This window comes from Microcaecilia unicolor, chromosome 3 (genome assembly GCF_901765095.1).
Source record: "Microcaecilia unicolor chromosome 3, aMicUni1.1, whole genome shotgun sequence".
Taxonomy (NCBI): domain Eukaryota; kingdom Metazoa; phylum Chordata; class Amphibia; order Gymnophiona; family Siphonopidae; genus Microcaecilia; species Microcaecilia unicolor.
Window position 1 is genome coordinate 128,532,656 of NC_044033.1, and position 125,861 is coordinate 128,658,516.

Here is a 125,861-nt window from a genome sequence, read left to right on the forward strand (position 1 = left end):
AGAAAAAAGTGGCATAAAAGATGAGGTTAAGTCACTTGTGTATACCCCAAAGTATTCAACCTACAGTAACCAAATTCTCAGGACAGGTATAATGACATAAAAGCCAGAAACCAGAGTAACCTTTTCACAATACATCTAACCCCAAGACCAAAAAAACCCCAACTCATCTTGCTTGTAACAGTGTTCCTCAAGTCCAAACAGCCATGGACTTCTCATAAGTCTGTCCCAGTTTATTTTTTTTTTTATTATCAGGATTGCATTAGGGGAAGGAGTGATAATTCTGCCTCAACTAATAGGCACCCTATGAAACTGAACAGGAAGAGGCAGTGCTTGGGACTGAAGTGAACAATTTACTTTCCAGCATGGCACAGATGTCTTCACATATCTACAGTTGCACCAGCAGTGTCAAGAAATGGGAAGTGATGTTAAATGCCAGAAAAAGCACTTACAGCAGCTTGTTTTACAGGTAGGTTTTTTTTTTTTTTTTTTTACAGATGTTTTATTATTCTACATCATTTTAGACATACCCTGTTCTGTGAAGTATTGATTTTATGTTGCTTACTGCCCAGTTACCATAGAGTTTGTAAAATATTAGTATATCATATTAGCTCACAAGCACAGCGGACAGATTTCAGCAGCAGACAACAATGCCCTCCCCAAACTTAAAGAAACATTATTATGGAACTTTAAAATACATTAAAGTGGTGACAGGCTCATTTGGAAAATGGAATAAACCACAGAGTATAGAAACAAATCAGCTCAGATTGGTTCAGACATCAGCTAGTTTGCTGCAATGCACATATGTTCCTGCTCCAAGAATCAGGAGACTCACAAAGGGGCCTTTTACTAAGCTGCATTACGCACTAACATGCTAGAAATGGGCTTTGAAAGTCACAAGTTAGGACTCGTTAAGCCCATTTGCTAGTGCAACTTAGTAAAAGGGCCCCAAAGATGTTCATAACTACCTGCACAGTACTGCTTTTAATTAAGTACTGCTATTTGCTGTGTACTGTAAATTTTTAAGTCTCACATACTGTATAAACAGGACCAGGCCAAGCTGTTATTCTTTGTTTTTGTTAATACAAAACCACCCATAGTGGGGTCAATGAAGTAAGCCACACTACCTGATAGTGCAGTGGGTTTACACTTGAGCATCCTGCAATAATCCTACTCCCTGCTGCAAGGAGAGAGATTAGTGTGAGAAAATTAACATAAAATCACAGTGCTAAAAGGTAGCACATATGGCACACAAGTTACTACATCAAAAATAGCTCCTTAATATTAATGAACTCTGCTAAATACTAGTACAGCTTTTTTTTTTTTTTTTTAAACATTTTTTTCTCTAGTGCTGAATTTTTACAGCATTTCAGGAAGACTGCCGAGTAAGGCAATAATTCCCTTATTTAGCAGACTGATTCTGCGTGGTGTGTCCCAGGATGCACCAGTTTTTCTAGAGATGGTGGTGTGGAGACAGGAGTACCTGAGCATCGCTCCTGCCTCTCATCTGCTTAGACTATGAGCTCATTAAGGACAGAAAAGTACCTGCAAAAAATAGTATATGTAAACCGCTTTGACTGTATCTACAGGAAGGTGGTATATCAAGTGTGGAATAAACAAATATCTCAAAGGGGTGTGTGTATGGGGAGGGAGAGGAAGGTTCACTAGACCAGTACAGATTTAGTTTTGAATGTCAGGTTTAAGGGAAGGGAAGAGAGGACTCAGGCTGGAAGGCTGTTTATTTTTTTCCTAATGTCTTTCTGTCAATGCATGAGACAATTCTTGCTCACACACTAGCAGAAAAGGAGATATTTTACTCTTCAATGCAGCAAACAGCTGTGTATTACCGCAGCATTGGTTTTTTGACAGTGCACACTTTTTAAATGCGGCAGTAATTCGCATGCTATTTGCTTACTGCATTGAGGAGCTAAAAGTTTGCAATTGGCTTGCACTAGGAATCTGTGTGGTAAGGGTCAGCACATAGTCAAGCTTACAGCACTGACCCTAGAAATTATATTAGCCTTCTTAATGCTCATAGCTTTAAACAATAGCAAACACAGAAACTGTTTACTGTGCAGATTTTAAACATTTAATAGTCGTGAGCAAAAGAAAAGGCATCAGAGTGCTAATTTTTACATGGCTGGTCAGAGATCCTCCGGTGGTATCTGCTGTGAAAATCAACATTCAATTAAAGATGAGGATTTTTGATTTTTTGATTGATTCTCCTAAGCATCCAGCAATGTGCTCCATTCTGTCCAGTAGCTGCAGCAATATTTCCAGTTTTGCTTAGCTACCTTGCTAGCATCATCAGTCTGCACTGTCAGCATCTAAGCTTCCACTGACTAACACTGCAAAAGAGAAATTCACAAACACTGCAAACTCAGATAACAGTCTGTTGCATCATTGAAAATCAAATCCAAAAGAATGTAGACATTCTTGAAAACAAGCCAAGAAATGTATGTAAAGCTTCCTGGTAGTTTATTGAAAGATTGCATAAAGATTTCTAGATCATGGCTATGGAGTCCACATAAATAAAAGGTACTGAAAGTTGATTATTCTTGACACAGCAGATGGAAGTAAGACCACATAAAAATTAAAATCACTCAGTAGACAATGGTTGGATTATAGTGCCATTACACACAGTTTGCAAAAGGTGTGAAGCCAGATGCTGTTGCACACTTAGGACTGTGTAATTATACTACATCCAAAGTCCTGCAGTTTTCTCTTTGCATATAAAGTGGATAAGCATGAAAAAAAAAAAGACAGATGATTTTAAATGTTATATTTGTACTGTCCATTGAAATAGTTTAGAGGAAAGCAGAACAGTAAGCATTGATTGCGCTGCCCTCTGGTTGGTTAGTGCCAACATTGGCTATTGATACAGTATAGTAGTGCCATCATGACCACCTTGTTCAAAAAGGAATAGGGAGGTAGGGTACAGAGAAAGCCGCTGCAGCGAGGGAGACTGTTCACTAACAAGGGCTCTGCTGTCTCTGTGGTGGCAGAGCAGGGTGGTAGAGTCCAATGCTTCCTCTGCAGCAGAACCATCTTCAGTGGCACTGTGGCTGCTTCCACTGCCTCGGCTGCTTTACAGAGTCCAGCCACAATGTAAATATGAAATTCAAACCGATAAACCATATGCTCATTCCTTTACCCAGCACTCTGTACAGACATGAGACATTGTTCCATGGACTCAGTGGCCTGAATGCCAAATCAAAATTCCACTAACATCTACTAGTATTGTTCAACAAAGTTTCACCTACCAAATCATTTCAACACATCATTATTTAAGAAAATGTTCATTTATGATTTTAGATACAAGCTTTACACTGTTTCTACAGACTTTTGTTTGTTTCAGTGTTCATAAAAATTAAAGTTACTCATCTGCAGTCCTTGCTCAAGATGGAATCTATATAACATTTGTCTATACTAATAAACATTCTAAATGTATGGCAATAACCATGAAAAATATAACATGCTGACAAGAATACACAACTTTCACTTAATGAATCTGTTAGAGTTTACATCAGGAGAAAAACACTGTTTTCTACTGCTGCCACAAAGGATCCTTCACAGCTATGTTTTCTAAATAAAGCCAAATGGAAATTACAAACAAAAAATGATCCATCTCAATGATTAAACTAGGGAAAATACTGTACATTTTGAATGTGTTATACTTGCTAGCAAACCACCCATATTTAAAATTAATTCTCTTGTCCTTGTTTCCATGACAATTCCCATTCACACACACACATATATATATATCTAAATTCTCTGAACTGTTATTGATGTTATATAGGTTAATTACTTGCTAGTTATACTTTAAGAAAAAGAGCATTTGTCACTGGGTTTTGCCTAAAGTACCCTGGCCGCACATTTAATTTACATTTAGGGTACAAACAAGCCAAAACAAATCCCAGAAAGAATTAAATAGCTTTCTCTCCTCTCCTTATCTATAAAGAATTAAGACAATACTTATCACCATACAGTTTGATATTACTTCCAATAAGTACAATATTTATTAAACATTTCTTCAGTTTGTTACATATTGTGCAACAAATTACAATATTCTGCAGCCACAAATTATATGCAGAGTATGAAGAGACCTATTAATCAGAGATGTAATCTTTCCATTTATAATGCTACAAGAAAAAAAACTAGCAAATCATATCTTAACATTTAACATCCCACTAAACTTTATTTTATGCATGGAAAGTGACAGACACAGCTGTGCTGCTTCATACAAAATGGCTGAACTTCATCTTCAGAAGACTAAACCTGATATCTACACATGCCAACAGAAACATCAAAACAAAAATATCCTAACCACAGGAGACAGTCTGGTATCAATAAAGCAACAAGGATTACACACATTATTTATAAACTGGCACACGAAAAGGTTTACAACAATTCTGAAAATGAAGTTAGCTGTCTTGAGTCAAGGGAATAAAAAAAAGTCAGTATTGACCATTTACAATTGCTGACCTTTGGGGAGGTGGTAAGAATCTGCTGTAGTGCGGCTACATACAGTACAATTCAGGCAATTTTGTTTTTGTCACTTAGGTTCAGATTGCAAATTGGACTGCTGCAAGGAGGAAGAAAAAAAAGGGTAGGTGGTCTTAGCAGCAGCCTCCTCCAGATTGCTTGACTGGAGTGCTCTGAATTTTCACGTTGGATTTCTCAGCACCGCCAGCTGTGGCTCCAGGGCCCATTCGCTTCTTAATCTCGGCTGCCATCGTCATGAAAGCCTGTTCTACATTTGTTGCATTTTTTGCACTCGTTTCCAAAAATGGAATGCCAAGAGAATCTGCAAATTCCTGTAAAATGGAAAACAGGGCATGTAAACTGCAGGCTAATGTGGACAAAGTGGGCTAACTTGTCAGTTTCACTCTCAGGGCACTAAACCGTCTCCCATGTAAGAAATGTTCTTAACACCTCACTTACATCATTAACTTGCCATAAATGTAGCACTGCTTAGGAAAATCCAAGGGGTCTTTGAAGCTTCATAGTCAATAACTTTAACAATTTCAACACTCCCCCTCCCCAGTCAAGCCCTCCCATACATGTATCAGCTTTAACAATTCATCAATATAAGCCATGCATCACATTACCTTTGCTGTTGTGTAGTCTACTACTTTCTTTGTGGTCAAATCGCATTTGTTCCCTACCAACAACTTGTTAACATTTTCACTGGCATAACGATCTATTTCTTGCAGCCACTGTTTAACATTATTAAAGGATTCCTGGAAGACAGAAATATTTTTACTCTGAATATTTTGTAAAACAAATCCCTGGAGCAAAAACTATTTGTCTTTGGAGGACTTTGTCATGAACCCTTGAAGAACTTTATATTTCACAATATTCTCATCATCAAAAAAATGCTTACAAGGTATTGATTTATCTGTTACATTTGTACCCCATTTGGAGACTGCGGTCTTTGTGATAGGCACCATGATTTTTAAACTTTTAAAAAGAGAATGCCCACAAACAAGGTAGGAAGTTTTAGACACTAAGGTAAAACTGGACCTGGCTTGTTTTTTTACCACTGCCCTTTAATGATTGCCACTGTGGCTGTTTGGAACTCTGATTAACTTCTGGAATGGGATTACAAGATAAGGAAGATGTTTAGATGGGTTAACTATAACTACGAGTACATTTTGATGAATATTTTAGCTTGCAATGTTTTCTATTCCAGTGTGTGTGAGAGTGAGAGAAAGAGGTCTGTAGCAGGGATTTACACTGGGGAGTTTTAATGTTTGTTATTGGGAATGGATTGGAAACGAGCACTTATTTTTATTTATTGGATTTGGTCTCTGAGGCAGTCTGTTTCCAGCTTGTTTCTGGATAAGAGATGAACAATCTGCTATAATTTCTGTTGTATTTGATTTACATTACTGTTGTCTATGCTATTAGGCCTATTGTTAACATGCTAATGCACAAATAAAGTGACATTACAAAGTTTGAAACAGCAGCGTAACCTGTTGTGTATCAAAGACATTATACAGCTAAAAAAGCGAATGCTACATACCTGTAGAAGGTATTCTCCGAGGACAGCAGGCTGATTGTTCCTCACTGATGGGTTGACGTCCTCGGCAGCCCCCTCCATCGGAAAGTTTACTAGCAAAGGCCTTTGCTAGTCCTCGCGCGCCCATGCGCACCGCGCATGCGCGGCCGTCTTCCCGCCCGAAACCGGCTCGAGCCGGCCAGTCCAGTATGTAGCAAACAATACAGTTCAAGGGAAGACTCAACTCCAAAGGGGAGGCGGGCGGGTTTGTGAGAACAATCAGCCTGCTGTCCTCGGAGAATACCTTCTACAGGTATGTAGCATTAGCTTTCTCCGAGGACAAGCAGGCTGCTTGTTCTCACTGATGGGGTATCCCTAGCCCCCAGGCTCACTCAAAACAACAACCATGGTCAATTGGGCCTCGCAACGGCGAGGACATACTGAGATTGACCTAAAAAATTTACCAACTAACTGAGAGTGCAGCCTGGAACAGAACAAACAGGGCCCTCGGGGGTGGAGTTGGATCCTAAAGCCCAAACAGGTTCTGAAGAACTGACTGCCCGAACCGACTGTCGCGTCGGGTATCCTGCTGCAGGCAGTAATGAGATGTGAATGTGTGGACAGATGACCACGTCGCAGCTTTGCAAATTTCTTCAATGGAGGCTGACTTCAAAGTGGGCTACCGACGCAGCCATGGCTCTAACATTATGAGCCGTGACATGACCCTCAAGAGCCAGCCCCGCCTGGGCGTAAGTGAAGGAAATGCAATCTGCTAGCCAATTGGATATGGTGCGTTTCCCTACAGCCACTCCCCTCCTATTGGGATCAAAAGAAACAAACAATTGGGCGGACTGTCTGTGGGGCTGTGTCCGCTCCAGGTAGAAGGCCAATGCTCTCTTGCAGTCCAATGTGTGCAGCTGACGTTCAGCAGGGCAGGAATGAGGACGGGGAAAAAATGTTGGCAAGACAATTGACTGGTTCAGATGGAACTCCGACACGACCTTTGGCAAGAACTTAGGGTGAGTGCGGAGGACTACTCTGTTATGATGAAATTTGGTGTAAGGGGCCTGGGCTACCAGGGCCCTGAAGCTCACTGACTCTACGAGCTGAAGTAACTGCCACCAAGAAAATGACCTTCCAGGTCAAGTACTCAGATGGCAGGAATTCAGTGGCTCAAAAGGAGGTTTCATCAGCTGGGTGAGAACGACATTGAGATCCATGACACTGTAGGAGGCTTGACAGGGGGCTTTGACAAAAGCAAACCTCTCATGAAGCGAACAACTAAAGGCTGTCCCGAGATCGGCTTACCTTCCACATGGTAATGGTATGCACTGATTGCGCTAAGGTGAACTCTTACAGAGTGGTCTTGAGACCAGACTCAGACAAGTGCAGAAGGTATTCAAGCAGGGTCTGTGTAGGACAAGAGCGAGGAGCTAGGGCCTTGCTGTCACACCAGATGGCAAACCTACTCCAATGGAAGAAGTAACTTCTCTTAGTGGAGTCTTTCCTGGAAGCAAGCAAGATGCGGGAGACACCCTCTGACAGACCCAAGAGGCAAAGTCTACGCCCTCAACATCCAGGCCGTGAGAGCCAGAGACTGGAGGTTGGGATGCAGAAGAGCGCCCCCTCATCCTGTGTGATGAGGGTCGGAAAACACTCCAATCTCCACGGTTCTTCGGAGGATAACTCCAGAAGAAGGGGGAACCAGATCTGACGCGGCCAAAAGGAGCAATCAGAATCATGGTGCCTCGGTCTTGCTTGAGTTTCAACAAAGTCTTCCCCACTAGAGGGATGGGAGGATAAGCATACAGCAGGCCCTCCCCCCAATCCAGGAGGAAGGCATCCGATGCTAGTCTGCCGGAGGCCTGAAGCCTGGAACAGAACTGAGGGACTTTGTGGTTCGCTCGAGATGCGAAGAGATCCACCAAGGGGGTGCCCCACGCTTGGAAGATCTGTCGCACTACCCTGGAACTGACGCGACCACTCGTGAGGTTGCATAATCCTGCTCAACCTGTCGGCCAGACTGTTGTTTACCGCCTGCCAGATATGTGGCTTGGAGCACCATGCCGAGACGGCGAGCCCAGAGCCACATGCTGACGGCTTCCTGACACAGGGGGCGAGATCCGGTGCCCCCCTGCTTGTTGACATAGTACATGGCAACCTGGTTGTCTGTCTGAATTTGGAGCAATTTGGTGGGACAGCCGATCTCTGAAAGCCTTCAGAGCGTTCCAGATCGCTCGCAACTCCAGAAGATTGATCTGTAGATCGCGTTCTTGGAGGGACCAACTTCCTTGGGTGTGAAGCCCATCGACATGAGCTCCCCATCCCAGGAGAGACGCATCCGTGGTCAGCACTTTTTGTGGCTGAGGAATTTGGAAGGACGTCCCAGAGTCAAATTGGAGCAAATCGTCCACCAATACAGGGATTTGAGAAAACTCGTGGACAGGTGGATCACGTCCTCTAGTCCCCCAGCGGCCTGATACCACTGGGAGGCTAGGGTCCATTGAGCAGATCGCATGTGAAGGCGGGCCATGGGAGTCACATGAACTGTGGAGGCCATGTGGCCCAGCAATCTCAACATCTGCCGAGCTGTGATCTGCTGGGACGCTCGCACCCGCGAGACGAGGGACAACAAGTTGTTGGCTCTCGCCTCTGGGAGATAGGCGCGAGCCGTCCGAGAATCCAGCAGGGCTCCTATGAATTCGAGTTTCTGTACTGGGGAAAGATGGGACTTTGGGTAATTTATCACAAACCCCAGTAGCTCCAGGAGGCGAATAGTCATCTGCATGGACTGCAGGGCTCCTGCCTCGGATGTGTTCTTCACCAGCCAATCGTCGAGATATGGGAACACGTGCACCCCCAGCCTGCGAAGTGCCGCTGCTACCACAGCTAGGCACTTTGTGAACACCCTGGGCGCAGAGGCGAGCCCAAAGGGTAGCACACAGTACGGAAGTGGCGTGTGCCCAACTGAAATCGCAGATACTGTCTGTGAGCTGGCAGTATCGGGATGTGAGTGTAGGCATCCTTCAAGTCCAGAGAGCATAGCCAATCGTTTTGCTGAATCATGGGGAGAAGGGTGCCAGGGAAAGCATCCTGAACTTTCTTTACGAGATATTTGTTCAGGGCCCTTAGGTCTAGGATGGGACGCATCCCCCCTGTTTTCTTTTCCACAAGGAAGTACCTGGAATAGAATCCCAGCCCTTCTTGCCCGGATGGCACGGGCTCGACCGCATTGGCGCTGAGAAGGGCGGAGAGTTCCTCTGCAAGTACCTGCTTGTGCTGGAAGCTGTAAGACTGAGCTCCCGGTGGACAATTTGGAGGTTTGAGGCCAAATTGAGGGTGTATCCTTGCCGGACTATTTGGAGAACCCACCGATCGGAGGTTATGAGAGGCCACCTTTGGTGAAAAGCTTTCAACCTCCCCCCGACTGGCAGGTCGCCCGGCACTGACACTTGGATGTCGGCTATGCTCTGCTGGAGCCAGTCAAAAGCTCGCCCCTTGCTTTTGCTGGGGAGCCGCGGGGCCTTGCTGAGGCGCCGCTGCTGACGAGGAGCGAGCGCGCTGGGGCGTAGCCTGGGCCGCAGGCTGTCGAGAAGGAGGATTGTACCTACGCTTACCAGAAGCATAGGGACCAGTCTTCCTTCCCCCGAAAAATCTTTCTACCTGTAGAGGTAGAGGCTGAAGGCTGCCGGCGGGAGAACTTGTCGAATGCGGTGTCCCGCTGGTGGAGAGACTCTACCACCTGCTCGACTTTTTCTCCAAAAATGTTGTCCGCACGGCAAGGCGAGTCCGCAATCCGCTGCTGGAGTCTATTCTCCAGGTCGGCGGCACGCAGCCATGGAGGAGCCTGCGCATCACCACACTTGAGCAGCGGCCCTGGACGCAACATCAAAAGTTTCATAAACTCCTCTGGCCAGGAATTTTCTGTACGCCTTCAGCTGCCTGACCACCTCCTGAAAAGGCTTGGCTTGCTCAGGGGGAAGAGCATCAACCAAGCCCGCCAACTGCCGCACATTGTTCCGCATGTGTATGCTCGTGTAGAGCTGGTAAGACTGGATCTTGGCCACGAGCATAGAAGAATGGTAGGCCTTCCTCCCAAAGGAGTCTAAGGTTCTAGGGTCTTTGCCCGGGGGCGCGAAGCATGCTCCCTAGAACTCTTAGCCTTCTTTAGGGCCAAATCCACATGGACTCTGGTCATGAGGCAACTGGGTGCGCATCAGCTCTGGGTCCCCATGGATCCGGGACTGGACTCGATCTCTTGGGAATGTGGGGATTACTTAGTGGCTTGGTCCAGTTCGCAAGCAATGTTCTTTTTCAGGACATGGGTGCAAGGGAACAGTGGACGCTTCCCTTAGGTGGAGAAGGATAGTCCAGGAGCTCAAACATTTCAGCCCTGGGCTCGTCCTCCACAACCACCGGGAAGGGGATGGCCGTAGACCATCTCCCGGACAAAGGAAGCAAAAGACAGACGCTCGGGAGGAGAAAGCTGTCTTTCAGGAGAGGAAGTGGGATCAGAAGGAAGACCCTCAGACTCATCGTCAGAGAAATATCTGGGGTCCTCCTCTTCCTCCCACGAGGCCTCACCCTCGGTGTCAGACACAAGTTCACGGACCTGTGTCTGCAACCTCGCCCTGCTCGACTCGGTGGAACCCCGTCCACGGTGGGGGGGTCGAGAGTAGACTCCCTCGCCCGCATCGGCGAAGCTCCCTCCGCCGACGTAGTCGGGGAGCCTTCCTGGGAGGTGGCCGCGGTCACCTCAACCCGGGCGATGGGCAGGCCGGCGCCACGCTCGACGGTACCGGAGGCGCAAGCACCGCCGGTACCGGAGGGGTAGGCGCAACAGCTCTCCCAGAATCTCTGGGAGAACGGCCCGGAGGCTCTCGTTTAGAGCGGCTGCAGAGAAAGGCTGAGAGGTCGATGCAGGCGTCGACGCCAGAACCTGTTCCGGGCGAGGAGGCTGTTCCGGGCTGTCCAGAGTGGAGCGCATCGACACCTCCTGAACAGAGGGTGAGCGGTCCTCTCGGTGCTGATGCCTGCTGGGTGCGAATCCCTCGGCGACCCAGAGCTCTCGGTGCCGACATGGGGAGGGACCGGTGTCGATGCTTCTTCGACTTCTTCCGAAGCATGTCACCGGAGCTCCCCGGCACCGACGAGGAGGACGTAGAATCCATCCGTCGCTTCCTCGGGGCCGAGACCGAAGAGGGTCGATCCTGGGGGGGCTGTACCGCAGGAGCCCTCAGGGTAGGAGGAGACCCACCCGAAGGCTCACCGCCACCAGCAGGGGAATGGACAGCCCTCACCTGCACTCCTGACGATGCACCTCCGTCCGACGACATCAGCAGACGAAGTCTCGGTACCACCGACGTCGATACAGTCGCCCGATGCCTCGGCGCCGATGCAGAGGTCAGATGCCTCGATGCAGTCGATGGAGCGGCAGCCAAGAAGATGGTCCGGACGCTGACGACGTCGATGCACTCGATGCCCTCCGGTGCCGATGCCGACGAAGAGCCCGAGAACAAACGTTCCACTGGCTAATCTCGCTACCTGAGTCCGCCTTTGTAACAGGGAACACAGACGGCAGTTCTGAGGGTGGTGCTGGGCCCCTAGACACTGAAGACACGCAGAGTGCCTATCAGTGAGCGAGATTACCGGGCGCACTGGGTGCACTTCTTGAAGCCGCTGGAAGGCTTCGATGTCATGGGCGGAAAAATCACGCCGGCGAAATCAAAAGCCGAAATGGCGAAAATTGAAGCACCAAAATTTAGAGGGAGAAAAATCTCGACCGAGGCCAAAAGAGGCCTACCCCGACAACGAAAGAAAACTTACGGGGCAAAACTGAGAAATACGGGAAGGGCAGAAAACCCGAAAGGGTCTTCCGGAATACTACCGGAGCGCTTCCCGAACTTTTTCAGGAAAAAAAAAAGGACAAAAACACGTCGAAAAGGACGCGCGAGGTCGACTCTCTGGGGCACGAACGGCGTAACACGACCGTACCGAGTGCGGACGAAAGAAGACTGGCCGGCTCGAGCCGGTTTCGGGCGGGAAGACGGCCGCGCATGCGCGGTACGCATGGGCGCGCGAGGACTAGCAAAGGCCTTTGCTAGTAAACTTTCCGATGGAGGGGGCTGCCGAGGACGTCAACCCCATCAGTGAGAACAAGCAGCCTGCTTGTCCTCGGAGAATAAGTTTACAGTAAACAGGAATGCACAATTTAGCTTACACATGCTTGAACACAATCAAAAGCTGGTGAACCATCTCTTTTCTGTTTATAAGGTTGTAGTCCTCCCGTCCCATATCAAAAGTTGTAGGAAGCTGTCAGTGTTAATAACAGCCCTAAAACCTCTGGCATGTTATATCATTCATTGCTTCCATTCAAAAGCTCCCCAAATCAGCCAGCTTTTCTGGATTTTTACAATGAATATGCCCGAGGCATATCTGCGTACAAGGGTAGTGGATGTAAGTTTCTCTCATGCATATTCATGCTGTAAATCACAATCCATGAGTTCCCTACGACATCTGAAATCCCACTGTCATTCCTTGTGATCTTAGATAAGTCACTTCACCTTTCACTACCTCAGGTACAAACTTAGATTGTGAGCCCTCCAGGGTAGGGTAAAACCCACTGTATCTGAATACAGCTTGTCTCAAGCTATTACTGAAAGGGCATGAGCTAAATCCAAAATCGCAATTTAAATCTAAAATGAACTATTTGGCATCACCATGGGCAGTTAGTCTTCCCTGTAGAAACTTCATACATCACAAATGGTTTATTGAAGTATGCACTACAAGATTGTTTTGGCTTGTTGTGTCAGCAAGTTTACTGAGAATACGTGAAAGTATTTGCAGTCTGAATTTGGATATTTGCATTATGGCAAACACTGGTCTATTGTAGTCTAACACAGGGCCCCACAAGCTCAAGTTACACTCATCTGTTGCACACTGCCTCTGGAGGCTTGCAGTATGAAAAACAGATCTGCAAGATGTCTCAAACTGTACAGTCTAACCAGCAAAACATAGAATACTATTCCTGACAATGTATATACAGAGATTAATATTACAGCCAAAGATAGTTCAATAAGTTATTTTTAAATTAGACACTATAAAAGGTAAATAGATTAATTAACTTATTCATTCATGGCATTTGTTATATTGCCCTTCACAGATTATTTTAGAACTGTTTGAAAATATCCAGTTAATGTCAGTTTGTTTTTTCATTAGGCTTAAGAAGTCAGAGCTCAAACTTTTTATGTATTTTATTTTTAAACTATTCGTCCCTCCTGTATTCAACTGGTTAAATTTAACAGGGCAATGAGTCATCCAGTTAAACATTTAAGCAGTCAACAGCCTGGTAAGTTTTTAAAAAGCAATTTATCAAAATAACTAGATAAACTGCGATATTTAGATTTAATTTTTAACTTTTTTTAAACATATTCAGGGCATCTATTGAATATCTATCTCATTCCTAACTTTCTGTAGAAGCAAATTCCATTTACACTACATTTGGAATCATTTCCAACATGCTATCATAGTGGTTCCTCCTCATTTAAAAAAAAAAAAAATCTTTTCAAAGCAAAGTGATGCACTGGCCTGTATGGTTTATTATTACAATGGTCACAGAGCTGGAAAGTCCTCATTTAAGCAAATAATGGCTTCTAGCTCAGAAGTCTTCCTTTTATGTCAGCATTTAGAAATATCTGACCTAATATAATTTTTAAGTTGTTAATAGTGGGTTGTTTACCTTATTTATAGTTTACTGCTTGTAAGGTTTTTAAAGTTTTTTTAACTTTCATTTTGATTAAATGTTCGATATTTCCAATATACAGAAACACAGGATTACTATCACCCCCATTCAGCAATTCTGTACAAACATGAGCAATTGGTATCAAACTACACAAATACAAGGCAAAACCCCCATCTACCTTCTGCCAAATGTACGATGTCAATAAATCCACAGCTTAAACTCATAGCAAAATAACTGGTAGCAATGGGTGCATATCTTATGTTTAATTTACATTTATCTACTTAGCATAAGCCAGGCAGAATATCAATGTTTTAAATAAATTGTGATTGTAACAATTTAAAAAAAATTTTTAAACAGCAGTCATGATATATCCTTGTACCCAGCTGGGTAAAGCAGAGTGTGCAGGACAATCACTCCATTCTTGTTCTCTTACAGAAAAGGAGTGCGAGTATACAAACCTCCTCTTTGTGCCCTATCATACTAGTAATACTTTAACACTGCAAGTATACCATCACCTAACACCATATCACTCCCTCACTTTATTGCAACAATTCCATATTGGGATTTCCAGTCACAAGGAGGAAACTGCACAGTGGAATGATAACAACCCTGTATAAAGTCACAGGGAAAAAGCCTCTTCAACAGCTGATATATGACCTTCTGGTGCTCTGTTTCTCAGACCTACTGCATGCTCTCCTTTCCTTTTCTTGCATTTCAAAATGCTACTCAGACTAGTAACACAAGAGGATCTGGTTTCAGCCAACAAACACAAACACCCTCTTGCTAGTACTATGAATATCCTATGTAAATATTTTGCTGCGCTGTTTTTGTCTCTAGTGGTCTTAACACCCACTGTGCTACACAAGCCCTCTCCAAAGGCATCATTTCTATCAGTCTAATGGGGCAAGACGTGTCCCACCTTTCCGCATTCATTTTAATATTTGCATTAGTATGGTGAAACTTATTCATACTTGTTAATTTCCTTTCCTTGAATCCTGCTTGACCAGTCCAGACAAATGGATTATGTGCCCTTATCAGCAGACTGAGGTAGAGAAACTGAACTCTCCTAGTGACATCACCAGTATAAGGGATGGTGCCGTCTGGAAATCAATATGCCAACGTCAAATCAGCTTAGTACAACAGAAAAAGTCCCTTAGAGAACTACTGCAGAAATAATAGGTTAACTTCCCCCTACCAATTAAAACTATTCACAACATAAGGCTCAGTGGGAGAGAGGGAGTGAAGCCCAGAGACATCCCTCAACAACAGGTTCTAGACTGGTCCAGCAGAATTCAAGAAAAGAAATTAACAGATATGAATAAAGTTTCACCTTCTTTTTCATCTTGCTAGACCAGTCCAGACCAATGGGATGTACAAAAGTAGTAAGTACATTGTGGGTTAGGGAACAAGGACCCCTGCACCACAGCTCCGATGTTCTAGCCATAGATGAAGCTTCGCTTGGCAATCCTGTAATGCTTCACAATGAATTGATGACCAAGTCATGCCATACAATGTCTTCTGGAAGTACCAACCTGCCTTTAACACAGAATACCTGTGCCCTTGAAGCTCCAGTGAAACAGTCTTCCATTGGAGAATGTCACTGCTTCAATGGCCACCTTAATTCACTGTCTTATGGATGACTTAGAAGCTGCATCCCCTCTGTGCAGACCCCGAAACAAGATGAAAATCCTATCCAACTTTCGAAAGGAATTTGTCATTTCCAGGTATCACAAAAAAACAAGCTACAATCCCGTTGAAGCCCGCCCTCCTGCTCATGTCAGATACCACCTGGTTCACATAAAATGGAGAAACCACTTATGGCAAGTTAGATTCAACTGTACAGAGGAGAAACTGCCTCATCTGCGAAGCACAAGTTCAGTTCCTTGTAGGACAATACCTGTAACTTAGAAACTCACCTGGCTGAACAAACAGCCACCAGGAGAAAAAAAAAAAAAAAAAAAAGAGCCTTTAACTACTGAAATGGTAGTCCTGCCAGAGTGTTGAGTAGCTGCTTAATAGTTAGTTCAGTGGCCTGAGAAGCAGGAGAACCAGGTTTGATTCCCACTGTAGCTCCTTTTTACTCTGGGCAAGTCACTTAATCCTTCACTGCCCCAAGTACACACACACAAAAAACCCAAAACAAAACAGATTGTGAGTACATGTATATAATACAGTAAGTAAACCATTTTGATTGTACCAAAGAAAGGCGGTATACCAAAAAATACCTTCCCCTTTCCCTTGCTGAACAGCAAGTGGCCCCGGAAGGATAGCTTGCTCAGGCGTCTCTTGGAGACCAGATTGGATGCCCAACAGAGAAGCCAAAGCCAACTACAGGCCATGACCATGGATGCCACCACATGGGAAGAAAGCAGATCCCGTCATAAGAACATACAGCAGAAATGTCACCCCAGACACCGCACAGGCCATCTCCTGGAACTGCGGCAACTGCTGGACCTATCTTAACAGAATCCTGAATTCCCATTATTGAAGTTGCAAACGCCTACTTCACCAGCTGCTCCACCTTTCAGTCATGAGTATCCTTAAGGGCCTAATCCCTTTCTACTGGTATCTTGATGGTCTCTGTCATTCCTATTACCGGGACATCCCCTTAGGCAGTCAGAAAAATTTGTCCCGATCCTAGCAACAGTGTGGTGCCCCTCAAGATGCCTTTAGGAGCCTCCCACTCCATCAAAACTATTTGTAAGAGGACCCTATTCAAATGGGTAGGCCTTGAATGGTTTCTAAAACCTTCAAGAATGGGATCCCCATCTTCAGGTTCAGCTTGGGGCACTGCCAGGATCCATAATGCTAAGATAACTGAGTTAATTAGGTGGCTGAATTCATCCTGTGGAACTGTACACCACTGAGGAGTTTCCTCTTCCTCACCTGGGGAGCAGAGTCCTCAGTGTCTGCTGCACGTCTCATATTCCGCCAGAACCGATATACTCATATCACCCCTCTCCTCAGGTCACTTCACTGGCTTCCGATCAGATACCGCATTCAATTCAAGCTTCTCCTTCTTACCTACAAATGCACTCAGTCTGCTGCCCCTCACTACCTCTCTACCCTCATCTCCCCTTACGTTCCCGCCCGTAACCTCCGTTCACAGGATAAATCCCTCCTCTCAGTACCCTTCTCCACCACCGCCAACTCCAGGCTCCGCTCATTCTGCCTCGCCTCACCCTATGCTTGAACAACCTTCCTGAACCCTTACGCCAAGCCCCTCCCTGCCCATCTTCAAGTCTTTGCTTAAAGCCCACCTCTTCAATGCTGCGTTCGGCACCTAACCCTTACCGTTCAGTGAATCCAGACTGCCCCAATTTGACTGCCCCGATCGGACCGACCGTTCACTTGTCTATTAGATTGTAAGCTCTTTGAGCAGGGACTGTCTCTCTTTGTTAAATTGTACAGCGCTGCGTACCCTAGTAGCGCTCTAGAAATGTAAGTAGTAGTAGTAGTAGTAGTGTCAACCTCCTCCACCCCCATGATTCCTCCGCAGAGGACATGGGCAGGCAGAGAGCCAGATTTGCCTCTGACTGCTGCTTGCCACCTTGATCTCTTGAAGCACAGATTGGGGCTCCAGAAGATCCCAATTCTCAAGGACTCTGTGGCCGCAGTGGGACCCCTCCCTTCCAGGGCAATGGCCCCATCACCAGAACCTGTCATTTGCAGTTTGCTATCACCTTCAACCATTTGGGTCTAAGTCCTATTCTCCACCTTCTCCCCCCCCAAAACAAAACAAAACACTGAGGTGTCATTCAAGGGGGGAGCGGAACCCATGCAGAGCCTTTACATTATTCCTTTATACAGTCCATATTTTGGTGGCCCAAACAACCGACATTAGGAGCTTTAGTGTAATCACAGCATTGCTGTAATGCTTCTCCGAGTGGTCACCAGGTTCCCACAGTGCTCTGCCACCGGTTCCCAAAGACCCTGCCTCTCCTTGGTCCAGATATTTTCATTGCAGGAAGGTCCATCAAATAGATCTGACACTGGGCTTGCTGCTCTTTACCTCTGCTGGTGTCTACTCAGCTGGCAAACTTTTGCTGCTCATAGTGTCTCACCAAGGAGAAGCTGTGTTGTGGCTTTTTTTTTTTTGGGGGGGGGGGGGGGGGGGGAAGAACTGCAGGTACCTAGGTAAATAAATTCAAACAGCAACTTTTTTTACATTAAAAAGTTTTTTTTTTTTTAAAGAGCTCCGCAGGGTTGCATTCGGGGGGGGGGGGGGGGGGGGGGGGGGGGAGGAAGAGTGTTCACACACACATCCTGCTGGCAGGAGCCCTGCAGGGATCACTGGCAGGCTACCTCACCAAGCACAAGCTTGAGGGCTACACTTGAGCCTCTAGAGGGGGGAAAAAAACCCCCATACACCTCTAAGTTCAACTGTGGGTAAGGACTAGTCCAAACTCCAGAAGCAACTGGCCAAGGGACATGACCTCACAGACTGCAGGCCAAGGACTGTGGCCCAGGACTCAATGCTACATCAGCCCAACCTACACCATCTGCTGGAGGTAGAGAAATACTAAAGGTTTCCAGACTACATCAGTCCTTATACCAGTGATGTCACTGGAAAACTTCAGTCTCTCTACCTCCATCTGCGGGTAGAAGGCCACAACCCATTCACCTGGCCTGGTTTAGCAGGATTACAAGGCATATATATTTTGTTCTATCAGAATCTGCTTATCACCTTCCAAATGAATTCTCTCCAAGATACAGGATATGTACTTTTACATATGTCTCAAATATTGATTTCCAATGTGTCTTCAATATTTCACTTTCAAAATTCAATATTCTAATGTTTTTGCTGATTTTTGATTTTGGCCAATATCTGACCATTAAACAAAAGAGAGTTAAGATGAGAATTTTCAAAAACCAAGGTTTATCAAGCTGCCCTTTTTGTACATATGCAAGTAGGGTCAGACAAAAGGTGAGATGGTTTTCTGATTAATGAACTTGGATTTGTGGATTGGACAAGTGTTTGATGCTTTAAAAAGATATATCTATGGAGTGGTTTTACTTGTGCATGGGACAGGATTGGATAAATGATAAGCAATTATTAAGTTTCACTGGTCTTTTTTTGTATAAATACGTTTGTTTGTTGCTCTGTATGTGATACCTAAACAGATACACTTTTTTCTGTATTAACAGGTAATTTTGTGCATCTGATCATTTTAATTACAATCACAAAGATTTAAGCTACTTCTTTTAGAAACACACTAGAAAAGCAAGGTAAAAATTAAAGCAAATCAAACATGAGAAAACAATTCATCACATTTTGAACAATCACAGCCCACCATTTTGAATATTCTGACTAAAGCCTACAAGATATTTATGCAGAAATTAACAGAGCTGTCAGCCAACCTGAAACAGCAGCACCATCCTATGTTTTTTAGTGATTGTTTGCTACTTCTATTCACTTGACTTGAGATGGTAGAAGCTTTAAACAGAGTTGCTACCGAATAAAGCGAATGCTACATACCTGTAGAAGGTATTCTCCGAGGACAGCAGGCTGATTGTTCTCACTGATGGGTGACGTCCACGGCAGCCCCTCCAATCGGAAACTTCTCTAGCAAAGTCCTTTGCTAGTCCTCGCGCACCGCGCATGCGCGGCCGTCTTCCCCGCCCGAAACCGGCTCGAGCCGGCCAGTCCAGTATGTAGCAAGACAATACACTTCAAGGGAAGACACAACTCCAAAGGGGAGGCGGGCGGGTTTGTGAGAACAATCAGCCTGCTGTCCTCGGAGAATACCTTCTACAGGTATGTAGCATTCGCTTTCTCCGAGGACAAGCAGGCTGCTTGTTCTCACTGATGGGGTATCCCTAGCCCCCAGGCTCACTCAAAACAACAACCATGGTCAATTGGGCCTCGCAACGGCGAGGACATAACTGAGATTGACCTAAAAAATTTACCAACTAACTGAGAGTGCAGCCTGGAACAGAACAAACAGGGCCCTCGGGGGGTGGAGTTGGATCCTAAAGCCCAAACAGGTTCTGAGAACTGACTGCCCGAACCGACTGTCGCGTCGGGTATCCTGCTGCAGGCAGTAATGAGATGTGAATGTGTGGACAGATGACCACGTCGCAGCTTTGCAAATTTCTTCAATAGAGGCTGACTTCAAGTGGGCTACCGACGCAGCCATGGCTCTAACATTATGAGCCGTGACATGACCCTCAAGAGCCAGCCCCGCCTGGGCGTAAGTGAAGGAAATGCAATCTGCTAGCCAATTGGATATGGTGCGTTTCCCTACAGCCACTCCCCTCCTATTGGGATCAAAAGAAACAAACAATTGGGCGGACTGTCTGTGGGGCTGTGTCCGCTCCAGATAGAAGGCCAATGCTCTCTTGCAGTCCAATGTGTGCAGCTGACGTTCAGCAGGGCAGGAATGAGGACGGGGAAAGAATGTTGGCAAGACATTGACTGGTTCAGATGGAACTCCGACACGACCTTTGGCAAGAACTTAGGGTGAGTGCGGAGGACTACTCTGTTATGATGAAATTTGGTGTAAGGGGCCTGGGCTACCAGGGCCTGTAGCTCACTGACTCTACGAGCTGAAGTAACTGCCACCAAGAAAATGACCTTCCAGGTCAAGTACTTCAGATGGCAGGAGTTCAGTGGCTCAAAAGGAGGTTTCATCAGCTGGGTGAGAACGACATTGAGATCCCATGACACTGTAGGAGGCTTGACAGGGGGCTTTGACAAAAGCAAACCTCTCATGAAGCGAACAACTAAAGGCTGTCCCGAGATCGGCTTACCTTCCACATGGTAATGGTATGCACTGATTGCGCTAAGGTGAACTCTTACAGAGTTGGTCTTGAGACCAGACTCAGACAAGTGCAGAAGGTATTCAAGCAGGGTCTGTGTAGGACAAGAGCGAGGAGCTAGGGCCTTGCTGTCACACCAGACGGCAAACCTCCTCCATAGAAAGAAGTAACTCCTCTTAGTGGAATCTTTCCTGGAAGCAAGCAAGACGCGGGAGACACCCTCTGACAGACCCAAAGAGGCAAAGTCTACGCTCTCAACATCCAGGCCGTGAGAGCCAGGGACCGGAGGCTGGGATGCAGAAGAGCCCCTTCGTCCTGCGTGATGAGGGTCGGAAAACACTCCAATCTCCACGGTTCTTCTGAGGATAACTCCAGAAGAAGAGGGAACCAGATCTGACGCGGCCAAAAAGGAGCAATCAGAATCATGGTGCCTCGGTCTTGCTTGAGTTTCAACAAAGTCTTCCCCACCAGAGGAATGGGAGGATAAGCATACAGCAGGCCCTCCCCCCAGTCCAGGAGGAAGGCATCCGATGCCAGTCTGCCGTGGGCCTGAAGCCTGGAACAGAACTGAGGGACTTTGTGGTTCGCTCGAGATGCGAAGAGATCCACCAAGGGGGTGCCCCACACATGGAAGATCTGGCACACCACTCGGGAGTTGAGCGACCACTCGTGGGGTTGCATAATCCTGCTCAGTCTGTCGGCCAGACTGTTGTTTACGCCTGCCAGATATGTGGCTTGGAGCACCATGCCGAGACGGCGAGCCCAGAGCCACATGCTGACGGCTTCCTGACACAGGGGGCGAGATCCGGTGCCCCCCTGCTTGTTGACATAGTACATGGCAACCTGGTTGTCTGTCTGAATTTGGATAATTTGGTGGGACAGCCGATCTCTGAAAGCCTTCAGAGCATTCCAGATCGCTCGCAACTCCAGGAGATTGATCTGTAGACCGCGTTCCTGGAGGGACCAGCTTCCTTGGGTGTGAAGCCCATCGACATGAGCTCCCCATCCCAGGAGAGACGCATCCCGTGGTCAGCACTTTTTGTGGCTGAGGAATTTGGAAGGGACGTCCCAGAGTCAGATTGGACCAAATCGTCCACCAATACAGGGATTTGAGAAAACTCGTGGACAGGTGGATTACGTCTTCTAGATCCCCAGCAGCCTGAAACCACTGGGAAGCTAGGGTCCATTGAGCAGATCTCATGTGAAGGCGGGCCATGGGAGTCACATGAACTGTGGAGGCCATGTGGCCCAGCAATCTCAACATCTGCCGAGCTGTGATCTGCTGGGACGCTCGCACCCGCGAGACGAGGGACAACAAGTTGTTGGCTCTCGCTTCTGGGAGATAGGTGCGAGCCGTCCGAGAATCCAGCAGAGCTCCTATGAATTCGAGTCTCTGTGATGGGAGAAGATGGGACTTTGGGTAATTTATCACAAACCCCAGTAGCTCCAAGAGGCGAATAGTCATCTGCATGGACTGCAGGGCTCCTGCCTCGGACGTGTTCTTCACCAGCCAATCGTCGAGATATGGGAACACGTGCACCCCCAGCCTGCGAAGTGCCGCTGCTACTACAGCCAGGCACTTTGTGAACACCCTGGGCGCAGAGGCGAGCCCAAAGGGTAGCACACAGTACTGGAAGTGACGTGTGCCCAGCTGAAATCGCAGATACTGTCTGTGAGCTGGCAGTAACGGGATGTGTGTGTAGGCATCCTTCAAGTCCAGAGAGCATAGCCAATCGTTTTCCTGAATCATGGGAAGTAGGGTGCCCAGGGAAAGCATCCTGAACTTTTCTTTGACCAGATATTTGTTCAGGGCCCTTAGGTCTAGGATGGGACGCATCCCCCCTGTTTTCTTTTCCACAAGGAAGTACCTGGAATAGAATCCCAGCCCTTCTTGCCCGGATGGCACGGGCTCGACCGCATTGGCGCTGAGAAGGGCGGAGAGTTCCTCTGCAAGTACCTGCTTGTGCTGGAAGCTGTAAGATTGAGCTCCCGGTGGACAATTTGGAGGTTTTGAAGCCAAATTGAGGGTGTATCCTTGCCGGACTATTTGCAGAACCCACTGATCGGAGGTTATGAGAGGCCACCTTTGGTGAAAAGCTTTCAACCTCCCCCCGACCGGCAGGTCGCCCGGCACTGATACTTGGATGTCGGCTATGCTCTGCTGGAGCCAGTCAAAAGCTCGCCCCTTGCTTTTGCTGGGGAGCCGCGGGGCCTTGCTGAGGCGCACGCTGCTGACGAGAGCGAGCGCGCTGGGGCTTAGCCTGGGCCGCAGGCTGTCGAGAAGGAGGATTGTACCTACGCTTGCCAGAAGAGTAGGGAACAGTCCTCCTTCCCCCCAAAAATCTTCTACCTGTAGAGGTAGAGGCTGAAGGCTGCCGGCGGGAGAACTTGTCGAATGCGGTGTCCCGCTGGTGGAGATGCTCTACCACCTGCTCAACCTTCTCTCCAAAAATATTGTCCGCACGGCAAGGCGAGTCCGCAATCCGCTGCTGGAGTCTATTCTCCAGGTCGGAGGCACGCAGCCATGAGAGCCTGCGCATCACCACACCTTGAGCAGCGGCCCTGGACGCAACATCAAAGGTGTCATACACCCCTCTGGCCAGGAATTTTCTGCACGCCTTCAGCTGCCTGACCACCTCCTGAAAAGGCTTGGCTTGCTCAGGGGGAAGAGCATCAACCAAGCCCGCCAACTGCCGCACATTGTTCCGCATGTGTATGCTCGTGTAGAGCTGGTAAGACTGGATTTGGCCACGAGCATAGAAGAATGGTAGGCCTTCCTCCCAAAGGAGTCTAAGGTTCTAGAGTCTTTGCCCGGGGGCGCCGAAGCATGCTCCCTAGAACTCTTAGCCTTCTTTAGGGCCAAATCCACAACTCCAGAGTCATGAGGCAACTGGGTGCGCATCAGCTCTGGGTCCCCATGGATCCGGTACTGGGACTCGATCTTCTTGGGAATGTGGGGATTACTTAGTGGCTTGGTCCAGTTCGCAAGCAATGTCTTTTTTAGGACATGGTGCAAGGGAACAGTGGACGCTTCCTTAGGTGGAGAAGGATAGTCCAGGAGCTCAAACATTTCAGCCCTGGGCTCGTCCTCCACAACCACCGGGAAGGGGATGGCCGTAGACATCTCCCGGACAAAGGAAGCAAAAGACAGACTCTCAGGAGGAGAAAGCTGTCTTTCAGGAGAGGGAGTGGGATCAGAAGGAAGACCCTCAGACTCCTCGTCAGAGAAATATCTGGGGTCTTCCTCTTCCTCCCACGAGGCCTCACCCTCGGTGTCAGACACAAGTTCACGAACCTGTGTCTGCAACCTCGCCCGGCTCGACTCGGTGGAGCCACGTCCACGATGGGGGCGTCGAGAGGTAGACTCCCTCGCCCGCATCGGCGAAGCTCCCTCCGCCGACGTAGTCGGGGAGCCTTCCTGGGAGGTGGCCGCAGTCGGCACCGCACGCGGGTACCGACGTCGGGGACCTCACCCCGGGCGATGGGCCAGCCGGCGCCACGCTCGACGGTACCGGAGGCGCAAGCACCGCCGGTACCGGAGGGGTAGGGCGCAACAGCTCTCCCAGAATCTCTGGGAGAACGGCCCGGAGGCTCTCGTTCAGAGCAGCTGCAGAGAAAGGCAAAGAGGTCGATGCAGGCGTCGACGTCAGAACCTGTTCCGGGCGAGGAGGCTGTTCCGGGCTGTCCAGAGTGGAGCGCATCGACACCTCCTGAACAGAGGGTGAGCGGTCCTCTCGGTGCCGATGCCTGCTGGGTGCCGACTCCCTCGGCGACCCAGAGCTCTCGGTGCCGACGCGGGGAGGCGACCGGTGTCGATGCTTCTTCGACTTCTTCCGAAGCATGTCACCGGAGCTCCCCGGCACCGACGAGGAGGACGTAGAATCCAGCCGTCGCTTCCTCGGGGCCGAGGCCGAAGGAGGTCGGTCTCGGGGGGGCTGTACCGCAGGAGCCCTCAGGGTAGGAGGAGACCCACCCGAAGGCTCACCGCCACCAGCAGGGGAATGGACAGCCCTCACCTGCACTCCTGACGATGCACCACCGTCCGACATCAGCAGACGAGGTCCCGGTACCACCGACGTTGATGCAGTCGCCCGATACCTTGGCGCCGATGCAGAGGCCCGATGCCTCGATGCACTTGATGCAGTGGCGGCCGAGGAAGATGGTCTGGACGCTGACGACGTCGATGCACTCGAAGATCCCGGTGCCGATGCCGATGAAGAGCCCGAGAACAACACGTTTCACTGGGCTAATCTTGCTACCTGAGTCCGCCTTTGAAGCAGGGAACACAGACTACAGTTCTGAGGGCGGTGCTCGGCCCCCAGACACTGAAGACACGACGAGTGTCGATCAGTGAGCGAGATTATCCGGGCGCACTGGGTGCACTTCTTGAAGCCGCTGGAAGGCTTCGATGTCATGGGCGGAAAAATCACGCCGGCGAAGTCAAAATCCGAAATGACGGAAAAAGAGCACCAAAAATTTTTAAGAGAGAAAATCTCGACCGAGGCCGAAAAGAGGCCTACCCCGACGACGAAAGAAAACTTATCGGGGCAAAAAGCTGGAAGTACGGGAAGGGGTTGACACGAAACCCGGGGGGGGGGGGGTTCCGGAGCACTTCCCGACACTTTTAAGACTTTTCCGAAGAAAAAACACGTCAAAAATAAATTTGGACGCGCGAGGTCGACTTTCCGGGGCTCGACACGGCGAAACACGACCGTACCGAGTGCGGACAAAAGAAGACTGGCCGGCTCGAGCCGGTTTCGGGCGGGAAGACGGCCGCGCATGCGCGGTGCGCGCGAGGACTAGCAAAGGACTTTGCTAGAGAAGTTTACGATTGGAGGGGCTGCCGTGGACGTCACCCATCAGTGAGAACAAGCAGCCTGCTTGTCCTCGGAGAATCACCAGTATGCCATGTAACATATTTACCTGAAGAGACAAGGGCAATCTCAAAAGACACCCCAAAACATTTGAAAACACTGTTTACCTTTCTGCTACGCTCATGACAACCAAATTCTCTATCATATCCCCCCCTTCACAGCCTGATTTATCTGAACTTAACACCTGCATTTCAAATGTCTCCACCTAGCTTTGCGATCACCATCTTTGTTAACTCCCAGAAATAAGTGAGGCTATTCACTTCCCCTATCCATAGTCCTTACTCCTTGACCCATTCTTGATCAGTGTCCCTTATACTTTTTCAAGAGACAGTCAGACAAAATCCTTGGAGTATTCTTTGATAGCCAGTTCACTTTCAAAACTCAGAACAATGCCGTTGTTACAGCTTCATTCTTTGCGCTTTATTGTATACTAATGAAAAAGGCCCGTTTCTGACAGAAATGAAACGGGCGCTAGCAAGGTTTTCCTCGGAGTGTGTATGTTTGAGAGAGTGCTTGTGAGATTGACTGTGTGAGAGAGAGTGAATGTGCGAGTGTGTCCATGAGAGAGAGAATGAATGTGCGAGTGGGGTCCGTGAGAGAGTGTGTGTGTGTGTGAGAACCAGAGTGTGTGCCAGGGGCCCCTCCCTCTTCCCTACTTCCAGGGTCCTCCCTCCATCCCTCCCTCCGAGTTCCAGGGTCAACCCCCCTCCCTCCGAGTTCCAGGGTCATCCCCTCTTCCCTCTGAGTTCCAGGGTCATCCCCTCCTCCCTCCGAGTTCCAGGGTCCCTTCCAGTTTTAGGGTCCTCCCCACCCTCCCTCAGAGTTTCAGGGTCCCCACCCTCCCTCCCTCCCAGTTCAAGGGTCCCTCCCCCTCTCTCCCAGTTCCACGGTCCTGTCCCCTCCCTGCTTGGTGGGGGGGGGGTTGCTATTTGCTGTCAACCTAATGAGACACTGCTTCTGGCGTCCAGCAGCTAAGTCCTGTTCTGACCCACAGGCAGCTGGAGCTCCCTCATACTCTTTCAGTGACACACATTGACAGGCAACGGCAGGGCTGACGCAGCCACAGGCACTTACCTGGATAAACTTTCTATTGCTGACAAATGATCTGAAAATACAGAGTTTAAAATTGCTGTTTCTACCAGGTAGAATAATTTTTAAAGCTGTTTTAGTGATATTTAATTTAGATTTCATGATATTCATATGTACAGATGGGTAGCTTTCAAATAAAAAGGTGTGCAGTAAGAAACCAAAAACCTTTTGTCTTTTACCTGTTAAGGCGCAGTTTATCCAGTAGAAACAGGTTTAGATGTGTTTCAGATGGAAGAAGAAAAAAAAACGACAATGTGGATTAGCAGCTCCTAGGTGTGCTTGGTTTTGAGTGCATGGGAATGACGGCTGTGTTGGGGAGTGGAAACAGAGATTAACCAATGGGCTTCCTTGCATACATTGTAGTTGATTGGGTCACTTCCACTCGTGTGTAGTAATCGTCCTGCTGCATAGCCAGTCGGAGAGGAGAGGGGGTGCGGTGGAACGGTGAGCGAGCGGCTGCAGGAGGGTGGGTGAGGGGGACTGTGGGCGGGGGGACTGGGTGCAGCGGCGATTTTGTTTGGTTTTGAGTGTATGTGAATGACGGCTGCGTTGTGGAGTGGAAACAGAGATTAACCAATGGGCTTCCTTGATTCGTTGAGTGTCAGTGCTCCGCCCTCAACATCATCACCTTTGACGCAAGGGCGGGGCAGACACTCATGGGCAAACCGGATATCTATGCCACTTCAAGTTTCCGGCTTGAGGCTTCATTAGAACGTTGGAGGTGCGTTTTATATATAGAGATGTACCATTCACTCCGTCTTCTCATTCATCTATTTGTTCCCTTCTCCTGTCACTTGTAATTACTCATCTTGACTACTGTAACTCACTGTATGCAGGTTTACCACTTCACTCTTTGAAACGGCTTCAATTAGTCCAATCCACAGCAGTCCGCCTTCTCAATCAAGCAAAGCCTTTTGACCATATCACTCCTCTGTTTTACCAGGAACACTGGTTGCCCCTTTCAGCACAAATCCAATTTAATCTTTTAATCCTAGTGTTCAAATCCTGCTTTCACAATGCTCCGGACTACCTTTCCTGCTTCCCTACACACCTTTTCGTTCACTCCGTTCTACAAATGCTGATTTGCTTCAACTACCCCCTCTGACATCTGACTTGAATCTACACGTGCCTCAGCTATCAGTTATATGGAACACCTTGCCCTTCCCACCTTCACTCAGAATCTTCAGCATCCTCTTCGAAAACTCACTGTTTTCCCTAGCCTATTCTGCTCACCACTAAATTTTAGTCTGCCTCTTCTAGCAACATGTCACTATCTTTTATTGTACACCACTCTGAAGACATATCTTGGCATATAGCAGTACATCAAGCTCTGTAAAATAAAATAAAAAAAGTATATAACAAATTTAAAATAGGACTGTCGATTTTTGAATATCACCTATGCTTAAAACCAAATGAAGTGTCTTAATATTTTTGTACACCCCACTCCAGAATGTCCCTGAAACAAAATAGACAAGTATACACACCAGAAACCTGTGCTCAATTCCTTTTATGATTAAGTCAGTACATATTTGAATCAGCATTACTAGTCAATTTACCTGGTCCGTGACATCATACACAACTATGATGCCATGTGCTCCTCTGTAATAACTGGAAGTGATTGTTCGAAACCTTTCTTGCCCTGCTGTATCCCACTATATAAAAAAATATAAATCATATTAGTATATATTCAACAAATTAAATTGTCCCTACATGGTATGTCTGTTGAAAGACCAGAGTCCTTACTGCCACAAAATATATCAAGGGCACAGGGTCATCCCCCTCCCGTAACACTCCTTCTAAAATGGCAAGCAGAACCTCAATAATTATTCCATTGTGCCTGGAAATCAACTTTTCCAATAATATTTGGTGCATGTAGAGATTTATGCTATTACTGACAGCACCCACTGTTTTTCTCTATATTCCTGTTGAAGTTAAGCTAATTCTTTACTGCCATGTTCTATTTGCTTCCCCTTTTCATTTTCATGATTTCCACCACTGTAGCTGAATCTCTATATAGTGCCTGCACATCACAGCAGTCAGACTGCCACCACACTGATGTAAGATAAACCCTGCAGTGTCACCTTCAACGCAACTATTCAGTGGTACATTCAAAGCTTGGACGTTCTCATTAAGAGCAGCAATGGTTCATTTTTATTCTTTCCAACCCGTGATTTAGAAAGAATTATATAAAAGGGGCTGAGAATATCTGCCAGCTGGCCATCTAGGCACAAAATACATTTTTGGAGAGTTATGGAATAGGATGAAACTTGACATATGGGAAAACCCAGGAAAAAAAGACAATTCAAAAATGGGTCAAACTGCATAACAAGCTGACCCCCCCCCCCCCCCAAAAAAAAAAAAAAAAGCCCAATGTATATCTATGACAGAAGGAGTTTCAGCTTCTGTATTATTTTTCATGCTGATCCAACAGACTTGGCATTGCTAAGGCGGGTGACAGCACATTCATTTCTGCACCGAGGAGCTTAGTCAGCTTCTGACGTCAGAGAGATTTTAGCTTTCTAAATTAATAAGAAATTCCTGCCTTAGCCACTCCTCTCCACAGAAAAATAAGGCAGCACTGCCAAGACAGCGAGCTAATACCTATCTTAACACAGATGCCTGAAGGACAAAATACTGCTTTCAGCTATGCCGAGAGGGTATGTTTTAGAAGTGTTTGAAGGTTTTATTTTTAACAATGGACATTTCAAACTTGCCCGACAGACTTCATATTATGCTAGTTTCCCATAACACTAGAAAAACTTACCCTTACAAGCCCAGTTGTTAATACAACAATCCATCTTCAGTTATTTCCAGGTTATACTATGCTATCACTTATAAAGCCAGGGATAAAAAAGCAAGTTATACTGGGGAATCTTGGATTCCGCTGCGCCAAGACTGTCAGAAGGCCTGGTCACCTTCTTGTCTAACGGAACTTGTTCCAAGCCCAATGCTGGGCAGAATGGCCTCTCTCTTGTGGCTGCTCCCCCCCCCCCCCCCTTCTAATACAACAAATGTTAATACTTACTATCTGAAGTTTGATTGTTTTCCCATCTAACTCTATAGTTCTGATTTTAAAATCCACACCAATTGTACTGATGTAACTTTCTGTGTATGTGTCATCCTGCAGAAAACCAGAGGAAAACAGAAATTAGCAATGGATCACTCAGTCATTGTATTTTCTAATGGACTATACCAAGATTTACATGTCAACGTAACATTTATGCCTTATGTGACTCTGTAAAAAAAAAAAGTTAAGAATTTGAAATGTTTCATAGCTAAGGCATACAGCTCTGCAAAATCTAAAATACACAATGGGGTCAATATTCAGCCGTCGGCAGTGAGTATTTTGCTCACTGCCGATGATGTTATTCCCGAATATTCAAAGCCAGAACCTGTGCAGGCTTCAGCTTTGAATATCTGGTTATTTTTAAGCCAGCTAACACACAGCCATTATTCACAGTCAATATTCATCACTTAAGTGGCCATGGGTTACCACATAAAAACAGAACAGACTTATGCAGTAAACCTGGCTTCTTAAGGGATGAATATCAGCATTTAACAGGCCAAGTGCTGACTCCGCACCCGGAACGCCCCCAACATAGCCGGTTTTCTGTTCGGCTCTAACCACGATATTCAGTGGCACTTAGTACTAAGATTAAGTGCTGCTGAATATTTTTTTTATTTTTATTTTTGTTACATTTGTACCCCGCGCTTTCCCACTCATAGCAGGCTCAATGCGGCTTACATATTGTATACAGGTACTTATTTGTACCTGGGGCAATGGAGGGTTAAGTGACTTGCCCAGAGTCACAAGGAGCTGCCTTTGCCTGAAGTGGGAATCAAACTCAGATCCTCAGTTCCCCAGGACCAAAGTCCACCACTAGGCCACTCCTCCACTCCCTGATCAAGCAATTTAACTGGTCAGCAGCCAGCTATATCACTTAGAATATAGGGCCTAATGAAGTCATAAACATGATTTCCATTTCAGATACTGAGAAACTTGGGGGGGGGGGGGGGGGGGTGACTGAACATAATAGGAACAAAGAATTTTCTAGCTATTTAGAGGACATCCATAATGGTTGCCTTGACAGCTCGTAGTCCAACAATGTGTGTTTACATTGTGCCTGCATGTGTGGGAAAATGTGGGGTAGAAATGTACTATAAATAAATAGCCAGTTGATTCTCAGGGGGTGGAGTATATGTGATAAATCTCAGGCCTCTGGGACACGGGCATAATCACACCCGAGGAACCCTTTCAATCAAAAACAGGAATGCTAGCAATGCTCCAGCCACCAACTGTTCACAGACCAGCAAAATATGCTGTGATGCAGCTGAGAGGAAGATCAGCACTAATGAGGAAACACGACTTCAAGGAGCAAATCTTCCAAGATATGTCCCAATTCTTGACAATCCTTTCACTACTATGATGCCACAAATATTTAATGAGGTGAAAAAGATCACCAATAAAATTCTTAAAGGCTGTATTGTTAGCTAAATGCTAGCATCACACACACTTCACAAAACAAAAAGGAGAGTGTTTCAGCACGGCTGATGTTTTAGGGAAATCTGGTGAAATGAAGTTAGGGCAGAGATTCTCAACCTAATCCCTGAGACACAACTAGCCAGTCAGTATTTCATGATCTCCACGACGACTATATACAAGATAGATTTGCATAGAACAGATGCAGTGAATCAAATTTCTCTCATGCATAATCATTGTGGAAATCCTTAAAACCTGACTGGCTAGGTATGTCCTGAGGACAGGGCTAAGAACCCCCCAGTTAGGAGTAAGCATCATATACACAATAAGGAACATGTGGGTTTTCTGGGGAACACACATACAGTCTTGGAGACAGGTTTCATGACACATGCCTAGCCTTGTTCTCCAGCACTCAGATTTATAGAGTAGCAGCCACTTTCAGAATGGGCGACTAGACATGTTAAATTGTTCCAGAAAGTCAAGAAATCAATATAATCTAATGAGCCCCCCCCCAAGCCCCAATGGGGACTGAATCTGTTCTTGCTGCACAAAAACTGCAGCAGAAACAATATGACTGTCTTTCCCGCCAAAGGAATCAGGACCACAGATCCTGAGGCACAAGCAGCCTCGGGCTTCGCAAGGTAAAGCACCCCCCCCCCGCCATCAGAAATGGCCCATCATACTACAGACAGAAGAAGCCAGCAGGTATGCTCAGCAACCAGCTCCTGCAGCCAATGTAGCATGAGCCTCCTCTACACACCCAAAACAAACCCTGCCCCAGAACTCACTCACCAGACTCCCCTACTTGGCTTTCTAGTGTGTGTGTGTGTCTGTTTTTTTTTAAATTGAAGACGATGTTTAATTAGCTTTATTCTTCTCACAACAGGAGAATAAGACTAAGCTAGGCAGGCTAGACCTGCAAAGAGTTACAGAACGGCAGAAAGAGAGATGGGGACCCATCACCCCCAAAAGAAGGGTCTCCACGGGGACTAAGCCAATAGCCACACCATGTTAACACCCATGGATGATGACTTGGTATAAAGAGCCAAGCTCCATGCTCTACCAGGGCAAGCGCTTGGCAGTGTAAACCTTGGACTGAGGCTGGTAGGCCTGGGACCAACTGCACCAGCCCATACAACCTACCATCTGCTCAAGGTAGAAAGCAGACTGGAGCAGCTGGATGCTAAGGAAATATTACATACACACACATATTGTGCTAGTCGCAAAAGAAAAAAAATGATTTTCTAATCCCAAGACTCACCTTTATTGAACAAAATGATCAAATGGAGTAGAAGCAGGAATCCAGTCCTTACAACTGGCAAGTTGATCACAAAAGGAGCAAGAATCAATACAGCAATAAAGCCCACTACTCAGAAGCAGTCCCCAAAGACAGAATAGCGAATGCCTCCTAGGATGTTATTCAAATTATCATCCCTAAAAAGATGCAAGTTAAACACTTAGGATCAAAATCAGTAGCAATGAACTTACTGCAAACCTAAGTAGAAGGCAAGATTTTCCGACACCAGAGTCTCCAATGAGAAGCAACTTGAATAAATAGTCACTGTAGAAAGAAAAAAAAAGAAAGAAAGAAAGAAAGAAAAGAGGTTAACTCAATAACTGTACATGAGAAATGTTATCAAGCTTCGGGAAAGAAAAACTCACTGTAATAACAGAAGTGACCTAAAAACGATTTATGAACTAATGAACTTCCGCAAACTGTTGAAAGACCCATCTTTTTAACAAGACATACCACAAAGATCAACCAATGTGAACTCACACAACTCCTCCACATTTATTCAGAACTGTCTTACAATATCTGCTTGTTATACTACTATCATGTTTTTATCATTATCATGTTTGCCCAAGTTCCTCTGTAACACTAAATGTCTATTTTCTAATATATTTCCACTATTCATGATGTATTGTAAGCCACATTGAGCCTGCAAAAAGGTGGGAAAATGTGGGATACAAATGCAATAAATAAATAAATAGCACTCCTGATGTATCAGAGACCACTAAAACTACTCATTCAGTGCTATTGTTATGAAGTCTCTTTCTCCAACATGTAACCTTGTATACTAATATCTTACCATTTTGCATCTGACGAATTAGTCCACCAAAAAAGCCCTTTATCAGTAGAGAAAAAAATATTTATTTTAGGGGTGGACATTTAATGCACTATTAACATGCATCATTTTTTTTAGTGTTAACTACAATTAAATGTTTTAATCATGATCAAAAAAAATTTTTTTTGCTTCTGTCTGTTGCCCAGCATTGCTTTTTTTCCCCTGCCTATCCTATTTCACCTTGGTATAACATAGCAGAGGGAAGGCATCTGCATCAGCTGAAAGTAGCAGAGACCCTATGAAGAGCCAGATAAAGGTTAGGATAAATGAGGGGGGGGGGGGGGCGCAATGTTGCACTTGTGTACTTGGGGGGGGGGGGAGGGTCAGCAGCAGGAGAGGACAGAAATGCATGTCTATGTGTTGGGTTAACAGGAACAGCAGCAGAAGGGGAGCCACTTAGGTGTATATACAGGAGAATGATATAGCAGGAGAGACGAAAGGTAGGTACCTGTATGGAGAGGAGGGGGAGCAATGCACTGTGGGAAGGAAGTGTGTGTAGCAAATTTTTCATTATATTCAGCAGGTTTAAACAATTTTCATGCCATGGTAATTTACCAGTACCAAGCTATCCAGTCCAGAGGTTGACTAATCATGTGATTAAAATTTTTTAATACCATGAATTTTATTAAACGTTTTGATTCTTGCCCACCCCTAATAGCATGTTGTGAAGGATTGTTCAAAAGGATGTTTGAATCAATATTAAAAAAAATTTGAAAAGCATGTGTCCAAAATGTATGCCATGACTAAATGTGATTAAAATCTTTGATTCTCTCTCTTTATCCTATATAATAAAACGCACCTCCAACGTTCTGAAGCTGAGAAAGTGAAGCCTTCAAGCCTTGAAGCATTCCTGCAATGTTCCGGAACTACAGCTTCACAATGTTGGAGGTGCTTTTTATTATATAGGATGTGCTCGGTGCTTTTCTGTAGCACATGGGGGGAATGTAATATATGCTGATTAAAGTGGACGAGTGGCTGGAGGGGGGGGGGGCAGGGGAGACAGGACAATCGCTGGGTGGCTGGAGGGGGGGCAAGGAAAAAAGGAGAATCGCTGGATGGCTGGGGGGGGGGCAGGGGAGAGAGGACAATCGCTGGGTGGCTGGAGGGGGGCAGGGTAGAGAGGATAATCGCTGGGTGGCTGGAGGGGGAGCAGGGAACAGAGGAGACTTGGTGGGTTGCTGGAGGGGGGCAGGGGAGAGAAGAGCATCGGTGGGTGGCTGGAGGGGGAGCAGGGAACAGAGGAGACTTGGTGGGTGGCTAAGGGGGGACAGAGGAGACACACTCGCACCCAGCAGTCTCATTCTCTCTCTGTCACACACACATTCGCACATTCACTCTCTCTCTCACACACAGTCAAACTCACACATACTCTCTCAAACATACAAACTCCAATGAAAACCTTGCTAGCGCCCATTTCATTTGTGTCAGAAACGGGCCTGTTTTACTAGTATATCTATATATATATATATATATATATATATATAGTGCACTCCATTTAAGTGCACGTCGGATAAGCGCATGCTCTAACTGCATGCCATACTTCAGTCCCGTTTTTGGCGCCATCAATTTCTATGGGGACAAACTTCGGTTTAGCGCACCACTGATAAGTGCAAGATTCACTTATATGCATGGTTTAAGACCGCTCCTCTGCAGGAAAGACTCCACATAAGCGCATGCGCGGAATATGAAAGCCAATTGGCACGTGACAAAGGGGCGGTAAATTTGAAATCTCATTGGTTAACTGCTACAGGCAGACGACGACACTGGAGTTGTCAGCGTCGTAATTGCACAACTGTAAGACTAACACTGGCTGAACAAATAGAAGTTCTTAAAATTTTAGAAAAAGTCAAGCATCTGTTGCTAAAGAATATTGTGTCAATCCCAGTCAAATTTCACATATCTTGAAGCAGAAAGACCAGCTTCTGGAAGACTGGCAATACAATACAAATCCACAACGGAAACGGGCGGGAAAAGTTGAGCAGGTAGAAGATGCTCTTCGGTGGTTTTTTCAAGTCAGGAGCAGACAGTTTCCTGTCAGTGGTCCACTGCTTATGGAGAAAGCTAGTCCGCTAACTGAAAGTCTTGGACTAACTGAATTCAAAGCCACTGTTGGATGGTTGGAAAGGTGGAAGGAGAGGAGCAACATAAAATTCAAGAAACAGCATGGTGAAAAACAAGATGCTGATGACTTTGGTGCTGATGACTTTGGTGCTGAAAATTGGGTTGTTTCAGTTCTTCCTACCATCTTGAACGAGTTTGCAACTCGTGACATTTTCAATGCTGATGAAAACGGTCTCTACTGGCGAGCGATTCCTGATGGAACACTTGCATTCAAACATGCCAAAACTAGAGGAAGTAAAACGTCGAAGGACTGACTGATGATCCTCCTTTGCTGCAATATGGATGGAAGTGAGAAGTTGGAACCACTCATCATTGGAAAGAGCAAACAGCCCCGTTGCTTCAAGAATGTTAAGCGACAATGTGTCATACGAGGCTAACGCAAATTCATGGATGACTGGGGAAATGTGGAAGCAGTGGCTAAAAGTTAGACACTAGAATGCGGGCACAAAAGTGTCAGATTTTGTTGCATTGTGATAACTGTGCTGCACACAGTGATGATGTCAGGCTAACGTCAAGGTGGTCCTCCTGCCACCAAACACTACCTCCCTGATCCAACCTATGGATCGGGGCATAATAGCCCATTTCAAACAACATTATCGGGCTCTTGTGTTACATCGTCTGATGAGCGTTATGGATGAACTGACTGCCAAGGATAAACGTGCTATTGAACTGGCTCATAACCTATCACTGTTGGATTCCCTACATATGCAGAACGAAGCCTGGAATCATGTTACACAGGCAACCATTGTGAACCCATTGTGAACTGCTACAAGCGGGCAAGCTTTGTTAGGGATGTGGAGAGGGACGAAACAGATGCAGCTATTGCAAATGCGTCAGATGAACAGGCTATTGACATCCCAGCTGGTGTTACTGAAGAGGAGTTTCATCACTACGTAGCTATTGATTACAATCTACAAACAGCTGACGACAGCACTGATGTCCAGATATGTGCCTACACGCAGGCAACGGCTGATGAAACTGAGCAGCGAGGTACATGCTGATGAAATTCAACAACCTCCTGTCACTTTTGCAAGAGCGCTGGAGAATCTCAACACCATGTGGGCCTATCTGGAGGCCACTGGATGTCAGTGCTATGACAGTTTTTACTGTCTGGCAGACGTAGTCTATGGAATTCACAGACACAAGAGTGTACAGAGGACTATGACTGATTACTTCAAGTAAGCCTAACGTCAGTTAACGGAGACCGTATACTGTACGTATAATAAACAGTACTGTACATATGTTTATCAGATGTCAAGCTTCTTTGGGTCACAACGGTTACGTGAACGTTCTGTGCGTGTATGTGTGTGTGTATATATATATATATATATATATATATATATATATATAAAGAGAGAAAGTTCCCCCATTGTGATGGCTATCTTTTCCTTAGTACTGATCTCTATTTTATGATCTTGAGCTCACAAACATGCAGCTTCAAGGAGACAACAGAACTCCTTTGAATTTAAGCCCATGGGTGACACAAACCCAGTGCGTCAAATCCCAACAGACAAGATTAAAATACCGGGTTAAGAGTCTCATTTATATAGTTCACATTTCTGACCACCACCTGGATAGCCTGTGCTTTAGGAATTCTGTATTAAGCTAGCCATCTGGCAAATTAACACAAGCACATCCTTGAGAAGGGCCTGGGGAACTAGTTATTGGGTAGATTATGTGTGTGTCAAATTATTGCTGTTTTAAAATATAATTTCAATATCTCTGCTCAGCAAGCTCCTTTACACTCTTGACAGAGGTATGTGAGAGAATTTATTATGAAATATATTTTAAAAAAAAAAGACTCTAAATTAAGTCTTGTACTGTTGGTACATGCGGGAGCTTTATCGCATAACATTAAGCCTTAACAAAATAGGATACCTGCAAAACTAATCATCCCCTCCTAAAATAAAATAAATACAAAGGATAAAATTATAGGGAACCTAGTGCCCACTAATATGCAGAACTGGCATTTCATGGCCCTAAGTGTACAACATTAAAATTAGGTGTAAGAAGCAATGAAGGATCTCTCATTCTAACATCCACCCCCCCCCCCCCCCCCCCCCCCCCCCCCCAGTGCTGTTTGCTGGATCCTCTTTTTTTTTTCGGCCAGGCGGTTTACCAGAACTCTTCCCACCTCTCAGAACCAACCCATCCCTGCACTCTGCTGTGCCAAGGACCACCGCGCCATACAAGGAATCCTCCTTCTCCCTCTCCCCCAAACAGTCCTTTGTAAACATGACAATTTTTATGAATAAGATGAATATTATTCAGGGAAGACAATACAACCGGCCTTCTAGATAATTACTCAGGGGCAACAAGTTCCCATTTAACAGTTCAGTGTACAGAAGAAACTGCCTCTACATAGTTCACAGCATGCAACACAAATTACATTTCAGGCTCTGTATCCAAGTAACCTGGGCCACTAGAAACCATGTTATAGCAATTTTGAACTGTGTTGATCTTAGATATTCAGAATCATCTGTTTCTTATTTCATAAGACACAGAGCTATTATTCATTCCTTCATTGTATCTTGGGATGATCAGCTGTTCTGCTTCAGATCAGGAAAAGGAAGACATACCAGCTGTGGTCAGATGTGTAAGCAGAAGCATGCTACACCCAGTCCCCTGCAAGCTGTGGCCATCCTAGACCATGCCTGCCACCACCCTTCTGAATGGCATCCAATATCAACTCTGCTTTCTCTTTCAAAACACACTTTCATCTTTCACTTTCTACAGTCATATTTCACAATCTTGCATATTCATTTCAAATTTTGCTTGCCTATGTAGTTAACATTTCCTGACTCTGAAGTACTTGTTCACCATTTCCTGCTCATTTCTACTAGGTTTCCTATTTCCTATCTGCATTTACTAATATGAGACAAACCCCAGGAAAAGGTGGATGCACAAGCATACTCAAATACACACACTACTCTGAGCTCTCAGGACCACCCCCCCCCCCCCCCCCCCCCCCCCCCAAAAAAAAAAAAAAAACCACAATTTAAGAGAAGCAACTGAAATATGCTATTAGACACATCCACAATACCCCCTGTAGGCAGAAAAAGGGGGCTAATTAGCCCAAGTCTGAAACTTGGGAGCTGCAGCACCAACATATACGGCTTCAATCCTGGTTATTGTCAGAAAGGACTGGTGCTACTACCCCCCCCCCCCCAAACTTCAAGCAGGTTTATTCCATCCATCTGAAACCAAAGTATGCAGACCTACTTTTTGTATCCTCTATAGCAGGCTTGTCCCAGTTCATTTCTGGAGGGCTGCAAACTGACCAGATTTTCAGAATGTTCCTAATATGCAAGGAGAGATTTTAATGTATACTACCTTCACTGAATGCAACTCTCATGTAAGCATATTCATTGGGGACATCATGAATCTGGCCCGTTTATGGCTCTTGAGAACTGAACTTGGACAAGCCTGCTTTATTGGCTTTCATATGGCTGTTACTTCAAGTGCCCTGTGCATGAGGAACAGACTCCAGAAGATACTCACTACTTCCCATCCATAACAATGTGTGCAAACCAAGTCACTAGTATAACAGCAATGAGCTTCTAGGAAAGCTCAAGAGACCATGATTGAGACCCAAACTTCAATGAGCAAGAGAAGAAGAGTGATTCTATTTTATTTATTGTTTTAAACAAGCTTCAACAACCTTGATGGTCTAGAGATTAATGTAAGATTTGGTAATAATATGGGGGGAGAAATCTGGCTGTCTGCCTCCCTCTGCTCACCCCAATACCAAAAGACACCAAGAAAAAAAAACAAAAAACAAAAAAACATCACCACCAACTATCGCCCTGTAGCATCTATCCCATTAGTAGTCAAACTAATGGAAGGACTGGTAACCAAACAACTCTTGGACTGCATAAATAAATTCACTATACTACATGAGTCACAATCAGGATTTTGACCCCTACACAGCACTGAAACAGTACTACTTACTCTCCTAACCAAATTCAAGCAGGAAATAGCAATAGGCAAGAGTATTCTCCTCCTCCAATTTGACATGTCAAGTGCATTCGACATAGTTAACCATAACATATGGCTAAGACTCTCAATTGGATTAAGGGTTTTCTAACCACAAGAACATATCAAGTGAAATAAAAAACAAACATATCATCACTGTGGAAACCAGGCTGCGGAGTACCGCAAGGATGAACACTATCACCGATCCTTTTGAACCTCATGATGACTCCACTAGCCAAGACTCTATCCACCCAAGGCCTCAACCCATTTATCTACGCTGATGACATTACATTATACATCCCATACAAACACGATCTGGCGGAAATCACCGACGAAATCAAGCTATGATTAAACATCATGAACTCATGGGCAAATGCATTCCAACTAAAACTCAATAGAGAAGAAAAACACACAGTCTCATCATCTCATCCAAATACAATACTTACAAACCCACAAACATTAACACCCCAGGATACCCTCCCTGTCTCAGGCAGCCTGAAAATTCTCGGAGTAACAATCGACAGTAACCTATCACTAGAGACCCAAGCGAAATCCACCATAAAGAAAATGTTTCTCTCAATGTGGAAACTCAAACGCATAAAACCATTCTTCCCGAGGGAAATATTTCGTAACCTGGTGCAGTCCATAGTACTAAGCCACACAGATTACTGTAATGGAATCTATGCGGGATGCAAGGATCAAATTATAAAGTAACTTCAGACCGCCCAAAACACAGCAGCCAGGCTTATATTTGGAAAAAAACACGCTTTGACAGCGCCAAAACACTCAGAGAAAAATTGCACTGGCTACCAATCAAAGAACGTATCTCTTTCAAAATCTGCACGATTGTTCATAAATTATTTACGGCGAGGTACCGGGATACATGACAGACCTCATCAACCTGCCAACCAGAAACACTACAAAATCTGCACGATCATACCTAAACCTCCACTACCCAAGCAGCAAAGGACTCAAATACAAATCCACCTACACAGCCAGCTTTTCCTACCTAAGCGCACAACTATGGAACACATTGCCAAAAGCAGTAAAAACTACGCTCGACCACCTAAATTTTCGGAAAGCACTAAAGACAGACCTGTTCAAAAGAGCATATCTCACCGACCCAACATAAAAATGACTGTTCACTTGCGACACAATGCAACCAAAGACCAAAACGAACATTACCTGACTCTTCTTCCCCCTTTTCCTCTCTAAGTTCCCCCAACTGTTCCTACCATACATGCACCTCATTCTACCACAATATCACTTTGTATTCATTCATACCATGTATTTGTTCAGACCATAATCGGCAACGCTGTTAACGGTTAAATGTAAGCCACATTGAGCCTGCAAAAGGTGGGAAAATGTGGGATACAAATGTAACAAAATAATAATAAGTATTGGTCCTCTTAAAAAGCAAAATTGCTCTCGGCTAGCAATTAGCTGCACAGAATGCAAAGCACAAAAATATCAGGGCCCCTTTTTGATCCCTATCACCAATTGGGCACCCCAGCAGCAGGGACATACCAAGCAGAACTGATTAGAGATATGTGTGTCCCTCTATCAGTGGTCTTCATTAATTTTTAAGCAGAAGGAGAGCTGCTAAATATCTTCCCATGTGGGGCCACAACACTGCTGACCAGTGTGTGTTAATGACATCCATCCCCACCAGCCCACCTTCAAACCTCACTGGAAGAACCTTCAAGGTTGTGGGCATTTAAAAATGCATTCTCATTGTCTACTGGGAAATGCCTTGTCCTTCAAGCATGCCACTCTTTCCCCAATCCATTTTCCCCTTTCTGTCCTGAGCCTGAATAAAGAGGCAGAGTAACAGACCAAAAACAAAACACATGACTGCCCCCCCTCCCACACACACACACACACGAGAGACAACTGGGCTACCCAGGTGCTGCCATTGGCCCCAGGCCTTGAATTGAAGAACACAGCCCTATATCCTTATTAGTATGAAATCCCCAGTGACTGCATGGACCTTTCAGCTGATTTCTGTGAGCACACAAGCTCTTCCCTGTCGATCACTAAGTTTTGGTTGAAAAGGATAAATTAGACCTTACCTGCTAATTTTCTTTCCTATAGACCAGAAGGTGGAGATACAGAGCACAGTAGATCTCTGCCTTAAAGGCTACTGTGCATCTGCTCTCAGCCAGTATTCAATATCCAAGCAGGAAAGAGAAGAAACAGCATTGTGGAACTCCTCCTCAACACCGAAGGAATAACCAAAAAGAAAATAGAAGCAAAATACAGATTTCTCTGAAACAAACCATAACTTAGTGCCTATGAACCATGAAAAAAAGAGCAACCAACAGCAATATACTTAGAAGGGCAGGTTCTGGACTGATTCTTTGGACTAAAGGGAAAAAAATAATTTAGCAGCTAAGGACTCATTTTTCTTTCCGTTATGTCCCAAGGACCAGTTCAGACTTGTGGGATGTAAAAAAGAGTCCTCGAGTTGGGTGGGCCACAGAAACCTCCACCAAAAGCACCGATACTTCAAAGGATGCTTCTGCTCTAGCAGAAACATCCAAGTGATAACGTATCAAAAAAGGTGTGATGAGATGACCACGTAGCTGAATGATAAATCTCATCAACTGAAATAGTTTGAGCCTCAAATGAAGTACACAGTGTCCTAGTAGAATGCGCTTTAACATTCAGAGGCAACTTCTTTCCAGATAGAATATAGGAGGAGACAAACTGCATCCTTAAACCAAAGGGCAACAATGGCTTTAGAAGTTTTCATTCCCTTTCGAACACCAGAAATTAGGATAGAAACATGATACGAGCATTCAAAATCATTGGCATCTTCCAGATAATGGAGAAGGGCGTTATGAACATCCGGAAGCGCAAAGAGTCATATTCCGCACCATAATCCTCCCTGCAAAAATAGGAGGAGACAAAATTGAATCCTTAAACCAACAGGCAATAGTAGCTTTAGAAGCTTTCATTCCCTTTCGAACACCAGAACTTAGGTTAAAAAGATGAACCAAGCATTGAAAATTTCATTTGGAAATAACATCCTTCTTCTACAATTCGATGTATCCAGTGCTTTTGATATGGTAAATCACAATATTCTAACCAAACTACTGGATAAACTTGGGATCGGTGGAAACATCATTAATTGGATAAAAGGCTTCATCACTTCAAGATCTTACCAAGTTAAATCAACCTCAACTATCTCATCTCCCTGGTCACCAAACCTTATGATGATCCCCCTAGCCAAAGCTCTATTCAGACATGGTCTCAACCCTTTCATCTACACTGATGATGTCACCATTTTCATTCCCTTTAAATCTAGTCTATCAGAAATTTTCAACAAAATATCCTTGGGCATGAACATCTTAACCTCTTGAGCTAACGCCTTCATGATGAAAATGGAGAAAACACAATGCCTAATCCTCTCATCCCAACACTCTGTGCTCCTCCCTACTAATCTTATCACCTCCGACATTACAATCCCCATATCTGATAACCTGAAAATCCTTGGAGTGACTTTAGACAACCACCTCTCGTTCGAAAGTCACGCAAAATCCACTACAAAGAAAATGTTTAACATGATGCGGATACTGAAACGTGTAAAACCTTATCTCCCCCTGAATACTTTCTGGAACTTAGTACAATCCACGGTACTCACCCACGTTGACTACTGTAATAGTATTTTCTTAGGCTGCAAGACCCACATCCTGAAAAAAACTTCAAACTGCCCAAAACACAGCAGCAAGACTTATTTTTGGCAAATCTCGATTTCAATGGCCAACATCTCTTCACAAAAAACTTCACTGGCTCCCTATCAGAGAATGCATCAACTTCAAGGTCCATACATTAATCTATAAGATCATCCACGGTGAATCTCCGAGCTATATGTTTAATCTGATTGACCTTCCCACCAGAAACATGTCTGTAACTTCACGCACTTACCTCAATCTACATTACCCCAATTGCAAAGGACTCAGATATAAAAACTATCTTGGATCCAATTTCTCCTTCTTAGGTAGCCAACTCTGGAATGCCCTCCCAAGAACTATCAGATCAATCAGTGGCTATCTACCCTTCCGGAAATCACTAAAAACCCATCTGTTCAAGCAATTCTATCCTAATGACCCAAACTAATTCTATGAATCCTACTACCCATCACATATCAAGGAGACGACAATGACCTTGGCTATCTTTCCAACCAAAATTCCATTTGCTTATCCTGTACCCATCCCCCTCCTGCCTCTTCTACCCTTGCTCACACCTCTCCTACTCCTTCACCCCTCTCCCTCTTTACCTATCATTTTTGTTATTCTGTTATATTTAACTTTTATTTTCTCATCAATATCCTCTAATCCCTATTGCTATGTAAGTCGCATTGAACCTGCTTTGAGTGGGAAAGCGCAGGGTACAAATGTAATAATAATAATTGAAAATCATTGGTAACTTCCAGATAACATACCTAAATCTCCACTACCCAAGTTGCAAAGGACTCAGATACAAATCAACATATGCATCCAGCTTCTTCTACATAAGCACACAACTGTGGAATGCACTACCAAAAGCCGTGAAAACAATACACGACCACCTAAACGTCCAGAAATTACTAAAAACCAACCTGTTCAAAAAGGCATACCCTATCAACCCAACTTAAGTGCCTAAACCTTGTAACATAACGAAGCCAAAGCTTGTTACAAACTCTGCATCATCCTTCCTCTATATGATTCACCAATGTGTCTACAACACATGAACCTTATTCGACCACAACTCTTTGTATTTGTCGCTCTACCGGAGACGGCGAACGCCTCTACGGTACAATGTAAGCCACATTGAGCCTGCAAATAGGTGGGAAAATGTGGGATACAAATGTAACAAATAAATAAACAATAACGGAGAAGGGTGCTATGAACATCCGGAAGCGCAGAGAGTGGTGGTAAATGGAATCCGCTCAGAGGAAAGGATAGTGAGCAGTGGGGTTCCTCAGGGGTCGGTGCTGGGGCCCATTTTATTTAATATATTTGTGAGAGATATTGCTGAAGGGTTGGAAGGAAAGGTTTGCCTTTTTGCGGATGACAGATGACATGAAGATAGCCAATAGAATGGATACCCTGGAGGGAGTAGAAACAATGAGAAGGGATCTTCAAAAGTTAGAAGAAAGGTCGAGGGTCTGGCAGTTAAAATTTAATTCCAAACTGAAAATCTGGGTTCTGGTATTCCTCAGTTTCTTATAGCACACAACTACAAAATTATAGAAACCCTCATACGAGGATTATATCCTACACATATATTTTCAACAAATCTTTTTTTATTTTTAAATTGCAAAGTGCTCAGTGTATTACATTTGACCACGGCCAATATCTAGTAATAGCACCGTTCCAACATCATTACACAGGGCCCTCCTACCTGCCTGACAATCATTACTAAACAGTTATTCATGTTCACATTCAGTGGAATAGATATAAAGAACCACTTAGCTTAGTAGGTATCCGAGGATAGGCTCCTATGATGGGAATGGTGCACCGAGTAGCCGTAATGATTTCCCCGGTCAATGTAATATACCAAGTTGTTTGGTGAACCCACTTTCCCTGTGCATTAAAAACGAAGCTTCACAAATCAATGTGCTGTCATAGTCTCTTGTCCCCTACTTGGACAGTGTTTCGCCAGTCGCGTCTTCAGGAGGACGGAGGCAAGTCTGTTATGTCTCTCAGACTTAACAGACTTGCCTCCGTCGAAATGACTGGGCAAAAATGAAGGAACCGGACGTATCATTATGCTCGTGTCAGAAAACCGAAGGAATGGTCCCTGCATGACAATGCCTGAATCTCTGACACTACCGCGATGAGGAACACCGCCTTCAGCATGCATATGATCTTTTTCTGAAGCCCCATGCAACGGCTCAAACAGCGCCTGCTGCATAGCTTCAAGAACCAAATTAAGGCTCCAGTTCGGACATGGCCGACAAAGCGGAGGCCAAAGATGATTCACCCCCTTCAAAAAAAACCACCACATCTGGACAGGCTGCCAGAGGCACCCGCCACTCACCCTCAATAACAGGCAAGAACCGCAACTTGAACCCGTAGTGAATTATAGGTTAAGCCTTTCTGAAGCCCATACTGTAGGAATGTGAGCAACTGACCCAAGGACGTCTGTAAAGGATCCCACACCTGAGATGCGCATCATGCCTCAAAGGTGCGCCACACCCTGTCATATGCAATAGTCATCAATCTCTTCTGAGCACGCAGAAGAATCACAATCACTGCATTTGAATAACCCTTTTACTGCAGTCTTGAGCTCTCAAGAGCCAGGCCATAAGACCAAAGCGGGAGGGCTCCGTCATCTTCATGGGCACCTGCTGCAGCAGTCCGGGAGCCACCGGGAGCCGAATCGACTTGTCCACCAGAAGATTAACCAAATCCGCATACCAGGGCCTTTGGGGCCAGGCCCCCTATCCTGTGAAGAGTCCAACAGATCAATGGCCACATACAGCAAGTCCAGCTCAGGCCATGGCTAGAGATGCGCATCGAGTCCCTTGGACCCAATCTCCCTTTTTCAACTGAAAAATCGAGGCACCTTCGTGTCTGTCCGGGTCACCATGAGATCCACTGCTGGCATGCTCCACTGCTATTTGATCAGGTGGAAAGCCTCCTCCAATAGCTCCCACTCCACCTGGTCCAAGACATTGCGGCTGAGAAAGTCCGCCTGTACACTGAGGCTTCCTGCAATGTGAGCCACTGAGAGATATAGCAGGTGAGCTTCCACCCACTCCAAGAGATCTCAAGCCTCTGAGGCCAGCAACAGACTCCCTGTGCTGCTCTATCGATCGATGTATGCCACTGTCATCGTGCTGTCAGACAGGACATGCACCAGTTTGCCTGCCGGTGCTTCCCGTTAGGCCACCAGTGCCAGCCTGTTGATCAGCTCACCTGTGCATAGTGGTGGGAGGCAATGAGTCCCCCCCCCAATCCTGTCGAGCTGGCATCCATTACTACCACCACCACCTATTGGGGGAGGCCAACGGAATTCCTCGCCATAGGTTAGGTGAGTGAAGCCACCAGGCCATGTGGCCTTTGCACGAGGAAGCCACTGAATGCGCCGCTGATAGGCCTGCGACATCAGTGACCAATGACTCAAGAGACTGTTGCAATGGCCATATGTGTGCTTTAGCCCAGGGAACCACCTCCAAGGTGGCCGCCATAAAGCCTAGACCCTGAACATAATCCCAAGCCCGAGGACTCGGCATCCCCAACAGGCCACAAACCGTTAACAGCTTGTCCTGCCTGAGCTCCAGCAGAAAGACCCAGCCCTGAGCGGTGTCAAACTGGACTACCAGATACTCCAGAGACTGGGCAGGAAACAGGGAACTTTTGGGAAAGTTGATCACCCAACCCAGTGATTGTAAAAGCTCAATCACCCAGGCAGTGGCCCATCGATTCTCCATTTCCGACCTCTCGAATTAATCAGTCATCGAAATAGGAAGGTATTAAGGTGCATCCCTTTTACAAAAACACCACCACCATTACCTTAGAAAAAGTACAGGACTGAACGGAAGGGCCTGAAATTGAAAATTACACCCCAGAACAGCAGAGATAAAGCTGGTGCGGAGGCCAAATGAGGATATGCAAATAGGCTTCCTTGAGTTCTAAGGTGGTAAGGAATTACCCCGACTGGACCACCGCGATCACAGGCACCAGAATCTCCACACAGAAACGCTTGACCCGCAAGAGCCGATTCATCTTTGGGGACCGATATCTGACAATAGGAGCCCCCTTTTTTGGGCACCACAAAATAAATGGAGTAGCGCCCTGTGTGAAGCCTGAAAGGGGGGAACCAGAATCACCGCTCCTATTTGCAGGGAGGCCTGGAGGGTATCCTCAACTACCAAATGTTTGAACATAGTGGCACATGGGTATTTCATGAAAAAATTTGACGGGAATGAAGAATTCATGACAATCTCTGATAATATCCAAGAACCACTGGACCATGCTGATTTTGGCCCACTCGTAGAATGAGGTCAGGCTACCTCCTATCCTTGACTCGACCGAGTGGACTGGCGCCCCATCATTGTGACGCTCAGACGAGAGGTGCTCCCAGAGGATCATTCGTCATTCCAAAAGGAGGCACATTGTTGATACCCGGGCTCACTGTTGGAAGGTCTCAGAAAAACGACCAGGGCAGTACCTCCTCACATCCTGCAATCAAGAATGCACTGCCCATGAGTGGGAGGCCAACTTAAGCTTATCCTCCTGTAGGTGCTGAGACTTGGAATCTCCCAAATCGTTCACCAACTTCTCCAAATCCTCGCCGAACAGCAACTTCCCCCGAAAGAGCAACCTAAAGCGCTTAGACGCCATATCCGCTGCCCAGTGGCGAAGCTATAATAACCTGCGGGACGTGACGGCCAATGCCATGAGCTAAGCCAACACCCACAACAGATCATAATGAGAGTCAGCCAGGTACGCCAACCCTGACTCCATCTTGGGCAGAGTGGCAGCAAAGGAAGGCCTAGCCTCCTGATCATCTCCACCACCTGCTGCATCCAGCTCAGGCACATCCAAGCCGCATACAAGCTACAGACCCAAGGCCTGCAGGGCGAGAGAATACCTTGGAATGCTTCAGAGCTGCCTCCAGCTGTCGATCCTGGATATCCTTCAGAGCCACAGCCTCCCCTCCACAAGGAGGGTGGCCTTCTTGGTGACAGCTGCCACCAATGCATCCATCTTAGGGAGCACAAACTTCTCCAGATTTGCTCCCACCAAGTACAGGCAGAGACATTGCTTTTGCCACCTCCAAGCCCCCACCATGAACCTCCTCTTCCTGAAGCAGAAGCATCTTTTCACTGCTTCTGCTGCCATAACAAGAACCCCACTGATGGAGCGAAGCTGACTGTTAACACAGACTTAAAGGGGCCGCATCACTCTGACATGGGACTCTGAAGAACAGGCTAACCCCCTTGACGGCAGCAAAAAGGGATCACAGGACACCTCAGTCCATTTGTGAGCCGTCTGATTTTTTTTATTTTGTGACAAAGGCTCCAGATTCACCAGATTAGCTCAGGCAGGAACCAGGATGCACCAGGTATGCTCCCAAAAGGTGGCACTGCTCAGTCTACCATCCCCTAGCTCTGTCCATGTCCCCAAGCCCAAAAGCACCCCAACTGCACGAAGAATCCAGAAGATGCTGAGAAGTCATCCACCACTTGCAGGAGATAGAGATATACTGGCTGATTAAGAGGCTAACCGTCCTCAGTACAGTAATCTCTGTCTCCACCTGCTGGTAGATGATCACAACCCACCAGTTTCTGGATTTATCTGCTGCAGAGGCTAAGGAAAGAGTTAATGGCCTTGCTGGAGGACAGCAACAGAGATAGGGTTTTGATGGGGGAAGGAAGAGAGGATAGAAAGAGCTAGGAAGAGGGTGAAGAATGGAGGAGCTATACACAAAAAAAGGGACTGCTGGGTCTTGATGGGGTGAGGGAGACGCTTGGCAGACTCAGGAGTGAGAGCTGGGGTGAGTAGCGACAGCAGAGGGGCTAAGAGTGTCAAGCCTGGGTGATGAAAGAGTGGATGTGGTAAGGAGGGGCCAAGCATTTGCACAAAATGTTTCTGAATAACAACTTTTCTGTATTGGATTATTGATCATTGTTTAAAGACAGTATAAACTATTCAAAGACAGCGCTATAAGAACAGTCTGCAGAATTTTACTGAACTTTAAAATATTATGAGCAAAGCTTTTTATTTTTGCACAGAATCCTCGAGGAGAAAGAGAAAGCTGAGTAAAGTGCATGAGCAAGCAGGGGAATCCCAAAGTATGAAAGGGGAATTCATTCAACATTAAGAGTTCTTCCATTTATAGAGCCCAAGAAACACCCAAGTAATAAAGACAGACAGGATTTAGGGAGAGAACTCAAGGAAACAGACACCAGATATTTAAGTTTCTGATGAATGGAGATAAAATTTACAAGCCTACCTGAGTATTTTAAAACACAAGTAAACCTAAGGTATTGGTTATCTTCCTATGGATATTAAAAAAGAGAAAATGTGACATGCTTGCTAGAACAGATGTAATCAGGAGGACACATACCCAGTTTTATATCAATTCTGCAACAACTGTGTAAAGTAAAGCTACAATGGAATGCCATACAGGTCACTGCCTGAATTTTATCCAACAGAGGGTAAAGACAAAGAAAACTCTATACCCAGATCTTGGAGACATTTCTCCCTCCCCCCTCCATAGGAGAACCCACAGCTGGGAAATAGAGATTCAGCCACAGCACCGTGCATTGCTTTGTACCATTATAAACAGAAAGACAGGGCTTACACACAAACACACGTCACAGTCCATGTGCATAAAAAGCATTATATAAAACCTATAAAAAATAAACTGTCCACACAAAATTATTACACCACTAGGAAGAGAAAGAAAACATCACAAAAGAAAAGCACCCACCCAGCTGCCCACAAACTCCTACAATCTCCCTTCCATCACTTCCTCAAAAGCCAAAGTGGATGACACTCTACTAGAAAAAAAATAGAAGGGCCATTTTGGTCTTTGCCTTCATTTATTTTACTATGAACAAATCACAGCCTTCCCATGATCATACTTCCATCATAAAACGCTTAGGAATAGACCTTAAAATCCAATATAGCTTTGTGTACACTGACAAGACAAAACCTCACACATTCAGATTCCCTGTATGTAACATTTTGCTCACCAACTGAAAGCAGGATCTGTTCTTGCCTTCAGCAACTGGTTCTGGGCACTCATCTGTCTTGAATGAAGATTAAAAGGCAATCCTCAATATCATCTTCCAAACTATAAGCACATCTGCTTCTGCTGCTTAGTCTGAAAAGTTTGTCATTTTATGTTTTACTTTGGAAGGTGCAAGAAAAATAAAAAGTGTGCATGTGCTGTCGAAAAACCAACCAAGCTAGTAGGGATGGGCTGTTATTTGCCAATAATAGTATATATTCTTCCTAAAGCACGCATTCTTGACAACCTTTGTTCTAGAATGGAAAAACATCTGGAAGAGATACCACAAAATTTATTGGTTGCCCATCTCTACAAGCTAGTGCCCAACTCCATCTATGCTCTCTTCACAAAACAACAAAAACATTCAATGCAAAATGTCCCCTTAGTCCTTAGCTTGCAAGCCACAGATAAAAATATTCAATGCATATGCCAATGGTTTGTTGCATAATTATTTTATCACACCTCAGTTATATTTTGACTCCTACTCTTCATATCCCTTTCCCCACTCCACTAGTATCCAAATTTTAGGATAAGCATCCTCATCTCTGCTGATATTCAGCTAGCTGCTTATATAGAATCTTATGCACCTCCCAGTATCAAACTGAAAAACTGCTTTCTTGAAAACTCCAAGTGGCTAAAACAAAATTTGACAGGACAAAGAAACCAAAGCAAGACTGTTTTCTAAGAAGGATTCCATAATTTGACTGGCATATGAAAAAGTCATTCGTCACATCCTTTCCAGTCTAATTTCTGTTGGTAGGGCATTTCAAAGAAAAGTTTCAAATATCAATTTAAGTATTTTGTCATTGATTTTTTTTAAATTTATTTGTTGCATTTGTATCCCACATTTTCCCACCTATTTGCAGGCTCAATGTGGCTTACATAGTACCGTGATGGCGATCGCCAATTCCGGTACGAAAATACAGAGTGGTAATGCGTTAAAGTTCATAAGTGAGAGAGAAGATTTATTTGGATTTATTTCACACCTTGTAAAGGTGCATAAAGTGGCAAGCTTACTTTCTAACAAACTGGTCCCAAAATCATGATGGAGGTAATTCTAACACGCAAATGCTTGCATTTATACACCAGTTAGGCACATAAATGTTTAGAATACTTGCACAGAGATAAAATAAAGAGCAGACAAAATATTGTAGTGTTGCAAACCTCCTACCATCTGCAAGAAAACCAGCACACAAACTCTCCTCAAACTTTGCACAAAAGAGGCCCCTTAGCCACACAAGAAGATTTTCTTCATAAGACCCAAAGGTACATTGAATGGAAGGGCTTCTTCATAGGTCCCAATTTTAAAATTTGCTGCTGCTTTTCAAGATCCTAAGGAAAGGTCTCAACTTCATACAGCCACATCTTTTCAGAAGCTCTGGGATCCCTCAGTGGTACAACACAAGGCCATACAAATGTAATTACAGACTGAGAACAATATTGAGGAATACTGTGACAGTAATGCTCGAAGGCCAGTGCTGCTTGTCTACATCGAGAGAAGATCCTTGTGCATTTCTATAACTTGTGGCCATATGATACCAAGGTTTCTGTTCTCACACCACAGCAAAAACACAGGAAAAGCAGTCAAGTGACATTCATAAGCAACTCCTGGTGCATTCAAATACATCTCCACCAAACTTTCACTGCGAAAAAGTGGAAATTTTTGCCTGCTGTTTTATGATCAATGACCAGGACACCCAAGTGATCTCCAAACAGTAGGTTCTTGTAGGGAAGACAATAGACTGGCATAGGAACATAAACGTTGTCATACTGGGACAGACCAAAGGTACATCAAGCCCAGCAACCTGTTTTGGAAACAGGCCAATCCAGGTTACATGTACATGGCAAGATCCCAAAACAATACAATACATTTTATGCTGCTTATCCTAGAAATAAGAGGTGGATTTTCCCCAAGTCCATCTTAATAATGGCTTATGGACTTTTCTTTTAGGAAGTTATCTAGACCTTTTTTGAACCCCGCTAAGCTAACTGCTTTTAACACACTCTCTGGCAACAAATTCCAAAGTTTAATTACACATTGAGTGAAGAAATATTTTCTTCAATTTGTTTTAAATTTACTACTTTGTAGCTTCATTGTGTGCCCCCTAATCCTAGTAAATTTTGGAAAGAGTAAACAAGCAATTCACGTCTACCCATTCCACTCCACTCATTATTTTATAGACCTCTATATCTCTCCTCAGATGTCTTTTCTCCAAGCTGAAGAGCCCTAGTCATTTTAGCCTTTCCTCATAGGGAAGTCATACCATCCCCCTTTATAATTTTCGTTGCACTTCTCTGTACTTTTTCTAATTCCACCATATCTTTTTTGAGATGCAGTGACCAGAATCGCACACAGTATTCGAGGTGCGGTCGCACCATGAAGTGATACAAAGGCATTATAACATCTGTTTTCCATTCCTTTCCTAATAATACCTAGCATTCTATTTGCTTTCTTAGCCGCCACTGCACACTGAGTAGAAGGTTTCAATGTATCATCAATGATGACACCTAGCTCCCTTTCTTGGTCGGTGACTCCTAATATGGAACCTTGCATCACGTAGCTATAGTTCTGGTTCCTCTCTCCCACATGCATCACTTTGCACTTGCTCACATTAAACATCATCTGCCATTTGGATGCACAGTCTCCCAGTCTTGTAAAGTCCTCTTGTAAATTTTTACAATCCTCTTGTGATTTAACAACTTTGAATAACTTTGTGTTGCCAGCAAAATTCTCACTCCCATCTCTAGATCATTTATAAATATGTTAAAAAGCAGCGGTCCCAGCACAGACCCCTGGGGAACCCCACTATCTACTCTTCTCCATTGAGAATACTGACCATTTAACCCTACTCTCTCAACCCTACTCTCTGCTTTTCTATCTTTTAACCAGTTTTTAATCCACAATAGAACACTACCTCCCATCCCATGACTCTCCAATTTTCTCCACAGTCTTTCATGAGGTACTTTGCCAAATGCCTTTTGAAAATCCAGATACACAATATCAACCGGTTCACCTTCATCCACTCCTTCATAGAAATGTAGTAGATTGATGAGGCAAGATTTCCCTTCACTAAATCCATGTTGACTATGTCTCATTAATGCATGCTTATGAATATGCTTAGAATAAAGATACAAAGCCAACATGGATTTAGTGAAGGGAAATCTTGCTTCACCAATCAGGTGGTGGAAAATTCATGTAATCAGTTCCCAACCTGGTAGATCTCTATACACACAGTATTTTTGCATTCCCAAAACAGAAAGATCTGCTCTGAGGGAAGCTATGTTCTTTCAATAGGGATAAATAAGAAAGTAGAGAAAAATCTCTGCAAAGTAATATAGAAGGCACTATGCTAGGAAGACCAAACATGAATCAAACAGCCCTGTTCCTAACACACTGTACAGGCAAGTGAAGTCATGGAGGTGTCAACATCATTTGCCAGCCAAGACAACATAAGTTCTACTAAAGGACCTGTGAACACCGTAAAAGCCATCCAAAAAGAAAAACAAAATCTCATGCTAAACAAAAAGAAGTGAAGGGTCAAGCAATGAAAGCACGACAAAGCTATTACAGAGGGTTGCATTTATTTCTTTCTATACACAGCAAATGTAGCTTCCCAGCCTCCTTCCTAGAGAGCTCTTCACTAGTCCCCGATTCCAGGCCCATAGCTACCAACCAATAGCACCTGGTGCTGGACTGTTCCAGATCACAGCTATGATATTTTAAAGATCTGTAGATTTACTGCAGATGAAATTGCTGGAAACATATCTTACATTTTTTATGTTTCTAAAGACCAAATGGCCTATCCAGTCTGCCCATCCATGCCATCTACTCTATCACTCCCTAAGAGGTCCTATGTACTTGTCCCAAGCTCGCTTGAATTCAGATACTGTTTTCGTCTTCACCACTTTCACCGGGAGGCAGTTCCACTAATTCACCACCCTTTCCACGAAGAAGTATTTCCTCAGGTTACTTCTGAGTCTATCCCATTTCACCTTCATCCTATACCCCCTCATTTCAGAGCTTACTTTCAATTGAAAGAGACTCACCTCCTGTGTATTTATGCCACAAAAGTATCTATCACTTCTCCCCTCTCCCGCTTTTCTTCCAAAGTATACATGTTGAGATCTTTAAGTCTGTACCTATACGCTTTATGACGAAGATTTAGTAGCTGCCCTCTGGATCGACTCCATCCTGTTTATATCTTTTGCAGCTTGAAACAGTCTACAAGTAGGAGGTGATGAGGAAGCAAAGAAGGAAAAATTAAGACATACCTGATCATTTTCTTTCCTTTAGTCGCAGCAGATGAATCCAGGAACTGGTGGGTTGTATCTGTCTACCAGCAGGTGGCAATAGAGAACACTAAAAAACAGGCAGTGACCCTCTATGTACTGATCCTTCTCCCCTTAGTATAACTATCTCCAGCAGGTGGTGGACGGAGCATAGCAGCTCCTGGATTGTCTGTTTGAGGGGCTCCTGGGTTTCCAGTTGAGCTGGGGTGTGTGGCTGATGGTGCCCACTTTAAAGGCATACTTGTTTCTCGGGTCCCTGCCTTACCCTTGCTTCCCCTGCTCCCTGTCGTGCTTGTGCTATGGATTCGGTGTCTGTCTGATGGTTGCCATGCAGTGGAAAAAAAAAAAAAAAAGAATTCTGACAGGAATTCTGAAGGATGTATATTCACAAAGGGACAGACTTTCATGATATTATAAAGAGAGCAGTGACATAAGTGATGGTTTAGATGTGTACAGAAGAGGGGAGTTGAAGAATAACCCAATATTTTAGATTACGTAGGATCAGGAGGATTCCAGTTCTAACCACAGGGAAATGGGCAAAGCTTCTGGGAAGGGGGGGGGGGGGGGGGTGAGACAGGGGGAATCAACAGCTTTGTCTCGGCAGTAATAAGTTAACATGACATCCAACAGGCAAAACAGGCTGAGATTAGAGCTGTGCAAGGTTATTTCTAGCTGGCTGTAAAAGATGAGTAACTAATTTCTGTCAGTTTCATTTGTAGAACGGACATGTAAAACTGATCAACATGGTCTTCTGAGCTGAATGCAAACTGAAAATTCCCTTACAAGCACTCTTCCCTTCACAATTTTTTTTTTTTTGCACAAATTACATTGGCTTCCTGTCTCCTTTAGGGTACAGTTCAAAGTTCTACTCCTAACTTTTAGAGCACTCCATGAAGGAGTTCCAGATTATCCTTCTAATCATACTATCCCTTATGCTCCATCTCAGGTATTATGTTTTCTTAATGATCATGGACTGGTTCACCCTCAGTTATCAAGAGCTCATTGGGAGTCAACAAGGGCTAGTGTCTTCTTTTTAGCTCCTTTTTTATGGAATGGGTTGCTTCTGGAGCTTCAGTCCGAATCCTCCTACACTAAATTTAAAGCTGGCCTGAAAACTTGTTTACTCTCAAGGGTGTTTAAGCTCTCTTAACCCATTAGTGCCCAATGTTCCCATAATAAGCCATACGGGAACAGTGGGCACTAATGGGTTAATTAATGCTGGGAAACTGTTGATAGAGGAGAGATCACTACATTCTATTGTCTACTGTTTACAGTTTTAGAATTTAGATTATTTTCTTCTCTGCGATTGGTATGCCTTCCTGTTTTAATGGAGTTCTTTTTTCTGAGTATCTTTCTAGTTTTTTTTTTATTGTACATCGCTGAGACATGGCTAGTCCAAGATTTACGGCGATTTATCAAATGTTGTAAACAAATATACCTCAGTTTCATAACCTCACTGTGACTGGCCTCTCTGTTCAGATTTGTTTTTACATCTGATATGTTCTGATCCATATCCTGCAAAGCTTGCTGTGCCAGGACTATCAAACTAGCCAAAAGGAGGATACTATTTCTGTTTTGAACAAAATTCAGAGCTAATACCTGGTACAACAATTCCAGTTACAGGCCAGGACCAGATTAACATTATATTGAGCCCTAGGCAAACCTATTTGTGGGCCCCTTCCAGGGACCCCATGTCCCACTATTATTTCAGATGTAGCAGGAAAAAGTGCACATTCTAGCTGTGGGTATGATAGCATAATAGTTTGTCAGTGAGCATGGGGCCTATATGCAAGCATATGCTTTGAAGGGAGAGGCTTAATGGTTACAGCTGGAGACCTGCCAAGTTACCCAGTTCCAGGTGGGAAATTCTGAGCCAGTCCTAGATTTCTGCAGCCCTATCTTGGTACACTATGAGACCTGAGGTGCTGATTTCAATTGGTGATGTCAGGAACTACAAATATATAAGCTCTAAAAACAGGACTGGCCAAGAAGTCTCTCCCTCCTGGAAGTAGATAATTTGGAAGCTCTACAGCAGTGGGCTAAGAACAAGGGCAAGCTATTCTTACTCTCAATTGCTTCTAATTCCAAGGGTGAGTTGCCTGAAAAAGAGTGAGATTTAAGGACCATATGCCCAAGATTTAAATCTACTGTCCTGTGTGTGAAAACAAAACTTCACAAAAGGAAAAAAAAGTAGCTTTTTTTGATGCTTCTGAAAGGATCTAGGAAGAATGAAGGAAGTATTAGGACAGTGTTCAAAGGAATTTGCCCAAGTAATTTACCCTGCCCAAGTTAGGGTAAATTCCCAAAGTCCCAGGCCTGAACATTTTCCTTCACTTACTATGTGCACCAGTACATTTGCATCAGTGAAGTTCTCCATTCCGGCCCAGATTTTCAAAGGAAAGCTTTATGAGACTGTCCTCACTAGGGACACAAACATACACAAGTGAATGCACTCTCTCTAGCTCTCTTTGCTAGAGAACATAAGCAGCAGGACAGCACACTCAGGCAGTGCTCCCCTCCCCCTGCCCACAAGATATGCCCACTATCCTGTAAAATTCTGGTACTTTCTGCAAGTTCTTTACCTCAGCTGACAGCAGACCTTTCACACTTTCCCTCATTTCTATTCACCAATCTTCTCCATCCCCATAGAACAGTTACTATTTCCAAAGGTCTTGTGCAGAGCAGCCCCTCCTTCCTGTGACTAGGAGCCTTCCCCATTGGCTAGAATCTAACAGTATCTGCACTGGAAGAGGGAATATTGGAGAGCTGTAGTGAGCTAAACTCTGAAAAATATTCACACTTAGCCATCCTTCTGGCTTTGAGACAGATAATTCACAAATTCTTAGAATCATGGAAAAAAAGACAGACAGTTGGTAATCTTAGCCTTCTGAATCCTCAGCACATCTGACAGCTTCCCCTCAAACTTTTGGGGCTCTAGGCACATGCCTAGTTTGCCTAGGCCTTAATCTGACTCTGGTTACGGGACCAATCCAACTTCACAGCAGCAGTGCAGGATATGGAATTCAAGATCCCGGTACACACTAACAGAGAAAAACACATCAGCCACAAACTCCAGCTACAGAAACTCCCCTGCATGATCTCTACTGTGAATAGCAAAGAACAGGCAAATGCAGCACCTTGTCAGACAATACTCAGAGCTCTGAACAATTATTCTAAACCACTACTTTTTACTATTGCATTAAAAAAAAACAAATTCTTTAGCTTTAAGTCAGTCCTCAAGTGGCATTCTGTGATCAGTCATGTCAGTAAAGAATAGTATTAATTTCTACAAAGGTATCATCTTATTTTCCTATTCTATGTTTTATTTTATTTCTATTGATTACCTACAAAAACAGGAAACCAATGCGCAAAGTACTTCATAAAACATTTGTCAAGTGTCAAATGCCCTTCCGAATATAACAGATTGTTGTTCTTTTCCTCTTAAATTATTCAACATACGATCTTCAAACCTGAACAGCACTGACTGTTTCTTACTCATGTGTCTGGCTGAGAATATGCTGTCAAGGAACATCAAGACTTTACCATGAACCTTCCTAATCAAATGGTTCACTTCCTTTTCATCCTTCCTGAGGCTGATAAGCTCTCAAGGGGAACAGCATCCCCCTCAGAGTGCAAGTGTCTTTCAATAGAGGGCATTGGATAACAGTGCAGAGACAAGGCACCACCAATACTTTAAATTACAAGTGCATGTACAAGAATCACATGGGGGAGGTGTGGATAATCTGGTTAAATATTTAACTTACAATGTATTTTCAACTAATATACTGAATTAGAGATGCTAATTCTCTTTGTTGGGTAAAACAGCCCTAATGAATGGGAATGGTGTGCCTGAGCCCTGTGCTAAGAGACCCACTACCCCCAGCCATGACTAATATGGTTACTTCTGCAATGAGAAGGGTTTTATAACCTTTGATCTAAAAGCACAGACTATCAGGCGGGTTTCCTAGAAAGACTTCTTAAAATTCAGTAACTGCATCTTTTTTAAATAGGAGTCCAAGACTATTCAAGAATATGAACCCACGCTCTATCATCTCACATCTAAAAGTCACTCAACTGCAGGTTTGCACACAACTTTCCTACTCGATTTTAGAATAAAAAAAAGCATGGAGGCGCAGATTTTTATTTATTTGTATTAAACCTATCTGGGAATCATAGGTTTTCAAAGTAAAACTGAGGCCTTGTACAAATGTTGTACAGGAGGCTCTGCTTCCACTCCTAGACTAGATTTCTTTTCAAGATGCTGGCAGGGGTCAGGGATTTGCAGGGCAAGTGTTCACAACCTTCCAAAGAGAAAGAAGTGAGTAGCAACAACTAGGATTCTGGGTGCACAAGCTCAGGATTGAAAAGGAAGCTGCGGTTTTTGAGAATGCCACTACAATGACTGGACTTCAAAGGTAAGAAATGGATCATCATCAAAAGGGAACTGAGGGGGAGATGCATTAAACTTACTAGGCCAGCAAAGGCAGTTCCAGCCGGTTTACCGAGCACATTATTGAGCGGGAGACGCACAAAGGGGTTCTGTGGGCTGTTTTCCATTCAATGCAGCAGACAACAGGAATGAGGTGATCACTATTCAAAATGTGCATTCCGAGGGATACCTAGCCATTTATAAGTGAAACACAGAAAGCCCCCTCCCCCCCCACCCACCCACACCGGGAGAAATTTTACGGAAGGTTTGGAGCATCCAGTAGCAGTGACGGCAGGGACTAGAGAGGAGACCAAAGCTTTTAAAGAAAAAAGCCGGGGGGGGGGGGGGGGGGGGTGTTAGAGACTTTAAAAAGTCCTTTGAAGTGCTCTGAGGCTCTCTTCTACCTCCCTCTCCTCTGCTGCTCCCACTTCCTTGCCAGAATCCAACCCAATGCAGGGCAAAAGCAGCACAAATAAGGATACTATCTCCAGCATCATCAGACCCTGAACTTCCTGCTGGGCTCCTGCTGAGTTGTGTGGTTGGGTTTTCTGGGACTTCCCCTGCTGCTCCAACTGCAATCACCAGGAGGGATGAAGTGAGACACACATGAAGGGAAAGAGGGAAGAAATATCAGCACACAGCTTTCATACAGGGAATAGCATCGGCCAAGGCTGATCAGGTAGAGGCTTGTGTCTCTTTCTTGAGAAGTCCTCTCCTTTTGTAATTTTTTTTTTGTTTACCATGGAGACACATTCTGTTGTTCCGGGCAAGGGCATAGCAGTCACGCTTACCGACTGACTGCTATGTGCATGCCTTGGTGGTTTCCCCACTGAGCTGAACGCTAAAAGTCCATGCAGCTCATTTGCATGCGATTTGTTTAGTGAATCACCTGCTATTTCAACCTTGGTCATTTTTACCAGGATGGAAATAGTGGGCTATTGCTTCCGGGTACTAAAGTGCATCGGTCCCTGAATGAATTTAGGGCAACTTTCAACAGGGTTGAAAATTCAGGCATGGAAGACAGCTGAGCTTTGTGGCAGGTCTTAGATCATACACCGACCTAGTTACTGCTGTAGGTATTTTGTTGTGCAATATATATTTGGGGGATTCTGTGCAGCACAGAATTTGAACGAAATTCCCCTAAAAAATGAATTTGGCACAAGGAATAGAAGGCTACAGTGTGTCAAATTTAGGTCGCTGAGAGGAAAAAGCTGTAGCTTTATTAAGGAAAGCCAATAGACTGAAACAGTGTTGCTGGACAGGAACCTTAGCATCAGTCCTGGCCTGTAAAGGCAGAGGTGACTGCAGAAACTGTAGCCTGTAGTCTGGGGATGGAGGAGGAATCAAGCTAGAATAGAGTACAGAGGGTTCAAGCCTGGGGTGGCTGGACAGAGAGCATTAGTGCGAGCTGAACCTATGGAATGAAAAAAAGAAAAAAAAAAGACATGGAGAAAGATGAGGCCTGGGGCAGGGAGAAACTAGGCCTTATAAAGATAATTTTGTGTAGATTATTTGGATTTTAATTATTTCCAGTGATTCAGTCTGGTTCTGCCACATTTCATTTATTACAGTGCCCTTTATTTGAGCATACCTTTGTATTGTTTTCATGCATTACAAGTAGCTCAGAATGTAGCAGCTTGTTTGCTATTAGGAACATCTCATTTTGATCACATTTTGCCAGACCAACTTAACCGTCTTGATGGTAAGTTGTAACTGAACACATAGATCAGTGCTTCTTAACCCTCTCCTGGAGATACACCTAGCCAACCAGATTTTAAGAATAACGCAATGAATATGCATAACCTAGATTTGCAAATATTGGAGACCCACTGAATGGGAATCTAGCCCATGCATATTCATTATTGTAATTCTGAAAACCCAACTGGGTAGGTGTGCCTCCAGGAGAGGCTTGAGAAGCACTTGCATAGATAATAAGGAATCTAATAAAACTCCTAAATATCAGAAATCTTTCAGGCTAGGTATAGTGACCCCTGCAATTGATAGAACTCACAGGAAAAGAATATCGTGTGAACCATCCAGAATCAGAATCTGTTTTTTCACCATGTTTGGGCAGAAACAAGTCATCACAAACTTAATCACTGATTGAATAGACGGTAGAACTGGAAAGAAATACTGGAGATTGTTCGCATACAAGTGATAAATTTACACTGAAGCAGGACAGCAACTTACAAACATGGCCACTATAATTAATTTTATAAATGTATCTCTCACACACATAACACAACATGGTCGATAAAACAGAACCTTGCAGAACCCCTGAAGAATATAACCAATATGTGGAGGATGTGGTCAAGGTGGACAACACAATGAGATTCAAGAAAAGTTTGGACATATTCCTGGAAGAAAAGTCCATATATAAGGAAAAATTAATTCTTACCTGACAGTTTTCTTTCCATTAGTCCCAACAGATCAATCCAGAGACTTGTGGGTTGTGTCCCTCTACCAGCAGGTGGAGATAGAGAGAACCTCCAAGGTTTGATATGTGGACCTGTCCAGCCAAGTAAACCTCAGTATGAACAATACCAAAGCAATGGAATGGAAACAATAGAAAACTCTTCTGACATTGTCAGACCAAATGCCCAACATACTTTTAAATTTATGAATGGCAGATGATGTTTAATGTGAGCAAGTGCAAGGTGATGCATGTGGGAAAAAAGAACCCGAATTATAGCTACGTCATGCAAGGTTCCACGTTAGGAGTTACGGACCAAGAAAGGGATCTGGGTGTCGTCGTCGATAACACACTGAAACCTTCTGCTCAGTGTGCTGCTGCAGCTAAGAAAGCGAATAGAATGTTGGGTATTATTAGGAAAGGTATGGAAAACAGGTGTGAGGATGTTATAATGCCGTTGTATCGCTCCATGGTGCGACCGCACCTTGAGTATTGTGTTCAATTCTGGTCGCCGCATCTCAAGAAAGATATAGTAGAATTGGAAAAGGTGCAGCGAAGGGCGACTAAAATGATAGCGGGGATGGGACGACTTCCCTATGAAGAAAGACTAAGGAGGCTAGGGCTATACAGCTTGGAGAAGAGACGGCTGAGGGGAGACATGATAGAGGTATATAAAATAATGAGTGGAGTGGAACAGGTGGATGTGAAGCGTCTGTTCATGCTTTCCAAAAATACTAGGACTAGGGGGCATGCGATGAAACTACAGTGTAGTAAATTTAAAACAAATCGGAGAAAATTTTTCTTCACCCAACGTGTAATTAAACTCTGGAATTCGTTGCCGGAGAAAGTGGTGAAGGCGGTTAGCTTAGCAGAGTTTAAAAAGGGGTTGGACGGTTTCCTAAAGGACAAGTCCATAAACCGCTACTAAACGGACTTGGAAAAATCCAAAATTCCAGGAATAACATGTATAGAATGTTTGTACATTTGGGAAGCTTGCCAGGTGCCCTTGGCCTGGATTGGCCGCTGTCGTGGACAGGATGCTGGGCTCGATGGACCCTTGGTCTTTTCCCAGTATGGCATTACTTATGTACTTATGTATTTAATCAAACGAAGGAACATTCAGAACAACGAAACCAGAAAAAACTAACCAACCGAAACAAAACCGCAGACAGTAAATCCAGGGGGTCCTCTGGATTGATCTGTTGGGATTAATGGAAAGAAAATTATCAGGTAAGAATTAATTTTTCCTTCCATAGCATCCCACAGATCAGAGACTTGTGGGATGTACCCAAGCAGTCCTCAAGTAGGGCGGGACACCCCCAACCTGGCAGAAATCACAGATGAGCCATACACCGCATCCTGCCGAGCTGCCACATCCACCCGAAAATGACAAGTGAACGCATGGACCGAAGCCCATGTAGCGGCTCTGCAGATAACTTCCAGAGAAACCAAATGGGACTCTGCATAGGAGGAAGCCTGGGCACGCTTAGAATGAGCATGAATTTGCGCAGGGGCTTGCTTGCCCAATGCCACATAGGCCGAAGTGATGGCCTCCCGCACCCAACGGGCTATAGTGGCCTTGGAAGCCATATGACCCTTCTTACTGCCTCCAAAAAAGATGAAGAGATGGTCAGAAAGACGAAATTCATCACCTCCAAATACCTGAGAAGAGCCCATCTCACGGCGAAAAGTCGGCAAATGCAGAGACTGCCCCAAATGGACACGAGAAACCACCTTGGGCAAAAAAGAAGGAACTGTCCTAATCGATACCCCCACCTCCGTAAAACGCAGGAAGGGGTCTCTGCAAGAAAGAGCCTGCAACTCTGAAATTCTCCGAGCCAAAGTAATGGCTACTAGGAAAATCGCCTTCAAGGTAACATCCTTAAACGTAATCCCCGATAAGGGTTCGAAAGGAGGACGCTGAAGCACTTTGAGAACTAGATTAAGGTTCCAGGATGGCAGAAATACCATATGCGGAGGACGCAACCGATTTACGCCCCTCAAAAAATTAACCTCATCCGGGTGGGAGGCTATCGATGCTCCCTAAAGCCGGCCTCTGAAGCATGCCACAGCTGCCACCTGCACCTTAAGAGAACTCAACGAGAGTGATTTCTGTACACACTCCCGAAGAAACGTGAGGATAACTGATACCAAAACTGCTGACAATCCCGAATTCGCACACCACAAATCGAAGGTACGCCACACCCTAGCATAAGCTATCGAGGTGGATCTTTTCCAAGCCTGAAGCATCGTAGCGATAACCACGTCCAGATACTCTTTCCTTCTCAACTAAGCCCTTTCAAGGGCCAAGCCGTAAGACCAAAGGAGGAGGGATCCTCCATCATGACTGGTCCCTGCAGCAAGAGACCGTCCTGCGCCTGGAGCCGGAGAGGACGATCGAACAGGAGCCGGACCATATCCGCGTACCAGGGACGTCTGGGCCAATCCGGGGCCACCAGGATCACTCGACTGGGATGACTGGCAATGAGAGTCAGTAACCTGCCCACCATAAGCCACGGGGGAAAGGCATAGAGTAGTCCCCTGGGCCAAGGTTGTAGAAGAGCATCGATGCCTTCCAAACCCAGCTCTCTTCCCCTGCTGAAGAAATGGGGAAACCTTCACACTGAATGCGGTGGCCATTAAGTCCATCACCAGCATCCCCCAACGGGCAGCTATCTGATCAAAGGCCGGAGGGGAGAGTGTCCACTCCACCGGCTCCAACTGGTGGCGACTGAGAAAGTCCGCTTGCACATTCTATGAGCCGCCATCAAGAGAGAGAGATGAGTCTCCAACTTACGATCCTGAAGGTCCTTGAGTGCCGTGCCACCCTCCACAGGAACAGTGGCTTTCTTAGTGACCTCTGTCATTAATGAATCCACTGTAGGAACCTTCAGCAAGTCTAAGTCTGCAGCAGGCCGCGCGTAAAGACAAGACATATTTTCTAGCAACCTTAAGCCCACTGTCCGGCGTATCCCACTGCGCCGATATAAGGATTTTCATGGCCTCATGCACATGAAAGGAACAAGGAGGGCATTTGGTGCCAGACATAATAGAGGGCACCGGACCTGTTCCCCCTGACAATTCAGGGGGTGAAATGGCCAAAACCTCAAAAGCCCTAATAATCAGGGAGGGAAGCTCTTCCCTGTGAAAAAGGTGGGCAGTTGTTGAAAATCTGGGAAAAAAGGAACTGAAAGGGACTCCCCTGCTTCCTCTAAATTGCTTTCCTCCATCAGAGCTTGTGCCACAGAAGTGTGCTGTGCCTCCAGTTTGTCAACTGCCACGTGCGGAGTTGGTCGCACCTGAGAGGAAAAAATGGCGCCCGCCAACGCACACTGCACTAACTGCCCCAAGGAAACCACCGAAACTATCCCCTGCGCTTCCGACTCACAGGATGCCTGAGGAGAACCCCCATTGCGCTGAACACCCGCTGTGGGCTGATGGCAGCATGACTCACACTTCCCCGACACTGCTCTCTGGCCCCCACACCGGGAGCAGTGCTTAGCCGCCTCAGAAGGCACTGACATGCTCCACAAACGTCTGCCCCTCAAACAGACTCAGCAGCCCATCTAGCTCCTCCATATGATTAAACAAAAACAAAGTCTCTTAAAGAAACGCTTACCTTTTTTTTTTTCCTCAGGAGAGAAAGGCAACACTCGATCAGGCCCACAGCCCCGGGTGACAGAGGAAAGGTAGGGGGAGACTGGGAGGGACATGGCACCACCAGATGTACACCAGAAGCTACAAACAGCCACTCAACCCATGACTGTGCTAAACAAGGCCCAAAGGACAGCAGTAGCCAGATCAAACCAGAGCTGCACAGAGATGTCCCTTCACCTGCTAGAGAGAATACTGAGGTTTACTTGGCTGCACAGGTCCACATATAGCAAACCTCGGAGGTTCTCTCTATCCCCACCTGCTGGTAGAGGGACACAACCCACAAGTCTCTGGATTGATCTGTGGGACGCTATGGAAAGGCGGTTAATAAATCCCAATAAATAAAAAGTAAAAAATGATTTGCCAGGTAGACTCAGAAGAGCCACTGTTCATTGCTAAAAATGAGCTCTAAGAAACAGATCTACTTTTTGGGATCAGCTGGGTAATTGTGACACACAGTATCAGAGAAGCTCAATAAGCCTTGATCTGACCTAGGACCACTTTTCTTATGACTTCCTACTAAAAAAGTAATTTTAAAAATCTGGATGGACAGAGGAGAGTCGTACTGTTATTCTCTAGAAACAAAAAAAATGGGGAAGTAGTGAGGCATGAAGGTCAAAGGGCACATGGTAAAAATACACTGGAAAAACAACACTATCTGTATCTATGGCAATACTTTTCAGCTATGGTAGTTACTAAGGATCAATACAGAATCTTTTTATGAATTCTGGTACTATTTTGCCCAAGTTAAGGGATATGTGTGTTGCGATTATAGGCCCTGTTTACTAAGCTGCATTATAGGTATGTTTGCATTTTTAACGCGCATTAACTGTGTATGCACCTACAATATCCCTATAGGTGCCTACACAGTTAGCACGCGCACTAATTGTAGGCAAGTTAAAATGCTAACGCGCCTCAGTAAACAGGGCCCTGAGTATGAGAGGAGTATGGTATGAATGTATGGTATGGTGGTTGTGGATGGTTTGCTGTTGTCACCTTTAGCCACAAGGGGACATTACTCGGCCCTTTCTATTGTTATGCAACCTTTTATGACCTTATTGTTCTGTTTGGTGCTGGTTTGCTTTGTTAACTGGATCTAGAAATTGTCCCAAATTACATGAGCAGGTTGTTTTGTTGCTCTTGTATTATTTATGGACTCTTCTGGCACTCAATGTATAAAACTGGTGTTCTTTGCATGATATGAAAAATAAATAAATTATGTCCCACCTGCACCAGAACTTACAAAAGCATTTACTGCTGGCTTAAGATTTTGTTTCCTAAAGCTTCAAAGGTATCTGAAAATGTTTCAGAGTCAAATAGGAGCTAAATGGCAGTAACAGGGTTTATTGCAAAAAAAAAAAAAATTACACAAACATGATTTTCTAAAGCATTTTTAAAACTTTTGCCTACATGTGATTCAAATACTTTCTTTCTTTCTCCCCATCACCAAAAGTATTCCTTTATTTTATTATTTACAAACAGGAGGCTTTAAGACTGGGGGTGTGGGATATTACAAAGCAAGTGAAAAATTAATAAGATTTTAGAACTGAGCATCAGTCACCCCCTGTGCTCTACCAATGCTGATCCGATTTACATCGAGTTCTAGGAAACAGGCTGTGAAGACCTTTGTTTTCAGAACTAGAAGTACAGCTCTGAAACAGGAATACGCTGCTGTGCAACACCAACTCTTGGCAGCTGGACAGAGCTAATCACAGGAGGTACAGTGCACTCCATTTAAGTGCACGTCGGATAAGCGCATGTTCTGTTTAACTGCATGCCATACATCGATCCCATTTTTGGCGCCATCAATTTCTATGGGGACAAACTTCGGTTTAGCGCACCACTGATAAGTGCAAGATTTGCTTAGTAAATTTGAAATCTCATTGGTTAACTGCCACAGGCAGAAGCGAAAGAATGTTTTTAGAGTGTACACTGGGGTCGTCGTCGTCGTCGTCACGCAACTGGCTGAATAATAGAAGTTCTTAAAAAATTAGAAAACAAAGTCAAGCATCTATTGCTCAAGAATATGGTGTCAATCCCAGTCAAATTTCAGTTATCTTGAAGAAGAAAGACCAGCTTCTGTAAGACTGAAAAATACAAATCCACACAGGAAATATAAACGGGCGGGAAAAGCTGAGGATGTAGAAGATGCTCTTTGGTGGTTTTCTCAAGTCAGGAGCAGACAGTTTCCTGTCAGTGGTCCACTGCTTATGGAGAAAGCTAATCAGCTAGCTGAAAGTCTTGGACTAACTGAATTCAAAGCCACTGTTGGATGGTTGGAAAGATGGAAGGAGAGGAACAACATAAAATTCAAGGAACAGCATGGTGAAAAACAAGACACTGACGACTTTGGTGCTGAAAATTGGGTTGTTTCAGTTCTTCCTACCATCTTGAACGAGTTTGCACCTCGTGACATTTTCAATGCTGACGAAAGCGATCTCTAATGGAGAGTGATTCCTGATGGAACACTTGCATTCAAACATGCCGAAACTACAGAAAGTAAAACGTCGAAGGACCGACTGACGATCCTCCTTTGCTGCAATATGGATGGGAGTGAGAAGTTGGAACCACTTGTCATTGGAAAGGGCAAACAGCCCCGTTGCTTAAAAAATGTTAAGCGACTTCCTGTGTCATACGAGGCTAACGCAAATTCATGGATGACTGGGGAAATTTGGAAGCAGTGGCTAAAGAAGTTAGACACTAGAATGCGGGCACAAAAGCGTCAGATTTTGTTGCTTTGTGATAATTGTGCTGCACACAGTGATGATGTCAGGCTGTCTAACGTCAAGGTGGTCTTCCTGCCACCAAACACTACCTCTCTGATCCAACCTATGGATCGGGGCATAATAGCCCATTTCAAACAACATTATCGGGCTCTTGTGCTACGTCTGATGAGCGTTATGGATGACCAGACTGCCAAGGATAAACGTGCTGTTGAACTGGCTCGTAATCTATCACTGTTGGATTCCCTACATATGCAGAAAGAAGCCTGGAATCATGTTACACAGGCAACCATTGTGAACTGCTACAAGCGGGCAAGCTTTGTTAGGGATGTGGAGAGGGACAAAACAGATGCAGCTGTTGCAAACGCATCAGATGAACAGGTTATAGACATCCCAGTCGGTGTTACTGAAGGAGTTTCATCGCTACGTAGCTGTTGATTATGATCTACAAACAGCTGACGACAGCACTGATGTGCAGATATGCGCCTACACGCAGGCAACAGCTGATGATGAAACAGATGAAATGAGCAGCAAGGCACATGCTGATGAAATTCAACAACCTCCTGTCACTTTTGCAAGTGCGCTGGAGAGTCTTAACACCGTGTGGTCCTATCTGGAGGTCAATGGATGTCAGTGCTATGACAGTTTTTACCGTCTGGCAGACCTAGTCTATGGAACTCACAAACACAAGAGTGTACAGAGGACTATAATTGATTACTTCAAGTAAGCCTATCATCAGTTAACGGAGACTGTATACTGTACATATAATAAACAGTACTGTACATATGTTTATCAGATGTCAAGCTTATTTGGGTCACAACGGTTAAGTGCACGCTCCAGTTAACTGCATGTATTTCTTTGGTCCCAGACCCTTGCACTTAAGTGGATTACTCTGTATACAGCTTTTCCACTGCTCAGTGACCTGTCAGAAGTACTGTATAGCCCCAAGCAAATGAAAACAAGCATGTCAGGATGACTTCATACCTTTTCAAAGAAAATGCAATTCTTATGAGATAAACAGAACACTGTGTCAGCCCATTATATAAGGCTTTTATTTCTGTAGTTCATTTATTGGAAACAAAATTAATGTTATAGAATGATCTACCATAACCCGTGACTTCTATTTTTTTTTTTTAAGTAGACTACTATTTTGAAGTGTAAATTGGAAATGTAGGTATTTTCCAGCTAGTAAGGGGCAGAAATGTATGTATACGTGTTTTTGCAGTGTAGGTACCATTGCTGAGTACCTATTCTGGATGAATCAAATCTACACAACACAAAATGTACCACTATGAGGCATATTTTCAAAGCTAAGTGCTTTGAAAATATGCATCAACCTCACACTCCTATATGTAACCAGCATATATCCCCCCCCCCCCCCCCCCCACCACCAGTACTCATTTCCCTCCCTCACAGCCCTCTCATTCTCTCCTCTTACTACCAGCTCCTATGAGTACCTTTGCGAACAGGTCTGTAGCAGAGCCACCAGGAAGAGAACGGAAGCCCATCACTAGCTGAAAGCTTGTGCAGCACAGGAAAGGCAAAAAATAGAGCAGAAGATCAAACTAAACAAGGGGAACAATGAGTGTACTAAGGTACAGCCTTAGTACATTCATCCAAGCACACCTATTTTTTTGAGTTAGGTTTATTAAAATATTTGCTATACCAAAAATCAGAAGAAACTACTAGATATATGGCAAAAAGATGAAAAAATGAAAAGAGAGAAGCGTATATAGAGATTATATATATTAAGAAGAGAGAGAAATGGTAGAGGCTCTGCACACAGATACAACTCATAAGGTTTTTCATTAAATGGATTTCCTTTTCCTTAACGTAAGTGAGAGGAGCTGCTGCATACTTAACTCAGGAATAATGAAACCACAAATCACAGAACTGCACCAAGCATAAACTCTGCACATGCCAAATCTAAAACCATTAAAATAAAAAATAAAAAAAAAGAAATTCAGAACTTCCCAGTATGCAAATTCTCTTTATTTGAAGTTGGCACTAAGAAATTAACAGATGCAGTTGGGGTGGAAACCAACGGTCTTATTTTCGAAAGTGATGGGCGCCCAGATTTTGACCCAAATCGGGAGATGGGCGCCCAAATCAGTATAATCTAAAGCCGATTTTGGGCGTCTTCAACTGCACTCTGTCACGGGAATGAACAAAGTTGACAGGGGCATGTCGGAAGCGTGGTGAAGGCGGAACTGGGGCGTGTTTATCGGCTGAGGAGAGATAGGCGCCCTCGGCCGATAATTGGAAAAAAAAAAGGCGTTTTTACCGCGAATTTGGGTCACTTTTTTTAGACCCTTTTTTTTTTTTCATGAACAAGTCCCAAAAAAGTGCCCTAAATGACTACCGGAGGGAAATCGGGGATCACCACCCCTGACTCCACCAGTGGTCACTAACCCCCTCCCACCAAAAACAAAACACCTTTAACAACTTTTTTTTCCAGCCTGTATGCCACCCTCAAATGCCATATACCCAGTGCCATCACAGCAGTATGCAGGTCCCTGGAGCAGTTGTTAGTGGGTGCAGTGGATTTCACCCAGGTGGATCCAGGCCCATCCCCCCCCCCCCCCCCCCCACCTATTACACTTGTGCTGGTAAATGGGAGCCCTCCAAACCGCCCCCAAAACCCACTGTACCCACATGTAGGTGCCCCCCCTTCAGCCATAAGGGCTATGGTAATGGTGTAAAGTTGTAGGCAGTGGATTTTGGGGGGGGGATTTGAGGGGCTGAGCACCCAAAGGAAGGAAGCTATGGACTTATGAGGTATTTTACTTTTTTTTTTTTTATTACAAGTGCCCCCTAGGGTGCCCGGTTGGTGTCCTGGCATGTGAGGGGGACTAGTGCACTACGAATCCTGGCTCCTCCCATGACCAAACGCCTTGGATTTGTTCGTTTTTGAGCTGGGCGCCTTCAGTTTCCATTATCGCTGAAAAACGATTACGTCCAGCTCAAATCCGCACAAAATCTGATGCATTTGCCCGGCACAAACCGTATTATCGAAAAAAAGATGGGCGCCCATTTTTTTTTCAAAAATATGGCCTGTCCCGCCCCTTCATGTACCCGTTCTCGTGACATAGATGCCCATGGAGATGGGCGTTCACGTTCAATTATGCCCCTCCAAGATTCCTTGGAAAGGGTAAATTAGGTCTTACCTGCTATTTGCTTATGTTTAGTCCAGGGGTGTCCAAGTCAATCCTTGCCAGGTTGGGATTTCAGAGTTTCCTCAATGAATATTCATGAGATCTATTTGCACTCAATGAAGGAAGTGCATGCAAATATCTCTTATTCATATTCACTGGGGCAACTCCTGACTGGATTGCGGCCCTTGAGGACTGAGGTTGGACAATCCTGCTTTGTTCCCTCCAGACTGGCACAGATGGATTTTGCATGCTGACCAGCAATACGGACTCAGAACAACTGACTTTTGAGAAGACCCTATAACTATGCTGTGCAATTCCGAGAGAGCCAGTTGTCGAATAGCCAAGCAGAGTCATCCTAACCCCATCCCTCTCAGTGCTGAGGCCGTAAGCCTCACACTGGAACCTAGAGGTGCTGCTCCAGGTAGCATCTCTATACAGGTTTATCGTTTATTAATATAGCTTTTCTTTTTTTGCTGAAATGCCAAATGAAAAGAAAACATCCCTCTCAGTCCAAACCATCATCTGCACCCTGAAACCAAATACGCAAAACCAAGCCATGTCTTCCGGAAAAAACATACAAAAATTACTGAATTCAACACCTGTGCTGGTCTGGAGAGACAAAAGGAAAGCAAATTAGCAGATAAGACCTAATTTACTCTTCCATACTCCTCCAGACTGGCAAAGATGGAAGTACCAAAGCAGTGATCATTACAGGAGGGATCCCCAAAGCCCCGCTTTTAAGACTCTCGCCCCGAAAGCTAACGCACCTGGACATCAAACAGGTAATGATGCGGAAAGCAATGTAAGGAAGACCAGATAGCTGCTTTACAATGTCCAGAGGGAGAACTAGAGAACTCTCTAAGAGGCTGCCTGATCCCTAGTAAAATGTGCATTCAGCTGTGAGGCACTGGCCTGCTCTTAACAACATAAGCTGTGGGCACCGCCTCCTTCAACCATCTGGCAATCGTGGCCTTAGATGCCGTCTCTCCTCGGCAATTACCACCAATAACCAATAAGGACAACCTGTCTGACCGACAAAATTCCTGCTTTCTATGCAAATAAGATCTGAGCGCCCTCTGAATGTCTAGACAATACTGATTCGGGTAACTGGCCAGATCTCCTAACGTTGACAAAACCATCAACTGATTAATATGAAATCCCAACACTACTTTGGGATGAAAAAAAAAAAAGGCACTGACGTCAGGGCTACTTTTTCCTTGGAGAACAACAAGAAAGGGTCCCTACAAGAAAGACCATACAAATCTGAAATCTGCTGAAGAAACAGCCACTAGAAACACCAAGAAATGATCCTTCAAGGTACAATCTGATAAAGGTTCAAAGGGCACTGAGACCAAGGCGTCCAACACTAGATTAAGATGCCAGGGAGGGGACGAATCAGGCGCACACCTCTAAGAAAGTGTACAATATCCGGATGAGACACCAAGGCTCTGTCCTTGACCAAGCCTCGGAAACAAGTCAAGGCTGCCATCTGCACCTTCAGAGAAGCTAAGGCCAGGCCTTTGTCCAAGCTTTCCTGCAAGAAATAGCGACCAAAAATACCACTTTCAACATCAAATCCTTCACCAGTCTCTGGACTGATCTGTGGGACGCTATGGAAGCTGATTTTCACTCCATGAAATACATTTCAGAGATGTACCATCAATTTCTTATTACCGCGCTCTCTCTTGCTCTGATCTACCTGGCAAAATAAAATGTATTTTCTGTAAAGAAATACTGTAAAGGCCTGTCTAGCAGCTTTCTCCATTACATTCTTGGCCAACTGGACTGAAGAACAGATACTTAGTAGAAATCGGTGTCAATACTAGCAAGTAAAAATGGCACTGATGTAAGTTTCCAAAACTCATCAGGAATGAGATACTGTCTGCCTTCGAAAAAAAACAGAGATTCTTTCATAAATCATGCAAACTGAAAATTATAAACCACCTGAGATTTAAAAAAAAAAAAAAATTACAGATGTTATCAAGCTAATACATGGGATGAAGTTGGAAATAGCTGTGGGTCACACCCTATGTACACTGGCCAGGAGTAAAGACTCAAATCTGCAACTCCTCTCCCTGATCCCCAGATCACAGCACACCTCACTTGCTCATGCACTATCCTACAACTTTGTGTGCACCAATTAATCTGTGTATGTTTAAAGTAGAATAGTTTCTAGTTCTTAACCGAGTTTGATATGGCAGACTAGGAGAGTGATAATACCTAGTCCTCAAAACACAGTATTCCACCTCCATTTTGTTTCCTGCCCATTCTTCCCATAAATACACAGAAAAAGATAATTGATAACCATACTACAGAATGCAACTGCATCTGCCTTAGCTATTTTAGGAAATCTCTCTCCACTCCCTGTTTTTAAATGATCTCTTTCTATCAGGAAGATAAAGTGGCCTGACTTGTTCGTGTTCTATTCCTTCTTTCAATATGCAAGGTAATACTAGCAATGGTTTCTGACAAACACAGGAACACCCCGATTTCCTAATATGCCGGGAGTGGTTAGGAGGAACATATGTGATTTTGTTTACTTTCAAAAGCTCAGTTAATTTACAACTTTAAAGTTTTTCTGTTTACCAGCCCTCTCCTGGAAACAGGAACAAGACAAACTACATTAAAAAGAAGAAAAAGATTTCAAACTAAAGTAGTATGGTAGTTATGTTATTCTCATAATGTTTAAAGTGGCCTAAATTTTTTTTTTTTATGGAAAAAGACAAGTTTTCAGAGGCCAAAACCACCTTCAAGTCTGGACAGTATGAGCAAAAGATGACAATATCAGAATAAGTACAGCAAGAAAGCATTCCAATAAAAGTGGAAGGGGAAAGGTAATCAGGAGGTAACAAAGCAGTAGAATTTTATGGTTTATAATGCAGAAACTAATTCCTTGCCAGAGAATGTGGTAAAAACAGTTAGCTTTGAGGGGTTTTAAAATGGTTTGGATATCTTCCTAAAAGTCCATAAGCGATTAAGATGGACTGGGAAAATCCACTGCTTATTTCTAGGATATCCAATTATACACTTAATGGCTCAGTTTTGTCCAAAAATATTTTGTATACATACACAACGGTTAGCAGACAAAACTAATGTATTGCAACACAACTATGTTGACTATAGAGGTTATCTCATATCAATCAAAACAACTGTGTCCGCCAATTTTTGGTATGGCTCATAGGTTTGTAATCATAGAACACCTCCAGCCAACCAGTAGTATCGAAAAAATGTTCGTATATTGCCATCCTCGGATTCAGTTTACTTTGACTTTTTCAGATAATCATATTCATTTTCTAGATGTTGAAATCACATTAAATGGTAGCTGCCTACAAACTAAGGTATACACCAAATCTACCGATAGGAATTCCATCTTAGAATACAGCAGCTGTCATCCCAAAACTCTTCGACAAAGCTTACCTTTTTCGCAATTTGTGCGGTTTAAACGGATTTGTTCAGAAGAACTGGACTTCCGTCAGCAAGCTAATGTATTTGGCTCCAAGTTATTACAACGTAAATACCCCAAACCAGTTTTAAATAAAGCCTATACAAGGGCTAAACATCTGAATCGGGACTTGCTATTACAAAACAAGACAGTTGACCCACAAGAAGATCCCGTTATGACGTTCATTATGAAATATGTACAAGGAGGAGAAGCTGCTGCACACATCATCAAACAACATTGGGACATTATACGTGCTCATCCCATTTTTGAGAGTTGCCGCCTAAGGATGGCATTCTCTCGAGCACGTAATCTTAAAGAGATTTTAAGTCCAGCTGATTTATCAACTTCTATAGCTACTGGGTTCAATATATATGGCAGCCATAAAAAATGCAATAAGAATGGATGTAAGACCTGCCCTATGACTATAGAGACAGCTAAATTCTATCATAATGGCCAGACCATTCAACTTAAACATCAAACGACTTGCCGTACCACTCACATCATTTATTATGTCAGATGTCCATGTGATAAGGTATACATTGGTAAATCAAACAGATCTTTAAATGCAAGAATGGTTGAACACAGATCTAGAATTTCGGCTCGAATTATAGGAGCCCCTTTAGTTCAACATTGCATTTTGAAACAACATTCTTGTGAGTCTCTAAAATGTATGGTAATTGACTGTATAGTGCCAAATGCCCGTGGAGGTAACATCGACAGGCTATTGCTTCAAAAAGAAACTCGTTGGATTTTCCGCCTGAATACAGTTGAACCTCAAGGCTTGAACACTTATCTCCATTGGAACTGTTTCTTTTAATTTGATATATGCGAATTGTTAGTTGTTCATGATGTGACCTAAAGAGGCGGAGCCTATAACAACTATAACTAAGACGCCAACGCCATTTTGGATTGGCGATTCATCAACATGTGTCGTTATTGCTGTGAGTCCAGACGCTAGGTATCTTTAGCAAGTAAATTGCAATTAGTTTAGTTTATATTAACATAATTTTTTTTCTCCGTATTATGAAGGTTTATGCCCTTGACAAAGCAAGAGACCGCGAAACAGGGTCCTGTCGGGCTTACAACGATAACGGAGTTACGGGAAGGTTTCACTATGTTAAGTTGAACCTCGATGAGCTCCAGCTCTAGAAGACAGCACGCTGAGCCTGGAGCCTTTAAGCTAAGTTAAACTTGTGCATTATTTGCTCCTGTACTGCAATAATGTTTACTTTTTGAACAGTAGTATATTTTGAACTTTACACAGTATAAATATACGAACATTTTTTCGATACTACTGGTTGGCTGGAGGTGTTCTATGATTACAAACCTATACAAACCTGTGAGCCATACCAAAAATTGGCGGACACAGTTGTTTTGATTGATATGAGATAACCTCTATAGTCAACATAGTTGTGTTGCAATACATTAGTTTTGTCTGCTAACCGTTGTGTATTTCTAGGATAAGCAGCATAAAATGTATGGTACTGTTTTGGGATCTTGCCAGGTATTTGTGACCTGATTTGGCCACTGTTGGAAACAGGATACTGGGCTTGATGGACCTTCGGTGTTTCTCAGTATGGCAACGCTTATGTTCTTATGTTAAGTCTCCCCTCATTAGTTACAAAGTATCTTATTCTAACATCTTACCTTCTAGGACTTATTTAAAAATTTCCTCTGGTTCTGAAAAGCGCACTCCCACAGAGGCATCACCTTGGTTTGTTTTCGGGAATCTGATTTTTTAGATTGCAAGCTCCTTTGAGCAGGGACTGTCCTTCTTTGTTAAATTGTACAGCGCTGCGTAACCCTAGTAGCGCTCTAGAAATGTCAAGTAGTAGTAGTAATCTGATTTTATGTCTGTGTGAATTATCAAACATCAGCCTGTCTTGCCAACATAGTAGCAACCTTCCTGAAAAGATGAGTAGGATCCCCTTGTGTTCAGAGTTTTTCCATGCAAGTAATGTCGGGCCCTGTGATATGTTCTGGCCCAATCTGCAGCTCGATATACTGCAGGGACTTGGGCCATTCTCTTCTTGGTGGAGCAGGAAATCTTTAGGCAATTCATTCTCTTGTTGTAGAGTGTGTTTTATACTAATAGGATTTTGGGGGTTGTAGCATGTGTTTTCTACGTAAGGGATGAAGTTGATTTATTCAGGTTGTTTACCTGTCAGCTGTTTCTTGTATATAGATGTTGGTATATGACCATTGCTGATAGAAACTGTGGTGTCCATAAAACTTTGTGGAGTCATCAATTTTGCATCTGATTGAAGGATGGGATTCATGTAAAGAACTGAGAAACTGTTCGACAGTCTCTTCCCCCTCAGTCCAAATCATAAAGATATCATCAATATACCAGTAATATTTAAAGAGTTTAGTCCACTTCATTCAAAAATGAATCTTCTTCAATTCTGCCATGAAAAGATTGGCACATTGTGATGCCACCCTGGTGCCCATGATTTGTAGATGTCATTACTGAAGCAGGTAATAAATAGAAATAAAACACGGTTACCACCTTTTTTATTTGGACTAACTTAATACATTTTTTGATTGGCTTCAGATCAGAAATAAGAAAATGTTGATATATAAGTGAAACACAAAAGCATTCCAATGACAGTTTCACAGAAAGACGGTAAGTTGGGTAAGCTGAGAAATAGGGGGAGCTGTGTGAAGAGAAAGAGAGAGATGCACTGGAAATATGAGGGTGACAAATAAGTAGAATTTTATGATTTATAATGGGCTAGAAAACACAGATCTTTGTTAAGTCCTGTATGGTAGGTGTCAAAATATTTATTCATTTTAACTTCAAAGGTCTTATATTCCTAGATTGTCTTAAAGTTTCTTTTTAGTATTCTCAACATAAAGTCATTGATACCGAGTTCTGGTTTTATAAAGAGCTGTCCCACAGACATCCTGGCATTTTTCATATGATGTCTACGTAAATTAAATGTTATCTTTAGCATCTGGCTTGTTTCTCCAATATAGCACCCTTCTTCACACTTTTTACATTGAATGATACACACCACATTTTAAGATGAGCATGTGAAAGATTCCTTTATGTTGAATATTTTTGCTTTGTGAATGACTGTGGGATCCTGTGAAATGTGTTGGCTGTTTGCAGATAGATATATTCCAAGAATATATGCCACTCTCCTCTTTTTGAGTTTCTATCGGTAGCTTTCTTTTCACTAGTTTGTGTTTTAAGATGGGTGGTTGTCTGAAGGCCAGCATTGGTGGGGATGGGAATCTCTCTTTCAGTACATAAGTATTGCCATACTGGGAAAGACCAAAGGTCCATCAAGCCCAGCATCCTGTTTCCAACAGTGGCCAATCCAAGACACAAATACCTGGCAAGATCCCCAAAAAGTACATTTTATACTGCTTATCCCAGACATAGTGGATGTTCCCCATGTCCAAATTTAATAATGGTCTATGGGCTTTTCCTTTAGAAAGCCATCCAAACCTTTTTTAACCTCTGCTAAGCTAACCGCCTTTACCACATTCTCTGGTAATGAATTCCACAGTTTAATTACATGTTGAGAGAAGAAAAATGTTCTCCAATTAGTTTTAAAATTTACTACTTTGTAGCTTTATCACATGCCCTAGTCCTAGTATTTTTGGAAAGCGTAAACAGAAGTTTCACGTCTACCCGTTCAACTCCACTCACTATTTTATAGACCTCTATCATATCTCCCCTCAGCTGCCTTTTCTCCAAGCTGAAAAGCCCTAGCCACTTTAGCCTCTCTCATAGGGAAGTCGTCCCATCACCTTTATCATTTTTGTCGCCCTTCTCTGCACCTTTTCTAATTCCACTATATCTTTTTTGAGATGTGGCAACCAGAATTGAACACAATATTCAAGGTGCAGTCGCACCATGGAGCGATACGAAGGTATTATAACGTCCTCATATTTGTTTTCCATTCATTTCCTAATAATACATAGCATTCTATTTGCTTTCTTAGCCGCAGCAGCACACTGAGCAGAAGGTTTCAACTTATCAACGATGACACCTAGATCCCTTTCTTGGTCCGTGACTCCTAACGTGGAACCTTGCATGATAATTTTTAATCAATGCAACTGGAAAGGCAATTTAACTGGCAATTGATTTGCAACTGAATATTGGGGAAACAGAGGTTATTGTATGTTGTTTATGATTCATCTGTGGTTATGCCCTCTAATTTATCGCTACCTGGAGCAACTATTAAGAAGTCTTTGCAAGTAAAAAAAAAAACCTGGGAGTTCTACTAGATAACTTGTTTTCTTTTTTGGCGAAGGTATATAGCAAATGCTGCGCAAATTGAGACTGTTACTATTGCAAGAAAAAATAGTAGTCCAAGCTATGATTTTTGGAAGTTTGGACTACTGTAATATCGTCTACTTGGGTTACCCAATTCCTGTATACAGTCACTCCAAGTAACGCAAAACCTGCGGTGAGTTTGTTTGGATTGTCCATAACAGAGCATATGACAGTCCATCTTAAATATCTGAAAAAGTTTCACCTTTTGTATAAGCTGTTTTTGCTTATACACTGTGGATTGTATAAAGATTTGTCTGTTTATTTGATGCAAGCTGTGACAGGGTATGTGCCGATGCATGCGCTGCAGCCACAGGACCAGCTCAACCTTGTAGTACCTGCCTTAAACACTTTCATTTGGATTTAGCTAAAATTGGTGCATTTTCTGTTATAGCACCAGTGGAGTGGAATAAACTGCCTTTGCGTTTAAAGGTTGAATCACAGCTTACTTATTTTAAGAGGATTTTGAGAGATTATTTTGTTTGGAATTTTTTTATACCTTCCTTATTTTGTTCTACAAACTTATGGACTCGCTTTAAGCTAGACTTTGCTGATGCATATAGTTATTGTGATTTTATTATGTATGTCTTTTGTATTTTCCACCTTGGATAAAGGCAGTGCATAAATAAATATTTTATTCTATAATTAAAAGAACTCAGCAAACTAGGGAAAAATTTAAAGAAAAGCTTTCCAAACTATGTTAATATTTAACCCTTTAGGGGTTAAAGACTGCAATCTATAAATCCATCTTTGCTTCATTTGCAATAATTTTTTTACCCCTACCCTCCAACCCTTATATCCTCCAAAACTTGATCTATATATAATGAAGCACTTAAGATCCTCAAATTTACCTAACAAATGTACACGGTGTGTTACCATGGGTACTTCAATTTTTTTGTGTTTAATATAAGATCTATGCTCATTCATTCTCATTCTCAGTATCCTTATCCACCCATATATAATTTTCAAACAAGGGCATATTACTACACTAGTAAATAAGGCCCGTTTCTGACACAAATGAAACGGGCGCTAGCAAGGTTTTCCTCGGAGTGTGTATGTTTGAGAGAGTGTGTGTGAGAGTGACTGTGCGAGTGTGTGTGTGTGACAGAGAGTGAATGTGCGAATGTGTGCGTGAGAATGAGAGTGTGTGCGAGTGCTTATGTGAGACACAGTGACTGTGAGAGTGTGTTTCACACAGATACACTTTGTGTGTGAAAGAGAGAGTGAGAAAGTATGTGTGCGATACACAGACTCTCTGTGAGACTGAGAGAGTGTGAGACCAAGAGTGTGTGACACATAGAGAGTGAATGTGATACAGCATGAGACATTGTGTGAGAGAGAGAGAAAGACACTGACTGTGAGAGAGTGTGTGTAAGGAGATACCTTCCCCTCTGGTCTGAGGACCCCCTCCCCCCCCCTTCTGGTCTCAGGATCCCCTCCCCTGTGGTCTCAGGACCCCCTGCCTCTCCCCCCTCTGCGTGGTTGGCAGCACCGTGCGAGTTTGTGTGTGTGTGACAGAGTGAGACTGGGTGCAAGTGTGTCTGTGAGAGAGTGTGTGCGATTGTCCTCTCTCCCCTGCCCCCCTCTAGCCACCCAGCGATTCTCCTCTCTCCCCTGGCCCCCCCCTCTAGCCACCCAGCAATTCTCCTGTCCCCCCTCCCCCCCTCCAGCCACCCAGCGATTCTCCTGTATCCCCTGCCCCCCTCGAGCCATACAGCGATTCTCCTCTCTCCCCTGCCCCTCCTACAGCCACCCAGTGATTCTGCTCTCTCCCCTGCCCCCCCTCCAGCCACCCTGCAATTCTCCTGTATCCCCAGCCCCCCTCGAGCCATGCAGTGATTCTTCTCTCTCCCCTGCCCCCCCTCCAGCCACCCAGCGATTCTGCTCTCTCCCCTGCCCCCCCCCCCAGCCATCCAGCGATTGTACTGTGCCCCCAGACTAGCTCCGTCGAAGCGGCAGCGGCATTATTGAAAGCCCTGGCTGTCCACGGAGTCAGCTTTAGAATGTTGGAGGTGAGTTCATTCCATCAGTCCTGCCTTCTGATTACCCACCCTCGACATCATCACGTTTTGATGCGAGGGCGGGGCAGAGAGAGATGTGACACCATTATGAACCCTTCACTGAAGCCACGGAGTCAGCTTCAGAACGTTGGAGGTGCTTTTTATTATAGCAGATATATCACAAAGGAACTGTTCCAGTCAGTCCAATATTTGAGTTTTATTGAGTTTATATTTCTGTCTGTAGGGTTCAAACATTCCACAAGCTGCAGCATTATTGGACAGGTTTTACATTTACTACGTGCATAGTGGTCTGGCTCTCTTACAGGTTCAATTAACAACAGAGTACCAATCAGATCTGCAGTAGTTCTCTAAGATTTTTATTACATGAAAAAGCTAATCTTATATCATGATTTTGAAATTCTTGATGGTCCTGGGGAACTGAATTCGATTCCCACTTCAGGCACAGGCAGCTCCTTGTGACTCTGGGCAAGTCACTTAACCCTCCATTGCCCCATGTAAGCCGCATTGAGCCTGCCATGAGTGGAAAAGCATGGGGTACAAATGTAACAAAAATAAAAAAATATGCCAGTGTTTCCTAACTATAGATGATGCTTGTGAGATTCCTCGAGAGAAATGCATGACAAATCTGAATGCTAGAATTAATGTCCAGGAGACCTTTAGAATGAAACAAATTAGTATGATTATATGTTTGTTTTAAAATATTTTGGGGTAGCCCCGGTCCAACAACTTAGTAGTCAATTTCTTAGACTCTGCTTTAAAGTTGTACATATCTGTCGGTATCTAAGATATTGGGCAAATGGAAGAATTCTTCAACAAAAACGGGTGACAGTTTTCAAATTGAAGGTTCTATCTATCTTTAATAAAGACTGTCGTGCAAAATTCATTCATCTGTTGAATCAAAACATCCAAAAATATGTATGTAATTTCTGACATGAAAACTGCATAGTTGATATTGCTGTCTCTGGAATTCAACCAAGTGAAAAATTCCATCAGTTGTCTTTCATTTCCCATCCACAAAAGAAATATATCATCTATGTACCAGTATCAAATGTAAATGTATTGAGACCAGGAATTGTTATATATCCACAAATTTTCAAACCGTATCATATACAGGCAGGCCTCTGAAGGCACAAAAGTTGTACCACTTCAACACCCTTCATCTGGAGGAAATAAAATTGTCATCAAACATGGTAATACACTGTGTAAGTTTGTCACTTTAAATTGATCTCAAGTGCTTCGTTATAGATCAGGTTTTGGAGGATATAAGGGGTGGAGACACGGGTAAAAAATTATTGCAAACGAAGCAAAAATGGATTTATAGATTGCAATATTTAACCCCTAAAGGGTTAAATATTAACACTGATTGGAAAGCTTTCCTTTAAATTTTTCCCTAGTTTGCCGAGTACTTTTAATGTATAGTTGAGCAATTGTTTCATGCACAGTTAACTGAAACATTAATCTATATTTTTATTTTTGTTAAATTTGTACCCCGCGCTTTTCCACTCATGGCAGGCTCAATGCGGCTTACATGGGGCAATGGAGGGTTAAGTGACTTGCCCAGAGTCACAAGGAGCTGCCTGTGCCTGAAGTGGGAATCAAACTCAGTTCCTCAGGACCAAAGTCCACCACCACCCTAACCACTAGGCCACTCATATGTGATGAGTCCCAGGCTCTCGAAACTATCACTGGTTGCAAAATCACGGCGTCCTGTTTAAATGACTGCCACCATTTTGAATTTTAAAAGCTACAGGGAAAGCTGGTTGGTTTAAGCTGTAAGGTTAAAACAAAAAAAAAGTTTTGCCATAATTCTTGCTCCTAGTTCATTTATTAATTTCATATACCGCCTGCCTTGAACGCAAACCAAGGCGGTTAACGCATTAAAATCTTTGTTAAAGAAAGAAACTCCATAATAAATAGAAAAGAGCGCGATACAGAACAATCACACTTGCTACAGTATGCTTTACAAGATTCCTATAAAGCAAAAGTAATCACTCAAACCTAAGGCAATTCATCAGCACAGGAACAGACTGTAGTTAAGTCCCAAAAGCAATTTGGAAAAAATAAATTTTTAAGGCTCTGAGAAAAGAGTAAGAGGTATCCAACTGAGGGTATTGTGGAAGTGGGTTCCAGAGTAAAGGCACCTGTGTAGACTCCCACCTAGCTTAAGCAGGACTAGGAATGACCAGTCTTATCTCTCAGAGAAATTTGGATTTCTGTTTTAAAAATGTAAAAATCTGGCTGAGCTTCTGAAGTCATTCCACCCCCCCCCCCCCCTTCAATCAAGTATGTGTGTTTAGAAGACACTGCATTGGGAACTAAAGTGCTTGCATATTTATAGGGTGGCGATATTTTCAAATAGTAAGCTCAAAACCATTAGTTGGATAAAAATACCTGCTACACTGCAAGCAGTGTAGGGCATTCAAAATTGCTTCCTAAAATCACATCTATCTGGCATACAGATATCCTACACCCTTTTGGTGGGGTAATTAGATACTCCTTTCACTCCCATGTTTGACAACTCAGGTAAATAATTTTTTAATTGTCCAGATTAAATATGGCCATGGGTACATTAATTTAGATTCATAAGTATGACTCCAAATTACAAGATTTATGTAGTCTGTTTCTAATGGTTAAAAGCAAGGAAGAAGGGAAGGTCTGAGCATAACGGTTCCACCTTCAAGAGGGCCGGATCAAGGAAAGTCATACCCAAATTAAAAATCAAAACTAAACCAGGAAAACATGCCGTTCTTGATGCCCAGAAAACAACTCCCTTGTAAAAGCCTCTCTAGCTGGCCCCGACGCTTTAACTGTCGTAGTCTCATATCCTAACAGTTTGAATTAACCAGGTTGTTTTTCAGCATACCTCAGACCTAAATGAAAGCCATCAGTACCTAGCAGAGCCGCTAACAGCACTTTTGAAGGTGAGAATCCATTCTACTGATCTGCCCACAGTTCACATTAACAAGCAACAGAAATGTGAATTAAAAAGAGTTTTACATCAGCTCCCTCTTGACCCATAAGGCTTTGAAATGTGTCTGTAAGGAAACGTGAATTCTGTCTCTCACTTATCTGACCAGCTAACATGCAAGCCTTCAGATGAAGGCCTTTAATTTTGAAAAATAGAACGTTTCCTATAACAGCTCATTTAAAAATTATAACCATAGGAAACAAAGAATGTATTTCAAACCACAAGGAAGCAAAAAAGTGTTGTTTACAAACTCTACCACTACCACACTGGTGTGTCTGTATTGCGTTCCTGTTCAGTGTTTCCAGAGATTTCCACCAAACAGTTCTATTTTGGGGACAGAATAGGAACACTAGAATGATTCTAAAACCCAGCTACAAAAGGACAGGCACCCTCAAGTATGAAACACAATTGCCAAAATTATATACAGTGGTGGAAATAAGTATTTGATCCCTTGCTGATTTTGTAAGTTTGCCCACTGACAAAGACATGAGCAGCCCATAATTGAAGGGTAGGTTATTGGTAACAGTGAGAGATAGCACATCACAAATTAAATCCGGAAAATCACATTGTGGAAAGTATATGAATTTATTTGCATTCTGCAGAGGGAAATAAGTATTTAATCCCTCTGGCAAACAAGACCTAATACTTGGTGGCAAAACCCTTGTTGGCAAGCACAGCGGTCAGACGTCTTCTGTAGTTGATGATGAGGTTTGCACACATGTCAGGAGGAATTTTGGTCCACTCCTCTTTGCAGATCATCTCTAAATCATTAAGAGTTCTGGGCTGTCGCTTGGCAACTCGCAGCTTCAGCTCCCTCCATAAGTTTTCAATGGGATTAAGGTCTGGTGACTGGCTAGGCCACTCCATGACCCTAATGTGCTTCTTCCTGAGCCACTCCTTTGTTGCCTTGGCTGTATGTTTTGGGTCATTGTCGTGCTGGAAGACCCAGCCACGACCCATTTTTAAGGCCCTGGCGGAGGGAAGGAGGTTGTCACTCAGAATTGTACGGTACATGGCCCCATCCATTCTCCCATTGATGCGGTGAAGTAGTCCTGTGCCCTTAGCAGAGAAACACCCCCAAAACATAACATTTCCACCTCCATGCTTGACAGTGGGGACGGTGTTCTTTGGGTCATAGGCAGCATTTCTCTTCCTCCAAACACGGCGAGTTGAGTTCATGCCAAAGAGCTCAATTTTTGTCTCATCTGACCACAGCACCTTCTCCCAATCACTCTCGGCATCATCCAGGTGTTCACTGGCAAACTTCAGACGGGCCGTCACATGTGCCTTCCGGAGCAGGGGGACCTTGCGGGCACTGCAGGATTGCAATCCGTTATGTCGTAATGTGTTACCAATGGTTTTCGTGGTGACAGTGGTCCCAGCTGCCTTGAGATCATTGACAAGTTCCCCCCTTGTAGTTGTAGGCTGATTTCTAACCTTCCTCATGATCAAGGATACCCCACGAGGTGAGATTTTGCGTGGAGCCCCAGATCTTTGTCGATTGACAGTCATTTTGTACTTCTTCCATTTTCTTACTATGGCACCAACAGTTGTCTCCTTCTCGCCCAGCGTCTTACTGATGGTTTTGTAGCCCATTCCAGCCTTGTGCAGGTGTATGATCTTGTCCCTGACATCCTTAGACAGCTCCTTGCTCTTGGCCATTTTGTAGAGGTTAGAGTCTGACTGATTCACTGAGTCTGTGGACAGGTGTCTTTCATACAGGTGACCATTGCCGACAGCTGTCTGTCATGCAGGTAACGAGTTGATTTGGAGCATCTACCTGGTCTGTAGGGGCCAGATCTCTTACTGGTTGGTGGGGGATCAAATACTTATTTCCCTCTGCAGAATGCAAATAAATTCATATACCTTCCACAATGTGATTTTCCGGATTTAATTTGTGATGTGCTATCTCTCACTGTTACCAATAACCTACCCTTCAATTATGGGCTGCTCATGTCTTTGTCAGTGGGCAAACTTACAAAATCAGCAAGGGATCAAATACTTATTTCCACCACTGTATACTAAAGCCCCCAAACAAAAGAAGCTAATGTGTGGATTCATTACACGGTCAAAGGTTGGACCCCATTTTTATTACATATTACACTGTAGACCTGATATAATGTGGATTCACTTATAACACAAATAGTATAGACCCCATATAATGTGGATGGGGTCCAAGATATATTTTTACTTCTTCCCAGTGTTATCCATTAGCTTAGAAATGCTAATAAACAAATCTTGCCTATCAGGTACTGGTAGGGATGATACTCGGCTGGGACATGACTTCTGACAACTGCCCTCATCTCCAACACATGGGCAGCTTCCAAAGTCTCCCTACTGTGAAGTAACACAAAAACATGCCTTCCCTTAACCACATCAAGGTGATCAATATTTCACCTGCATTGTTAGCATTATTCAGCATAAAAAGGCTCTCTCTCCCAAAATGAAAGGATTCAAGTGCTACTGGTGCCTGAAACTGAAGGTCTCTCATACACTGTGCTCCCAAACTCCACCCAGCGAGACATTCATTCTGACAAGACACAAACTAGTACCTACTCCAGAGTCAGGAAACCCAACTGTAGAATGTCTTGCCCTATGAACTCGGGTGTCCTCCTAACCCACCGGTAAGGTGCATTTTGAGGTCCTTCAATTTCTTGAAGCACATCCATGTAAAAACAGACTCACCCCAATCCCATCAGCCAGTGTTGGGTAAGAAGCGCATGCTGAACAAGGAACTACTCAGGAGCCTTTCCTCTCACACTCAGAATAAATTGAAAGAGCCTCAGCTTACATGTGATACATCAGTTGGGCTGCTTGCCAGTGCCAGCAGCAAGATATTACTATAGCCAGGAAAACAGATTTGACGTCAGGATGCATGAGGTGGCTTCCATTAATATCTGTGGCTCAAGTAGAACAGAAACCTTGGAGTAATGACTAAAAAACTAGTCAAATCAACCCTTCCGACGGAAATCAGGGTAGTCACCCTTTAAAAGAGATACAGGCTTGCAACATAGACGGAACCAGAAGAGGGCTCTTATAGGATTTCAGCCAAAACATATATCAATGCAACTATGGAGACAAAGCATCTTACTAGCAAGTGCAGCCTGTCAAGTCTGTAAACAAATAAACTTGTCCTACTATACTAAGAAACAAATTCCAGCAATCTACACAGATAAAAAAAATCCCTTGCAACATTATGGAGACTTAACAGAGACAAACTTCATGTACAAGGTAATAAAGTAACAAGAAAATCTGTCCTTTGACCCAAGGTTGATATTTGCAGCAACCCTTTTAATTAACACAGGGCAGAGAAAGGGAGAGGTGGGCCCTGCATACACACCTGTGCTGATTTTACTAAACTGTGAATTACAGTATAAAAACCAGGTCCTCTTCTCATAATAAAACTTCCTTTTATAACCGCTGCTAGCAATTCATTCTACTCTGCCACAGTTCTGAAATGCCCAATACATATCCTAATTTTATTTGTCCACCAAGAAAGCCAGACAGATACTGTTTAGGTCACAGAGGTACAGTAAGATAAAAATGAACATGTGGCTAAAATACATCAATTCACGTCCCAAACTTTTCCTGCATTATGGCCCAATGCTCCAGCCTCACAAAAGCTATTTTGTCATTCACTAACCAGGCTGTGCTGCTTTTCTGCAAACATTTTTTGCATTTATGGATACACACAGGGTTTGAAAAATTCAATCACCAGTTCATCTGGGATGAGTGTAATCTTTGGTCCAGGGCACAGAGAAATGGGCTGCGAGGCTCAGGAAAAAGAGACAGGACTGCATCAAGTAGCATGGGGAGGAGAGAAAAGAGGTGACAGTTTAATGAAAGAGCAAGGACTGCGCCTGAGAAGATAGTGGAGTATGGTAGAGAAGGGAGCACAGGGGTAGGCTAGGGGTGTGCAATCTCTAAGGCAGAAATGTATTTATACACCTGCTACTTGTTTCCCTCAAAACAAACTCTTGGAAGAGAAGGCAGCAGGGAGTCCAATATTTCAGGGCTTTGTCCCTGGTGAATAAAGTCCAGGAGGAATTGTTCAATCTGTCATTCTGACACAGCAATCTACCATTCTGACACAGCAATCTACCATTCTGACAGCACAAGACCCTTAAATAATTAATCCTTCATGAATCAGTGCTCTCCATAAGTTAATAACAGCATCAAGCATCAGCATTTCTGACCAACTCCGCGACCCATGCGTTAGCGAAAACTGAAGCCCCACTTGCTAGTCTTTTTCACACTTACAGTACCATTTACAGAAAAGCAGGAGTATACACTTTAAATTTTTTAACTGAAATATTTGTTAATCTGCAGTTTCATTTTATTCTTGGGTATCAATGACATTTTATTTTATATATAACAATTAGTAAAGGCACTACAGGGACAGAAAGAGAACAATTTTTTTTTTTTTTTGGGGGGGGGGGGAGAAGAGGAGAAAAAAAAAAAAAAAGAGAGAGAAAATGGCCCTAAATCTCCAAAGCAGGTGGCCGACAACAGGCCCCATAGGGGAAGTCCCAAAATCAGCTGCTAACATACTGGGTCAAACCAATGGTCCATCTAGCCCAGTATCCTGCTTCCAACAGTGGCCAATTCAGATCACAAGTACCTGACAAACCCAATTAGTAGCAACACTCCATACTACCAATCCCGGGGCAATCAGTGGCTTCCCCTAGGTCCATCTTAATAACAGGCTATGGACTTTTCCTCTAGGAACTTGTCCAAACCTTTTTTTTTTTAAACCCAGATATGATAACCACTATTACCACATCCTCTGGCAGCGAGTTCCAGAGCTTAACTATCATTGGAGTGAAAAAATATTTCCTCCTTGTTTTAAAAGTACTTGCATGTAATATCATTGTGTCCCTTTGTCTTTGTACTTTTTGAAAGAGTGAAAAAAAACAAGTCACTTGTACCTATTCTATACCACTCAAGATTCTGTAGACCTCAATTGTAGCCCCCCTCAGCCATCTTTTTTCTAAGCTCAAAAGCCCTTTCCTCATATGAGAGGAGTTACATCCCCTTTATCATTTTGGTAGCTCTTCTCTGAATCTTTTCTCAGAGATGCAGTGACCAGAATTGAACATAATACTCAAGGTGAGGTCGCACCATGGAGCGAAAGAAGCATTATAATATTTTTGGTCTTATTTTACATCCCTTTCCTAATAATTCCTAGTATCCTGTTCACTTTTTTGCCCATAGCCGCATACTGGGCAAAAGAATTCAGCGAATTGTCTACTATGACACCTACATCTTTTTCTTGAGTGCCGACTCCTAAGGTGGACCCTAACATCAGGTAACTATGATTCAGATTATTCTTCTCAATGTGCATTTGTCCACATTAAATTTCATTTGCCATTTGGATGCCCAGTCTTCCAGATTCCTAAGGTCTTCCTGCAATTTTTCAAAATCCACATGTTTTGACAACGTTGAATAGTTTTATGTCATCTGCAAATTTAATCACCTCACTCCTCGTTTCATTTTCCAGATCATTTATAAATGTGTTAAATAGCACAGGTCGCAGTATAGATCCCTGGGGCACTCCACTATTCACCCTCCTCCATTGAGAAAAATGGCCATTTAACCTTACCCTCTGTTTTCTGTACGATAACCAATTCCTTATCCACAGAAGGACATTGCCTCCTATCCCATGACTTTTTAATTTTGTCAGGAGTCTCTCATGAGGAATTTTGTCAAAAGTTTCCTAAAAATCCAATAATGCAACAACCGGAATTCTACTTCCTCCTTCTCTTAACACACCCCTCATCTCTTCGCTCTCTTTTGCTTTACATATTTGAACTAATAGAGCAGTGATGTAAAGCAGGATTTCGGTATGAGCAGTAGGGAGGGAGCAGAAGTACTTACTGGTGCCCATCTTCTCCTATGGCCTATTGGTTAGGAGCATTCTTACAATAATAAGTCACAAGAGATGGCTGGAACAGTAACAGAATTTGAACGAAGGGCTCCCTAGCTCATGACCTGGCTGGCTGCTTAAATTAAAATGTCAACGTGGTACCAATAAAATATTTAAAAAAAAAAAAAAGGGGGGGGGGGGTTCAACATATTTATATACAGCTCAACACAGTTCTGCGTTTCACTGATGGCATCTTAAGGAGCTGTAAACCACAACATCACAAACTCAATCTTAGTAATAGCGAAAACTGGTGGATCGCCATCAGAAACTAATACTGCTGCCTACTGTCAGTTTTTCAGGGTTTATGCCTTTAGATTACAAAGCTCCATATTTAAGGATTATCATCAAGTATCGGACTTATTCTTTGTTATTTAGTCATGTTTGTTCTATTTCCAGAAGAGATAGTCTATACTGGCAGATAAGTACCTATATATTATTTTTGTATATTGTGATTTATCTATGGGATATATGAGACAATGTAACTTTGTAATCTGAAAGCTTGCCCATGGGTTGTAAGAGTTTTGTAAAATATTATAGTATTATATTGATTTTATTTGATTGTCTAAAGATGAAAATGTTTAACAGTATTCTCATTTTGTTAGTACCACCAATAAAATATTGCCAATTTTGAATTCTCACTCACTAGTGGTTATACTGCTGTTCACTAGGGCATGCATACTAATCATCAAATATAAATAGAATGGGCTAAACACAACAAACTTTGCCTGAACCCAAGTAAAACCGAGCTTCTCTGGGTCCCTAACACAAGTGGATACATACCCGACATCAAAATCCCTTTTGGGAAGTATGAACCCCTTCAAATCATAAGTCAGGAACCTTGGAATACTGTTAGATTCAACACTTACTCCGATTCCCCAAATCCAAGCAACCTTCAAGAGCTGCTTCTACTATTTGCGACAGCTACGCTACCTCTCTCCTTACATTGAGAAGGTAAATCTTATCCCAGTTGTGCATGCCATGGTAACATCAAGACCGGATTACTGCAATGCACCATACAATGGTCTGACTACAAAGGGCCTGCACCAGCTTCAATTGATTCAGAATGCAGCAAGACTCATACCCTGTTTTCCCGAAAATAAGACATCCCCTGAAAATAAGACCTAGTAGAGGTTTTGCTGAATTGCTAAATATAAGGCCTCCCCCGAAAGTAAGACCTAGCAAAGTATTTGTTTGGCCCCGATTGGTGCCCACTCTCTCCCACCAGAAGCTCACTATTTGGCAACTAGCCACCCAGCCCAGTTCCCATTAGTGTGGAGGTAGTGATGGCGATATGGTACTGTGTTGTGGTTTATTAGGGGAGGTTGTTTGTTTTTTTGTGTCCTTGTGAGAGCCGGACGTCTATAACACAAAGCAACACATTCTTTTCCTCGTTCTTCCTCTATCAGGGGCCATCGTTGGGATTTTTTTTTTTGTATGTGTAATCGTTTGGTTCTCTAGTGTGGTGCATTTGGGTTTGGCTTGTACCGTGTTTCGCCGAAAATAAAACATCCCCTGCAAATAAGACCTAGTGCATCTTTGGGAGCAAAAATTAATATAAGACACTGTCTCATTTTCGGGAAAACACGGTAGAAGGTTGCAAGCAATGTGACCACATGATATCATTTTTGCAAAAACTTCATTGGCTACCAGTACAATACAGGGCTAAATTTAAAACTCTATGTCTGATCTTCAAGGCCCTGAAAGGAAATGGCCCCGAGTATCTGAAGAATAGGATGATCTGCCACACACCGCCAAGGACACTAAGGTCCTCCCAAGGACTTTCACTAACCACACCCTCTCCAAAAGACATTACACGATGTGATATCCGCAAGCGAACCTTCTCCGGAGTAGCCCCCACACTCTGGAATGCATTGCCTGAAAGGTTCCGCTTAACACGACTACCTGTACTTCAGGAAGCAGGTGAAAGCTTGGCTCTTCAACCAAGCCTTTAACGGAAGAAGTAACTAACTTGTTTGTCTCACTCACACACACAAGGACTGACTCAGGCTGCACATACTGCAGCGGGACATGTTTATCCACTCTAGCTAAGATAATATTTAACCATCTCTCTGACCTCACGTGCAACTTTCTTCAAATCAATCACCTTACTTTCTAATTCTGCCTACTTTCTTATTCATCTATATGTTACAACTTTGCCTTACCCTTCACTACCAATTATAATGTTCTAGTACATACTTTGTGTTTGAATATTTTTACTGCTCTAATTGCCTCCTGCTCATGTTTGAGCTATTCTTACTGTACATCGCCTTGAGAGAATTCCTTCAAAAAGGCGGTAAATAAATTCTAATAAATAAAAATAAAAAAATTGGACAGATGCTGACAGTTTGGAGGGTCCCTTGCCCAATAAGCCCAACACCATTTACCTTATAAAAGGATATTTGGTTCTGGGAACCACCATTCACTCAGTGCTGCACTTCCCTATACAAAAAGATCCGGGTCCTGTCCTACAAGCTGCAAAGGACCGGTGATGCTATGCAGACTGCACTCGGGTCTCAATTACTGTTGACCAATGATGCCTATTTACTGGCCTATCAGCACATGCAGTGTTGTAATGGGAGCTTTAGTCTGTGCCTCCCAGCCAGAGAAATTACCTGCCTAATTGGGCTACATAGGAATTAAAATAGAGCAAAACTGGACCAGTCTGGTTGGCTATATATTGCTATGTTTTGACTTGGGTTCAATTTCTGGGTTGTCTTTTGCCCCCAGTGCTCTATGGGGATGTCTCAGAAGTAATATTCATAGCCCTTGTAGGGCAGGAAAAGAAGAAAAAGGAAGTGGAATCAACATGCAATAGTAATAATTAGTGGACACATCTGGGGGCCATACTACTGCAGCTGTGGTCTGTGGTCCATGTTTACGGATTATCACTCTGATGGCTCGGATAATTAAGTTGGTGGGAGGTATAATGAAGGGGGGAAACCCCAAGTGGTTATAAAAGACTAATGGTACCACAGTTCAACAGAAGTCAGTTTTGTGTTGGCCAAAGAACATTTGAGTAGAATGTGGCAATTATTTGGTTTGACATTTTCATACAATCACAGTAAATGAAACAGTGCACACTAAAAGCTAAAATACATATTTTATAAAGCAAAATACTAAATATATTTCCATCAGAGCTCCTCAACTACAAATCAGAATTCAAAGATATCATTAATGTATTTCTAATACTGCACTGCAGGCTCACATGAACACTGTTTTCTAGAGCTAGGCTATTAGTTTTCCCAGGGGCTGTATCCTTCCTTGGGGGGATGGGTACAGGCGCTAGGAAAACCCTCCATGAAACCAAACGTCATTCTATAGTAATACAGTTGCTGTAATGCAATAATACATTCCACTTGCCAACTTAACGTGTCAAAAGACAGCATACATGTGAAATGCTTCAATAGTTTCAACATTTAACAAGAAACTAGTTTCTATGCATTTCCCTATCGGAAACAGTACAACAGCATCCAACCCACAGCCTTACAAAATCTGCACCAAGACGTGTTTTGCAAGAGCCATATGACACGCACATGACTTACTACTAAAATGACGGGTGAACCTTTCTTAACGCTAGGAAGGAGAAAAAGCTATCGGGGATGGATCTATCGAAAATAAATCAAGTCAACAACTTTACACATAGACTAAAATCTTCCTGCTATCCAGCCTACGATATTTACAGATATCAAGCTTATTTCACAGCTGGCTGAACTCTTCGGAAATAGTCATCCCATACAAGTAACGAAATGAAATGTAAACGTGTAAAGTTCAATTTGTAACGAGCGTTTCATGGCTTGGTTTTTATTTTATTTGGTAATCTTGGTTCACGCAGATTGCCACTTGTTACAGGTTTCTGTGGAGGGTTTTTTGGGAGGGGGGGGGGGGGGTAAGGGCACAATAACCAATATCTTTCTAGGCACTACGAAGAGAAGGTTTCAAAACAATCTATGCCCATTCATGTCTAAAACCAAAAGCCACAGACCACCAGTAAAGCTTCCTTTACTTTCCACTCTCGGTCTGCATTTGGTTTTCATACACTTCACGCTTAATTACAAGCCTTGTTTTCTTCTAACACCAAACTTCGCTAACAACCTTACAGGTCAGAACTTTAGGTACATCCCCAACAAGGTCAGAGTTTCTGTTGGTTTTATTTTCTCTCTCTCTTTTTTTTTTTTTTTTTTTAACTTGGGAGGAAAATGTTAAATTTGTACCGGATTACGAGCGAGGAATGGGATGCAACTTGCCAACTTGAAAATACACTCAGAGTCGGCCCTATGACAAAAGCGAAGCGTCACTAATTCCCAACAAGAAAATAAACCACCCCGAAGCAAACCTGGGCCTTTCTGATGTGAGGGAATAAAAGAAAATGAGCCAAGAATTGGGCTGCCACCACCCAAGCTGGTAGCGATGTCCCACCTCTAACCAGTCACCCGGACCCTGCATCCCCCTCCTCCAACTCCAGGACCCTCATACTGGCCACCTCCACCCTCCCATCTTTCCCTTCCTTCTTTGTTCCTTGTTCATCCATCAGCTTCTCTGGAGCCGGATGTGGCTTATCCCTGCAGTAAACCGCGGCCGGCAGGCAGGGAGAAGAGGAAAAGCATACTTACTATTCGGGATTCATGCTGGACATGTCACTGTAAGCTCTGCCTCTGGAAAAATCACAGCCCCGCTCTCCTCAGTCAATAAAGCGCGCAGGTGGACACTGTCAATTTAAAAGTCACCTTTCCCCCCCAGAAAAAGCAGAAAATTTACGAGAACAGCACTCCTAAACCCAAAATGGCTGCCAGCTTAACCAGGAAATAGTGAACATCCAGCTAGAGAGCGCTTTACATTGCCGACTGGCGGCCGGCCTGCGCTGCACCCTGGGAGAACTAGTCCACAACTGTTTCCGCGAACTTGCAGTCAACCGGGCTTCCGGCACTGGAGAACTTCGCTTCCCGTCACACCCTGGCCGAACAAGCGCGTGCGTGGTAGGCCCTCTTGGTCGCTTTCCCCTCCCACCTTCCTGCGGGCTCTGTAGACAGACTCATGGCTGGGCTCCCTCTAGCGCCCGTGTTGGGGGCTCGCGGCTAGTTGACGTCACCATTGAAACGTGGCAGAGCTGGGGCGAGTCTGGGACTGGGAGAATGGGTACAGAAGAGCAGATTAGAGGCTGGTTGCGCTCGGGTCCTGACTGATGCCATGAAAATCCGGGATCCACCTCGGCCTGGCACGTGGGTAGTGTTCAGGAGGGCTCATTTACCTGTGCGTGTTGTAGCTGGATGCGCCATTATCGGCCGGACTTTGTTCCGTTAGGTGGAAAACGGGCTACTGTTACCCGATATAACCCCAGCTCTGTGCGTTGACAGTTCTCGAGCCACACCAGTGGGAAGGGAGAAGGAGAAGCGGGACAGTGGTTCCAGAGAGTAAATAAAAGGTGATGGAGTCTTTGTTTTTGACACCTCCTGTCTTCTCATATTTACCTACCGATGCAAACGAGACAGGAATGGAGAAGAACTGCTAACCCAAGTCTGACTGAGCCATTAATTCTGGTGCTCGCTGTTTTACCTTGCTCATTTTAGACCTATGGGTCTAATTTACTGAGATTTAATTTCTTATTTCTGCCTACGAGGACAAAATCTTGGTTAATAATGTCTGCTGAGAATTAACATGTATTTTCCCCCACCTTTTTGATGAATGCTGTTCGAAAGTGCAATTCTAGTTTGGGAGATAATGCGGTGAACAGTTATTTCTGTAGTAGTAGCCCTTATTCATGTATTATGTTACCATAAACTCCAAAGGTCACAACGGCAGTACGGAATCCGTAGCTTTTTTTTTTTTCAGATCTTGATCTATTTACACAGGTTGCCTGTAAGGATTTTATACTGGAGCATATAGAGGCTCATTTTCAAAGCACTTAGACTTACAAAGTTCCATAGTAACCTATGGTACTTTGTAAGTCTAAGTGCTTTGAAAATGAGCTCTATAGTGTTATCCTTTTTGCCTTAAGTTTATATCTCATGGACATTCATTTGTTTTAGCTTATGAGAAACACCTAGAGATGGATGTCAATGGTGGCCCATCTCAAAGCTGATTGAAGGCCCATACACAAAGTTTACCATACTGGCAACGTTTGCTTTAGACTGGTTGTAGCTAGTCTAAAGCAAAAGTTATTTAGCATGTAATGCATAAAAGGGTTTTGCGTCCCGATCCCCATAGCAGCAACCAGAAACCCTATGCAAATACATTGCAAGGAGCTCATTAGTATTAAAATGAGCATTTCGAGCAATGCACAGACCTTAAATGCCTACCTTTAAAATGCAAAATTTTACGACTGGGCTGGACCTGTCATTATGGGGAGCAGCCTGCTTGCTCTGCATAGTGCTAGCAGACTGCTTATGGATAGGCACACACGGACTCTACCCCTGACCCAACCCCCCCATCCCCAAGCAACAGGTGGTCCAGTGGACCTCAACCACCCCGCACCTTCTCCCACCCCCCTCAAGCAAAAATCTACCTGGTGGTCTAGCGATCCCTTCCCCATCCCGTACGTTACAACATTGGAGGCAAGAGCAAAACCTCCTCCCTCCCACCCTGCACAAAATGGCAGCACCCAGCCCCTGCCCGAAGCATCCTGGGATGAGAGAGGGGCTAAGCACCATATAAGGAGTTGTTTTCCCTACTGGGGATTTTTTTCATAAGGGGAGGGGGTGTGGGGAAGGTCGGGGTCCACCAACTACCAGGGAGTTGTTGTTTGGGGGCAAGGCCAGGAGGGGGTGTGGGGGGGGTCAGGGTCGACCAGGGAAAGTTTTGGGGGAGAGGTCGGTGGCAGGGTCAGGGATCTGTGCACTGGTGGTGTCAAATACATTTGCCAGGTCAAGTTGCAAACAGTGACCAATGCTTAAAGGGGAATTTGTGCATCTCATATGCATGCAATCCCCTTTGTGCACTGGTTGCTGTTTGTGAATCACTAACTTTTCCCAAGGCACTCATATTTAATAGGTGCCTTTGTGCATCGGCACCTGAGTGAGATTTTTCTCTCAGGCCCCAGCCATGTCAAAAACCATTTCTGGCAAATGCACATTCCAAAAAACAAAGATACCTGTAGCAGGTATTCTCCAAGGACTGCAGGCCATTCTCACATGTGGGTGACATCATCCACGTTGCCTGGTATGGAGCTTAAACAAGCTAATACAGCTTTAAGAACATACGCAGAGTCCCCATCGTGCATGTGCGAGTGCCTTCCCACCTACCATGTGAGCACAGGACCATCAGTACTATAACAGCATGGAATCAACTCCAAGGGAAGGTGGGAGGGTATGTGAGAATGAATGGCCTGCTGTCCTCTGCGAATATCTGCTACAGGTAAGTATCTTCACTTTCTCCAAGGACAAGCAGATAACATTCTCTTATGTGGGAATCCCTAGCTACATGGCTTACTGAAACAGCAAGGGCAAACAGTAATTAACATGAAAGTATATACAACTGTGTGAGAGTGCAGCCTGGAACAGAACAAAATGAGAGTGGAGTTGGATTCTAGAACCCAAACAAATTCTGCAGAACTGTCCAAATCGACTATCACGTTGGGTTTCCTCCTCAAGGCAGTAATGAGATGTGAATGTTTGGACTGAAGACTACGTTGCAGCCTTGCAAATTTCTTCAACAAAGGCTGACTTCAAGTGGGTTACCGAAACAGCCATGGCTCTGACATTGTGAGCCTTGGCAAGACCCTCAAGAGTCAGCACAGCCTGGGCATAAGTGAATGAAATGCAATCTGCCAGTCAACTGGAGATTGTGCGTTTCCCAATGGCAACTCCCATCTTGTTGGGATAAAAAGAAAAAGCTGGGTGGACTGTCTGTAGGGCCTAGTCTGCTCCAAGTAAAAGGCCAATGTTCACTTGCAGTCCAAGGTGTGCAGTGCGCATTCGCCAGGATGGGCACGCGGCTTGGGAAAGAATGTTAGAAGAATAATCGACTGGTTCAGATGGAATTCTGACACAACCTTAGGCAGGAACAGGGTGGGTGCAGAAAACTATTCTGTTATGGTGAAATTTATTGTAAGGTGGATCTGCCATGAGGGCCTGAAGCTCACTGACTCTGCGAGCTGAAGTAACAGCCATCAAATACAAGATCTTCCAGGTCAAGTACTTCAAATGACAGAAATCAAGTGGCTCAAAAGGAGCTTTCATCAGCTGGGTGAGGATGATGTTGAGGGCCCATGACACAGGGCTTTTTCAAAAGCAAACCTCTCATGATGCGAACAACTAGAGGCTGTCCAGAGATGGGCCTACCCTCTACACTGCAGTGGTAAGTACTAATAGCACTAAGGTGAACCCTTACAGAGTTGGTCTTGAGACCAGACCCAGAAAGGTGTAGAAGGCAGTGGTACCCAAACTTTTTCAATTCACAGCACCCTTCATGTCCAATACATTTTTCACAGCACCCCCCCCCCCCCCCCCGGCCACACCAATCTTTCCCCCCCCCCCCCAGCCACTCCGGTCTCTGCCCCCCCCCCCTCCCGCCACACAGGTCTCCATCTTTTTCTCTGCACAAATATAACAGTGCTAGGGTGTCCCTTTAACCAGCCCCTCCAAATGACACACTGATTACGATTTATAACAAATTACTACTCTACCAATGAAAAGTTATTCCGATATTATACTTCCTCCTTGTACATCTGTATGCTGCACAAGCCAGCATATTTAAAAATATAAGTGAGATTAAATAAAAATGCTACCAACAATAAAGAATGACAACTTGGACGCAGCAGTTCATAGGTTTGCTTGCTTTGTTTTGAATGGAAAGGGAAACAGAGACTGACCTATTGTTTTCATCTAATGTAAACCCCCTAGTCGTGGAGCAGGTAAATTACAATAATTAAAGAAATAAATATATATGAATGCCACAGTTTCAAACAGGGTTCCCAAATAAACTCCACACAACCAAGGGATTTAACAAGAAAAGAAATATTAAAGGTTTATTAAATTGTTATGGTATAAGCCAATCATCACAATTAAATGATTGGCTTATACCATGATTGGCTCTAATCCTCGACTTCTCTTCACCACATTGAACTCCCTCCTCAAGGTGCCCCCTCCCCCAACTCCCCCTTCATTATCTCCTCAGACCCTTGCTGAATTCTTTCACAACAAGGTTGAAAAGATAAACCTTGCTTTCTCTACCTCACCACCTCTCCCTCCACTAGTCCGTTCCCCTCTCTCTCCTTCCCCTCATTCCCTTTCCTCCTTTCCTGAAGTTACTATTGAGGAAACTACACTTCTCCTTTCTTCCTCAAAATGTATCACCTGTTCCTCTGATCCCATTCCCACCCACCTTCTTAATGCCATCTCTCCTGCTCTTATTCCTTTTATCTGTCACATTCTCAACCTCTCACTTTCCACTGCGACTGTCCCTGCTGCCTTTAAACATGCTGTGGTCACACCTCTCCTTAAGAAGCCTTCACTCGACCCTACTTGTCCCTCTAATTACCGACCCATCTCCCTCCTTCCTTTTCTCTCCAAATTACTTGAGCGTGCTGTTCACCGCCGCTGCCTTGATTTTCTCTCCTCACATGCTATTCTTGACCCACTACAATCTGGTTTTCGCCCTCTCCACTCAACCGAAACTGCGCTTACTAAAGTCTCCAATGACCTATTAATGGCTAAATCCAGAGGTCAATATTCCATCCTCATTCTTCTTGATCTTTCTGCTGCTTTTGACACTGTCGATCACAGCATACTTCTCGATACCCTGTCCTCACTTGGATTCCAGGGCTCTGTCCTTTCCTGGTTCTCTTCCTACCTCTCCCTCCGCACCTTTAGTGTTCACTCTGGTGGATCCTCTTCTACTTCTATCCCTCTGCCTGTCGGCGTACCTCAGGGTTCTGTTCTTGGTCCCCTCCTCTTTTCTATCTACACTTCTTCCCTTGGTTCATTAATCTCATCCCATGGCTTTTCCTACCATCTCTATGCTGATGACTCCCAAATCTACCTTTCTACCCCTGATATCGCACCTTGCATCCAAACCAAAGTTTCAGCGTGCTTGTCTGACATTGCTGTCTGGATGTCTCAACGCCACCTGAAATTAAATATGACCAAAACCGAGCATCTCATTTTCCCCCTCAAACCCACCTCCCCGCTCCCCCCGTTTTCTATTTCTGTTGATGGCTCTCTCATTCTCCCTGTCTCCTCAGCTCGAAACCTTGGGGTCATCTTTGACTCTTCTCTCTCCTTCTCTGCTCATATCCAGCAGATTGCCAAGACCTGTCGTTTCTTTCTTTACAACATCCGTAAAATCCGCCCCTTTCTTTCCGAGCACTCTACCAAAACCCTCATCCACACCCTTGTCACCTCTCGTTTAGACTACTGCAATCTGCTTTTTGCTGGCCTCCCACTTAGTCACCTCTCCCCTCTCCAGTCGGTTCAAAACTCTGCTGCCCGTCTCATCTTCCGCCAGGGTCGCTTTACTCATACTACCCCCTCTCCTCAAGACCCTTCACTGGCTCCCTATCCGTTTTCGCATCCTGTTCAAACTTCTTCTACTAACCTATAAATGTACTCACTCTGCTGCTCCCCAGTATCTCTCCATACTCGTCCTTCCCTACACCCCTTCCCGTGCACTCCGCTCCATGGATAAATCCTTCTTATCTGTTCCCTTCTCCACTACTGCCAACTCCAGACTTTGCGCCTTCTGTCTCGCTGCACCCTATGCCTGGAATAAACTTCCAAGCAAGTAAGTAAAACAACCTTCCTCCTCGGCGAGTTCAGAAGGCGTTTGACAAAGTACCTCATGAAAGACTCCAGAGGAAATTGGAAATAAGTATATAAGCATCGCCATGCTGGGACAGACCAAAGGTCCATTGAGCCCAGCACCCTGTCACTGACAGCAGCCAAAAGAACAAGCAATCGACCTCTATCATATCTCCCCTCAGCCACCTTTTCTCCAAGCTGAAGAGCCCCAGCCTCTTCAGCCTATCCTGATAGCAAAGTCGTCCCATCCCCTGTATCATCTTTGTCGCCCTTCTCTGCACCTTTTCCAATTCCACTATGTCTTTTTTGAGGTGCGGCAACCAGAATTGAACACAATACTCGAGGTGCGGTCGCACCATGGAGCGATACAACGGCAGAATAATATCCTTATTTTTGTTTTTAATCCCTTTCCTAATGATACCCAACATTCTATTTGCTTTCCTAGCCGCAGCAGCACATTGAGCAGAAGTTTTCAATGTATCATCAACGATGACACCTAGATCCCTTTCTCGGTCTGTGACTCCCAACGCTGAACCTTCCATGACATAGTTATAGTTTGGGTTCCTCTTTCCCACATGCATCACTTTGCACTTGTTCACATTAAACGTCATCTGCCATTTAGACGCCCAGTCTCCCAAGGTCCTCTTGTAGTTTTTCACAATCTTCCCACAATTTGACTACTTTGAATAACTTTGTGTCATCAGCAAATTTGATTACCTCACTAGTTACCCCCATCTCTAGGTCATTTATGAATATGTTAAAAAGCAGAGGTCCCAGCACCGATCCCTGAGGGACCCTGCTAACTACCCTTCTCCATTGCGAATATTGACCTTTTAATCCTACTCTCTGTTTCCTATCTTTCAACCAGTTTTTAATCCACAGTAAGACACTACCTCAGATCCCATGTCCCTCTAATTTCCTCAGTAGTCTTTCATGAGGGACCTTATCAACCGGCTCACATTTGTCCACGTTTGTTTACCCCTTCAAAGAAATGCAGCAGATTGGTGAGGCAAGACTTCCCTTCACTAAATCCATGTTGACTTTGTCCCATTAGTCCATGCTTTTGAATGTGCTCTGTAATTTTGTTCTTGATTATAGTCTCTATCATTTTGCCCGGCACCAACATCAGACTCACCGGTCTATAATTTCCCGGGTCTCCTCTGGAACCTTTTTTAAATATCGGCATATTACATTGGCCACCCTCCAATCTTCTGGTACCATGCTCGATTTTAAGGATAAATTACAAATCAATAACAGTAGCTCTGCCAGCTCATTTTTTAGTTCTATCAGTTCCCTAGGGTGAATACCATCTGGTTCAGGAGATTTACTACTCTTCAGTTTGCAGAACTGCTCCATTACGTCTTCCATAGAGTCATAGGATAGGAGGTAGTGTTTTATTGTGGAAAACAGAGAGTAGGGTTAAATGGTCAGTATTCTCAATGGAGAAGGGTAGTTAGTGGGGTTCCCCAGGTGTCTGTGCTGGAACCGCTGCTTTTTAACATATTTATAAATGACCTAGAGATGGGAGTAACTAGTAAGGTAATTAAATTTGCTGATGACACAAAGTTATTCAAAGTCGTTAAATCGCAGAAGGATTGTGAAAAATTACAAGAGGACCTTGCGAGACTGGGAGACTGGGCATCGAAATGGCAGATGACGTTTAATGTGAGCAACTGCAAAGTGATGCCTGTGGGAAAGAAGAACCCAAACTATAGCTACATAATGCAAAGTTCCACATTAGGAGTCACCGATCAGGAAAGGGATCTAGGTGTCATCATTGATGATACGTTGAAACCCTCTGCTCAGTGTGCGGTGGCGGCTAAGAAAGCAAATAGAATGTTAGGTATTATTAGGAAAGGAATGGAAAACATAAAAATGAGGATGTTATAAATCACCAGGACTGGATGGTATTCATCCCAGAGTATTAATAGAGCTGAAAAATGAACTTGTGGAGCTACTGGTAGTACTATGCAATTTATCCCTAAAATCAGGTGTGGTACCGGAAGACTGGAGGGTGGCCAATGCAACGCCGATTTTTAAAAAGGGTTCCAGAGGAGATCCAGGAAATTATAGACCGGTGAGCCTGATGTCGGTGCCGTGGAAAATGGTGGAGGCTATTATTAAGAATAAAATTACAGAGCACATACAAAAGCATGGGCTACTATTATGGATTAAGAGCTGGTTAAAAGATAGGAAGCAGAGAGTAGGGTTGAATGGTCATTATTCTCGATGGCAGAGTTGAAAAACAATCTTTAAAATTCACTTCTATTACACCTGAATTAGCCATGAATTAGCCACTGTTGGAAACAGGATGCCAGGCTTGATGGACCTTCGGTCTGTCCCAGTATGACAATACTTATATACTTATGTACTTAACAGATGGCAGATACAGACCAGCATGATCCATCTAGTCCAATGTTTCCCAAGTCAGTCCTGGAGTACTCCCTTCCCAGTCAGGTTTTCAGGATATCACCATGAATATGCATGAAAGAGATCTGCATATAATGGAGGCAGTGTATGCAAATCAATTTCATGCCTATTCATTGTTTATATCCTTAAAACCTGATTGGAAAGGGGGGACTTCAGGACTGACTTTGGAAATACTGATCTAGTTTGCCTCTTAAGCTGGCTAAAGTTGTACCTACCACTCTCAGCACAAAGTGCAGGTAACCCATGTAGGTTATACTCTCTTCTACCTTTTTTGAAGTGTGAGTCATTTAAGTTTTGCTTTGATTCCGCCCTCTTGTTATATAACAGGAGTTCTCAACCCAGTCCTTAGTACACACCAAACCAATCTGGTGTTCAAGATAACTACAATGAATATACACAAGATCAGTGCATGCAAATCTCTCTCATGTATATCATTGTAGGTATCCTGGAAACATGACTGAGTTGAGAAACCCTGGATTAGAAGCACGTTTCCTTTCTGTATGTCTCAAATTTTTTTTCATATTTCTGTTATCTAGCCTAGTACAGTGTATTCTCGCTATTCACGTGATCTGTATTCGCTATGTCGTACATCCGCAAAGGTGCGAATAGGTCACAATTCACTATTCGTGCTGCTTTGTTCACATATTCGCTGACATGAGCATTTCAAAACAGCCTTCTTTTGCTTTTGAGGAAGATATTCATCAGTCTGTTTGTGAAGCTGTGCCGGAAAGTTTCAAAACAACATGTGGTTCGTGATGAGTCAGTGGAAAAGATAGAAAAGCAGTTAAATTTGTGGATAATGCAAATGGTGGATGGGAAAAAAAAAGCATAGTGGACAGCACTGCTGAGGGCCAGGAAATTGTGAAACCCTTTTTCTGCTAGTTCTGGCTGGCTTGCACATTTTAAAAGGTGATACATGCTTTAAAATGTAAGCCTTTCTGGCGAAGCAAGTTCAGCTGGCATCAGCTTTGTGTTCAAAGATGTCAACTCCTTTGCAGAACACCAAGTCTAGCATATGGCCCTTTTCATGGTTGGAGATTTGATAATCTGAATGAATTCTAGAGCTGCCATTGTATGAAGGAAGGAAGCAGTAGTGGTTTCAATGTCTGGAGTTTCAATGTGTAGGTTAAAGTTTCCCATGGTTAGTAACCTAGGGTAGCTCAGGGTTACCTCAGTCACCAGATTCAGCAGTTCTTGTACAGATGATTCGTTGTTGCAAGGTGCTCAGCAGGCCATGAGCAGACACACTGATTCCTTATCTCCCAAGTGGTTTGGGAGGCATTCTGACTCAGACAGGTGGAGGATGGAGAGTCTGCTCAGTTTGATTGCCTTTCGGATCAGGACTTCTACCCCTCCACCCCGCTTCACTTGTCTTGGTAGGTGCAGGATAGTGAATCCTGTGGGGCATAGCTCAGACAATGGTACTCCTCCATTTTCATCCAGCCAAGTCTCAGTTATTCCCAAGATGTCTAAGTGGTATTCACTGATGACATCATGGATCAAAGGAAATTTTTTGTTGGCTTATCTGGCATTTACTAGGCCTAACTTCCCAAGTACTGGTCTGTTAGTTGTGGTTTTAGTTTTAGGAGTTACTTGATGGTGGTAGGCAGATATTCGTGTGGTATAGCTAGATAAGCGTTTTGCCTGTTGATTTTGTGTTTTTTTTAGGTAAATGGGGGAGTCTATTGTTTCTTCTTCCCCAGATTACTGGGATGTATGATGATCTTTGGTTTACTAGGCCAAAGCACATTCTTATTTAAAGTAGGTAAAATTTCAGAGCTCTCTAGCTATTCAGTATAATAAATCTTGAAACAAGGTAAAATAGTTTTTAGTCCAGTATCTAATATCTAACAGGCACTTCTGTTCGCTAGAGACATAGATCAAATGACTATTTCATGCCTGTGAAATTATTTTAGAAGTTTAATTGAGAGGGCGCTCCAGCAGGATATAAGAAATTTAGAGATAATATCAGTTATAGATATGAACTTCAACTTAAGGAATTGCAATTATGGTTTCATGATTTTGCAGTTTCTGTTGTGAAGACTGCACTCCCTAACGTTGAAGTTTTCTTCATGTCCCCGAACAAAACGTCCATCATCCAGCCCCTTGATCAGGGAATAATAAAGGCTTTCAAATGCCCCAAGACCTGTGAAAGTTTAGATGCTGACAAGGAAACCACCATGCTTGATTATTTGAAGACAGTGACAATACACAATGTAATTGACTATGTTGGCATACCCTGGGATGGTATCACGCAGGCTACTATAAACAATTGTTAGAAAAAAAATTAGCCAGACCATGTAACAAATTTTGAGGGCTTTGAAGGTGTAACAGAAAGCATGAAATGTGGAAAACATCATGCGCTTTGCACAAAAAAATCCATGGAGAAGGCTTCAAGGATATGACACAAGAAGATGTTGAGGAAATGTTGGCAAAGACTGCAATAGAGTCCAGCAATTTAAGATCTGGACAAGATATCGCTGCCCCTGATGCCTTGTTGTGTCATCGATGAGATGGCTAAGATTCCAAAAATCATGCCTCTCACATCGGTAAAAATAGCAGAATTAGTGTCAGTGTTGAAAAAAATGTTCAGTGACATGGAGGAATGTGATCCCATGCTGGAGCGCAAACTAAAATGTAAGCGCCTCACAAGCTCTGCATTTGCCCCTTACACCGAGATACTTAAGGACTTGAGAAGGAAAGCCAAGCAGACCAGGGGCGTAGCCAGACACCCAATTTTGGGTGGGCCTGGGCCCAAGATGGGTGGGCAGAAGAACTCCGCCTTGTCCTACAAGTAATTTGGTTCCTCTCTCTCTCTTTCTTGCCTGCATGCCATATGGTCTCTCAAACATCCCCTTCCCCCATATACCTTTTAAATAGCAGATTTTCACTGGCAACGAGCAGCAACTAATACACAGTGCTCATGTTGGCCCCACAGCCTTCCCTCTGATGTAACTTCCTGTTTCTGCATAAGCAAGAATACATCAGAGGGAAGGCTGCGGGGCCAGTGCGAATAGTATGTATCAGTCGCTGCTTGTAGCAGGCAAAGATCTGCTATTTAAAAGGTATGCAGGAGGGACAGTTGGGAGTTTTCGGCTGGTGGGGCTTGGGAATCCCTGCCAGCCACATTAGAGATGTGCTGCTATTGGGTGGGCCTGAACCCAAAGTGGATGGGCCTGGGCCCACCTGGGCCCACCCTTGGCTACGCCACTGAAGCAGACAAGGCTGACACAGTTTTGTCAATCACAAGACCCAGGTATCTGAGGTTGATCTGGCAGAAGTCGACCCCCCAATGTTGACATTTTCATCATCTACTATCATTCTGGAGCTGCAAGGTTGTCCCTCTCTAGAGTTCGATCCGACAGAAGTCAACCTACCAGAATTAATGCTTTCATTGTCTCCATCTATGCTGGAGGAGCAAACCTGTCTCCCTCGCAAGCAGATCTGCAGCATTCTAGTTAGTTAGGTGTTATTTTCAAACACTGTTTTCATAATTTTGGTGGTTTCATGCTGCTGTAAGTAAGAAGCATATAACAATTTGGTCTCTTTTCTATATTTGATGGATTGATTGTTCTGTATGTCTGATTATATTGTCTATTTGTGCTTTCCTTTTATATTATGGCGTTCTTTTCTTATATCCAATTTCTATATTGTAAAACATTTTGATTCTGACTAAATAAGAATCGGTATATCAAACCTGATAAACGATATACAGTACAGCATTTGTTAATCTGTGTTTGATTACTGTTGTATAAAGCTGTTTTTTTTTTTTCAAGCAATGTTTTCATAATGGTGCCATTTCTTTTTATAGAGGTCCATTTCCCAGTCCACTGTAGGCATTCTAGTTCTGGAGCTATGTTTTGTTATAAACATATAAAATATGGTGACAAAAACCATGGTACGGTATTCAGCATTGGTTGATGAGTACACTAATTGCTTACTGTTCTGCAATACTGTACAGCATTTATTTTCCAGCACTGTTCTGTTCAATTTCTTTACGAATGTTACTACTGTATGTGATACTGCAAATAAAATAATTTGTATGCAACATACTGTATATTCTGTCTGGTTTCTCAGCAAGCACAATAAAAAAAATTAGTTCCAGTATAGGTTTTTGTTAAGTGCTGTCCTGTGCAGGAACCTAACCCCATATTTCCTATAGAAATAATTATTCATTTTCCATAGTCTTGTGGAAATATAGGTATAGCTGAAATCTATCCCCTATTTTCTCCTATGGACATTGTTTCGGTTTTTGCGAATACACGGTTTCTGATGTTTTTATGAACCATACCATTGTGAATAGCGAGAATGCACTGTAATTCCCAACACTGTCCTGGGAGCTCCCCAGCCAGTCTGATTTTCAGGATATCCACAATGAATATTCATGAGACAGATTTGCTTGCAGTGAAGACAGTGTGTTAAATGCTTAACGTGCATTAAAAATGTTAATGCACATTAATGGCAGGTCTCTCATCCTCATCCAGTGTTGCTCCATTTCCCTCCCCACTGTAAATTATGTACTGCTTCTCTCATTCGCTGCCGTGCTGACGGCAGGCTGCTTCTCTCACCCGCTCAAAACCTTCTTGTAGTGTTCCACCTCCTCAGACAGAACTTCCTGTTTCTGGTCAGAATGCTAAAGGCAAAGTTGGAGGGCTGAGAGGGACAGGTGTAGGAGAACACTGCAGTGGTGCTGTCTTCCGGCTCATGTTGCATCTGCGCGTTTGGTTCCAAGAAGAGCTGGAGGCTGTGGCTGTCTGAGCTGTTGGGAGGAAGAAGCGGCCTGTACAGGCATTGGGTAAAGCCAGCCCTAGAGACAAGATGGCTGAACCCAGAAGATCACAGCGCAAAGTGTGCCGGATGGGAGATAGTCTGTACCTAGGGCTAGAGAAAAGGGCTTCACAGGATATCAAGAAGGCATACAGAAAACCTGCACTGAAATATCATCCAGACAACCCTGAGGCAGCAAGAAGTTTAAAGAGATCAACAATGCTGCCCTGAAAGATGAGAACAAGAGGAAGATTTATGATGAGTATGTCTCTGTGGGGACTGTATGTGGCTGACCAGTTTGGTGAGGATAGCGTCAAGTGCTACCTGATAATATATCCAAGTGGTGATGCAAGGCCCTTGTGATCTGCTGTGGCCTTCTCATGTGCTGCTGCTGCTTACGGCACTGCAAACACCTTGATGAGGGTAAGTCTTACAAATATGTGGACCCTGAGGATCTGGAGGCACAGATCCAAGCTGAGGAGGAAGGTGGTGGACCAAAGAAAGCACATCCAACCCCTAGTCCTGTATACACCTCTGATGGAAAGCAGGCGCAGTTCTAGCACTAGACCATCATGCCAAGTTAAGTTCAGTCTAGGCCCGTAGCAGCCACAACAGAATCCTATTCTCTTCAAACCAGAAGGCTAATAGAGTAATGAGGCGGGGTGGGGTGGGGGGTACGCAGAGAAGTAGGAAGTAAATGGGAAAAAAGTTGAATGTGAAAGATGGGTATAGGGCAGGAAGTGAAAGCAGAGAAAAAAAAAGAATTAGTGAATAGACAGGAGGCCTTGAAAACAGAGTTTAGAGCACAAGGAAGCAGAACCAGAGCCAGGGAACTAGATATCCACAATGAAAATGCATGAAAGAGATTTGCATACAATGGAGACAGTTTCACAACTAGCTTCTATAGTAGGGGTTCCTAACCCAGTCCTCAGGAACACATATCCAGTCAGGTTTTCAGGATATCCACAATGAATATGCATAAGATTTGTACAGAATGGAGGTAATGTATGCAGATTTATACCATGCATATTCATTGTGGGTATCCTGAAAGCCTGATTGGCTTGGTGTGTCGTGAGGATTAGGCTGAGAACCCTTGTTCTTTAGTAACTATAATCATATATTTTGTTGTTTTTGTTATATTAATTCAAATTTAGTTCTTTCTGCATATCTGTATATTGCTTCTTAAATCATGGACGTTTTCAGCTCTTAGTGCAGAAATTTATCTGCATTAAGTGCATATTATCTCAGGTTACTCAAATTACAAAGGGCATAGTATACAACACTGATCAAAGTTTATTTTTGAACTTGCATTAGGAAAGCTGAACAAGTCACAAAGCCAGTTGATTACAAAATAATGTAAACATCAAACAGCATGTACAGATTAGCAGAGGTAGCAGATTTCCATCTACACATCATCAGAGTTCAAGCAGGATAATGTCATCGTGGAGTCATTGAGAGCTAGTTACATAGTTTCACAGTATTAGTCTAATAGAAGCTGCCAACCCATTTCTGGTAATAAATGACTGATCAAGGATCATCTTGCAAAAACATCTTAGCTCTAATTTTATAGCAGGTTGCCTAACGTCTGTGTCAGGTATGCATAGATTTACACCAGGCTTGTTGTCCAAGTTTAGACCTCGAGAACTGCAGACAGGCCAGGTTTTTAAGATTTCCCCAATGAATATGTATAAACAATTCCAGTAACCATGTGAATGTGTATCAAAACTTGATTCATTAAATAATTATCAGTTGTAAACATTAAAATACTTATACTATGTCATTCACTCACCATATCACCATTCATATTACCCTATCTAAAATCTTTTTCTCATACACACTGCATACCCTACTTATGACCATATACCATTCAATGTTCGTTAAATCTTGAATTGATAATCCTTAGTTACAACCCTAAATCATATTCAATGCATCAAAATCCATTAGCGATCTTATTAGTCTTTTCAGGACTATCGTTGTTCCATTATTAAATATATTACAATCTGTTTTTGCAGATAAAATCAACTTCACTGTATCATATAGCACTCCTAAGAGCTATCAATAAACATTTTCTTAGTTCTCCATTCTTGTATACGTCACTCCTATGATGTGCAGTGTGAAGACTCCATTTCAAATGATATGAACTCTATTCGTTGCGTTTATCAGTTACACAGTGAAACACAGAACTGTCGGGTTTTCACATAAGAAGGAACTGAATAGTGTATGAAGAAAATCAGGGAGAAGAAGCAGCCGGTAATCTGACAGAAATTTTTGGAGTAATGGAACAATATAGCAGATAAACGCAACGAATAGAGTTCATATCATTTGAAATGGAGTCTTCACACTGCACATCATAGGAGTGATGTATTGTTATCGATCATACATCATTGGCCAGCACTGTCCTTGCTTAATGGTTTTAACCAACCCCCACATTTTGCATTTACAAGAGGCCCCAATTTAGGGGAATTATTACATCTTAGATCACATGATGGGAATTTGGGTTGGTGGGGCCATACGGAGTGTGGTCATTGTGTGTATTGTAAGCGTGCTTTCAACACTACAAGAATCTGAGTGCCTCACCTGTTTTTATTTGAAAAGTACCACAGTGTGAATCCTAGGGTGTAGTATATGCAGTGAAATGCCCCTGTAATCTTTGGTACACTGGCAAAACCACTGACAAGGTTAAATTTCGAATGGTGCAGCACCTCAGCAATATTTGGCTGTAGAAAGTTGAAGCTCTGTTGGTATCTCATTGGGTGGATAGAGGACCTTCTGTTAGTGTGTTACAGTTTGTGGTACTTACACAGGATATTGCAAAAAAATGGGTTTGAAAGAGTAGAAGTTTATTTTTCAATGGCACACCGTAGAACCTAATGGGCTTAATAAAGAGGAGGATTGATTGTCGCTGTTAACAGTATAATTAAGTCCCGCCCACTACCAAGAGTTGGGTATATCTAGAAGCAGGCAAGTCTCTGTGCATGTGTGAGTGTCTTTAGAGGTGAAGACGCCATTGCTGAGCGGTCGTAAGACTCTTCATTCTGCTATGGCAGATGATAGGAATTTAGTTGTTATATTTTTTAATTTTGAGCTAGTATACTTGGGAGAGATATATACGTAGCTATTATGTCTTTTTTGTCTGTATTATGATTTGGTCTCCTGAAGAAGCTAGACGAAACATGGTCCATGTATTGACCAAGTGGTTATATTCCATGTATGCTCTTGGAGTAGGAGCCATCTGCATGTTCACTAACTTGTTCATCTGTATGTTCATTGGTGAGTTTATTTGGAAAGTCAAGAGGAGAATATGAGTTTACGAGCACCACAGGATTTGAGCTGAAGATTTGAATGTTTGACTGGAAGATTTATATATGAGCTTTAACAACATATCTGACCCATGGATTAAGTGTTATTGGAAAAGATAAGATCTATATGAGAACTATGGACTTTGAGGGGTTTTCCTCAGGCCAACCAGTGTGATCGGAAGGACTATATAAAACTATATTAACTTTGAGAAGGCTGTTTATATTTATTGTTAGTTCTATATCAATCTCAGCCTTTCAGATCTGGGGGGGGGGGGTGTTTTGTATTGGGTGAATTTTTTCTAGTTTTTTTTTTTTATTGTTACCCATGAGGAAGGTTGAGAAAACTTTCAAATTTGTCATTATAATATGCACAGAAGTTAGCCGGGGTGGCTATTGTGAGTAGTGTATTTAAATGGTTTTGAGAGGTCAGTTGTATTGTTATTGGTATATATTTGTTTAATAAAGTATATATTTTTTAAGCTTTTCATGTATAAAGATGAGAATGTAAAACACTGTAATCAACAACTGTTATAGGTAAATGCATATTTATTTGGGATATCCTGAAAACTCGACTGGCTGGTGGTAGGTTTGAGAACCACTGCCTTAGACAAGGGGTGGGCAACCTCAGTCCTCGAGGGCCGCAACTCAGTTGGGTTTTCAGGATTTCCCAAGGAATATGCATGAGATCTATCTGCATACAGTGGAGGTAGTACATGCAAGTAGATCTTTTGCATATGTATTGGGGAAATCTTGAAAACCTGACTGGGTTGCAAACCTCGAGGACTGAGGTTGCCTACCCCTGCTTCAGACTGTGAGCCCACTAGGGAGAGGAAAAATAACCTACTGTAGCTGTATGTAATATATCGGTGGTGCCAAGTAGCCATATCCTATATTATACAAACAAAAAAGTCCGTTTCACTAAAAAATGAAACGGGCGCTAGCAAGGCTATCATGTAATGGTGATTATGTTTTTAAGTGAACTGCGATTCTCCCCTCGCCTCCCATCCCATCCATATCCAGCGATTCGCCTCTGCCCTGCCTAGGGTTACCATATGGCTCCAGAAAAAGGAGGACGGATTGAGCCAGCCGGGTTTTATTTCCATTGCTTTCAATGGAAGTAATTGAGCCAGCTGGGTTTTACTTCCATTGCTTTCAATGGAAGTAATTGAGCCAGCCGGGTTTTACTACCATTGCTTTCAATGCAAAAGCAATGGAAGTAAAACCCGGCTGGCTCAATCCGTCCTCCTTTTTCTGGAGCCATATGGTAACCCTAGCCCTGCCCTCCCATCAGTTGTGATGTACAGTACGTTACAGTGCCCCTCTGCTTTTCCTCTCTCCCCTGCCCTCCCCTCCATGTCCAGCAATTCTTCCCTCCCCTCCCCTCCCATGCCATTTATGCCAGCAATTCTCCTCTGCCCTCCCCTCCATGTCCAGTGATTCTCCTCTGCCCTGCCCTCCAAATCCAGCGATTCTTCTCTGCCCTGCCCTCCCTTCCCATCCATGTCCCTCAATTCTCCCCTCGCCTCCCATCCCATCCATATCTAGCGATTCGCCTTTCCACTGCCCTCCCATCGCTTGTGATGTATAGTGTGATTCGCCTCTCCCCTGCCCTCCCATCGCTTGTGATGTATAGTGTGATTCGCCTCTCCCCTCCCCTCCCATCGCTTGTGATGTAGAGTACATTGGACTGTCCATTTGCTTCTCCTCTCTCCCCTGCCCTCCCCTCCATGCCCAGCTATTCTTCCCTCTCCTCCCATCCCATCTATGTCCAGCAATTCTCCTCTGCCCTGCCTTCCCCTCCCCTCCGTGTCCTGCGCTTTTGGCCTCCCCTCCATATCCAGCGATTCTTCTCTGCCCTGCCCTCCCCTCCCATCCATGTCCCTCGATTCTCCCCTCGCCTCCCATCCCATCCATATCTAGCAATTCGCCTCTACCCTGCCCTCCCATCACTTGAGAAGTATAGTATGATTTGCCTCTGCCCTGCCTTCCCATCGCTTGTGATATACAGTGCGATTCGCCTCTGCCCTGCCCTCCCATTGCTTGTGATGTAGAGTACATTGGAGTGTCCCTCTGCTTCTCCTCTCTCCCCTGCCCTCCCCTCCATGTCCAGCGATTCTTCCCTCTCCTCCCATCCCATCTATGTCCAGCGATTCTCCTCTGCCCTGCCTTCCTCTCCCCTCCGTGTCCTGCGCTTTTGGCCTCCCCTCCACATCCAGCGATTCTTCTCTGCCATGCCCTCCCCTCCCATCCATGTCCCTCGATTCTCCCCTTGCCTCCTATCCCATCCATATCTAGTGATTCGCCTCTCCCCTGCCCTCCCATCGCTTGTGATGCATAGTGTGATTCGCCTCTCCCCTGCCCTCCCATCGCTTGTGATGTAGAGTATGTTGGAGTGTCCCTCTGCTTCTCCTCTCTCCCCTGCCCTCCCCTCTATGTCCAGTGATTCTTCCCTCCCTTTGCCTTCCATCCCATCTATGTCCAGCGATTCTTCTCTGCCCTGCCCTCCCCTTTGTGTCCCATGAGTCTCCCCTCACCCCATCCCATCGATATCCAGCGATTCGCTTCTGCCTTGCCCTCCCATCCAATCCATGTCCAGCGAGTCTCCCCTCCCCTCCATGGCCAGTGACTCTGACCTGCCTGCCGCCCTGCCTTTAAGCCATCCATCTTACCTGAGGTTGCAGCGGCAGCAGGCAGGCTGCGCTCGTGTCGCCTCCAGCCTTCCCTCTCAGTGTCCTGCCCTCTTTTGACATCATTTCATCTTTACGCGAGGGCGGAACACTGAGAGGGAAGGGAACGCTGGAGGTGAGCTGATGTCAGCATGCTGTTATGAACCCAGCCAGCCAGCCAGCCAGCCAGAGAAGCAGAGGTACAAATTATTATATTGATTACACAAAGGTCTTTCTAAAGACCACAACCTTATTCCAAAAGATCTATCTCTGAGGACCTTACCAACAATGATTTTCTGTACATGTTTACCAGGACTCATGAAGAAGGCACTTTCATTGCCGAAACATGGTACTGTGTTGAGTCTGCTTTTAATAAATTTGTCTTCTACATTGGATGGCCTTGGTCTGTTCCTTGAAGAGCCTGGTTCTGTTCCCACTCTCCTGCTTTTGGTTGATCTGATATATCATATTTTTTGCAGATTCTTTTTCTCCACCCCATACACCATCAGTGTAAATTTCTAAGGCCTCCAATTCACTTTCTCTTCTTATCACTCAAAAAGATATAAAGTGGATTGGACTGTGTTCATGAGGAGCTAGCTAAAGGTGGACACAGCAATAAGACAGGATGGCATACATCTGAGGTAGTGAAGAAACTTAGGGAAATCCTGGTGGTTCTGCTGGCTGACCTTTTCAATGGTTCTCTAGAGTCGGGGAGTGGTCCTGGAGGACTGGAAAAGGGCAGATGTGGTCACTCTCCACAAAAGCAGAAGGAGAAGGTTGGAAACTACAGGCAGGTTACTCCAACCTCTGTGGTAAGTAAATTATTAGAAAAGCGTCTAAACTAGAGAATAGTGAGGTTTCTGAAATCCAATGGATTGCAGGACACTAGAGGCAGATCTTGTCAGACAGATCTGATTAATTTCTTTGACTTGGTGACCAGAGAGTTGGAGAGGGAAAGCACTAGATGTGGTGTACTTAGATTTTAGCAAAGCCTTTGACACAGTTCCGCATAGACTTATAAATAAACTGAGTGCCCTCTGTTTGGGCCCTAAAGTGACTGGGTTAGGAATTGGTTCAGTGAAAGGAGACAGAGGGTGGTGGTAAATGGAGCTCACTCTGAGGAAAGAGATATTACCAGTGGTGTGCTGCAAGGTTTGGTTCTTGAACCAGTGTTTTTTTTAACACTTTTGTAAGCATATTGCCAAAGGGCTGTTTGGTAAGATTTGCCTGTTTGTGGATGACAGTGAAATCTCCAGTAGACATAATTGATGGTGTGGATAACAAGAGGAGAAACCTAGTGAAGCTTGAAGAATGGTCCACAATATGGCAGCTAAGATTTAATGCTAAAAAAAATCAGGGACATGCATGTTGTAGACTACATTTTCCCTTTACTTCTGCACATGCACATACTCCCCTGGTTTATTGGCTTTTTCCTTGCACTAAATATACCCCAAGATTAGCTGCACCCAAACAAGCAGTATAGAAAGTAAATGAAACCCCACAAAAACTCTTCATAGAAGTACACCTAGGGGGGGAGCGGTGACGTCACGCTGAGCGATGGCTGTGTGAGAGAACAGCTCCACACGCCAGTAACGAAGATCGATAATATATAACTACAGGTGGCGAAATCGGAACACACGATCGGACTTAGTGAGCATTAGAGGAGCAGCGGAGCACGGGGATGGCAGGCAAAGAGGCGTCTGGACCCCGCAAATCTTTAAAAGACTTCCTTACCGGCCGCTGCAGATGGCGGACAAGATGGCGCCCGCAGAAGAAAGCGGGAAAACCGACAAGGCCCGACGCGATAGATCACCAGTAGATATTGCGGTGGAGGGGGAACTTTCTGCAAGAGACTTTTGGGCACTGCTGGAGGTGATTCGAGCGGATATTAAAGGGGTCCGCGAAGATTTCGCGACCCTAGCAGCTGAGCTCCGGGGCGAGGTCTCCGAGATGGGACACCGCGTGGTGGAGCTGGATGAACAAATGGAGAGCCAGCAGGAAGCCCTGAGCTCCATCGAACTTACGCTGGAAGCGCAACAGGCCATGTGCAGGTCCCTGAGTGAGAAGGTGGAAGACCTAGAAAACCGAGGGAGGAGAGCTAATTTACGTTTCAGAGGCATACCGGAGCAAGCTGAATATGTGAACTGCGAACAGGCCATACAGCAAATTGCGAGTATGCTGCTATCTGAAGAGGGGCAAGAAGTGACGCCCTCCATGATCAAAATAGACAGAGCGCATAGAATGCTGGCACGCACGAAAGCTAACGTGCCCCGGGACATTATTGCATGCTTCACGGAATACAAAACAAAGGAAGCTATCCTCCGTAAGGCACGGAAATTGGAAGTGGTGCATTGGGAATCCCTCCCTATTGAAATCTATCAAGACCTTGCCCCTGCCACATTAAAACGACGGGCGGAGCTGCGGAACTATACCAGATACCTGCGAGATAAAGGAATACCCTACAGATGGCAGCACCCTTTTGCTTTGACATATAACCAAGATGGAAAATGGCACAGGGTTACTAATGCGGAGGAAGCTCGGGAAAAATGGCCAGAAGTAGAGGCACCCCGGAGGCCCCCGGAGGAACAGACCAGAGTGGAGGGGGATGCACGCCCGATAAGACAACGTTGGACGCGAGTGGCGAGAGGCAAGGGACGCCTCACTAGACAACAATCTGAGAAGCAGCTGACATCAGCACGATTTAATATAACTTGACTGCTGTATTATGAACATTGAGGCTCAAGGTTTGGTTGATGTGATGTGTGTGCCCGCGAGTTGATATGTATGGGGAAAGTAAGGGAGATAAGAATGTAGTTATAGACAAGGATATGGGATAGTTGGATAACTACTGGCGAATGGGTAGTCACCGTTCTCACAACTTTGGAGGTGGGATACAGTTCTCCCATCGGTTAAAGAAGGATAAGGGAAGGGAGGAGGGAGGGGGATGGGTTTTGGGGATCTCTCAGGAAACTGATAACACTACACATGGTTTAGATAAGTTGCAACGGATCAGGAGGAAGGCTGATAGAATTACAGATAAGGCCCCACCATGATTGGGTTTACATGCTTATCATTAAATGTACGAGGTCTTAACTCCCCTCTAAAACGTAGGAGGCTTTTCCGAGAGGCACTAAGGGTGAAGGCTGAAGTTCTCTTTATACAGGAAACACACCTGTTACCCCGACACGAACATCTGCTACAGCACCCTAGATACCCACTCCAATTCCTGGCATCTAATAGGCAACCAGCAAAAACAGCGGGTGTGGGGATACTATTTAAACAAGGGCACCAATGGGAAATACAAATGGTCAAGAGAGATGTGGGGGGCAGGTTTGTGATTGTGGTGGGGAGTCTCGGGGGTCATACCTACACCTTAGTTAACATTTATGCCCCGAATCACGTGCAAGGAGCCTTTTTTGAGACATTGGGCGCTCAGCTGTCACGCAATGTGCAAGGGGAGCTTTTGCTGGGAGGGGACTTTAATTTGACGATGGACCCCTCGTTAGACAACTCAAGTGGGACAGCGAATTATGCGCAATCAGATCGGGATAACTTGCTTCAGTTTTTAAATCAGTGGGGTCTGGTGGATATTTGGAGGGTGTTACATGGGGGAGAGAGGGACTATACATGCTTCTCGGCTCCCCATGATTCCTATTCAAGAATAGATATGTGGATGGGAAGCGCGGGTGTGACTATGCAGGTGGAATCTTCAGAAATACATACAAGAACCTGGTCGGATCACGCCCCTCTCTCTATAACACTCCGGGGATTCCCAGTAAAAGATAGACAGTTGAGGTGGCAGCTCCCTGATAGAGTATTAGACGATCCAAAAATTGTTCAGAAACTCGCAGGAGAGATCAGGGAGTTCCTGCAATTTAATGATGTCCCGGGCATAGCACCAGAGATTCTATGGGAAACCCTGAAGGTAGTGATTAGGGGGTCCTTGATCTCCATACAAGCCTTTCTACAGAAAGACCATAAAGAAAAAGAAACAATTCTGAGACAAACAATACATCGGTTAGACCCATTAGCCAAACAGAATCAGGCCTCCCCGAGTCAGCAAGAGGAATTGCATAGAGCTAGGGTGCAATTGCTGGACTTGGACCTCAAGGTTATTAAAGAGCAGATGCAGAAGACACAACAGGAATTTTATGAATTCAATAACAAAGCTAGTAAATTACTAGCATATAAATTAAGACAGTTAAGGCAAAGGAATGTCATTAGTAGAGTGAGAACAGAGGATGGGCGGCTTTGGGATCAACCGGCAGAGGTTAAGAGACTCTTTGTGGAATACTATCAGAGACTCTATAGCCCAGAGGAGGGGATGGAGGAGGAGGCCATTCGGGCCTATTTGAGTAACATAGATATGCCAACTCTCAGGGGGGAATGATTATGAGATGCTATCTGCCCCCATAGAGCTAGAAGAGGTGACATCAGCAATCAAGGGTCTGCCTAGTGGAAAAGCTCCAGGAGCAGATGGGTATAATAACCGATTCTATAAATGTTTTAACTCGTTATTGGCACCAATTCTACTTAGAGTATTCAATACTATACAGGCTGATACCGGGCTCCCAAGATCTTGGCGCCTAGCTGAGGTGGTTTTATTATTAAAGCCACATAAAGATCCGCAAAGTTGTGGCTCATATCGGCCTATTTCCCTGCTGGGGACTGACTATAAAATATTGACCACCATCTTGGCTGCCCGGCTGCAGAAAGTACTCCCATATCTGGTTCACGAGGACCAAGCCGGGTTCATAGCAAATAGACAGACCTTGACAATACTAGGCGAGCACAATATCTACTGGATAGAATTAAACAATTGGGACACCCGGCAGTGTTTGTGTCACTGGACGCCGAGAAGGCGTTTGATAGAGTGCTGTGGCCCTTCCTGTTTGAACTGCTACGGAAGGTTGGAATTGGCGGGCAATACTTAAGCTGGGTCGCGGCGCTCTACCAACAGCCGATGAGTCGGCTGCGAATTAATGACACGACAACAGAGCCTTTTGAATTGTTTAGAGGTACAAGACAGGGTTGTGCCCTCTCCCCATTACTGTTCGCACTAGCCATGGAACCACTAGCAATCTTGATTCGAGCAGAAGTTGCAGTACAAGGCATTAGAATTGGGAGGCATGAAACCAAACTACTGCTTTATGCAGATGATATACTGCTGACACTGTCGCAGCCTGAGATATCGTTGCAAGCTGTAATGCAGATAATTCAGGGATACGGCCAGGTGGCTGGTCTCAAAATTAATATGCAGAAGTCTGAGATCATGCCCATACAGTGCTCGAATGAGCTACAGGAGCAGCTACAAACCTCCTTCCATCTCCTCTGGTCGCCTCAGTATATTAGATATCTGGGGGTTAATTTAACGCCAGACACTGGGGACCTATTTCGGGAGAACTTTTTACCTAAACTACGCGAACTTTTGCAAGAACTGGACAGATGGGGAGGGTTACACATGTCATGGATGGGTAGAATAGCAGCGGTTAAAATGACACTGCTCCCCAAACTCCTGTATCTGTTTATGGCAGTGACAGTTCATATACCATACACATTTTTTCACACTCTTCATAAGAAAATGTTCGCCTTTATCTGGCGTAGAAGACCACCTCGAGTGGCCCGTAGTGTCCTCTTTCAACTACGGAAAGATGGGGGTATGGGAGTGCCTAACTTTAGCCTATATTATAGAGCTGCCCTATTTCAGATGCTGTCCACGGTACAGAGAGGCCCGAATTAGTTGTGGACCTACGATGCGCAATGGGGCTTAAAAGGGGTGCCAATATGGGCAGTAGCGTGGCTCCCCTTGCCGCTCATACGAGACCTTATTTCGGGAATACGGGGTCCGATGGGGGTGATCCTGGGGGAATGGGTTAGATGTAGAGCGGCATGGTTTCCCTGGGCGTAAATATCATGTGATGACCCCTATCATTTTTGCAACCGACTTCACTCCAGGTCGGACAGATGGGGTATATAGACATTGGTCTGCAGCCTCGTTGCGCTTGCTGGGCCAAATATGGGAAGATGGGAAGTGCCATTCATTTCACACACTTCAGGAGGAATTTGGGTTAGGGGACAAAGATTACTTCTCGTACATGCAGATTAGAGACTTTATACAGAGAAAAGCGAGAGAGGACTTAGCCCTTGCAGACACAGAGCTTGAGTTAGCCATGAGATCAGGGGAAGGCAAAGGGGGGGATATCCCGCATTTACAGAGCTATGTTGCATAAGACCCAACCACTGGGCAAATACATTAAGAAATGGGAGACGACACTGGGTGCCACATATGACCCACTGGTCTGGAAAAGAATATTTAAACGTTTATTGGCATTTTCAGTAGCTACTCCTTTATTGGAAAATGGGTATAAGATGTTGTATCAATGTATATGACCCCGAGCCGACTTTTTCCCGCATTTTAAAAATGGATCGGCACTCTGCTGGCGTAGGTGCGGGGCAGAAGGTACATTTTGGCATATCTGGTGGGAAATGCCCAATGATACAGCAGTTCTGGCAGGACTTACAGTCCAGACTGCAGAGCGGGATGGGGGCTGGTGATAAAGTTTGATGATGCTGACATATGTCTGTTAAATTTAGTTGCAAAAGAGAGTAAAGGCTCCTGCTCAGGCACTTTTACGATACATTGTTATAGCAGCCAGGACTTTAATTGCAAAGTATTGGAAACAACAAACACTGCCCACTGTGGACCAAGTACTTACCAAGGTGGACTATTGCTGTATGATGGATAAATTGACTGCCATGCGAAGAGGAGGAATGATGAGATTTCTTAAAACCTGGTCCACTTATGTAGAGTGGCGAGGGCTTACAGGATGAGGAGTATATTTGGTGACTCTTGTGGCAAAACAATGTGTAAACCTTTTGATGATGTGTTCCTGAGAGGGATGGGATGGGGGGAGTTTAGGTGGGGCTTTTTGTTTTTGTTTTTTTCTTGTTGGTACTGGCAAAATGTATGGCATATATTGTCAATATGCGTTAATGTACGCTCTGAAAATTGTTAACTCTAATAAAAAGATAAATAAATAAATAAAAAAAGAAGTACACCTAGGGTTACCATATGGCTCCAGAAAAAGGAGGACACATTGATCCAGTCCGGGTTTTGCTTCCATTGAAAGCAATGGAAGTAAAACCCAGACTGGCTCAATCTGTCCGCCATATGGTAACCCTAAGTACACCAAACTGACTGTGGTAATACCACAAACAAAATATAAAGGATGTTCTTGGACTGAGAAAGCCAGGTAAAACCAGAATCAACAATCTCAATGATCAAGATAATAACAGAGAAATGGATCGCTAGATTCAACAGGCTGGCGTGGAACATTAGGCAATTTCCTATCCAAATGGCTTCAGATACAGGGAAAAATTAACTGCAATTTTCAAACTGCTCACAAGATAGCAGTGTGTTTAAACTATCACTAGCAGCATTGATTTTACTTATAGAAACATAAGAAGCAGAACTATGATTTAAGACAATGATGCGAAACAGAGAAAGAAAAGGAACAAAAAGGAAACAATGGGTAAGAAAGCAAGCTGTTATGCCCATCGAGTTACAGACAGCACATAGTTACACAGGACAAGGTAGGGAATCCCTTCGTTGAACCAAAGAGCAAAATTACAGACTGACTGACTTGGTACAGCATAATAAAATTGTGTTCTATCCACGTCCTGTAAGCTACAGAGCAACTTCACTACACCTCCAAGCAAAAGAAAAGCAAGTGCTTACCTTGATTTAGGAGCCTTAAACAGAGGGCAGCAGTCAGTGAAAGTTGTCTCCTGAATCACGGAGTTGAGTGGATTCCTGCAGCCAACATACCATTTTGTGGATCCTGGAGGAAAAATCCTCCATGATACAGTAATGCTCTGAAACAAGAATGGGTCTAGCAAGCCAGTGATGCAATTTATTTATTCATTCTTTAGTCAATGATAATTGCTTAAGCAAGGAACAGATCTCAGACACAGAGAATCTAAGTCCGATTCCATTTAGAATACAATTAGCAAAGCTCCTCTTTTATACACAAAATATTGGCTAGATAACTGGCTAATTAAGATGATAATCGCTTTAAGAAAAAGACAAAAACTAGAAAACAGATGGATGCAGATGTCTTCTCATATCAAGATGTCCAAACTTTAGATATACGATTGGCATAATAACCTTAAAGATATATAATTGGCATCACAAGGCACAAAGAAAATACAGTCAGCAAATTCTTCATATACATTTGAATGTTCAAAATCTAACTAAACGAAATAACATCTGTCTATTGCTAATTATCATCTGCGTAAAACTATAGGCCGTTTGAAATATTGTCATGTTATAATGATGAATAACCTTGAGAAATAGCAACTTCTAAAAGGGTCAGGATACAGATGTCCCTATAATGAGATATTACAACAGTGGGAATTCTCTGGTTGTTTGAGAGGAAAAATCTGTGTCTTTGAAACAAGCACGCTTATCTGCAATTACTAGCACTACAGTTATAACAAGCTTAATTTCCAAAATATTATTTACCTAAATTAAGACATATGATTTTAACTCTGATATCTCCACAGATTCTTCTTTTACTTCCACAATGGTATCAGCATATTTCTTGATTAGGTCCACGACCTCCTCCACCTTGTCACCAAAAAGGTTATCTCCCCAGCAAAGCTGCTCCTGAACTGCTAGTTCCAGGTCAGAGGCTCACGGCCAGGTGAATCTGAAAATTCCAATACCTGTAACAGAGGCCCTGGACAACATATCAGAAACATGGGATAGGAGGCAAGGTTCTGGTGTGGATTAGGAATTGGTTATTGGACAGATAACAGAGGGTAGGGTTAGTCATTTTTCTCAATGGAGGAGGGTGAACAGTGGAGTGCCACAGGGATCTGTATTGGGACCAGTGCTACTTAACATATTTATAAATGATATGGAAATCGGAATGACGAGTGAGGTGATTAAATATGAAGATGATACAAAACTATTCAAGGTTGTTAAAACACGTGCGGACTGTGAAATATTGCAGGAAGACCTTACGAAATTGGAAGACTGGGAATCCAAATGGCAGATGAATTAATGTGGACAACTGCAAGGTGATGCCATTGGAAAGAATAATCTGAATCATAGTCACCTGATGCTAGGGTCCAACTTGGGGGTCAGCGCTCAAGAAAAAGATCTAGGTGTCATTGTAGATAATATGCTGAAATCTTCTGCTCAGTATGCGGCAGCAGCCAAAAAAAGCAAACAGGATGCTAGGAATTATTAGGAAAGGGATGGTGAATAAGACCAAAAATACTATAATGCCTTTGTATCACTCCATGGAGAGACCGCACCCGAGTATTGCATTCAGTTTTGGTCGCCTTATCTCAAAAAAGATATAGCAGAATTAGAAAAGGTTCAAAGAGTGACCAAAATGATAAAAGGGATGGAACTCCTCTCGTATGAGGTTCTTCAGCTTGGAAAAGAGATGGATAGGGGAAGATATGATTGAGGTGTACAAAATCCTGAGTGGTGTAGCATTTGAAATGTCTATATGCGAATGCCAGAAGCCTAATAAATAAGATGGGAGGGTTAAAATATATTGCACTAAATGAAAAATTAGATATAATAGGCATCTCTGAGACCTGTTGGAAGGAGGATAACCAGTGGGACACTGTCATACCAGGGTACAAATTATATCGTAGTGATGGGGTGGATCAAATTGGTGGAGGGGTAGCATTTTATGTTAATGAGGGCCTTGATCACATAGATTGAAAATTCTGCAGGAAAAAAAAACCATCTTAGAATCCTATGGAATGAAATTCCATGTGTTAAGGGGAAAAGGATAGTGATAGGAGTGTACTACCGTCCACCTGGCCAGGTTGAACAGACAGATGTAGAAATGTTATCACAAATTAGGGAGACTAACAAACTGGGCAACCACTAATAATGGGTGATTTCAATTACCCCGATATTGACTAGATAAATGTAACATCAGGGCATGCTAGGAGGTAAAGTTCCTTGACGATATCAAAGACTGCTTTATGGAGCAGCTGGTACAGGAGCTGACAAAAGAAGTAAAACTTCTAGGCCTAATCCTTAGTGGAGTGCATGATCTAGTGCAAGAGGAAATGATGCTGGGGCCGTTTGATAACAGTGCTCATATGATCAGATTTAATATTTGCTTTGGAATAAGTACACACAGGAAATCCAGTATGTTAGCATTTAACTTTCAAAAATGAGACTATGATAAAATGAGAACGTGTGAAAAACAAGCTTAGAGGAGAGAAGAGAGCCGCTGGACATGGGTGGCGAAAGGGAGGGCAGGAGAGAGAAGAGAGTCGCTGGACATGGGTGGCTGGAGGGAGGGCAGGGGCCGAGAGAAGAGAGTCGCTGGACATGGGTGGCTGGAGGGGAGGGCAGGGGGGGAGAGAAGAGAGTCGCTGGACCATGGGTGGCTTGAGGGGAGGGCAGGGGGAGAGAAGAGAGTCGCTGGACATGGGGGCTGGAGAGAAGAGAGTCGCTGGACATGGGTGGCTTGAGGGAGGGCAGGGGGAGAGATGTGAGCCGCTGGATAATGGGTGGCTGGCTGGAGAGAGGGGGAGAGAAGAGAGCCGCTGGACAGGGTGGCGGAAGGGAGGGCAGGGAGAGAAGAGAGTCGCTGGACATTGGCACGGAAGGGAGGGCAGGGGAGAGAGAGAGTGCTGGACAGGGTGGCTGGAGGGAGGGCAGGGGAGAGAAGAGAGTCGAGGACATGGGTGGTGGTAGGGGGGCAGGGGGAGAGAAGAGAGTCGCTGGACGTGGGTGGCTAAAGGGGAGGGCAGGGGGAGAGAAGGAGAGTCGCTGGACATGGATGGAGGGGAGGGGAGGGAAGAGTGAGGAAGGAGATGAGATGAGGGAAAGGAAGAGAGGAGAAAACTGCACATGGATGAAGAAAATAGGCAGAAGCTGGATCCACTGGACAATCAAATCTGTGGAGGACCCAGCTTTTACTTACGGATGTAGGCAAGAAATGAAGAAGAAAGGCAGAAAGTAAAGAAATAAATGGAAAGGAAGCCATGGAAACGGAGTTAAGAGGACAGATAGCAGCAGAATCGGATACTGGGCCAGCATGATCAGAAAAACAAAGTCACCAGACAACAAAGGTAGAAAAAAAATCATTTTATTTTCCTTATAGTGTTTGGAATATGTTCACTTTGAGAATCAGGTGCTCAACATTAAAGTTTATATTTATTTACTTATTTATGGCATTTTATCGCACATTAAATTTGAATTTGATTGGAACCTGGGAATTTAATTTTTTTTCCTGGAGTAATGCATTGCCTGCGCCGCCGCCCCCCCCCCCCCCAGGCTCTCTCCCCAGCTATAGCCAGCTCTGCAATTTTTTTTGGGGGGGGGGCGCAGGGGGGACCGGGGAGAGAGCCTGTTAAACATTTATCAGCACACCACTGCATAGAAGCCAACTTTTTACAATGACTGGGGGTGCTAAACCAAACAGAAATTACTCTATCCCTGGTCACAGCCAAGTCTGCTCAATATTGTGGGTACTCAAGCACCCACAGAGCAGGCTCCTATGCTTCCACCGGTGAATGCGCCCCATTCTGTTCTCAATCTCAGCCCCATCGACTGAGCTCTACTCTCGGTTTTGTTATCCCCTAGGCCCCTTCTCTAGAGGCTGTGTTTTGGGGGGAGAAGTTAAAGAAGCGTTTGCTTCAGGAGAAAAGAGTTGGGGAACAACCAATGCCTCCCCTAGGTCTTAAGATAAGAGTGAACAAAAACAAAACACGGCCTCCCCAGCCTATCTTTACTTTTTTTTTTTTTTTGCTGTATTGGCTTGTATTATAGTGCCATCTACGATCTGTTAATTTTTAACCTCCAGCATTTTATTGCTCTTTTTTTGTCATCTTTGACTCACGAGAGAAATTCTTCGACCCCGGTTACTTGAGTAAGGGCATTGCCATTGGTGCTTTCTATCAGCTATTAAATTAGTAACTCATTATAACCCAGAGAGAGAGAGAGAGATAGATTCCTCCTATAAATAGGAAACATAGCTATAGGACCCTCTGGCTGGGTATATAAAGAGTATATTTGACTTCACTATTAGAACCTCGGGATCTCCGCGCAATAGCCAAAGGTCAGAGGCAAGAGGTAAAAAACGGGCTTTTACACCGTCCCAAGGTTAGAGTAATTGGCTAAGGGCCAGGGTTCAAACTTGGCTTCTTCTATTATTGTGACCTTGGACGAATCATTTTATCTCTCTTTGCCTTGTACCCAAGCTCTTCCGGGAAATGATTTATCATATTATACACAGTGCGTTTCTCTAGCAAGAAAGGTGCGGTACTCAATGCCAGGCCATCCTTCAGGGATGGGGTGATCACTGAGAGATCCACCCCAAAATAGCCAGGCCCACTGCAACCTGTCACAGAATCTATGACAAGGCAGAATTGGTGTGCACAGCCTGAGCTCTTCATTAAAACTTGGGGACCATGGGCCAATTTTAGCAGACAATGGAAAAGTTGCCGGTACTCAGTACCCCCAAGTACCCCCTCAAAAAAAGCCCTGATTATACAGCATTGCATAGTCCAAGAGAAACACAAACACTATATTTTTTTAAGTAATATTACTAATATTTAGGAAGTAGTAGTACCAGGAATACAGTTGTTGGACTTTAGGCCTACTCGGTTTTCATGTCTATAATTTATTTATTTTATTTTTTGTTACTTTGTACCCGCGCTTTCCACTCATGGCAGGCTCAATGCGGCTTACATATTGTATACAGGAACTTAT

At 44.1% G+C, this 125,861-nt stretch overlaps 1 protein-coding gene and 1 pseudogene across 1 annotated transcript; one reads left to right on the top strand and one right to left on the bottom strand.

Annotated features, from left to right (window-relative positions):
- Positions 1-2,458: 2,458 nt before the first annotated feature.
- On the bottom strand, positions 2,459-94,031 carry RAB1A (RAB1A, member RAS oncogene family). Its single transcript, XM_030196361.1, has 6 exons — positions 93,823-94,031; positions 32,436-32,508; positions 29,493-29,588; positions 28,024-28,119; positions 5,109-5,240; positions 2,459-4,814 (listed from the first exon to the last, which is right to left on the bottom strand). Exons 1-6 carry the CDS (start codon positions 93,843-93,845, stop codon positions 4,617-4,619), a joined length of 618 nt encoding a protein of 205 aa, XP_030052221.1. The 5' UTR covers positions 93,846-94,031; the 3' UTR covers positions 2,459-4,616.
- A 13,134-nt stretch (positions 94,032-107,165) lies between these two features.
- Positions 107,166-107,699, top strand: LOC115464284 (annotated as a pseudogene).
- Positions 107,700-125,861: the final 18,162 nt, after the last annotated feature.

Coding starts and splice junctions, on each gene's coding strand:
- RAB1A (XM_030196361.1), bottom strand. CDS start 93,845: ATGTCCAGCATGAATCCCGAATA. Junction 32,509..93,822: donor TCCAGCATGAATCCCGAATA/GTAAGTATGCTT, acceptor TTCTTTCTACAG/TGACTATTTATTCAAGTTGC. Junction 29,589..32,435: donor GCCTTCTACTTAGGTTTGCA/GTAAGTTCATTG, acceptor GGTTTTCTGCAG/GATGACACATACACAGAAAG.